Source organism: Schistocerca nitens, chromosome 1 (assembly GCF_023898315.1).
Source record: "Schistocerca nitens isolate TAMUIC-IGC-003100 chromosome 1, iqSchNite1.1, whole genome shotgun sequence".
NCBI lineage: Eukaryota > Metazoa > Arthropoda > Insecta > Orthoptera > Acrididae > Schistocerca > Schistocerca nitens.
In genome coordinates this window covers 248477160-248621338 of record NC_064614.1, presented here as the reverse complement: position 1 = coordinate 248621338, position 144179 = coordinate 248477160, and the positions used below count along the sequence as shown (strand labels likewise).

Below are 144179 nucleotides of genomic sequence, written 5' to 3'. Positions count from 1 at the left end.
AGGTACAGAGATGTATGAAGGATTCTCAAATGTAAAGACGTGTTGTATCTGATGTGTGCTGGATATATGCTTACTCGCTATGGGTAGTAATGATTTTTTATTTGCAAGATACCATACTGCAAATAATTAAGGTAAAGAAATTGCTTTGTAACCAATGCAATGCGCGTATTCATAAGTGATGATTGAGACAATGTATAGCACTCACATCCAATGATTTTGTAAAGCTAATTGTTAATGTCTAATCAGTTTGTTGTGTGTTAATTGTGAACATTATTAATTTTCAAAGAGGCAAAACACAGGTTTTAAAGTTAGTGCCACATTGTTACTTACCACAAGCGAATACCAGTTCCCAGATCCCCGGCGTATTTATTAACTATTTTGCTCAAGAACTTATTGTCTCAGTCGCATTCGGTTTAATTAAAATGTATGCTAAGCAACAGCCTTGCACAATAGCAATATGCTAACTATACAATTTAAAGTATTAACGGAGAGCCGTGTGAAGAGCGTTACCAATGCGCAGATAAAGGTAAGAACTTATATTATTTCAGGAATTTCATTAATTAAGCACAGGGGCCATTATTTTCAAATTGATCAAGTTTTGTTTTATTACCAGGGCCAATTTCAAATCAATAACGTTGCATCAGATTCAGTTTTTGTGTTGAGTAAATTCACGCAGTTTTGGTTTGGTTTAAAGTTATTTGCAGCTTACATTCTCGCATTCAGAAAAGTTCAGTACAGGGCAAAGCGCATAAGCGACGAGATAAAATACACGTTAGCACGCCATTTCCATTCTAGCAGATGTGTTGCAGGTTACTGTCAGTTACGTTATTTCAAACGCGCATGTTTCAAGGATAAAAACAGATCCGAGCCTCGTCCGTATCTATATCTGAAGCTAATCCTGAGGTGCCCATTCTGCGTTATTTCTTGCCCATATGTAACGGTATCCGGCGGAGGTTCGAGTCTTCCCTCGGGCATGGGTGTGTGTGTTTGTTCGTAGGATAATTTAAGTTAAGTAGTGTGTACGCTTAGGGACTGATGACCTTAGCAGTTAAGTCCTGTAAGATTTCACACACATTTGAACACACATTTCACACATCTGAGCATCTGTAACGGTACCAGTGGTGCTGTGATGTTCGGTGTGGTGCTCATCATGCATTCGTCTCCTAACAATTTGGTGCGATACATGACATCTTGCAGCCGCTCCGAACACCGAATTCAATTCTGGAGCACTCAGTCCACGGATCCTTTCGCTCAAAATTCGTAGATATCGATCAACCTGCGGACCTGTCTAATGTGGACGGCCTGTGCAGTGATGTCCTCAACACTACCTGTCAACTGGAACCGATTCCATGTCCGCACCACATCACTTTGACGCCCGTGCACATGTCGAGCAACTTCCCTGGATGAAAAGTCTTATGGGCGTAACCTGATGATGCGGACCGAGGTCGTTGGTCGTGATTGCCCTTCTACCATTACACAGTCATCCCTATCGCGTCACTACTGGTGCTTCACTTTCAGCTGAAATGCTGCAATCAATTCGAGAGCGGCGTTCTGCCCGTAGTTAGCGCTCGAAGTAACTATGTGTATGTTTACGAAAAACGACTGGCATGACCTCCCGATCGTTACCACACAACCAAGTTATTATTGTACTTGACATCCCGTAGTCGTCATTGCAAACACGCAATGACGGTACAGTCAACGTTTACAGCGTTGACTAAGGAAAACACATGACACTGTCAATGCTTCGGGTTAGCTGTGCATACATCACGTGGATCAGCGCGTCCGCGTGAAATATTGGCAGTAAGGCAATGCGATGTTAGCCATAATTGTGAATACGTCTGAAAACGGAAAACAGGGAAGGACGAAGATGTCACAAAATTGGACACATTTTGGTGAAAAAGAGCTTGTTTTCAAAGTTGTACAATTTTGCAGACTGAAATTTTCACTCTCTATGTAGATAATCTGTATTCTGAAGGTCTTTGTACACTTCTTACAAGTAAGACAAAGTTTTATTGTACTTCTGCTGTGTGATTTGATATTATACACAAAACTGCCGCTATTTACAAAGCATATTAGTAGAAGGTGAGGGCGCACTTTCTCGGCATAACCACACTTGGTTATGTGTGGCGGGGATACAATTTGTTCAAATGGTTCAAATCGCTCTAAGCACTATGGGACTTAACATCTGAGGTAGACTTAGAACTACTTAAACCTAACTAACCTAAGGACATCACACACATCCACGCCCGAGGCAGGAGTCGAACCTGCGACCTTAGCAGCAGCGCGGTTCCGGACTGAAGCGCCTAGAACCGCTGGACCACAGCGGACGGCGGATACAGTTTGTGTCTGTGCGTATAGTTACAGATACAAAAACAGTTAATCAGATAAAAATTGCAATAGATAATACTTCCACTGGAGTTTGGCAAAAAATACTCAACAGAAACCATATCCTATTTGCCGGGTGGTTATGAATAAGCGCTACAAACACTAAGCAAGATCACTGTTTACGCAGAAAGAGACCACGACTGACAATGATCTTTTAGGCTCCCTAATTATTTTCACTCTGCAGCGGAGTTTGCGCTGATATGAAACTTCCTGGCAGATTAAAACTGTATACCGGACCGAGAATAGAAATTGGGACCTCTGCTTTTCGCGGGCAAGAGCGCACACTCCACTGTAAAGTGAAAACTTCATTCTGAAAACATCCCCCATGCTCCATGCTGTGGCTAAGCCATGTCTCCGCAATATCCTTTGTTCCAGGAGTGTTAGTCTTGGATGTTTCGCAGGAGAGCTTCTGTGAAGTTTAGAAGGAAGGAGATGAGGTACTGGTGGAGGTAAAGATTTGGGACGGTTCATAAGTCGTGCCTGGTTATCTCAGTCGGTAGAGCACTTGCCTGCGTAAGGCAAAGGTCCCGAGTTCGAGTCTCGGTCTGCCACACAGGTCTCATTTGTCCGGAAGTTTCTTGCACAACTTTTTCAGGAAGAAGAAAAAGCAGAATGACGTAATGATACCTCTTCTTCTTGTTCTTCTTCTTGGTTGGCTCTACAGTCCTTGAAGAACTGCATCACGTGCCTCCATTCTTCTCTGTCCATCGCCTTTTTTCTCCAATTTCTTATTCCCATCGCCTTTAGATTTTCTTCCATATCGACCAGCCACCTTTTCCTGGGTCAACCTCTTCTCCTTCTCCATCAGGTTTTCCCATAAAAACTTTCTTGACACTCCGAGTTTCTGACTTTCTCTGTACATGTCCTGCTCATCTTATTCTTCCCTGTATAATTTTAACAACAATATTCATCTTTCCAAAAAGTTTTTGTAGTTCTACATTTGTTCTTATTCTCCAGCCATCTTCCTCTCTCAGTGCTCCAAAAATTATTCTCAGAATGATACCTCAACAGAAAACAATCTTGAGGTTGAAAAACGGCAGGGAAGACAGAAATCAGTAAGATACATCTTGAAAGACTTTAAGATAGTTGAAGAAACTGGGAAAAAATTTAAATCTCCTGGAAAACAAAGATGTTCTAGATAAGTAGTTTCTCTGGATAATTCCGATAAAACACTTATTCGAAGAGACACTTTGGGGCATTATGAGCAAAAGAAGGAAATTCCGACGTTGAGAAAGCTACCTATATTTTCAAAAACGAAGATAAATTTTCAGGGGGAAGGGAAACTGTTCAGAAAATTTGGGAGGAAATGGGATTTAGCTTTAAAAAATGTAAAAAATAAGAGATCCATCCTGACAGAAGGTTCCGATAGCGAAAAGGAGCCAAATAAACCAGTGGGATTCACTGAGGAACGTGAGTGCATTCGCTTTATACTATGAACAAGTGCTGGAAGTATCAAGAATTTCCAGGTAACTGAGTTGGTAGTTGATGGTTGGAGACAGAACATCGTTGTGACTGGTAGTCTGCGAAAACCAGTTCATAGATGATGGCCACTGATGGAATCGTGTATACGATTGCAGTTAACTCCCTCAGCTTCAGTTAAAACCTGAACATGGTGTCCTGAAGTACCGGAAGTGGTAGCCATACGATAAATAACATCATAAGGACAGCTATAGGTGTTCCACTTTATTACACAATAATATTGTGGTCGGCTAACACAGGAACCATCACAATAACACAACTATCCGGATGATGCAAACTTTTGTTGTTGTGCGCATTTAATCTGTTGTCGGTATGAAACATTCTCTCAGATGCGGTTATCAGAAACAAAATACAGAACACAAGAATCGACTTGCATATTATTACTGACGCAACGAGGTAATCAAGACAATGCGAATTATTAAAATTTCTTGCAAAGAACTGAACATTGCAGGATCGGCTTCTAAGCTGAAATAAAAAGAAGTCATCCTCAGAAATACTTAATGTAGTTGCCTTTCGTGTTCTAGGCCGGTTAAAATTACTGATGCAATTTTTAGTCTCTGTGGAAGCTTGTTATCACCGGATCGGAGCAACAATGTGGGAAATGAGAAAAGAAGTATCCCTTGTCTGTTAGCTGATAGCGTGACTCAAGACCGACAGCTAGCTGCACTTTCCCACGAGCTTAACAATCACCTTTAATTAAAAATCTGGGAGCTTCAAAGTGCAGCAGGATACTCCGTTTCATCAGTGGGCTGCATCATATTATTTTAGCTTTTCTAGCGTTACGGTACTGTGGCGCTGGTATTTCAGTGTGTGTTAGGACTGCTGACACTTAACTCGAAACAGACAATCAATGAATTACTTATTTCTATGACCACTCTTTGTATGCGTGTTCAACGTTCTTCGGAAATACATCACACTTACTTCGCTTGACGGAAGCAGTTTTTAGTGACTATTATGGCAATGTACAGAGATTGCACAAAAATACCGAAACGTGGCTAGAAATGCGTGCTTGATGAATGCAGTCGCTAGCCAAGCATGCAAGTTGCACTGTTTTTTGACAGGAATGGTACCTGTGCAATCTCCTCAATGCGTTGCAAGTGTCAACCTTGGACAGAACGGTGTTGAGTGCGTGATGTCGGAGTAAAGTGAAGTCGAACTTGGGAAAATTTTTGGTGGCCATATGCTTCCATAATCAAGGTAGCCGAAGTGTTTGGTGTTTCAAGAGGCACCGCCTTGAAGATTTATACCGCATACAGGGAAGGAGGAAAAACATCACCCGCGAAGGCACAACGCGGCGGACAAAGGAGAGTGTTGAGTGATCGTGCCCCAAAGAGGATTGTGACGAAAGGTAACTGGACGACTGTTGTAAAAGTCACTGTAGAATTGAATGTCGCACTTGCGAACCCTGTCAGCGCCAAAACAACACGAAGGGAGCTCCATAAGCAGCGAATTATAGGACGAGTTGTAATTCCGAAACCACTCATCAGTGATGCAATGGAGGAAAACGTGGACTATGGACGAATGTAAGGAAGTCATTTTGTCTGAGAGTCTTGTTTCACAGTGTTACCAACTTTTGGCCGACTTTACCCCCCAAGAGTTCAAATTCAAATGGCTCCAAGCACTATGGGACTTAACATCTGAGGTCATGAGTCTCCTAGACTTTGAACTACTCAAACCTAACTAACCTAAGGACATCACACACGTCCATGTCCGAGGCAGGATTCGAACCTGCGACCTTAGCAGCAGCGCGGTTCCGGACTGAAGAGCCTAGAACCGCTCGGCCACAGCGACCGGTCCCCCAAGACTGAAACATGACAGAAGTTCGGTGAATCTTCACGCAGCCGTAACGTGGTACTTCATGGGGCCCATGGCCGCTCTGCAAGACCGCATTACTGCCAAGGATCACGTGACCACTTTGGCTGATCAGTTCCATCAAGCTGTACAGCGCTTGTTCCACCATGGCGATGCTGTGTTCCAAGACAACAAGCCACCTGTTCACACAGCTGGTTTTGTGATCACAAGGATGAATTTCCTTGTCTCCGCTGGCTACCACAGCCATCAGATATTAATATCATTGAACCTTTCTGGCCTGTTTTGGAAAGAAGGGGGCAAGATTGCTGTCTTCCTCCATCATCGTTACCATACATGCCATTGTTTTGCAGGAATGATGATAAAAGATCCCTTGAAAACCTTACAGGACGTGCATTTATCCGTTTCGAGACGATTGGAAGCTGTTTTGAATGCCAACGGGTTTCCTAAACAGTATTAGGTGTGTAATGTGTTGTTTTTCGGTTTTTCAACATTTTTGTACACCAACTTTTAATGCTCGCACCGTAGTGCCACGCTGAATTCAAGGGAAGGCTATATCCTTTAAGGAACCCCCTCCCCATTGGTTGGTGGAGAGGCTTGCTTGCCTCAGCGATACAGATGGCCGTACCGTAGGTGCAACCACAACGGAGGGGTATCTGTTGAGAGGCCAGACAAACGTGTGGTTCCTGAAGAGGGGCAGCAGCCTTTTCGGTAGTTGCAGGGGCAACAGTCTGGATGATTGACTGATCTGGCCTTGTAACGCTAACCAAAACGGATTTGCTGTGCTGGTACTGCGAACGGCTTAAAGCAAGGGGAAACTACAGCCGTAATTTTTCCCGAGGGCATGCAGCTTTACTGAATGGTTAAATGATGATGGCGTCCTCTTGGGTAAAATATTCCGGAGGTAAAATAGTCTCCCATTCGGATCTCCGGGCGGGGACTACTCAAGAGGACGTCGTTATGAGGAGAAAGAAAACTGGCGTCCTACGGATCGGAGGGTGGAATGTCAGATCCCTTAATCGCGGAAGTAGGTTAGAAAATTTAAAAAGGGAAATGGTTCAAATGGTTCAAATGGCTCTGAGCACTATGGGACTCAACTGCTGTGGTTATCAGTCCCCTAGAACTTAGAACTACTTAAACCTAACTAAGCTAAGAACATCACACACACCCATGCCCGAGGCAGGATTCGAACCTGCGACCGTAGCAGCAGCGCGGCTCCGGACTGGAGCGCCTAGAACCGCACGGCCACCGCGGCCGGCCTAAAAAGGGAAATGGATAGCTTAAACTTAGATATAGTGGGAATTAGTGACGTTCGGTGGCAGGAGGAACAAGACTTTTGGTCAGCTGAATACAGGGTTATAAATACAAAATCAAATAGGCGTATGCTGGAGTAGGTTTGATAATAAATAAAAAAATAGGAGTGCGGGTAAGCTACTAGAAACAGGATAGTGAACGCATTATTGTGGCCAAGATAGACACGAAGCCCACGCCTGCTACAGTGGTACTAGTTTATATGCCAACTGGCTCTGCAGATGATGAAGAAAGCGATGAAATATATGATGAAATAAAAGAAATTATTCAGGTAGTGAAGGGAGACGAAAATTTAATAGTCATGGGTGACTGGAATTCGAGAGTAGGAAAAGGGAGAGAAGGAAACATAGTAGGTAAATATGGATTGGGGGTACGAAATGAAAGAGGAAGCCGCCTGGTAGAATTTTGCACAGAGAGTAACTTAACCATAGCTAACACTTGGTTCAAAGACCAGAAAAGAAGGTTGTATACATGGAAGAATCCTTGAGATGCTAGAAGGTATCAGATAGATTATATAATGGTAAGACAGAGATTTAGAAACCAGGTTTTAAATTGTAAGATATTTCCAGGGGCAGATGTGGACTCTGACCACAATCTACTGGTTATGAACTGTAGATTAAAACTGAAGAAACTGCAAAAAGGTGGGAATTTAAGGAGATGGGACCTGGATAAACTGACTAAAGCAGAGGTTGTACAGAGTTTCAGGGAGAGCGTAAGGGAACAAATGGCAGGAATGGGGGAAAGAAATACAGTAGAAGAAGAATGGGTAGCTTTGACGGATGAAGTAGTGAAGGCAGCAGACGATCAAGTAGGTAAAAAGACGAGGGCTAATAGAAATCCTTGGGTAACAGAAGAAATATTGAATTTAATTGATGAAAGGAGAAAATATAAAAATGCAGTAAATGAAGCAGGCAAAAAGGAACACAAATGTCTCAAAAATGAGATCGACAGGAAGAGCAAAATGGGTAAGCAGGGATGGCTAGAGGATAAATGTAAGGATGTAGAGGCTTATCTCACTAGGGGTACGATAGATACTGCCTACAGGAAAATTAAGGAGACCTATGGAGAAAAGAGAACCACTTGCATGAATATCAAGAGTTCAGATGAAAACCCAGTTCTAAGCAAAGAAGGAAAAGCAGAAAGGTAGAAGGAGTATATAGAGGGTTTATACGAGGGCGATGTACTTGAGGGCAATCTTATGGAAATGGAAGAGAATGTAGATGAAGATGAAATGGGAGATACGATACTGCGTGAAGAGTTTGACAGAGCACTGGAAGACCTGAATCGAAACAAGGCCCCGGGAGTAGACAATATCCATTAGAACTACTGATGGCCTTGGGAGAGCCAGTCCTGACAAAACTCTACCATCTGGTGAGCAAGATGTATGGGACAGGCGAAATACCCTCAGACTTTAAGAAGAATATAATAATTCCAATCCCAAAGAAAGCAGGGGTTGACAGATGTGAAAATTACCGAACTATCAGTTTAATAAGTCACGGCGGCAAAATACTAACACGAATTCTTTACAGACGAATGCAAAATCTGGTAGAGGCCGACCTCGGGGAAGAGCAGTTTGGATTCCGTAGAAATATTGGAACACGTGAGGCAATACTGACCTTACGACTTATCATTCTAGTATTTGTAGACTTAGAGAAAGCTTTTGACAATGTTGACTGGAATACTCTCTTTCAAATTCTAAAGCTGGTAGGGGTAAAATATAGGGAGCGAAAGGCTATTTACAATTTGTACAGAAACCAGATGGCAGTTATAAGAGTCGAGGGGCATGAAAGGGAAGCAGCGGTTGGGAAGGGAGTGAGACAGGGTTGTAGCCTGTCCCCGATGCTATTCAATCTGTATATTGAGCAAGCAGTACAGGAAACAAAAGAAAAATTCGGAGTAGGTATTAAAATCCATGGAGAAGAAATAAAAACTTTGAGGTTCGCCGATGACATTGTAATTCTGTCAGAGACAGCATAGGACTTGGAAGAGCAGTTGAACGGAATGGACAGTGTCTTGAAAGGAGGATATAAGATGAACATCAACAAAAGCGAAACGTGGATAACGGAGTGTAGTCGAATTAAGTCGGGCGATGCTGAGGGAATTAGATTAGGAAATGAGACACTTATAGTAGTAAAGGAGTTTTGCTATTTGGGGAGCAAAATAACTGATGATGGTCGAAGTATAGAGGATATAAAATGTAGACTGGCAATGGCAAGGAAAACGTTTTTGAAGAAGAAAAAATTTGTTGACATCGAGTATTTATTTAAATGTCAGGAAGTCGTTTCTGAAAGTATTTGTATGGTGTGTAGCCATGTATGAAAGTGAAACGTGGACGATAAATAGTTTGAGCAAGAAACGAATAGAAGCTTCCGAAATGTGGTGCTACAGAAGAATGCTGAAGGTTAGATGGGTAGATCACATAACTAATCAGGAGGTATTGAATAGAATTGGGGAGAAGAGGAATTTGTGGCGCAACGTGACAAGAAGAAGAAACCGGTTGGTAGGACATGATCTGAGGCATCAAGGGATCACAAATTTAGCATTGGAGGGCAGCGTGGAGGGTAGAAATCGTAGAGGAAGACCAAGAGATGAATACATTAAGCAGATTCAGAAGGATGTAGGTTGCAATAAGTACCGGGAGATGAAGCTTGCACAGGATAGGGTAGCATGGAGAGTTGCATCAAACCACTCTCAGGACTGAAGACCACAACAACAACAACAACAACCTAAAGGGTTGTGAGGTGGCTATAATTTCGCACCTTACAAGCAATCATCCACATACTTTGCAGTGATCTACAAATACAATTACGTACCATGTGATAGGTTGTACATCGTATTTATGAATATGTAAAAGAGCTTGACATTGTCACATACACCTTGTAAATAATTGTTAACGCTTATTGCATGATAGGTGACGGAGTTTCTTTATTATAAAAACGGCTTAATGAATGATTGCCTATACTAGTAGATTTGGAACGCCAAAGGAAATGAAATGGCTGGCGGAACTGAAGCCCTGGGTGGAAGGCCCACACAAGTGTGTTGGTCCTGCTTAAACACAGAAATAGAAAGACAGACGTCGTAGCACCTAAGCGCTGGAGCACAATAGAGTCGTGACCGGCTGGTGTTGTAGCCGAACCGGAGGGATTATACTTCGGAAACGCTGAAAATCTTGGACGCAGGTGAGAGGAACGAAGAAGCGGCACCTCAGAAACCGCGAAAGCTGGGTTATGTCCAAGCATTTTGACTAACAAGCATATCATTTTACGAGTATAGGATTTTCCTCGCAAACTTTCCGCACTGGACGACAAAAGACTAAAATATGGTTGGTCGGCGTTTGGAAGAATCTGTAGAGAGGGAGAATATTCCATGGTTTCAGGAATATGATTCGTTTTAGGAATTACGAGGGTGTGGATCCAAGCCTTGCTGGGAAGCCAGCGCTGGTGAGACGAGGTATTCCGTTTTGAGCTTCCGTGTTTGACAGTCGCTCAGTTTCAGCTTGTTGTTGGTACGGTGATATTGCTAATTGCTTTGGCTTATTAGGAGCTATAAGGCTAAACAGCTGTGATCACGTAGGATTTATTTCCACTGACGTTGCACTCCATTGTAGATCATCTTTAAAATTAGTATCTTCTTGTTTTTGGTACATAGGCGATGTCAGTCATTTTGCGTTATTTATATTAGATCGCGCACTCATAATAAAAGGGCAGAGTTGTTCAATGAATCAGTAATTTTAATTAGGAAATATAAACATTTGTAATAAAGATTGTTGTTAATATACAATACATGTATAAGCAGCAAAAAGTTTATCATTTAATATAATTATTTCGCTTAATCATTCATCTCTGTTTAGGTTGGAATTTATATGTTAAAGAGCATTAAGAGATCCTAAGATCTGCTTCAGGGGGTAGTCAGACAGGGCCAAATCTTCATTTTAGCGTTTATTATTTTCCGTTGCGCACAGTCATTTAACACCCGTTTGCAGTAGCATCTTGGAGGGTCTCAATTATTCTCTGAAAAAGAAAAAAAATTGAATTTCCATAGGAGTCACATATGTGTAATTAGGTTTATAAATCCAGATGATGAATGAACTAGAAACACATGAAAATTTGCGACAGTCTCTCTTACGCCAACGTTCCTCGAGCTTCGAGGTTGGTGATAGTCATTTCCAATAGCTGTTCTGGTACAAAAAGTTGAATTGTTGCCGAATGGTTTGCCTTAAGGGGACCTTTGAGTAAATGCACGCCGGCGTGTAATTGTAACATAAGGAAAATAACATGGAGAACATTTCGCAGTAATCGAGATGTATTACATCTCGTCTGTTTTTCTTAGCCACTCCACTCGTAATGACATTGCTGTTATCACTTTGACTTAAAAGAACTCGTAATAAACTACTTCCGCCTGCCCATATGCAAATCGTACGGCTGTGTGCCTAACCGCAGCTAGCGTATGGTAATTATATAGCGCATGATAACTAGATAAATTCTGTTGTGGAATGATACGTATCTAATTTACGCGGCTCTCGAGTTGAAATGACAAGACCAGTACGAAATGTTCGTAACATCCCTCATCTCTCAGAAACAGTTTGGCATAGCCATATTTTGCCACATGGTTAGTATGGAAACTTCCTTATCCACCGCAGTACACAAGTAACAACATACACTCCTGGAAATGGAAAAAAGAACACATTGACACCGGTGTGTCAGACCCACCATACTTGCTCCGGACACTGCGAGAGGGCTGTACAAGCAATGATCACACGCACGGCACAGCGGACACACCAGGAACTGCGGTGTTGGCCGTCGAATGGCGCTAGCTGCGCAGCATTTGTGCACCGCCGCCGTCAGTGTCAGCCAGTTTGCCGTGGCATACGGAGCTCCATCGCAGTCTTTAACATTGGTAGCATGCCGCGACAGCGTGGACGTGAACCGTATGTGCAGTTGACGGACTTTGAGCGAGGGCGTATAGTGGGCATGCGGGAGGCCGGGTGGACGTACCGCCGAATTGCTCAACACATGGGGCGTGAGGTCTCCACAGTACATCGATGTTGTCGCCAGTGGTCGGCGGAAGGTGCACGTGCCCGTCGACTTGGGACCGGACCGCAGCGATGCACGGATGCACGCCAAGACCGTAGGATCTTACGCAGTGCCGTAGGGGACCGCACCGCCACTTCCCAGCAAATTAGGGACACTGTTGCTCCTGGGGTATCGGCGAGGACCATTCGCAACCGTCTCCATGAAGCTGGGCTACGGTCCCGCACACCGTTAGGCCGTCTTCCGCTCATGCCCCAACATCGTGCAGCCCGCCTCCAGTGGTGTCGCGACAGGCGTGAATGGAGGGACGAATGGAGACGTGTCGTCTTCAGCGATGAGAGTCGCTTCTGCCTTGGTGCCAATGATGGTCGTATGCGTGTTTGGCGCCGTGCAGGTGAGCGCCACAATCAGGACTGCATACGACCGAGGCACACAGGGCCAACACCCGGCATCATGGTGTGGGGAGCGATCTCCTACACTGGCCGTACACCACTGGTGATCGTCGAGGGGACACTGAATAGTGCACGGTACATCCAAACCGTCATCGAACCCATCGTTCTACCATTCCTAGACCGGCAAGGGAACTTGCTGTTCCAACAGGACAATGCACGTCCGCATGTATCCTGTGCCACCCAACGTGCTCTAGAAGGTGTAAGTCAACTACCCTGGCCAGCAAGATCTCCGGATCTGTCCCCCATTGAGCATGTTTGGGACTGGATGAAGCGTCGTCTCACGCGGTCTGCACGTCCAGCACGAACGCTGGTCCAACTGAGGCGCCAGGTGGAAATGGCATGGCAAGCCATTCCACAGGACTACATCCAGCATCTCTACGATCGTCTCCATGGGAGAATAGCAGCCTGCATTGCTGCGAAAGGTGGATATACACTGTACTAGTGCCGACATTGTGCATGCTCTGTTGCCTGTGTCTATGTGCCTGTGGTTCTGTCAGTGTGATCATGTGATGTATCTGACCCCAGGAATGTGTCAATAAAGTTTCCCCTTCCTGGGACAATGAATTCACGGTGTTCTTATTTCAATTTCCAGGAGTGTACTTTTTTCAATTGATAAATGTAATTTTAAGTGTTGTCGGTAGGCTGGTGAAACGAGAATTGCTGTGACTTTTGCCATAACAAAAGTGAAGAAATTATGCTTTTATTTTTATACTGAGCATGGGCTTCTTCATAAACTGTTCACCTACGTTGCCCTCAACTGTAGCTTAATAATACACTGTTCAGGAATACACCACAATTTCAACTACATTAGAATATTAGTGAGATGAATCTTTGTAAACTCTGCTATGTTTTTGCGGAAGAAGCAAATTTTAAGATGGCATCAAGAGAAGTGTAGGTGTTACTCAGATCTCATCACTGATGACACATCGCTGAAGAAAAACACGAGTAAGAAGACTGGGGAAGATAAATCGCTACTTCTGTTGTAATTTCTGCGGAATCCTATTACCCAGTATATTTTTAGTAATGAATGGCTTGGACTAAAAGTCGTCAAATGACTTTATTTATATGTCTCAATATTCGAGAATATGAAAAACATTCACAGCACACAGTGTACCATCTTTTAGTTCTTATCCCTATACAGAGCGAAGGACTGTAATTTTCCATCACAAATATCTTTTCATTCGTCAGCGATACTGATTATCTGTTTTCACCTTGAAAGGTAATTGACAGAATTTTGCAAACCGTTAGCGATTACAGCCTTAAGGCTAGGAAATTGTTGTGTTATGTAAACGAGAACTAGTACTCTGGTTCCAAAAAGGAGCATAGTTCTAATGTTGAAAATACAACTGGTTAATTTCATCAGCCGCTTCCAACGGCCCGTCAAGATGAAAACATGTTATATCTTTATCATATCAAAAGAAAATTGAGATGAGATTGTTAACGAAATCACTCTGAATGATGATAGGAACTAATGGTTGGCACGCTATGCGCTTGCATTGTTTTCAACTTTCTCAGAATATTGAGGTCCATTCGTTATTAAAAATGAGCTAAGCTATAGGATTCCACCGAAATAACAGTAGAAGTGAGAATTTATTTTTCCCAGATTTCTTACTTCTTTTACTTTTCTTGAAAGAAACGTTATCAATGACGAATTTTGAAACCCCATACTTCTTTTGTTGCCATCTTAAATTTGCTTCTTTTGCCACTATACAGCAGAGTTTACAAACATTCAACTCACTGCCGATGACATTTTAATTTGCATTATTCCTTTTACAAAATATGTAGTTACGTGTACATCGCGGTAGAGAACGAAGATTCGTACGTTAACCATATGGCAAAATTCTCTCTTCTTTAAATGTTATCATTTCCCAAAATCTCCTTTCTCTCTCAAGCAGTTAATGCGAGACGAAGGATGCTCTTCAACCTGTCATGTTCGCTTTATCGTCTGGGCGCGCGATTGCAACGGAATGCGCTATGTAATGATCAGGCTTAGTATTTTTGCTGCAAATTTCAGATGAAAAAGAAAGGCAAGATGCTAAAAAGCGGGAAAAGAGGGACACAAAAGTGTTGATTTTCTCAACTAATTCAACAAATTCTCTTTCTCCTATTCTAGTTTATGGGTTTACAAGCGAGTACATCAAATCATCAGTCATGAGGAAAAGGAAAAAAGATGAAGCTATTGTCAGCAGGACGTTAAGAATCTCTACAGTTATCAAAATACGTCCGTTTCTGTTAGAAGACTGAATTCCTTTACAGACGCTAAAATTTCTTTCAACCTCCACAGGAATCAGTGGGGGAAATTTCGTATCACCCCGAATGACACTTGTACGGCTGTGCCAAAATTTCTCAATTCCGGATTCTTCTGAAGACTAGACTCAAGTTTGTCTTTGGCAAATACATCTAACTGCTCCTTAGCAAGACTTGTTTTTCTAATCATTTCACAGATGCAGTCAGATATTGTCACTAAAGACACGAAATACACTGACGGAAAAAAAACATCGCAACATCAAAAAATAATTAATGTAGAGTATTGAAATACCGGGAATGCATTTGGCTGGGTAACATACACTCCTGGAAATGGAAAAAAGAACACATTGACACCGGTGTGTCAGACCCACCATACTTGCTCCGGACACTGCGAGAGGGCTGTACAAGCAATGATCACACGCACGGCACAGCGGACACACCAGGAACCGCGGTGTTGGCCGTCGAATGGCGCTAGCTGCGCAGCATTTGTGCACCGCCGCCGTCAGTGTCAGCCAGTTTGCCGTGGCATACGGAGCTCCATCGCAGTCTTTAACACTGGTAGCATGCCGCGACAGCGTGGACGTGAACCGTATGTGCAGTTGACGGACTTTGAGCGAGGGCGTATAGTGGGCATGCGGGAGGCCGGGTGGACGTACCGCCGAATTGCTCAACACGTGGGGCGTGAGGTCTCCACAGTACATCGATGTTGTCGCCAGTGGTCGGCGGAAGGTGCACGTGCCCGTCGACCTGGGACCGGACCGCAGCGACGCACGGATGCACGCCAAGACCGTAGGATCCTACGCAGTGCCGTAGGGGACCGCACCGCCACTTCCCAGCAAATTAGAGACACTGTTGCTCCTGGGGTATCGGCGAGGACCATTCGCAACCGTCTCCATGAAGCTGGGCTACGGTCCCGCACACCGTTAGGCCGTCTTCCGCTCACGCCCCAACATCGTGCAGCCCGCCTCCAGTGGTGTCGCGACAGGCGTGAATGGAGGGACGAATGGAGACGTGTCGTCTTCAGCGATGAGAGTCGCTTCTGCCTTGGTGCCAATGATGGTCGTATGCGTGTTTGGCGCCGTGCAGGTGAGCGCCACAATCAGGACTGCATACGACCGAGGCACACAGGGCCAACACCCGGCATCATGGTGTGGGGAGCGATCTCCTACACTGGCCGTACACCACTGGTGATCGTCGAGGGGACACTGAATAGTGCACGGTACATCCAAACCGTCATCGAATCCATCGTTCTACCATTCCTAGACCGGCAAGGGAACTTGCTGTTCCAACAGGACAATGCACGTCCGCATGTATCCTGTGCCACCCAACGTGCTCTAGAAGGTGTAAGTCAACTACCCTGGCCAGCAAGATCTCCGTATCTGTCCCCCATTGAGCATGTTTGGGACTAGATGAAGCGTCGTCTCACGCGGTCTGCACGTCCAGCACGAACGCTGGTCCAACTGAGGCGCCAGGTGGAAATGGCATGGCAAGCCGTTCCACAGGACTACATCCAGCATCTCTACGATCGTCTCCATGGGAGAATAGTAGCCTGCATTGCTGCGAAAGGTGGATATACACTGTACTAGTGCCGACATTGTGCATGATCTGTTGCCTGTGTCTATGTGCCTGTGGTTCTGTCAGTGTGATCATGTGATGTATCTGACCCCAGGAATGTGTCAATAAAGTTTCCCCTTCCTGGGACAATGAATTCACGGTGTTCTTATTTCAATTTCCAGGAGTGTATCTAAATGATTGCCGCTGCAAGACGCGCGAGATAACCTTCTGCAACTGTGAAATGCTGGTACATTAATAACCGGTGTATTCACCAGAATGCTGAATGCAAGCATGCAAACGTGTAAGCATTGTGTCGTGCAGGTGCGGGGTGTCAGTTTGTGGGGTGGAGTTCCATGCCTGTTGCACTTGATTCGTCAATACAGGGACGGTTCACGCTGGTTGAGGATGACGCTGGAGTTGTCGTCCGATCACGTCTCATATGTGCTCGATTAGAGACCGATCTGTTGATCGAGCAGTCCAAGGCAACATGTCGACACACTGCAGAGAATGTTGGGCTACAATGGTAGTGTGTGGGTGAGCGTTATCCTGTAGGAAATCATCCGCTGGAATGCTCTTCATGAAAGGCAGCACAACAAGTCGAGTCGCCAGACTGACAAACAGTTTTGCAGTCAGGGTGTGTGGCATAACCAGGAGAGTGGTCCTGCTGTCATACGAAATCGCATCCCAGACCATAGCTCCAGGTGTAGGTCCAGTGTGTCTAACACGTAGACTGGTTGGTTGCAGGCCCTCAACTGGCCTCCTTCTAACAAACACACAGCCATCACTGGCACCGAGGCAGAATCAGCTTTCATCAGAAAACACAACAGACCTCCATCCTGCCTTCCAATGAGCTCTCGCTTGACGCCACTGAAGTCGCGGATGGTGGTGGTTTGGGATCAGTGAATTGCACGCTACAGGGCGTCTGACTCAGAGCTGGCCTTGAAGTAACCGATTTGTAACAGTTCGTTGCGTCACTGTGGTGCCAACTGCCGCTCAAATTGCTATTGAAGATGTGGTGTCACCGCCAGACACCACACTTGCTAGGTGGTAGCCTTTAAATCGGCCGCGGTCCGTTAGTATACGGCGGACCCGCGTGTCGCCACTGTCAGTGATAGCAGACCGAGCGCCACCACACGGCAGGTCTAGAGAGACGTCCTGGCACTCGCCCCAGTTGTACAGCCGACTTTGCTAGCGAAGCCACACTGACAAATACGCTCTCATTTGCCGAGACGATAGTTAGCATAGCCTTCAGCTAAGTCATTGGCTACGACCTAGCAAGGCGCCATTACCAGTGTATATAAAAATGGAGATTATATCTGTACAAGAGCGATGTTCTACAAATGTGGATTAAAGTTAAGTATTCCAGAAGCTACGTACTTTTCTTTATAGCATTCATTACGTATCCTGTTTCAGACCTCACGCCAGCCTGCGTGAGTTTGAGCACGTGCCTTTCGGCTTCCTCTCATTGTGTCTAGGCTGTCTTGTCTAGACACAACAGAAGATGCGGTCCCATGCGCCATAGCCATAGGCCGACTACATAGGTCCTCCCTCTCGTTAACACCACTTAGCAGTCCGGAGACCGTACTTCTTGCGGCCATACATTCTCGTGTCTACCGCTGCCATCAGTCATGTACAGTGTACTTATGCGACTGGTGGACAATGTAAACAGACTTCATACGTAGAAGCATGCCCACCGAAATTTGATTGTGTCACGCAACTCATCCTGGCCGATGCGATTGTTTTCTGTCTGTCTTCAAAGTACTGTAGCGGCACAACCGTTTAGGATAGGGAAAGTTAGTTTTGTGCGATATTCTGAGCACAAATTACAGCCAGGTGCGGGCTGTATTGCAGTGACTTACGCATACTAGCAGTTGCGAAGGCAAATAGAGGCCACAGGGGCGTAGAACTGCCAGAGAGGGCACACACAGCAATTTTCACGGCGCAAGTGACAGGCAGAATGGGGTCACTGACCAACCAATGTCTTATGCGCACGTGACGCGAAGCGGCGCATTAGCAAAACAGAAGCACACAGCCGAGTTTAAATAGGAGCCATTTTCTAACTAAATTGATTCGAGTGTGGCAGCTCTCCTATACGGTGGGGCATGTCACACAACCGGCTACACACAGCAGCATATGGGGCGCCAGCGTTCCAGTCCATGGCGGGTTGTCGGTTCGACCCCCTGAGGCCGACGCGGGATCCGTAGCCAGCCATCCAGTGGTGGGCCACTCCATGGCTTCCAACACACACCGGAGGCATCCCGAGGCTAGGGCCGCAGATTCGTACGCCGGATCATGGGCATTTGTTGTCGCCACTTCCTAAGCCACGCCGGCATGGGCACATGGTTCGGACCATCTAGCAGTTGTCAGTGGGCCGCTCGGCGGCTGTTTGGTGCGACGCGGAGGCAACGAGGAGGGGGACAGCTGAGTTGGAAGCCAGTGCAGCCTGACAGCATCGGAACTCTGCAGCTGACCAAGGTCAGCTCAACACAGCATTGCATTGCACAGGCCACTGGGGTGCTTCCTCAGCATTGCGGGGCCCTGTGGCGCAGACCAAGAGGAATGAGGGCACTGTAACTGGAAAGAATAAATCACTTGAAAAGATCGGACGAGTCTTAATACGGTGCCTTCTACCTCATTCCACTAGATTTTGCGTCTCCACCCACTACAGTACTTATTTTCTCCTGTAGCACAAATTGTTGTGCCTTGGAAATTGCACATGCCTCAGCTGGATACAAAGAAAGCACAAACTCTTTTAATCTTGTAAAAATCCTCACACAACATAATAGCATACTCAGTATTTGCGATAGATGACCAGATAATTTGGAAGGGGCAGGATAGTTATTTTCCTGAAGCCAACAACAGGAGTCACAGCTTTCTGTAGAATCTTCTTCTGGGAAAAGCTGAATTGATCTGCGATGTCGTATTCATTCCTTGTGGATTCACAAACCTTGTGGCTCGAGTATGTCCCAAGCATTGTTTCCCGAGCTTGGGAAACAATGCTTTAATTGGTTAACAAAATGGCTCTGAACACTATGGGACTTAACTTCTGACGTCATCAGTCCCCTAGAACTTAGAACTACTTAAACCTAACTAACCTAAGGACGACACACACATCCATGCCCGAGGCAGAATTCGAACCTGCGACCGTAGCGGTCGCGCGGTTCCAGACTGTAGGGCCTAGAACCACTCGGCCACCCCGGCCGGCAACTGGTTAACAGCTGAAACCATGTAAAAAACCATGTGGTCCGTAACCACTGCAAGAACTCTTGAACTCGATACCACTCGGCCACAGTTTTTCACAGGAGTGCAGGATTTATTGCACTGCTGCACTGGCATTGGCTTTCTGCAACTCAAACATTTTTAACGACATGGGCTTAACTTTCTTCTCTGCTAAGAACAAAACTAAAATGTTCAAAACATATCGTTCCATAGTCTATGGTTTCATCCAGAATGATTCCCACATCGCAGACACATTCACCTTGATTCTGCGTATGGGTTTCCTGATGAACAGACTTCGTGTGATTTTTTGAAGCACTCTCGTCGAGTATTGATATCTTTGAGTATTTTTGAAGAAAATTTTTGGGATGGAGAGTTCACGTTATTGAGGGGAAATCCTGCTTGTGTAAGAACTGCGCACAAATCAGTATTCAATTTTCCTTCAAGTATTGGCTTTTTATAGAACACCGTTCAAATGCATTTCTTAATAGATGTTTCCGTGATTTGTTTGAAGAATCTTTTTCTTTTGCTGTTTAGAGTTGGAAACATGTTGTTTGATGAGAACCCAAGAGTGTTTTTCATCTAATAAAATTCCTGAATCGCAAACAGTACATTGCATAACAGTTCCACCATTTTCTATGAAGTCTTGTTTGAACTCCTGAGTCAGAACAAAAAATCGGGCACTGGACGCCACGGGCATGATAAAAATGTAGTAATACACTCGGTTAGTAACAGACATACACTCACGAACAGCAGGCAACTCATTCTGGTGAAATTAAAAGTATAGAATAAAATACAATTGCCATTTGCATTGTTGCGGGGTATTTATAGCGGTAAGCTGAGAGAAACAGGATTCGTCATATAAACAATTTTTTTTCGTTGTTGCAGGTTTGCTTTCAGTCTCGTGTTTACTGAAGTCAGTACGCATACTATTCCTAAGCTGAGGAGAAGTAACTGAAAGTTAAATGTTTTACATTGATTTGAAATCGTGTGCAAATGGAATTAAACTCAATGTAATTCTTCTGTTATAAATAATAAAATCCTATCAGCAAGATTACTGAAAAGCTACAGTACAATTAAAATGGGAAAGAGGGCTTGTAAGTAGGCTGTTTAGGTTTTTTTATTGGTAACGCCACCTCTGTATGAAAATCACTGGCTGTGCTGTGTGCAGTCTGTGGCTGCTTTGCATTGTTGTAATACTCGCCATTCTAGTGTTAGGCAGCTGGCTGTTGAACAGCGCGTAGCGTTGCGCAGTTGGAGGTAAGCCGCCAGCAGTGGTGGATGTGGGGAGAGAGATGGCGGAGTTTTGAAATTTGTCATGAACTGCTATATTTATATATGATGATATCAAGTTAAATACATTGTTTGTTCTCTATTAATATCTTTCATTTGCTAACTATCCCTATCAGTAGTTAGTGCCTTCCATAGTTTGAATCTTTTATTTAGCTGGCAGTAGTGGCGTTCGCTGTATTGCAGTAGCTTGAGTAGCGAAGATTTTTGTGAGGTAAGTCATTTGTGAAAGGTATAGTTTAATGTTAGTCAGGGCCATTCTTTTGTAGGGATTATTGAAAGTCAGATTGCGTTGTGCTAACAAAATATTGTGTGTCAGTTTACTCACAGTCGTGTATAAATTGTTCAAAAGGGGATGTTTCATATGGCGACCCTGCCAGGATACCTCACTGGAATCTTCTGATTTTTTTTTCTTGTAGTTTGTGTAATTAGTGTAGTTTTTGTTTATTGCTAGCGCGTAATTGTAGAGAAAATCTCCTTTGTAGTTGCAGTCTTTCATTGTTGTACAGTAAAACAGTTGTGGCATGCATGTAGATTTGCACCAAGTATTTAGCAGCTGCAATTAACTAGATATTATTTTCAGTGTTATATTAATGTGTTCTCTTATTTTTGGTCTTCAAATTGTGTTTTTCTGTGTTGTCGTGTGAAATACTGTGACAATAATGGCGTGTGAAAAACGTAACACTAGGCTCCAAAGTAAACTGAGAAATAATAGTGACGACGAGCGTAGCTTGCCAGCACCACTGTGTAATGAATTAACAGACATTCAAAGTAGTAATTTGGTAACTGTGCATAGGGAAATGGAGCGGGCGTCAAACAATGGCGTGGACAGTGAAACAATTAGTGCAGAGGGAAGCATTATCGATCGATCGGTCGGCAACAGCTCGCCTCAGGAATCGGGAATGACAGGACACAATTTTGCAAATATTGTAGATTCAGGTTTTGGGTCCTCACCGTTTTCTCAAATGAGTCAAGACACATTTTCCACTTGTCAAAATGTGAATGTTGCCGGTGCAAATTCACTGCCTAAAAGTACTGAGGAACATGTTTCAGACACCAGTGCATTGTTATTACAATTAATGCAACAAATGGGACAAAGGCTACAAAAGTTAGACACAATGGAACAAAATCAGAGACAAACACAGCAAAAGCTTCAAAAGTTAGACACAATGGAACAACACCAGAGACAAACACAGCAACAGTTAGACGCAATGGAACAAAATCTTCACACCACGTTTGAACAAACACGTGAAGATTTAACTACTGAGTTACATAACATCGAATCGAAATGTCAAAAAGTCTGTAATGACGTAAAAACACAAATTTGTGAGCATTTCCAACCTATTTTTTCGCGTCATGAAAATGCATTACAGAATCACGAAGCAGCCATAAAAGAATTGAAAACTATTGTTCATGAAAATCATGAGACCTTGCAAGCTAAATTTGACTCAGTTGCATCTACCGATTCGCTTACGCAACTTGCAAAAACTCAGGAAAACTTAAAGGACACAGTAGATACTCTGAAACTTGGTTCAGAAAAACACACTGAGGAAATGTGTTCACTATCGGAGAAAGTAGCCGAACTTTCGGATCAGTGTGCATTCTTGCTCGTTTGTTGCACGATTACGTAACGACTATAAGGCTCACATACTTAGAACATTTACCAGTACTGCTAATGAGATTTTAATGCAACATTTTGGTTTATTTGAAAATACATTCTGAATTGAAAGTGCTTTCTGAGAGATACCAGATGACACAGAGGTTAGTTTATGTGACAGCTACACGATTTTTATCACGACGCTACTAATGAGTGACAATTTACAATGTTGCTTTTGCGGTGTTTGTTTTATATCTGCACAGTTTTTCTGCATTATTTTGGAAAGTAAAACATGTTTTAATAGTATCTTTTGTGGGATAGCTACAATGAGACAGCCTTTTCCGTAGCACAACAATACGTTACAGCACAGTACTTTCTTCATCACGGCAATAAGCGTAATAACTATGGTATCCATAAGCAAAGCATTTCACTTTCGTTTATGATGAGGTAAGTATATTGACTTCAGCAGAACTTTGCTTACAGAGGACGATAAATACGAGACTTCCACAGAGATTATCTTACAACATGACGCACAGTTTAGCGCTACAGTACACGTATTTGAGTGATTAATTTCGCACTTAAAACATTTTTTTTAAAGATATTTGAAGTGCAATGATACAAGGGTTTTCCGTGATACATTTCATTCCATTGCTGTAGTCTATAACACCTGAGGGTATAATTACATTAATCCTCAGGGGGTTATACGCTTACTTTGTGTACCATGTGTTTGGCAAGCACAAGAAGCCCTAGCTAATATGGTATTTGCTTATACAACTTTACACATCGGTACCATATTTCTCTAACACAGAATTACACAGCTATCTGATCATTTAACTGAGAGATATACATTTTTTTTTTACTATGTCAGTGACAGATGTTTACGCAATTACACAGTTGGATACCTTCACACTTATGAAATTGTATTTTGTTTGTAATTTTTGAACTGTTCATATTTTTTCAGAACCATTGTGATACTATGAGAGCTTTGAATGATGTATTTGGTATGAGATCATGATTTTTAAGGTACGTTTGAGGTAGATGACACTATTGAAATGAGCAGAGAATATGTTTTAGGGTTTTGAAATTATTGCAGAAAGCTACGACGTTTTTGAGATTTGACTGAGGTGTTATGATGTTATTTTTTACGACGACGATGTGTATTATGCTGTTGCGGTATGTTTATGATCAGTAAGCTGATGCTATATGAGTTATTTGATTATGCTACGTATTTATTATCAGGAAATATTGAAGAAGCGTCGACGAATTTGTATATGTGTAATAAGGTAAGGAGTAATGAATTAGGGACTCTGACTTGTAAAAAAGGATGTTGGAAACCAAGAATCGTACTTTAAGAGGTAGGAAATGTGTGTAAATGCGTGAATGTATCACAATGCCAGCGAAAATTTTTTGGACACTGTTATATTCATAAGATTTTGTTTCTACAGATTTGTAACGCAAATTCTTGACCTATGAAATTTTTATATGAGACTGTCGCTGTAGCGAAAACTGCTGTCGTAAATATTTCGTTAAGAAAGGTAAGTGACCGTGAAGTAATTCGTTGTGAGCGGCCAGGTGTGTCAGACGCCTGGAGAAAAAGCCATTATTGCGAGCCCTTTTCAGCGGCACAGGTAGAAAAAAAAGGGGAGGCCATTATCCTCGCTATTGACGTTCCTTTGTAGAGAGCATCGCAAAAACGACACGGTCGAACTTGAAAGCATATGTTGACACTGTGGATCTCTTAATTTATGATATTTACAGAAATGCCTAATGAAATGACGAGAAATATTTTTACATCTGCACACCTGATTATGACAAGCGTCTTTCTACGAGAGTTGAGAGAATGTCTACTAACTTATGAAATGTCACATGACTATTGAATGATATTTTTATGCTTTGGTTTGCGTAATTGCTTATTTCATTTGATATCTAGTTTCTAGCTGCACTGCAGCATTGGTTAAAATAAAATTTTATAGATGTACTAATATAAATATTTTCTGTCTACAGATCCAGTAAATAATAATTTTTTCAAAAAAAAATGAGGGAGCACAAAAAGACATTTACCTTCACAGGAACTGCAATCATAGTTTTATTTTCAAGTACTTGTTAATTTCTTTTGTAGAATAAATTGTGATGCATCACTCTAGTGTTAAGATGTGACATAGGTATTAGACATGGCCATTTTTAGTGTAATACTTTTTCTGCTTGTACTTTGTCATGTTTAGGTATAAGTTATGCTGTTTGCCAGGCATAGTGCTACTGAATTTTAATTTGTGTTACTCTGCTAAGCCAGATTTATTTTTCTTGTTTGCTGCACATTGCCTTATATTAGTCGTAATATTGCAATTGCTTCGCTAATTTCTAAAATGCTGCTTCCTTTGCAAATCTGCACTTTTTTGTCATTGCTGTTTGCGTTAATTGTTTTATGTGCTGCTGCATTGCCTCGTCCCTTAGTTTAATATCTGAGCTCAGTAGATTTCTGTTAGCTTAAGAGGGGGTAGACTATATAAGAACCTAACTATGGAGAATAGGGAAAGAATGCTTTGAAAGTTATCTGAAACCGATTTGGGCCTAAATGAGTATTGTACAATGAGCCATATTTATTTTGAAAGAAATATGGTTAGAATACAGAAAAGAGGTACAGATAGGACTTTTTGGGAATAATGATGAACGAAGGGAGATCTCCAAGAACAAAAAAGGTTTTGTTCGCAAAATACTGCAGTACCAAAAGTTACACTGAAAACGAACCCTGTCCTTTCCATTGTGTTCTCCCCCTATGTGTTTGTGCACCCTTGTGTATTTGTTTTCTTCCTGTCTCTGTGTACTGTTTCATAGAACCTTTTTCTCTTCTAATACTCAGCTACATGAACTATGATGAGGAATACTGTTTCCTCAAATATAATTTGCTTTAATAATATGTTATTTTCTTTGTAAAGATGTTTAGACATTATTTATTCTGTTCTGTGTTAATGCTTAGGTGTGAAGTTGATGTTTCAAAAGTTATTCTGACCTTTTATGTATGAACTTAGGTCAAAATTCCTATAACATTGATGTATATGTTTATTTCTATTCTGTTGTAAAGCCTGTACTACAAATATTATCTGTATTGTTATGTTCTTGAATGATGTGTTTTGTACCTTTGTTATTGTGTTCTTATGTTATAAAATTGTACTTGTCACCAGTTCATCATATTATTAACTTGTAAGTTACATTTCACTGCACACGTTTCTGTTGGTCATAGTATATGGACAATATGTGAGAAGTAGGGACTGTTAGTGTTTGTATGTGTGTTAATGATTCAGCAAGGGACTGGATAACAGCATTGCTGGTTCTAAGGACAATTCCAAAAACTTTGTGAGTGCACAAGTGGTGGTTATGGACTTGCTATATTATCCGCAAGACTCTTCAATGGTGATTGTGCACCTGCACAGTCACAACGGATGGCTGCTGGCCATCTCTACAAGGACTACAGTGGGTCTGCATCTTTGATGATCCATCAATACCATTATTTCTACAAGGACTGCAGTGGGTCTGCACCTCTGGTGGCCCACCAATACCGTAATCTCTACCAGGACTACAGTGGGTCTGCTCTGTGATGACCTACCCACCAATACTCTTCAAAACTTCGACTGACTCCGCTGTGGGTTTGCTCTGTTGTGGCCCATTACCTGTCAGCATGTCAAGAGTCAGCACTGTCTTTCCTTTGGAAGGACAATGCTACTTCTTGAAGACTGCATGGAAATCCACTACTTCCGTGTGCATTTTCTTTTACTGCTCAGACTTTGAGAAAAACACTGCAATATGATGAATGATCAGGACTATCTTTATGGACTGTGAGAAAATTTTAGCTTTTGACCAACATTGTATCAATAAGTGTGTGCATTTGATTTCTTTGTTATTGTAATTACGACTATGAAAAATTTTAACAAATATGTATTGCCCAGTGCCCAAAACATTTTGTAAAATTTTTTGTGGGGAGCATGGGGGCTATGTAAGTAGGCTGTTTAGGTTTTTTTATTGGTAACGCCACCTCTGTATGAAAATCACTGGCTGTGCTGTGTGCAGCCTGTGGCTGCTTTGCATTGTTGTAATACTCGCCATTGTAGTGTTAGGCAGCTGGCTGTGAACAGCGCGTAGCGTTGCGCAGTTGGAGGTAAGCCGCCAGCAGTGGTGGATGTGGGGAGAGAAATGGCGGAGTTTTGAAATTTGTCATGAACTGCTATATTTATATATGATGATATCAAGGTAAATACGTTGTTTGTTCTCTATTAATATCTTTCATTTGCTAACTATCCCTATCAGTAGTTAGTGCCTTCCATAGTTTGAATCTTTTATTTAGCTGGCAGTAGTGGCGTTCGCTGTATTGCAGTAGCTTGAGTAGCGAAGATTTTTGTGAGGTAAGTCATTTGTGAAAGGTATAGTTTAATGTTAGTCAGGGCCATTCTTTTGTAGGGATTATTGAAAGTCAGATTGCGTTGCGCTAACAAAATATTGTGTGTCAGTTTACGCACAGTCGTGTATAAATTGTTCAAAAGGGGATAGGTGATAGAGGTCCCAAACAAGGGAAAAAGGAACGAAAAAATGTGTGTTTTCGCAACTAAGGGCAATGGTAACTACACTTATGGTGAACTTAAATAGATAGGTAATTTGAAGAATACAGTTTTGCGTTTAAGTTTCAAGCTTTTGCTTTTGAAGTAGATACTGCACACCAGCACAAACTTAAGTAAATATATTTCAGAATTAAGGTACACGGGGAGAAACTTTCAGCTAACTACGCCAAGTGGTCTGGACAAAAGAATGCCAGGACATAGTATATTTTATAGCTTTCTTTCGTCGACAAACTATCTGGCTTCTAACGATACTAACTAGCACGTCGTTCTTCAGAATGGGAGCGGAACAGATTTTAATAGATTTTACAGCATTAATTAATTTATTGACTCCAACACCAATCTCTTCCCTGCAGACTGACAGTAACAGTGTAACTTGTACGGGTGAAGGATGAATTTTGAAGATGAACAACGCTGTGACAAAAATGCAGAGTGCGGCAACAATGATCCATAATAAGGCATAGAGGCTGGGTGGCGCAGACACTTTCGGCGTGGTCAAAACTGTGGTCAAACATGTGTGAATGACGAAGAACTAAATGGCAGACCATCTCCCGGTGAAGTATCGGGAATCAAATGGTTCAAATGGTTGTGAGCACTTTGGGACTTGACATCTGAGGTCATCAGTCCCCAAGAACTCAGAACTTTACCTAACTAACCTAAGGATATCACACACATCCATGCCCGAGGCAGGATTCGAACCTGCGACAGTTGCGGTCGCGCGGTTCTAGACTGAAGCGCCTAGAACCGCTCGGCCACCCCGGCCGGCTTATCGGGAATCATTCCAGCTGTCTCTGGCCAATCCATATGACTTCTTTAATCACCTGATTACCACGGAAGAGTGCTATATGCGCCGCTATAGCCCCGAGACAAGGGAGAAAAACTCGCAGTAGAAACATGTCGATTCACCATCACCGGAAAAGGTGAAGTCCAAATCGGCGTCGGACCGAGTGACACTGAGCTTTTCGGTTTAGGACTGTTATTGTGTGGTGTTAACACATTATGCTGGTCAGGAGCAAATCATCGAAAGTGCACACTACCGAAATCTCATTATGAGTATACGGGAGGCTGTGAAGTCGAAGAGTCGGGGGAAAATGCCCAAGGGAGTGTTTTTTCTCCACAACAACGCCCCATCTTTCTCCACCCAGGGCACAGTAACACATGCTGCTCCTGTGGTGTATCAATTTTGCCATACTGCATGTGGCCAGGAGAAGTCTACTAGTATCAAAAAATGGTTCAAATGGTTCTGAGCACTATGGGACTTAACATCTGTGGTCATCAGTCCCCCAAAACTTAGAACTACTTAAACCTAACTAACCTAAGGACATCACACACATCCATGCCCGAGGCAGGATTCGAACCTGCGACCGTAGCAGTCGCGCGGTTCCGGACTGCGCGCCTAGAACCGCTAGACCACCGCGGCCGGCTTACTAGTATCAACGTAGGCCATAATTTGAAGAATACATTTTTAGGTAAGTACAATTGGAGCACAAAATGGTATGGTAGTGAAATGGGGACTGTTCGAAAACCGGAAAAGAAGAGAATCGCAGCATTTGAGATGTGGTATTAACAGACGAATGCTGAAAATTAGGTAGACTCGTAAGGTAAGGAATAAGGAGGCTCTCCGCAGAATCTGAGAGGAAATGAATATAGCCGGTCGCTGTGGCCGAGCGGTTCTAGGCGCTTCAGTCCGGAGCCGCGCTGCTACTACGGTCGCAGGTTCCAATCCTGCCTCGGGCATGGATATGTGTAACGTCCTTAGGTTAGTTAGGCTTAAGTAGTTCTAAGTCTAGGGGACTGTTAAGTCCCATAGTGCTTACAGCCGTTTTTCAAATAAATATACCGGAAACAGTGAAAAAAAGGGGGGGGGGTGAGGATTTTAGGACAACTGTTAAGAAATCAGGGAATAAGTTCCACATAATTGGAGGAAGCTGTAAAGGGTAATAACGGTAGACTAAAACAGAGATTTGAATGCATCTAGCAAATAATTGAGGATGTAGGTAGCAGTTGCTACTGTGAGGTGGAAAGGTTGTCACAGGAGAGGAATTCGTGGCGATCCGCATCATATCAGTCAGGATACTAACGACTCAACAAAGACCAAAAAAATTACATGTATTCTCCTGAATTTTATTTTATGGTTCTTAGGACGTGGTCTAAGGCATATTTCCGTGTGAAATAGCAGCGCCAGTGTTATTATGAAGTACGATGCAGTGTTTCTTCAGACATGTATGCATATATGCATGAAGTTTGGGGCTGACTGCAATTCGTGCACGAATAGCCCAAGCGGTTAGGGCTTTAACTGGAAGAGCGCAGAAAGTTGAAATAAGCAGTTCACATAATATGCAAAAAACTGGTGATTTCTCAAACTGGGGAACAATCAAGAATGGGATGCCGCAAGTTTGGGTCTTGGGTCCTCTGCTGTTCTTAATGTATATTAATGACTTTCAATTCTATATACACGAAGATGCAAAACTGGTACTTTTTGCCGATGATACAAGTATAGCTATCACACCCAACAGACAAGAATTAACTGGTGAAATTGTAAAAGATGTTTTTCAGAAAATCATTAAGTGGTTCTCTGCAAATGGGCTCTCATTAAACTTTGACAAAACGCAGTATATACAGTTCCACACAGTAAATGGAATGACACCATTAATAAATATAGACTTCGATCAGAAATCGGTAACTAAGGTAGAATATTCAAAATTTCTAGATGTATGCATTGATGAGGGGTTGAACTGGAAAAAAACACACTGAGGATTTGCTGAAACGTTTGAGTTCAGCTACTTATGCTATTAGGGTCATTGCAAATTTTGGCGATATACATCTGAGTAAGTTAGCTTACCGCGCCTATTTCATTCTCTGCTTTCGTGTAGCATCATATTCTGGGGTAACTGATCATTGAGTAAAAGAATGTTCATTGCAAAAAAGCGTGTAATCAGAATAATTGCTGGAGCTCATCCAAGATCATCCTGCAGACACTTATTTAAAGAGCTAGGGATCTTCACTGCAGCCTCACAATATGAAATTTGTTATTAACAATCCAAACGAATTCAAAAGTAATAGCAGTGTACATGGCTACAACACTAAGAGAAAGGATGATCTTCACCACTCAAGGTTAACCTAAATTTGGGTTAGAAGGGGGTAAATTATGCTGCCACAAAAGTCTTTGGTCACTTACCTAATAGCATCAAAAGTCTGACAGATAGCCATATAGCATTTAAAAGAAAATTAAAAGAATTTCTTAATGTCAGCTCCTTCTACTCATTACATGAATTTTTGGATATAGTAAATCGGTAATTTCCCCAACCCCCACAAAAAAATATAAAAAAATATTGAGTGTCATGTAATATTTTGTGTAATGTAATATCTTACATAGACACCTTTTATTAACCTGACTCGTTGCACATCATTACGAAGTGTCGTATTCATGATCCATGGAACAAGTACTAATCTAATCTAATCTAATCTAAACCGTTCGCGTAATGCGGGAAGGTTCGAGTCGCCTTCTGTCAAAAATTTTCACTGTCGTCTATCTAAGAAAAAGCCAAAGGTGATCCTCATTCGCAACTGCTAATACCTTTTTTGCTTATTTCTGTTCCTGGCGTTTTATCTTCTAAGGCTGGAGACACAATCAGAAGCTATAAAGGCTCAGATAGCAGTTTAAATTTTCGTGCCACAATGCTGTAGACATCGTCACAAGCTATAAAGAATCAAAGAGTAGTTTCAAACTGGTAACTGAGTGTTTATGGTCACTTGTCTCCACCATTAGGAGACGGCATATTACGGACATAAATAACCTTTGTATCACTGCCTAAGTTCCACGAACCAAAATTCACGAAGGAAGCAAATACTAGCTTTGAAAGCCTACCAAGATCTCCGCCAAGTCATCCATCATTGAAATAAATGTGCCGCATTGAAAGCTGAGTTGATAATTGACTGTGTTTTGGTCATAGGACACTTACCATTATGATACATTGTAACACCGCCATAGCACGAATGACACCTCTTGTCCATGGAAATGGGTCGGAGTCAACACGGTATAGCGTATCCAGACTTCCTCTTTCTTAAATCACAGTGAATGAGCCTCTCGCATTTGCCAGTAAGAAGGCACACACAGTTGTCTTGATGAGAGATGCCCATTCAGAAGGTATTCCCACCGCTGCTCCAATTGCTCTGCTGTCGTATTGCCTTCCTTTATTCGTCATCGAAGTGCAAATTTGGAGTTTCATTTCAAATTTGGAAAGGAACAACTCGTGACAATGATACGGATAGTGAGATTACTGTGACTTTTGATGTTAAGAGGCCTGTTCAAAATTCACTAAAACAGTCATCGTGAGCTAAAAACACTTTATTTACAGAAAAATAGAAGATAATGGTGCTAATTATGATATTTACACACACACACACAACAGAAAATATTATCAAGGCGTAAGTCCTACATATATATACAAATAAACAATATATACAAAAGACCATGCCTATATTTAATTAAATCTACGATACAACTCTAGTCTCGCATCGTGCGGCTGCATAATCACACAGGCTGAAAGCTACAGTTACGTGAAGTAAGGCACAAAAATTAGTTATTATTGTTTGTGCTCTGTATAAATTTCCAAGTGATGCAAATCTATATCGGCGCCATTGTTATAAAGAAGCTGTAAGATTATTTTAATATCTGCAGTATAAGACATTAGTAACGGCTGCTCTCTCACAATATGAAGTATATAACTAGTTTGAGCAAATATACATACTAAAAAATACATCTCTTAAAAGTAGTTATTTATATACTCTATTATATATCTCTTCTTCTATGTACAATTCATGGACGGAATCAGATAACACAGCTTGTACAGATCACTGCACTCTGTGGGCGGAATCGTTTTGTACTATTCAGAAAAAGTGAGCAAAATAAATGGTGCTTTTCCTACATCTAAATCTACAACGTACAGCTTCCCTTTGCCTTCATTTGATGATTTATTAATTATCATTAATACATTCAGTAACTTACAGATTAGAGTCTGCAAAAATGACTCATGAGTGAAACATATGCGTAAGTAATATAGTGGTTCTTCTGATTTATGTAGCTCACATGGAACATTTGAACCTAGCTCTGATGATTTATCGCGTTCTGTCCCACCCGTGTAAAAGTACATAGGACACATGACAAAGGGAAACCGTGTTCCTAATACTAGGTAAGTGATCATAAGGCTCCAGGCTGTGCCGGACTACTTCTGTGTTGTATACATACTTCGTACTACTACATGTAACAAAAATACATTTCTCAATAGCATACTTTATTGCATTGCGCCAGTATGTATCTATATGCGCTATACTAGTTATTGCTTTCATACTGACAAATATCTACATATTTTCCTCTAAATACTGCAAGTTTATTTAACAAGACGTATATACATATATAGATATACATTTTAAGTTTGATATATCTACATAGTTAATCTGTATTCTGAAGATCATTGTACAACTCTTATAAGTAACACCAAGTTCATTGTATGTTTGCTATATGATTGGATATTAAAACAAAACAGTCGCTATTTACAAAGCATATTGCAGAAGGCCAGGGCACACTTTCTCAACATAACTACATTTGATTATATGTTGTGCGGACACCCTTTGTATCTGTGTGTATTGTTACAGATACAAAAATATTAATCACGTAACAGTTGGAATAGAAAAGAGTTCCAGTGAAGTTCGGCAAAAAGTACTCAACAGACATTATACTCTGTTTGCATCGTGGTTATGAATAACCACTACAAATATTAAACAAGATCATTGTGTATACAGAAAGAGACTATGACTGACAGTTAATGATCTTTTAGGCTATTTACCAGGCTTTGTAATTTGTCGTACGTGGACCATATAGTGTGATTCAATAAACATTGGCCATGAGTTAAAACCCTTTAGACTGAAGCGAAATCTCAAAAAATAAGATAGTATTTGCGTCTCTACGAAGCAAAGTACCATTTGTCATATATACTTTTTTCTAAGCTGTTTCATTTTCCTGCATTTTTAAATACGTGCAACACCATCCCCATATCAGCTGCTGCTGACGATGAGTATAAACACTGAGAAAGAGCGCCGGGTGAGATCATTTTAGTAGTGTGAGGAGAAGTGGCAGTCCATCTGAAATGTAGCATGCAGCATGAGCTTCATGGGTTTTGTATTTACTCCTTGAATAGCGCGATCTGTTACCAACTGACAGATAAATCTCATGCGATAATCAAGGATTATCTCATAATGGAGCTTCGATAATGTGAAATTAAAATTATTTTCCATTGTAATTAGGCAAAGTATGGGACCACAGTTTATTGAATTAGATGATATTGTTGGTGCACAGTTTATCTTAGCTTACTACTCAAGATAGAAACACATTATAAGTTGTTCTATGCTATGATGAGACGTTAGCACTTCCAATAAAAGTAATGAGTCATTTACATATTCTTCTGACTGTGCGAATAAAATTTATTTAAAGATTATTAAGGTTTTGCAAGAAACTGTACTGACTGTATGTGAGTAAGATACTCCGTCAAAAAAAAAAAAAAAAACACAGAGATGGTTCATAATTTTATAAATAAGTAAAACAGGTACGATATTTTCTCAAACGATACGCTTACTACTCAAATTGCTCTAATTCTACGTAAGACAGTAGGAATGTCGGTGAGTCTTTGCTCATCTCCAAAAGCATCCGAATAAAAGCAATCCGACAAAAAGACAAAAAGTATGTGGAATATTGACGGCTGGGGTATCTCGAATTCGTTCAGCTGCCTGCGTAGAGATAGCTCCCTTCATTCGTATCACTTGACGCCTGTCGTTGTCGAAGCGTGAGTGTTGTGTGTTACATATGAACGCTTAGTGTATGTAACTACAGTGAGCGCATGTGCCGTCTCTGTGATTTTTATGATTACACAACAGAAGGGAGAGGGTAAAACGCTACGCAAGAATGAAGCCTACTTCGCTTGAATAGCCCTAAGAGGGACACAGAGCTTAGCGTACCCACCCAGACGTCTGATTAGTCGGTGAACAATGTCACATTCCACGGGGCACTGCACACAGTTTTGGAATTTAGTACTGGGGAATGGTACAAAATCTGGTTATGAAGAACTTGGGTCAACATGTTTCTGCCCCTCCTGGCCAAAAGCAGGCTCTCCGCCACCAGGACTCGACTGTACCTCAGTCGACTGCCACCATAAAAGCTTCCGTTAGCGAGAAGTGTATAATTACACAATGCAATGAAAGCCAGTCACGTAAAGCTGAGTCCTGTGGCGAAAAGATAGAGAATTGTGTTCTGGCATAATTCGTTGCTCAGACAGGAAATAGTGACACACCTTCAGTAAGATAGAACGGTGGAAAGAAGTGAAGCATTGTTAAAAAGTGAGCTGAATTAATGTTGTAACCGGGACTGCTAAATAAAGAATGGAAATATACAGGGCAGTCAAATGAAGCTGGTTCAGGAGATGTTTAAGGTTATTACTTGCACAGCTGACAGGCATTGCCATTTTGTCACACTTAACCGTCCTCCGCTTGAAGTATATGTTATACAGATAAGTGTAACAAAATTATAATGCCGGTTATCTGTGCAAGTCATACTTACAGACTTTGTGGATCAGTTTCAGTTTGGTTACCTTGTAATAACTCTGGTAGTATCAGAAAAATTGAGTTTCACAACAGTACTTTTCTTTTAAATCTAAACTTGATACATTTGCACTAACTAGCACAGCTTCTGAATATAAAACGTTCAGTAACTATTGGAAACAATTTCTCGCTAATGTTAAATCAGCCTGAAGCGTAAGACAAATGTAACGATAATCTGAGAATGTACAGGATGTCCCAGAAATGTTACGACAAACTTCAAATGTCTCCAGAGGGTGTCTTGAGGAACAAATGGAAAATAGGAACCAATTTCCGGAAAAATGTGACTTTGTACGCTGACGGACCGTTGGCGGAACGTCTCGCAATGTTTTTTGTTATTCTGTGATAGCGACTGATTGGGGAGATGCTGCTTCTACAGGCGTTGTCTCCTTCCTATAAATGCGATGCTCTGTTGTCTTGGTTTTGGACACGAGTTTCCAGCTGCAGTTTTTTTTTCCTCTATGCCGAAAAACACTGTAGATTTTAGAGAGTACCAGGAGGAAAAAAAACTGCGGGTGGCAACCCGTGTCCGAAACCGTCATCCAACGAGGCAACAGAACGTCGCACTCATATGAGACATTGCCATTCTATGCAGCAGCTAACTCCTTTATCAATGGTGATCGTGGCAATCGGTCGTGATCACTGAATAACAAACTACATTCCAAGACGTTTCGCCTACGGTCCGTCAGTGTCCTAAGTATGCTGCCAAAGGGGTGGCCTAGTCGGCAGGCGCCGGCTCCTATAACGTCGATGCTGCGTAGCGTCGTTGGTTGACATTTCCAGACACGGGTTCCCATCTTCGATTTTTAGTCAGGGCACCCTCCACAATCCGTCGAAATCTGTCGAACATATCTAGGACACCCTGTATACTTCGTGCAATGTCCTAAAAGCAGCAGATACTAGACAACAGTCAATTAGAACATACTGCTGGAGCCCTTTTTCTGCCAGGCGTTGTAGTTCGGTAATCGACAGTGATGCCAATCCACCTAAAGGTGAGGGCACCATCATCTGACGATAACATTGTCGACTGCAGAAACAGACAGACTCAGACGTGCGGCCTTGTGACCGATAATTAATCTATCTTCATCAGTGCCAAGAGAAGCTGAAGAACGCGACATAAAATTAGTTGCAAAAGCGAGACTCGAGACTGGTAAGTGCTTTTCTTCCTCTTAACCTCCCCCGCCCCCAAAAACCCTTGTTTCTGACACTATGTAATTGAGGTCTCCACTATATAGTCTAGTACAGCGTTCCCGTTGTTTAAATATCTTCCACGTATTGTAACTTTTTGTATGTTCCCGTGTAGATTGAATGCTCTCACAGTCTCTAAATTATTCGTTTCTGAGGACCTTCAGCTGCTCATGAGGGTAATAATTACGTTCGTATTGGTAGGTAGTGACATTGTCCTTTCTAGATGCTAAGTGCGCAGACATTCGATAAGACAAAGAAAAATACATAAAAACCTGTCCAGAATTCATGCTTTCGAAAGGGATTTCAGTGATTCGAGATGAAGATAATAATCAATGAGCACACTAGTAAGAGTATGAAAACTTTACTTAAATTAATTTAGAATACGTGATAAAATATGTACATTCGCAGAATGGCAGGCTGATAGGGACCCAGTGAAGTGTGGAACTCGATGGTCTGCCACTCGGGACTGGTACTCCGAGTTAGGGCTGGGGCTCCCGTAGGGTGGCCAGGAAGGTGTGGCAGGCGCTCTCGGCTGGCAGACACTGGCCGAATGCCTCCAGCAGCAGCGGCTCCGCCTGGACCGCCTTCTGGAAGTCCTGGAAGGACACCTTCCCGTCGCGGTCCGCGTCCAGCTTGCGCAGCGCCAGCTCTACCAGGTCCTTCACACCCTCGTCCGGGTCCTCGTCGTTCGGGTGCTTCACCAGGCAGTTCCTGCGCCCACACACACATATCTAGTTCAGTGGTAGTCAACCTGGTTACTGCCGCCCAATAGTGAACGCTCCAGCTCTCATGGTCAGAGGTAGGCAGTTAGGGGTTAAAGATATTTACACTACTGGCCATTAAGAAATGCAGATGATAAACGGGTATTCATTGGACAAATATATTATACTAGAACTGACATGTGATTACATTTTCATGCAATTTGGGTGCATAGATCCTGAGAAATCAGTGCCCAGAACAACCACCTCTGGCCGTGATAACGGTCTTGATACGCCTGGGCATTGACTCAAACAGAGCTTGGATGGCGTGTACAGGTACAGCTGCCCATGCACATTCAACACGATACCACAGTTCATCCAGAGTAGTGACTGGCGAATTGTGACGAGACAGTTACTCCGCCACCATTGACCAGACGTTTTCAATTGGTGAGAGATCTGGAGAATGTGCTGGCCAGGGCAGCAGTCGAACATTTTCTGTATCCAGAAAGGCCCGTCCAGAACCTGCAACATGCGGTCGTGCATTATCCTGCTGAAATGTAGGGTTTCGCAGGGATCGAATGAGGGGTAGAGCCACGGGTCGTAACACATCTGAAATGTAACGACCACTGTTCAAAGTGCCGTCAATGCCAACAAGAGGTTACTGAGACGTGTAACCAATGGCACCCCATACCATCACGTCTAGTGATACGCCAGTATGGCGATGACGAATACACGCTTCCAATGTGCGTTCACCGCGATGTCGCCAACCACGAATGCGACCATCATTATGCCGTAAACAGAACCTGGATTTATCCGAAAAAATGACGTTTTGCCGTTCGTGCACCCAGGTTCGTCGTTGAGTACACCATCGCAGGCGCTCCTGTCTGTGATGTAGCGTCAAGGGTAACCGCAACCATGGTCTCCGAGCTGATGGTCCATGCTGCTGCAAACGTCGTCGAACTGTTCGTGCAGATGGTTGTTGTCTTGCAAACGTCCCCATCTGTTGACTCAGGGATCGAGACGTGGCTGCACGATCCGTTACAGCCATGCGGATAAGATGCTTGTCATCTCGACTGCTAGTGATAAGAGGCCGTTGGGATCCAGCACGGCGTTCCGTATTACCCTCCAGAACCCACCGATTCCATATTCTGCTAACAGTCATTGGATCTCGACCAACACGAGCAACAATGTCGCGATACGATAAACTGCAATCGCTATAGCCTACAATCCGACCTTTATCAAATTCGGAAACGTGATGGTACGCATTTATCCTCCTTACACGAGGCATCACAACAACGTTTCACGAGGTAACGCCGGTCAACTTCTCTTTGTGTATGAGAATTCGGTTGGAAACTTTCCTCATGTCAGCACGTTGTAGGTGTCGCCACCGGCGCCAACCTTGTGTGAATGCTCTGAAAAGCTAATCATTTGCATATCACAGCATCTTCTTCCTGCGTCTGTAGCACGTCATCTTCGTGGTGTAGCAATTTTAATGGTCAGTAGTGTATATTAACTTTCCATAAAATTTTGACATAAAGTATTTGGTAAGTATTTATTATTGTATGTTTTGAGGAGGGACATTCATGAAAAACACACACTATTTAATAGATGCATCATATCCACAATTCTGAATATACCCAATGAAATTCTGTACTATACTTTACATGAAATTAACACATTTACAGTTACGGTCTTTGGATTACATGTATCTAACATTTTTATTGAGTTAAAAAAATTATTTTAAAAAAAATTATAGGTATCTTTTTCTCAGAAACTATTCAAGAGAATTCTACAAAATTTTCTCTGTTTAATCTCTTTGCATATAGTAAGATTCTCTCATGAGATTTTTTAAATACATGGAATAGATGAATTTCAATAATTTTGTTAACTGTAATTCCATAAATATACAAAAAAATTCGTCCAGAATTCCAAACACTTGGCCCCTATCTCAGCTTAGACGCAGAATTTATAACATTTACTCTTGACAAAACATTTAGTGGGTTTATACATATAAGTGTACAAAATGTCATAATTTTGGCCTTCATAGATACTGAGAAAAAGGTACACAATTTTTTAAAAAATATAATTTTCAAGAAATGCAATTTAAAGTTGAACCTAATGTTTTTTCTTATGTCATCTCTTCAGAATGCCCCAAATTTGTACTCAGGGTCCTCTTTCCACACAAGGTTTCTCTTCTGGTTTCTTGTTTTCTACCTTCTTTCTTTTACCAGGTCTTCAACTGACTTTGCAGCTGCAAGATGTCTTGAGTGAAATTTTCTATCTTAGAGTCCATTGTCTCTAATACCCGTATCCCCCCTATCTTTCCATCATTAAATACAAGGACTGCACCATAAGTTGCAATTCTGATAATTGTAGCAGATGAAAATGTAGATTAGAGCATCGTTTCCATATTTGTGAATTTAGAGAATCATTTGAATTCAGGGTTTCCCCATGAACACACGTTTTCAGATGTTCAAGATCGGCTAGCAACCTATAAGTGGGCTTCACAACATCTGGGATACAATCCGGAAGCCCCTCCTGGGGATGTAGGAGTTGCTATCCATCTGAGTCCGTAGATATTGAAGTGTTGGTTCAAAAAGTGGGCGTTACAGGAAGGTCACGTCACAGATTTAATTATTTTTCAGGCACTACAGAAGCGAGTTCATTATTGAAACTTTAGGAACTTATTGTTCTCGAGTTCGACAATAAATAAAAAATAATCTGAAAATTGACATTTTCGGTCAGTTTCATGAACGTCCTCCCTTAACCTGCTGCAACTCTGTTTCTTTAATTACATAATATAAAGTTACGTCCCTATTTTATAAATCACCATTACTGTGTTACTGGCGGACGCGTGGAGAATCTTACTACTAATGGAGAAAGGAAAGTTGGTGTTAGGCAAAAAGTTCTAGCTATCCGTGGTTTAATTGTAGCGGCGCACGCCTAGAATTTTACATCACATTCGCAAGTGATGACTGTAAAACTTCATGATTTTTTTAATTTAATTCCTGATCTTGATCCTGTTGTTGTTGATGCTGTTGCTGGTTTGAGGCAGTTCTCAATGTTGCTGTATCCTGTAAAAGCTTCTTCATTGTTGGGTAAATACTTTGCCCTATATCCTTACTAATCTGCTTACTTTATTAACCTGTTGGTCTCTCTCTACGATTTTTATCCACCACACTTCCCTCCAGTACTAAATTGGTGATCCCTTAATGTCTCAGCAAGTGTCCTGTCAACCGATTCCTTCTTCTAGTCAGTTTATGCCACAAATTTCTTTTATTCCCCAGTTCTGTTCATTACTTCCTCATTAGTTATGTGATTTACCTCTCTGATCTTCAGCCTTTTTCTGTAGCACCACATTCCATAAGCTTCTATTCTCTTCTTCTCTAAGCTGTTTATCGTCCATGTTCCATTATCATACGTGGCTACACCCCATACAAAAACTTTCAGAAAAGTCTTCCTGACTCATAAATCTACACCGAAGCGCCAAAGATCAAATAGAGAGTTGTGTAAACAGGCAGAAAATGGAGCTGCGGCCAGCATCGCCTATATAAGGCAACAAGTGTCTGGCGCAGTTGTTAGATCGGTTACTGCTGCTACAATGAAAGGTTATTAAGATTTAAGAGAGTTCGAACGTGGTGTTATAGACGGCGCACGAGCGAGGGGACACAGCATCTCCGGAGTAGCGATTAAGTGGGGATTTTTCCGTATGACCATTCACGAGTGTACCGTGAATATCAGGAATCCGGTAAAACATCAAATCTCCGACATCACTGCGGATGGAAAATATTCCTGTAAGAACGCGACCAAAGACGACTAAAGAGAACCGTTCAACGTGACAGAATTGCAACCCTTACGCAGATTGCTCCAGATTTCAATGTTGGGCCATCAACAAATGTCAGCGTGCGAACCATTCAACGAAACATCATTGATATAGGCTTTCGGAGCCGAAGATACACTCATGTACTCTTGATGACTGCACGACACAAAGCTTTACGCCTCGCCTGGGTCTGTCAACAAGGACATTGAACTGTTGATGACTCGAAGCATGTTGTCTGGTTTGTCTGGTCGGACGTGTCTCATTTCAAATTGTATCGAGAAGATGAATGCGTCCGGGTTTGGAGACAACCTCACGAATTCATGGACCTGAATGTCAGCAGGGGACTAATCAAGCTAGTGGAGACTGTAATGGTGTAGAGCGTGCAACTGAAGTGACGTAGGACCCCTGACACATCTAGATACGACTCTGACAGGTGACACGTACGTAAGCATCCTGTATGATCACCTGCATCCGTTCATGTCCATTGTGCATTCCGAAGGACTTGAGCAATTCCAGCAGGACAATGCGACGCTCCACACGTCCAGAATTGCTACAGTGTCTCCAGGAACACTTTTATGAGATGAAACACTTCCGCTGGCCACACGACTCCCCAGACATGAAAATTATTGAGCATATCTGGGATGCCTTGCAACGTGCTGTTCAGAAGAGATCTCCACCCCATTGTACCCTCACGGCTTTATGGACAGCCCTGTAGGATTCACAGTGTGAATTCCCTCCAGCACTACTTTAGACATTAGTAGAGTCCTTGCCACGTTGTGTTGTGTTGCGGCACTTCTGCGTGCTCGCGGGGGCCCTACACGATAGTAGGCAGGTGTATTAGTTTCTTTGGCTCTTCAGGGTATATTCGATGTTAACAAATTTCTCTTCTTCAGAATTTTTTTTTTTTTGGCCATTGCCTGTCTACATTTTATTTCCTCTCTACTTCGGCCATCATTAGTTATTTTGCTACCCAAATAGCAAAACTCATCTACTACTTTGTGTCTTGTTTCCTAATCTAATTCCGTCAGCAACCCCCGATTTAATTCGACTACATCCGATTATCCTTGTTTTGCTTTTGTTGATGTTCATGTTATATCCTCCTTCCAATACACTGTCCATTCCGTTCAGCTTCTATTCCAAGTCCTTTGCTGCCTCTGACAAAATTACAATGTCATCTACAAAGCTCAAAGTTTTTATTTCTTCTCCTTCTCATGCCTATTCCAAATTTTTCTTTGACTGCTCAGTGTACAGATTCAATAACATCAGGAATAAACTACAACTGTGTCTCACTCCCCTCTCAACCGCTTCTTCCCTTTCATGCCTGTCGACTCTTTATGACTGTCGTCTGGTTTCTTTACGGGTTACAAATAGCCTTTCGCTCCCTGTGTTTTACCGGTGCTTGATCTTAATGACAATGAAAGAGCTAGGGGCAATGGTAATTACCCCTGAAAGTAAAGTGGAAGCTGATGGCTGAAGTCAAGATCGGAACAGGAAGCTGTGAGGCAGGTGGCCATTTTAATAAAGAAAGGCAGCAACGGGTGGAGACCTATTACAAAGTTACAATCAAACAAGCGACATGGCGATATTGCGTATCTTTAATATGGCCGTTGTGGTGCTATAAATAAAAGTACAAAAACTTACTATCAAATTTTAAGAGCATTCCGCTTAAAGGGTAGAGAAGAAAACACTCTAGAAAAAATTAGGATGAACAGGGCATGATCATTGGTTAAAAAGAAAATAAAAAAGAAAAAAATGATGCCTGCTAATGGCGTATTTACTACAAAGAGGGGACATTTGCAGGTAGGAGCGAAGATGTGGGTAGATTCTGCTGGCGTAATCGAAAGTCGGGAGTAGTTCAAAATGGTTCAAATGGCTCTGAGCACTATGGGACTCAACTTCTGAGGTCATTAGTCCCCTCGAACTTAGAACTAGTTAAACCTAACTAACCTAAGGACATCACACACATCCATGCCCGAGGCAGGATTCGAACCTGCGACCGCAGCGGTCTCGCGGTTCCAGACTGCAGCGCCTAGAACCGCACGGCCACTTGGGCCGGCTCGGGAGTAGTGCTAGTAAAAGATTAACCAGGAAGCGGGGCGTCTTCACTGTGCGACTGACCACAACAGTGCGTTGACAGAGCATCGGTCAGATCAGTAGGGGCCTCAACAGGCTCGCCAAACGGTTTTCCTCCGTTGACAGTGCTTTGTCCGGTCAAGCCGCGCTCACGTCAGGTCCTTAGTAAAGTCAAAAAACGGTTCAAATGGCTCTGAACACAATGGGATTTAACACCTTAGGTCATCAGTCCCCTAGAACTTAGAACTACTTAAACCTAACTAACCTAAGGACATCACACACATCCATGCCCGAAGCAGGATTCGAACCTGCGACCGTAGCAGTCGCGCGGTTCCGGACTGCAGCGCCTAGAACCGCACGGCCACCGCGGCCGGCCTAGTAAAGTCACTTGGCAGGTAGTCTGCAGCCGTGTATGGAATGGTCAATACGATATCCAGTAACTAGTTCGAGTAAAATTGTATTTAGCTCTGAATGCTTTCAACGTAAAGGCAGACTGAACATCAGGTCTCAATGTTATGTACGTTAAGTGTCTTAAGTGTACAGAACACAATACTGCACGTATAAAAATGCATTTACTCTATTAGAAGAATGTCTTACACAGTGCTACGGTCGCAGGTTCGAATCCTGCCTCGGGCATGGATGCGTGTGATGTCCTTAGGTTAGTTAGGTTTAATTAGTTCTAAGTTCTAGGCGACTGATGACCTCAGAAGTTAAGTCGCATAGTGTTCAGAGCCATTTGATTTTTTTCTTACACAGTAAAGGTTCAAAAGTATGCAAGCAAGAAGCCAAATAAATGTATATACAGTAAATGAATAAAGATATGCTGTCTGCAAACTCCGCTTACTCTCGATTTGATTCTGCAGCGTATCTTGCTATCTAGAGGTTTCTCGTTACGAACATCATTTTAAAAGTGATGTATGCATCGTATAACGATATGTTTACGTAATGTGTATACATAAACATACAGTTATAAATGTCCCCGTTCGTAGTCGCTAATTATAACAATATGTTTACTTTTGTGCTGTAACATATAGCTATAATCAGCGGTGGAAACATATTTGCGGACGCCGACCGTGTGCGGCTGTTTCTTGTTTGATCGTCTGATCAGTCGGAAGTTGCATTGCAGAGGAAAGTAAATGCCTATTCAAAATATAATTATTTTTGGATAGCTCAACATGAATTTCCTAAGGGACCGTAGTTTATCATGCATTTACCAGTAGAATATGTCGCGGAGAAAATATTTCGCCGCATACAACTTCCGTCCGATTTCGACGAAAGAATTCGTGACTGTGAACTCTCTATTTGGCAGAAACATAAAGAAAATTAAATAACTTCATGAAGGAGTGAGACACAGATTCCATATTAAATAAATAGTCCATACACCAGTTCCATTTAACTCTGAATTTATGGCAATTAATAGACGAACTTACACTGCAATGAAGGATTTACCATGGATGCCGTTTTGACTGGCACTTCTCGTAATGAAAACAATTCCTTTGACGTTTTCACATACACGTCGCACAATAAATCTACTGCTAGGCACTTTTAGTATTACACATTTTCTTTACACTAAAACAATATTATTTTTAACGATAATAATACGGCGGCAAGACATGCGCGTCCGACACAAGTTACAAGAGACAAGAGAAGAATGAGTAACTGTTCATCGAGAATATCTCGTACATAAAAAAAAAATGTGTAAAAGTGTTCTTCTTCTGTCCGTTTTTCGCGCCGCGGTTTTCAAAGTCAATAACTCACTGCATCTCTGACGGCGCTTCGACAATAAACAAGTTACGTAACAGGTCGTTCACCTTTTACATTCTCGCAACATTATTTGCTAACTGTAGCTGTTGCCGAGCGACTGCTCGATTAGTGAATGGTTTAAAATGATAAGGCAATCACATAATGTTACAATCGCTAGACAAGTGTTGACGCTCAATGAGATTTCTACACTCACTGTTGCATAAAAAGGATGTAACCACGTGAATTTATTGGTAGGTGCACAAACATCCTGCTTGTCCCAGCAGTACACACAACATAAGAAAAATGGTCAAATGTGTGTTAAATCCTATGGGACTTAACTGCTAAGGTTATCAGTCCCTAAGCTTACACACTACTTAACCTAAATTATCCTGAAGACAAACACACACACCCATGCCCGAGGGAGGACTCGAACCTCCACCGGGACCAGCCGCACAATCCGTGACTGCAGCGCCCCAGACCGCTCGGCTAATTCCGCGCGGCACACAACATAAGACGCAACATAAGATGGATCGTCAAAGAATATATACCTCGCTACTCCAGGAGGCTGTCGAATGCGGGAACAAGACGTTGTAGTGCGACATTTCTCTGCACACCGAAGAGTGTTGTTAAAGAATGACATTTGAGTTAGATCAGATGTGGATGGATGGATGGAGAGGGTTGTATGGGCGCACGACGGCTAGGTCTTCAGCGCCCGCTCAGTAACAGATTGAGACGGGTGTCAAGAAAATACTCAGAACAGTAAGATAAAACAGAACGTAAAACATTGGTAACAAGCTTGGAAAAATATGTGCCTACCCACACCGAAGCGTGGGACGAAGCATGCCGTCAGCAGTAAAACATGGACAACACAGGAAGAAAGTGGTAGAGGGATCTAAAACAATATAGCAGATGGAAGTGGCTGGCTGACCGCAAGGAAAAAAGGGAGGAGCCAGCCACTTTGCAATACACTAAAACCTCCAGCCTAGAAGTGTAGGCCAGAGTCCAGACACATCACAAAACTTTAACACCCTAGACACACACATCTCATCATTAGCTAAAACACAGGGCAGATCCCCATCAACTTGTTCTGCCCTTGCATCATAGATAAAACTAACGATACTATTAATATAATATTTCTTGTCACGAACTAATTAAAAGATGCCTTTATAATAAAATTTTTGAAATTGTTTTATAGTCAGGTGAATTTTCATTGTAGAATTTTAAATTACACGCTGATGAGAATTCCGAACGAGATAATTATCTTGCTCATGCATATACGATATTTCTACATTATTACTGCGGTCACCGGAAAAAATTTCCACCTGTTTTTTCGGCTGTAATCTTGCCGCCTGTAGTTGGCACACTGCCAGTAGCCGTATCTCCATTCCATAGGAAACCTGCAGTGGGACCTGATTTGCATTTCAAGTGAAAGTCCAATTGCCCTTGAAAATTACGCGTTCCACGCTTGGTACAGGAAAAACGCAAACAGAAAAGCCAGCTGTGTACACAAGGAACATTTTAAAGTTGTCTGTTAAGTCCATAAAAATTGTTTCCAATCTGTCAGGCTGCTACAAAAAAAAAATCGTATGTACTAAATGAGAAGTAGTAGTCATCAAAAACCTACAGGATATATGGCTTGCCCTGCGCGGCATTCAGGCGTAAGATTACATAATCTGTGAATTATGTATTTCAGGTAGAGTTACTTCGATACCAGTGAGACTACATTCTGAAAAATACAAGCAGCCTGCCGAATGAAAAACGCCAAATTCGACCACAGACAGTATCATGGGACAGCGTTATTTGTTGTAATCAATATTTCGGGAGGCCCAAATAGATTTCCAACTACAAAGTAGTGACATCCGTGAGAGTGTACTATTCCTGAATTGATGACTTAACCGATTCTATGTCATGATTCTTAATCGTTCATTAGAATAATACACAGTCCAGTCACATTAATGTGAACATTCCTATGACCGACGTCAACGTGCAAAAACCACCCACAGGTGACAGTGGCAGCACTGGCGGTAGAGGGTATACAGAAAGCGTGTTCGGGCGAAGCGGAAAACAGTGCAGACGTTGTCGTAATGCGGATACTGGGCGACGTATCTGATGTCCAAAAGGGTATCATCATTGGCTTTCGGGCCTAGGTTGAAAGCATTTCCGAAATGGGTAAGGTTGTAACTGTTGGCGTGCCGCCCGGTTAGCGTATATCTTGCATGGCGAAATGGCGCTATTCAAAACGGCACCGAGGTAACTGTGGTGCATCACGGGCCATAAATTACAGAGGTGAACGGCGGCTAATAGATGTGCAGCTGTTGAGCAACTTACTGCCCAGATGAACCAACGAGCTGCTAACGACCGTTCAGCGAACGTCGCTACGTATGGACCACCCCAGTATGCACTTGGTTCGTGCACCCATGCTGGCTGCTGTTCATCAGCTACTAAAACTGGAATTTGCACGCTAATACCGCAACTGGGACGCCCACTGAGGTGGCCTTTTACGATGAATCACGTTTCATTCTCCACGGACAGATGGCCGTTGGTGTACACGGCCTAAAAGTTTGAAAGCAAACACTGTGCAACAATCTTCAGAAGGATCCAGGTCGGTGGGCATTCCCAGGGTGATCTCCTCGTTCTGGACGGCACAATGGATCAACACAAGTATGCGTCTATCCTTGGGTATCATGCCTACCGCTAAGCGTAGTCTCCCCCCCCCCCCCCACCCCTCCCTCCCGTACACGATGGCATCTGCCAGCAGGACAGTGCAACATGTCACGCAGCTCGCAGTGTACGCTCATGGTTGGAGGAGTACGAGGATGAGTTTACAGTACTCTCCTGAACTCCCAGTCTATACACCCAATCGAGAATCTGTGGGGCCGCCTCGATCGGGGTATTCGCGTCGCTGATCCTCAACGAAGAAACCTTGCGCGGCTGGTCTCGGCACTGGAGTTTTCATGGCTCCATACCCGTATTAATGCCTTCCAGAACCTCACTGACTCTTATCCTGCGCGTCTTGTAGCGATCCGCATTGCAAAAGATGATTAGTCAGGCTTTTGACAGGCGGCGACGTTAATAGACTGGGGAGTGTGTATAAGAATACTGAATGAAAAAGTAAAGTAAGTTTCGATATGTGAAATGAGAAAACACTCACAACCAATTCTCAACTTAAGTTTCGTGACGAATCGGACCATAGGAGAAAACAAGAATGATTTTACCGGCTCTCTGGATGTGGCTGAAGCACTGGACTCGTATCCAGCAGAAAGAAAGCTCATTTCTCTGCCTGACTATACTGATTCAGGATTTCAGGTGACTTCCATAAATTTGAAATAGGCCCGTCGCTCTCTGTGTAAGGTGGCTATAATTTCACACCTTACAAGAACTCATCCACATACTTTGCCGTGATCTACAAACACAATTAGGTAGCATGTGATAGGTTGTACATCGTATATATGAATATTCAAAGGAGACTGACATTGTCACGTACGCCTTGCAAATAATTGCTAACGCTTATTGCCTGAAAGGTGACGGAGTGTCTTTATTAACAGAACGGCGTAATGAATGATCCCTATACTAGTAGAGGTTGGGACGCCAGTGGGGATGAAACGGCAGGCAGAACTCAAGCTCTGGGTGGAAGGCCCGCACAGGTGTTGGTCCTGCTTAAACACAGGAAATAACTTGACGGACGTCGTGGCACCCGAGCACTGGTGCACAATAGGGTGACAGCTGGCCGTTATTGTAGTAACGGCCGGAAGGATAACCGGTTAATAATTCCGGACGCTGAAAATCTTTGACGCAGGTGAGAGGAATGAAGAAGCGGCACCTCGGAAACCAAGCACACTGGGTTATTTCCAAGGTTATTTACACAGAAGCGTACCATTGTACGAGTATAGGTTTTTCCTCGCAATCTTTCCGCGCTGTAGTGGTCTCGCGGTTCTAGGGGCGCAGTCCGGAACCGTGCGACTGCTACGGTCGCAGGTTCGAATCCTGCCTCGGGCATGGATGTGTGTGATGTCCTTAGGTTAGTTAGGTTTAAGTAGTTCTAAGTTCTAGGGGACTGATAACCACAGCAGTTGAGTCCCATAGTGCTCAGAGCCATTTGAACCATTTTTTCCGCGCTGGACGACAAAACACTAAAATATGGTTGGTCGGCGTTTGGAAGAATCTGTAGAGAGGGAGAATATTCCCTGTTTTCGGGAATATGATTCGTTTTCGGAATTACGATGGTGGGGAGCCGAGCCTTGCTGGGAAGCCAGCACTGGAGTGACGTGGCCTCCCTTGTGAGCGCCTGTGTGTGACGGTCGCTCGATGTCAGCTTTGTTGATACACACGGATTTGCTGTCTTTGCTCTCAGGAGAGTTTATAGTTAGAAAAGTTAGGCACTGTACTGTTGCGAACCTATACGATTCTGGACTTACCTCCGGGTTGAAAGTCGTCGTTGAGTACGCAGCGTTCAGTAATTGAGAGCACTTCCTCTGCCTATATTTCCGTTGAGACGTAATCTGAACTCCGTCCTTGTTGCCGTGAGTTCGCGTTTCCCGTCTGTAGAACACAGAGAGTAGAAGACAGCATTAGAGTATATTAGTCAGAGGACCGCCTTCTGCCGTCCTAATGTTTGAAAGAGTTTATTTGTGGCTGGAGTTCCTCCATCGTCGTATCTGTTTCCTCGACCTTGTCCAACTGAGTTAGTGCTGCGTCTGCAGTGACCCAGGCCCGTTTCACGATGACATATGCAATCTGGCAGCATTTACTCTCTTCGGAGATTCTGTATATGGATACATCAATCGCAGTGCTGTACACATAACCGGGACGACGTGATGCAACTCCTGTCTCCAGTGCTGGTGATGAGCGCACTCTCTCGACGCACGTCTCTCTCTGCTGCAGTATCAAGGGAAGCTGCTACAACTGTCGCCATGCTGACAGTCCGTGGTTCTCCAGACATCGGCGCAATGTCCTTGTGGATACCGATCTTCCTTCAAACAAGCCCTTTACCCGACTCAATGTACGTGATGAGGCTGTACAAACCTGCACGATCGAGCAAACAATGTGTCTCCTTTCACGCGCTAGTCGCGTGACTCTGTTCAGATACTAAACGGCGATCCTCCTGAACCCTTCGATTCCATACTCCCACGGCAGCCGTGGTAAATCTACCAATGTGAGCAGCAATATCACAGAATGATATACCGCAGTTGCGACGGACCACTATGCTGCCACTGTTGAATTCCGACACGTACTAGTAAACATTCATCTATCTTATACGAAACATAACACGATCTTATTGCAAACAAACAACATTCAAATGCGATTTATGAATGAAAAACACACTGCGGAATCTTTTCTTTTATACCGATTGTAAGAGGCGCAACTGCTAACTACTTTGTGTGGTTCCATTTTCATGCTAATCATTTTCATATCCAATCATGCACACCGCTTTACAAACAAAGTGAAACACTCAGGAGAGGAAAGGCAAGGAAATGAAACGTTATGTGTTGAGAAGATGTGTGATGTTATATGAGTGATTACAAAATCGAGTAAAATTACAAAGAAGTTGACATTAACCCAGTTATCAGTATACCGTTGCACACCCTCTGGTCTGCGGGCATGCGCTGATTCAGTTGAGAAGGAGGATGTCATGAAGTCGTTGTATCGTCGCCTGGGGCCAACTGGCTTACAACTGTTGTAGCCGGTTATTGATATCTTGGGTATTGGCACTGGGAGGGAGCTGACGTTCGAGCTCAAAAATGGTTCAAATGGCTCTGATCACTATGGGACTTAACATCTGAGGTCATCAGTCCCCTAGAACTTAGAACTACTTAAACATAACTAACCTAAGGACATCAGACACATCCATGCCCGAGGCAGGATTCGAACCTGCGACCGTAGCGGTCACGCGGTTCCAGACTGAAGTGCCTAGAACCGCACGGCCACACCGGTCGGCTGACGTTCGAGCTCGTCCCACACAATTTCTCTTGCGAACATATCTAGGGATCTTACTGGTCACGCAGACACTTCACAGAGAAATATGCCCTAGGTGGACGAGCATTATCCTATTGAAAATATGAACCATAATACTGTCGCTTGATAAATAACACCATAGGACTCAGGATGTCCTTGACATACTGCTTCGCCATCAGAGTTCCCTCAGTCACTACCAGCCGTGGCCTGAAATCATACCCGATGGCTCCCTACACCATGACATCAAGTATGCTCTGCAGAAACGATTAGCATTTCAGTCACCTCGGTTCAGCATGTGTGCTGTTGCCTAGTAGACACAAGGTCCGCCGTAGGCCCTGATAACTTTCCATGTGTGATGGCATCGACGCGTATAAGGCACGAATGGCGTCCTTCGACACAGTCATCCAAAGTCATCCAAAGTTCATCTGTGGTTGTTGGCACTGGATCACAGCATTGCACCCGTCATATCACCATATCACACACATTTCGATTGACGACAAGTAGGGTTCAGGGCAAAAGGCTGACATCCAGTGAACCGTGATGGCACGAGTATCCACGTAGATGTTCCTCCAGCAAATGTGGTCGTCCATTGTCTTGATGGAAAATGGCGTCTGGGGTGTTATGCAGAAGGAGTATGGCTACGACCCGCACGATGTCATTCATATGAGTCACACTGGTGACAGTGCCCTGGAAACTCACCAACTGTGATTTGTGGATGTGCCCAATAGCAGACCACGATTAAGGCATTGTGTTGGCACTGTATGTCTTGCACAATTACAATCACTGCGATGCCACTCCCCGTGTCTGTGGCGAACCAAAATGTGGCCGTCATTTTCAAACAAATGGAATTTGGATTCGTCCGAAAACTCTATCTGCTGCCATTCCTGTCCGCAGTGACTTTGTTCCGTACACCATTGCCGTCCTGCAAGTTTCTACACATTCGTCACAGGCAGGCGGAGAAGTGGACGACATGCACGTAACCCAAGCCGTAAAAATGGCGACAGATAGTGTACAATGTATTACACTTTTCAACTGCTGCGTCATATTCAAGGAGGACGAAGATCTGCCCTGCAGTACCATTCCGATGAGGTGTCGATCTTCTCAGAGGGTGGTCTGTATCATTGCCACAGATACTACTACAACGCCGCGCCAATACAAGGTTGGCAGCCCGTCGTCTGCCGAGCACAGCGCACTCTAGCGGGCTGTGCACCTCGACTGGAGTGTGCCTCGTTCACCTCTTAGCTAGAGTTCAACCTAGGCAGACGCACTTTTATAATCGGCCCTCAGCCAGTGCTTTAATGTTTGCATTGATTCGCTGAGGAGGGCCTATCAGGCTTAGTCCCTGAGAATATGTTGTATTAGTTCATGGTATTCTATGTTACGAGATTGTCAGTTCATAGCACCGCAGCTGCAGTCCTACAAACTACTGAAGATAAGTAATTTCATTGTACTATGTGTTTTCTTGAATAATAATCCTTCTCTCTACCAGTGTGCCGTACCGCATATTATTGCAACCTGGACGCCTTCAGCTCCTATCAACTCGGTCTCTTACTTATTTGCATTTAGTAACGAGCTGAAAACACCCACGCTTTTTGTGCTTCTAAACAGTGAGACACAATAATTTACCTTAGGTTAGAGAGACAACGAGAGCCGTAGGCACATTTTACCGGCAGTGGGTGTTGCGCCGCGATATCAGTGTTGACCTTGAATCCATTGGCCGACAGGGTTCAAATGCTAATCATTTCTGCAGAACATCTCCTGTGAATATGAAAGGTCTATCTTTAGTAATTCGAGGCGTTCTGTTTCTCTGAACATGAGTGTACTACAGTGATATTCCTCTGTAACAGAAATATATTTGCAAATCTTATTCCAGTGCTAAATATTAAAGAAGGAAACAATTCCCAACTTAAAAGATTTTAGTATTGTCCTACGTTTAATAAAAATGTTCTACCCGTTAAAGTGAGTGGACAGAATGGAAATACAATATTTCTGTTATTTTGAAAATGGAAATGTCGGGTGACTAGGGCCTTCCGTAGGGTAGACCGTTCACCGGGTGCAAGTCTTCCGATTTGACGCCACTTCGGCGACTTGCGCGTCGATGGGGATGAAATGATGATGATTTAGGACGACACAACACCCAGTCCCTGAGCAGAGACAATCTCCGACCCAGCCGGGAATCGAACCCTGGCACTTAGGACTGACATTCTATCGCTCTGACCATTCAGCTACCGGGGGCGAACACTGTTATTTTGTACTTTAATAATGGAATTTTCTAATTCAAAAATTTACAAATTATTTCACTTTCCATCGGAGAAGTGGGACAGAAATACAAAAAAATCATGCTGACAGTCACATCATCGTTCTGGAGAACGTGTGTCGCTTTTTTATGAACTTGAGCTTTGAAAATCTCCTTCCACCACCAGCTGCAGATATGGATAAAGACAGGAGGATTCACAAGCTTACCAAACTATTTTGAAAAATGATACTAGAATTTCTTTTTGTAATATAACAAGCTTTGTGGGGAACTTCCATCAGAACGAATGTGTGCTAAAACGAAAACTACTTCTTCTGGTGAAAGACAAGCCCATTATATGGATATTTAATCTAGTAGTTTGTTTCAAATATATTTATATTAACTAGCACAATTCTTCATATTGAAGTCAGTGGTGCGACTTGACCACACATTTGCGTTTAACTCACAAACGGCTCATTTGCGGACCAATGTACCGTGGACCGTTTTCGCTTCTGTTGTCGTCTACTTTCATCTGTATCTCTTTTCACTACTAATTTTCATACACCCTATATTCTATACAAAATTTACACACGAACTGCCTTTAATACCCTTCTCAGCTTGGCGCCCCAAGCGGTTACTTGTTTTGCTTGGGCCCTTTACCAGCATGAGCACACATGATCCCAGTTTACCATATGCTGCATGCTGCCTTCATGGTTTTGCAATTTAACAGCCAGCTCGTAATGGGCCCCGGACTTGGCGCTCTGCTATATATGTGCCCTTAGCGCTAGGATTTCACCCGGTACAAGTCCCGCCCATTCACCCCCCTCCACGCCTATCAATAGTGTAAGGCCCTCCCCTAAACAGCCGCCAGTTCCGCAAACTGGAAGCTACATCAAAATTGTTATCGTCACAGTCCAACACATGTTATACTGTGATGAAATTCAGTAATGATAAGAAATTTAAGTATTTCTGGATAGTAATATAATATGAATCTGCATTATTAAAGAAATAAAAATATGTATAGAGAATTGAAAGCATCGCCAGCAATAGAAAACAAAAAATAACGTGATGTTATTTAAGGGCAATAAGGACAAATTTTCATTAACTAATTCACTTATTATAATACGTTTATTTGAGGGAAACAGCAGAGCAAACATACAATGCGAAAACAATGGTCTTGAATCTGTCATGTCGGTAGTAAAGCTACGGATGCAGTCGAATAACTCTGTCTAAAATCAACGTTATATAGAAATAAGTCAAAGTCGTTTTGTTTATGTAGGCCCTCATAGTAGCTCAAGAAAATTAAAGAATATAAGAATGCCATGAAGTAGAAATGCCTAATGAAAGCAGTAAGATATTTACTTACGTGGCATATTTCGTTAGTATTTGCATGGCTAATGGCTGAATTTTAACTTGCAAATTCTTCCAATGCCATACCTGGTTATAAGAAATTGTGGCTGTTTCTGTGTGATTAGTGTCCTACATGCTGCTGCAAACATCTCAGGAAAATAATCTGTCGTTATTCTTTGTCCTGTCTGTTTTTAACCAAAAGATTGATTAATTTCGTAAATGTCATTCAAACCATTTTTTTAAATAATAATTATGATATGTGTGTTTGCCACAGAGACGTTATGGAGGAAATAAATTCTGCAGTGTTTCACGGCTGTAAAACGTCCTTAATACTGTGCTAGTTCTTCTTCCACCCCTAAAACGTTTCAGCAAAACTATTCAGTGAATAACATGCAAAAACAGCTTGGATCGATCTAGCAAGAACAAAGTAATTTTGATGCCCTTTGGAAGTATCGTGAACATTGGCGATTGTTTCACATATACTGTCTGAGTTCTGAAACTTAAGTGACAAGTATACTGTGGTTCCTCTTTCTCCAAGCAAATTACTCTTTGAGGGTAGGTTTTTTCTGTTTTAGCTTTGGGTGCTTTTTGTCACATAGAAGTATGTTTCTTCATAGGCTATTCATCTGAATACTGAGTTCTCGTATTTAAATAATTCAGTGCTAAATTGTTTCCTCTTGTGTTTGCTGTGGAAGTACCTGGCACAGCTGAGGCCAATTGTGCACGTTTTTTGTAACGTGTCTTTTAACTATCTGGCAAAATTTAAGACATAGCAAGATATTAATTTAACATTCACTCTAACAAGGGGAAGGCCTCAGACACTGCCAACCGATTCGGCTCAAATTTGGCAGATCGCTTGTGTACAACCTAAAACGAAGGAATGTAAGATATTTTGGGTCAAAACCCCCGCGTTTTTGAGAAAATCGCCATTAGAGGTTATGACGAGCAATCGACTCAAAATTGGCGGGATCGATAGATAATTGTAAATAGAGCATTTTCATCATCAGGTATGGGGTCCGCAAATGCAAACTTTTCCAGAAAGACAGCAGCGATAGTCGCCGGCACGGTAGTTCGGCGTGTTCGGTCAGAGGCTTAGCTGCCCTCTCTAATACATAAACTGAGTTAACGGCTGAACACTGAACTTGAAGGGGTGTCATGGGACATCCGCACAGAACAAGTGAATCGAACAAAACAAGAACAATAAAAAAAAAAAATAGCACAACGGCCAAGGTAACTGTCTGGGATTCGGAGAACCCGGGTTTGAATATCGAAGAAACCTAGCGGATGTTCTTCTTTTCGTTTGTATTTTTCCATATCTCAATTGATAGGGATATAAGGGTTAATAAGATAAGTAAATCAATAAGGAATGATAATATTAAGGTAGGCAAATAAATTTCTCAAACGCCGAGAAAGAGAACTGCCTGCTTCCGGTAGTGCGTTGATAATGCATCTGTCTTGCAACACTTTTACAAACCAAAACACAGCGTCGGTAACTTCCCGCTTGCCATCGTCTGTGACAGGCTCCCAACTATATATTACAGCACTAGTCGAATGGTGTACATCCTCCATTATTCAGATTATGCACCTGAAAGATATAACACAACAAACAATAACTAGTTACTACGGCATAAACAGACGAGCTAATTACTACAAACTACATACAATATTCGTCATATGTTACTTACGGAAGAACACTGTATTCACTCACAAAACGTATTTCATTCGGCGTATTAACGATGGAAAAATCACTACATGTATCCGCGAGGTTCGCGGCAGCCTAATGACGGAAAACAATTCTTTCCGATTGACCTCTATTAGGCTCGTGTTGGACACCTTCACTCTTCCAGGTTGACAACTATGATATGACGAAGGGGCAACCGGGACAACGTAACTCTCCCCGCGTGCATTCTGTCCCGTGCCTCGCTGTAAACAAGCGTCGCGCGGTTGGCTATCTGTGATCCCTCGTGAGGAATTCGCAGCACTCTTACTCGGAGTTGTTTTCATGTGACAAGGCTTAAAACTTTAATACTTTACTAACTCGCGGCGTTTGGTAAATTAATCTGTCTACCTTATTATTATCATTCCTTATTGATTTACCTACCTTATTAAGCCTCCTATCCCTATCAACTGAGATATGGAAAAATACAAACGAATAGAATAACCTCCGCTAGGTTTCTTCGAGATTCCAATCCGGGTTTTCCGATTCCCAGCCAGTTACCTTGGCCGCTGCGCTATCGGCACTGTCGGCGAAAAATGTTTACCATGTGGATACAGAAGCGGCAGTTGTAAACGTTTCTTTCCTCGATTCCTGGAAAAGTTTGCGTTTGCGGGCTCCATACCTGATGATGAAAAATGCTCTATTTACAATTATCTATCGATCCCTTCAATTTTGAGTCGACTGCTCGTCATAACTTTTAGGGGCGATTTTCTCAAAATTGCGGGGGTGTTGACCCAAAATATCTTAAGAGTCCTTCGTTTTAGGCTGTACACAAGCGACCTGCCAAATATGAGCAGAATCGGTTGGCCGTGTCTGAGGCCTTCCCCTTCTAAGTGCAGCCGAACGCGGTAAACCACATGGGTCAACTGAAACGATGCCCAGGCGCCGAACAAAGGCCGGGAAAACCAGGGGTGAGTGGGCGGGACTTGTTAGGGGTGAAATGCTAGCGCTAATGATTCCTCTGCTATATGGAGGGAGCAGCCGCCAGCAGGTTGCAGGCGCCCTCCTGCCGCGCTGTGGCGTGTCGCGAGGAGTGGCCGCTCCCACATAAATACCTGTCCAGGGGTCGCGCGGCTATCGACTGCGGCATCGACAAACTGACGCCGTCGAGTGGCCCTCGGCTGCCTGCCTGCCTCCGCCGCTCCCAGCCACAACGCGACGAAAGCGAACTCGCACTGATCGCCCGACACTCTCATAAAGCTGACACAAGGGGAGGGAGCGCAGTGGACTCATGTATGAAAGGAGCGGGCGTTCATAACCTCAACCGGCTGTACAGCTTTAAGTCCCAAACCACCTGAGGCAAGTGCCTCTGAAAAGAACATGGCCGATTTCCTTCCGCATCTTTTTTCTCACACAGAACCCGCCTCCGCGGACGATGTTTTCCACGATGGCGCTGAGAGAACAGTACAAGAGCTTTGGACAAGATTCAGACGGTCCAATTTGTTAAACTTAACGCGTTGTCTAAACTGCAACGTATAGATGCCATTAATTCTCCACTAAAAACTGTACTTAAAGCTATTGTAACGACGGTGACGTGGCAAATATGTAAAGGGAATATATTCAAGATGTCCTCCGAAAATAATGCGGCACTTGATTTATTCATTTTATTGGTTGTTGACCTCCGTGGACACGGTTTATACTATTTTAAGAAATACAGCAACTGGCCACTTTTCATGTATGTTTATTTATGCGCCCCGGGCTTTCACCTATTTGTATTGGCGTAATACATACTCAGTCTAGACTTACGCATCGTTAAACCATCGACAGCAATTTGGATGCTGCAGCTGGCCTCTGCAAATTAACAATTTTTCTTTACCGACTATACTTCGCGAGCTGTATATTTGCTTTATATTAGTGGTTAGACGTATTTACTTTCTACTCTGCTTTTGTTGTTCCGATTTTCACCCTTATACACGGGCCTTTTGTGTTTTGCACAAAAAACAGCGAGGTGTAAGCCATGTTTCCGACTGACATAATTGTTTGTGTCAGAATACTATAACTATGGTCAAACTTGTATTTTGCATACAGGTTCAGAAAGTACTACTTACAGTTTAACTTACTGTACGGTTAAAAACTAAAATTGCTTAGCATGTTAATTCTTTTATATAAAATGTACTATATTATTTTATAATAATCAACATAGTTTAATTTACAAGCGACTATCGCACTTATTAAGTAGCCGAACCAGCACTCAGGACATTCATGCTAACCAGTTTGCGGTTTTTAGTCATAGAGAAGCTTATAGCACAGTCTGACATATATAATCACCACACTCACTGCTGTGAAAATTGTTGCCGTCTGACGTCTGGAACGACATTAGCGCCCCTAGCGGCGAGAAAGCCATCCTTAAGGTTAATGTTTGTTTTTCATTATTTTTCTAAGTAATTAATGAAATAGTTATCATATCTTTGCGTCTATCAAGAGACGTGTATGATCGTAAAATAAATATAAAAAAAGCCGAATCTCACTGATTCAGTGACGTAAGCTACATCTTATTCATGAAGAAATACTTTCGAATACCGATGTAGTTGCACCTTACTCCGTTGAGATCATGAATATAGTCACAGGTTTCATGCATGAGAAGCTTATAATTCTGGTGTTGTCTGTTCTTATTATGGTTGGCACATTCCTTGCAACGTAATAATTTTATCTTCAGTCTAATGATTCGAACATTCCTACACTTCAGTCGACTTCCTAATACACGAATATTTTTATAAATGTAATTACTTTTACTTCAAAAGCGAATGTGTTGTAGATTGTTGCCGTTTGTGGCTCAGATGCAGCAACAGATTTGGAATTGGTTTCTTCTGTGTTGTGAAACAGTTTTATTGCTTTTGTCGATTTATTATCATGCCTGTGTGACTTGTCCTCAGTACAGTTGTGGTGGATTATTTGGTTCCTTAACTAAAGAAGTTACTGCATTCCATACAAGTTTCTTACGTTGCACATTCACTTGTTTGACTGGAAATGTAATGACAAAAACTTCACCTTGTTGAGAAAACAAACGACGTCTTTCTGCGAAAGGTCAGGTCCTCTACTCTTACTAGTCTTTTTTTTTTTTTACCTTAAAAGAAAACAAGAATCTTCCTTAAATATCTGTAGGTTACAATAAAATCGTAAACAACTGTCCTGTGATGTGCCGTTTTCTACCTCCCGTGGTCAATAGGAAACTAAAGACAGACAAATATGGTGTAATTTTTTTACTTACTGCCGATTTTTGTTTAAATGGCTCTGAACACTATGGGACTTAACATCTCAGGTCATCCGTCCCCTAGAACTTAGAACTACTTGAACCTAACTAACCTAAAGACATCACACACATCCATGCCCGAGGCAGGAGTCGAACCTGCGACCGTAGCGGTCGCGCGGTTCCAGACTGAAGCGCCTAAAACCGCTCGGCCACCAGTGGCCGGCCCGATTTTTGTATCACTACATACGCTCCCTATTGTAAAAACTTTGTTACTAATCAATATACACGATGCTGTTCGCACTCATCCGATACCGTATGCAGAAATGTCGCCTTCTGTCGCTTGGAAGGCTGCCATCACAGTGAATAACAAAAATGAGCAACGGTGTCATGACTTGACGAGTTAGACTGTGCTTATACTAGAAACAGTACTTTCAGATTTTGTAAACAAAATATAACTTTGACCATAGAAATAATACTTCGATGTAAACAAAGATTTCAGTCGGCAATATGACTGTTTTTGTGTAAAACACGATCTGAAAAGTGTTTGTGCCACGACTATAAAGGTGAAAATCGGAACAACAACAAGCAGAGCAGAAAGTAAGTACATTCAACCAGGAATATACCTTAAACATAAAACTCACAAAGTGTAGTAGCTAAACAAAACTGATTATTTTCGCAGGCCAGCTGTAGCATCCAAAGTGCTGTCGATGTTTTAACGATGTACTACTGAAGACTGAGTATGCATTATGTGAAGATGGGTGAAAGCCCGAAACGCATATTGACATCAATAAAAATACATAAAAAAGTGGCTGGTTGCTGTATTTCTCAAAATAATAGCGCGATCCTGTTTATAGACGGCGTCCAGGGCTGCGTAATGTGGCTGCACATTCTAAAGCAATCTTGGGACGTAGCACTTACAAGACGTTATCAAGCAAGGAGAAGAACATTACAAAATTACTATGCACAGCCCTGCAGCCACTACGTGCTGTGAATTGTTTTAGTATTTCTCAGAACATTGAGATATAGAAACAAAATCGTTTGACAACTTTTAGTCCAAGCCATTCATTATTAAAGCTAATGGTGTTACCGCAGTGGTAAGATGGGTTCCCCTGAGATCACCTAAGTTAAGCGCTGTCGGCCTTGGCTAGAACTTGGATGGGTGGCCGTCCGGTCTGCCGAGCGCTGTTGGCAAGCGGGTTGCACTCAACCCTTGTGAGGCAGATTGAGGAGCTATCTGACTGACAAGGGGAGGCCACGACATTTGGTCTGCGGATTTACTATAAACTTCGTACACTCGCAGTAGTACTCCATGAGGACAACAAAACATGTAAGCAGCAGCGCGTACTTCTCAAGCGTTATTAAGAAAATCGCAAGATAATTTCGGTCGTCAAATATATATGACTGTGCGTGGCCATTTTTACCATGGAGCGGCGGCAGCCGAGTGGTTAGCGTTCAAGCCGCTGGATCGAGTCCCGTTCGTCAGTTTTTTTTTATTTCTAACACAGTCATTTTCTTTACTATTTATAGTACAACTGATATAATGGGAAAAATACGTGTAACCGGATGAACTTTTATTAAATTTGCAATGTTATTTGGCAGTCTACAAATTTTTACTATCACAAATGGTATAATATTCTTAACTATCGACCAGTAAACGACTAAACGCATAAAGTGATACTAAAAATGTATGCTTGTTCGTTATTTGAGAAATCCCTTATACCTGCAGGGAGCCCGAAACTAGTTGTTACCTGCAAGTTTTGACCGGCACAGACGGCTTTCGAAAGATGTACAATTAATCGTCGCTTTCGACATTACGAGTATAGGTTGCACGATGGTATTTTTCGTAAAAACATGGAAAACATAAAGTTAAACGGCACCAGCTGCATTGATTAAATGTCATGTTTCCGCATACGCAAGGTCTTTTGATGTTTTCCGTGGATAAAAAAAAAACGAGGTTTACATTTTCAAAAACCTCTCTTTCAGCCGATAATTTGGAATCAAACCATGCAGAACGCAGCATTTCCTTAAGTATCGGCGCTGATAATTGGTCATGCAGTATCTAGTGCATTTTAATAGCGTCTTCAGCAGAAGCAATTTCTCGTCATCTTTCGATTAAATACGAACAATTTTGAAGAAACGGACAAGCATACGTTTTCAGTATCACTTTATGCGTTTGGTCGTGTATTTGTCGATAGTTATGAATATTATATTATTTGTGATAGTAAAAATTTGTAGATTGCGAAATAACATTGTAAATTTAATAAAAGTTCGTCCGGTTACACGTAGTATTCCCATTATATCGATTGTAATATAAACTGTAAAGAAAATGACTGTGTTAGAAGTAAATAAAAAAAAAACAGATGAACGGGACTCGATCCAGCGATCCAGCTGCTACAGGGCTTCGACGCTAACCACTCGATCCAGATATTGCGGGGCTTCAACGCTAACCACTTTTTTAAAAATTTCATTTTGTTCGCTTTTGTTCGTTGTATCTGTTCGGGGCGGACGTCGTACGACATCCGTTTAAGTTCGTTGTTGATCGATTAACTCAGTTTTTTTTTCTTTTTTTATTATTACAGAGGGCAGCTAATCCTCTGACCGAACGCGCTGAGCTACCGTGCCGGCATTACCACTCTGCTGCTGCCGCTTCGTGGTACAAATGGCCACGCACAGCCATATATATTTAACGACCGAAATTATCTTGCGATTTTCTCAATAACGCTTGAGAAGTACGCGCTACTGCTCATACATTTTGTTGTCCTCATGGAGTACTACGAGTGTACGAAGTTTACAGTAAATCCGCGTTCCAAACGTCGTGGCCTCCCCTTGTGAGAAGTAGCGACTGCGGTCACGCAAACTGACATACGGCCGGGAGTGCGGTGTGCTGAGTACATGCCCCTCCATATTCGCATCTAGTGACGCCTGAAGGCTGAGTATGACACGGCGGTCGGTCAGTACCGTTACGATCTTCCGAGACCTGTTCGAACCGAGTTTAGTTTAGCTTAGTATTTTATTCTCTATTTTGGATTATAGGGACCATGCAGCGAACAACGGCTATAAAGTACCAAAGAAACAAAACTGCAAATAAAGCAGAACAACAAAATTATGAAGTTGGTATAGAAATGACTCTTAAAGTAAAATAAAGGCACAACTAGAGAAACACTAGACAACCGGCGTCAGTGATAACAATGACACTCGAGCAGAGCTACAAACAGCATTGTACAACATTGTTGTCACAGACGTGCATGTGCTCTTAACGTAAAACACAAGACATAAAAGAGCAAAAAAAAAAAAAAAAAAAAAAAGGTCCAAATGGCTCTGAGCACTATGGGACTTAACTTCTGAGGTCATCAGTCCCCTAGAACTTAGAACTACTTAAATCTAACTAACCTAAGGACGTCACACACATCCATGCCCGAGGCAGGATTCGAACCTGCGGCCGTAGCGGTCGCGCGGTTCCAGACTGTACCGCCTAGAACCGCTAGGCCACACCAGCCTACAAAACGGCAAATCCTATACATTGTACGATAAGAACAACAATAGCTAAAGAACGAAGTTGCAAACAGCATTATAAACAATTTGGGAAATGGAGTACACAGACAGACGTACTTGAAGTAAAAGAAAAACCCAAGATTACAGCCACAATACAACCAACTTCCAGTAGAACAGTGACATAAAAAGCACAACAGAGCAAGAATGACAATTTAATGTACAATTAGAGATCTGTAACCAAGTTAAAACACAAAATTACGCATCCTATTACGAATCGGGAGCCGGCCACAGTGGTCGAGCGGTTCTAGGCGCTTCAGTCTGGAACCGCGATGCTGCTACGGTTACAGGATCGAATCCTACCTCGGTTATGGATGCGTATGATGTCCTCAGGTTAGTTAGGTTTAAGTAATTCTAAGTCTAGGGGACTGATGACCTCAGATGTTAAGTCCCATAGTGCTTAGAGCCATTTTAACCAGTTGAACGAACCGGGCAGATGCCATGTGAAAACGAAGACCTCTGGCCCCCTAGTAGACATAATGGATATCATTGTGGGTTTCGGTTACTCACGCGTGTATTACGTAGAGACAAATTACTCGGGTGGCTCTTAAAGCGACCTACTGCGCTTATCTACACAGAAGCCAAAATAGCACCTCGGTACATACTCGGAATATGAAATATCCGAATAAAAATTGAGAGCAAGCTTGCGGGAACTCTCAAAATCAACTGCTCGCCACGTTTGTTCGAATCAAATTGTATAAACTGGTCACAGACACAACCAGCATCAAAGAAAAAAATGTTTTAAAATAAAGCGCTGACACTCCGATGTTTGAACAATTGGGTGCAATGCATCCAGGCACATTTATTCGTTTGTGGTGGAAATGGATGAAAAATAAAATAACTGGCACTTATAACGCGGCCCGCATTGGGTGTACTACACTCGAAACACTTCTTTTTGTTCCAAGGACTAATTTGATTTTTACGATATTGTAGTGCCTGTGTTATAGCGAATTACGATGCAATGTTCCTTCGGCACTGGCATCGTAAATCTGAATAACACAGGCACTGCAATATTTTATTTATCTGCCGACACCAGTCACTCGACTTCCAAGTAACATGTCGCACCTGCACACGAAGGATGTACGAGTACAGCTTGTAAACACGTGGTTGTCGACGTATGCAAGTCTGGGTCTGGCAATGAGTCATGCTCGAGTAGCCAAATGGTACGGCGACAGCTCGTGATTAATGTGAAATCCAGATTAGAGTTCTTGCCGGCAAAAACTTTCATTGTCATCATTTCATTATACAGCTGCTGGTTGTCCATATTCGCTACTACGATTACATTTCATGTAGTTTGATTGTCTCCGACAAAGACATAAGTTTCTTCGACAATAAAGACATAGAGATTAGTTTTTTATCTAAAGGAGGTTATATTTGTGAAGGATAGTTCCAAATTTTACAACGAAGAAGATTCTTAATTTAACGAGGGAGAACTTTGTTTTTTCTGCTAGAAGAGCTTAGTTTCTTTGAAAACATATTTTAATTTTTTCTCTGGAGAGTTTTATTTTTTGGAAGCAGAGGTCTAGGAACAATATAATGTAACGATAAAGCACAGTCTCGATAAGCCACGATACTGCCGGTGTCGAATTCTGAAATATGCCGGTAGCCGTTTCCCCTTTTTACATGGGGCACAGCACAATCACCGCATGAAGAAATAACATTCAAATGCGATTTCTCAGTGAGAAACGGGTAGCGCAGTCTGGCCTTGCATGCAAAACTTAGCTGTCATTATTTATACCTACCTTGTGCTGTTGCGTTGAGACGCAAAAATTTGCATACCGAAGCATGTAGTACACGTCACGCCAGTCTGACGTTTATGGCACGCCGCCTTCACGGTTTTGCAATTTTAGTGCTCAATGAGATATATCTGTTACCTTTATCAAGACGTAGCACTACCAAATGGCATAAGATTTGGAATTTAGGACCTCCTGAACTGTGAGACCTGATAATTAATTTGTAGAGAGGCCGTTCAGTTGTACTAAAATTTATTTAAACAACGACAGGTTTCGAGATTTTAAAATCCCATCTTCAGGTGCATGAAATTCTATTATTTGGTCATACATAACACGCTGGCAAAACATAACACGTTTGTTATGTTTTACCAAATACTATAATTTCATACACCTGAAGATAGGATTTTAAAATCACGAAATTGGTCGCTGTGTAAATGAATGTCAGTTCAACTGAAGCGGATCTCTCTAAGTTAATTAGCACTACCGAACGGAGAGAGCCATCTGGCGCTATAAAATTATTCACAGTCCTCTACCCTGCACTCCAGAAATCCCTCCAATCATTGTTCCTCCTGGAGCAACCAGCGGCTCCTCAAAATCAACACTAGCAAATACCAAGAAACAATTATACGACGTACCACCCGAGACTTCCGTCCCTACAGCTTTTACCCTACCATCTACGACCATCCTATCCAATTAACTAACACACTAAAATACCTCGGACAACTGCACACCTACAAATCCCTTACACAACCCATGTTCTGCTATGTCAATGTCGCATGGATTTCCGCTCCTCCCTCTTTCTACAGATCTTAGAGCGCCACGCATTCCGCGCCGCTTTTCGGATCCGCTTACCCTTCCCCTCCCGCAGCTTCTACCAACTTACAAAATTATCCACCCTACACTTTCACCTTGAACACCTCTGAATATCATTCGTTACCCCACAAACACGGCGCTAGCCACCCTTCTCCTCTCTTATCCTGGTACTCTGCCGCACCTATACCACGATATTCCCCCAACCCTACATCTCTCTCTACACCCTCCCCCAAAGAAACTTTAATCGCTTCCTCTTACCCGACCGTGAAATTCGCCCTAAAACATACCCGTCTTACTAGATCTATAACAATCCATCACTTCTCTCCTTGCCAGGGCTCCCTTCATCGCCCTCCCCTCCACACACGTCATGACGCTTGTTTCGGCACTGCATCACTCTTCACCCTCCCAAATCCCTCCATCAAACATCTACACACAAAAACCTATTCCTATGCACAACGCAAAACGCTACAAATTCCTCGATACCTCTACCCTTGGCATTCTACATAAACTCATCATTTCATTCATCTGTGTATATATCTTAATCAGACAACAGATCATCTTTGCACAGCTGGCCACCTGTATTTTATCTACATCTACATGTACATCCATACTCCGCAAGCCACCTGACGGTGTGTGGCGGAGGGTACCTTGAGTACCTCTATCGGTTCTCCCTTCTATTCCAGTCCCGTATTGTTCGTGGAAAGAAGGATTGTCGGTATGCCTCTGTGTGGACTCTAATCTCTCTGATTTTATCCTCATGGTCTCTTCGCGAGATACACGTAGGAGGGAGCAATATACTGCTTGACTCCTCGGTGAAGGTATGTTCTCGAAACTTCAACAAAAGCCCGTACCGAGCTACTGAGCGTCTCTCCTTCAGAGTCTTCCACTAGAGTTTATCTACCATCTCCATAACACTTTAGCGATTACTAAATGATCCTGTAACGAAACGCGCTTCTGTCCGTTGGATCTTCTCTATCTCTTCTATCAACCCTATCTGGTACGGATCCCACACTGGTGAGCAGTATTCAAGCAGTGGGTGAACAAGTGTACTGTAACCTACTTCCTTTGTTTTCGGATTGCATTTCCTTAGGATCCTTCCAATGAATCTCAGTCTCGCATCTGCTTTACCGACGATCAACTTTATATGATCATTCCATTTTAAATCACTCCTAATGCGTACTCCCAGATAATTTATGGAATTAACTGCTTCCAGTTGCTGACCTGCTATATTGTAGCTAAATGATAAGGGATCTTTCTTTCTATGTATTCGCAGCACATTACACTAGTCTACATTGAAATTCAACTGCCATTCCTTGCACCATGCGTCAATTCGCTGCAGATCCTCCTGCATTTCAGTACAATTTTCCATTGTTACAACCTCTCGATATACCACAGCATCATCCGCAAAAAGCCTCAGTCAACTTCCGATGTTATCCACAAGGTCATTTATGTATATTGTGAATAGCAACGGTCCTATGACACTCCCATGCGGCCACCTGAAATCACTCTTACTTCGGAAGACTTCTCTCCATTGAGAATGACATGCTGCGTTCTGTTATCTAGGAACTCTTTAATCCAACCTCACAATTGGTCTGATAGTCCATATGATCTTACTTTGTTCATTAAACGACTGTGGGGAGCCGGCCGGTGTGGCCGTGTGGTTCTAGGCACTTCAGTCTAGAACCGCGTGTCCGCTACGGTCGCAGGTTCGAATCCTGCCTCGGGCATGGATGTGTGTGATGTCCATAGGTTAGTTAGGTTTAAGTAGTTCTAAGTTCTAGGGACTGATGACCACAGGTGTTAAGTCCCATAGTGCTCAGAGCCATTTGAACCATTTTTGACTGGGGAACTGTATCGAACGCCTTGCGGAAGGCAAGAAACACGGCATCTACCTGGGATCTCGTGTCTATGGCCCTTTGACTCTCGTGGACGAATAGCGCGAGCTGGGTTTCACACGATCGTCTTTTTCGAAACCCATAATGATTCCTGCAGAGTAGATTTCTAGTCTCCAGAAAAGTAATTATACTCGAACATACTTATTTTGTAGAAACATTCATTTTTGTAACGCCATGACAAATTTTTTACTATGTTTTAAATTTTTGGCTGAAGAGCGGTGAATTGTAGCCGTTGACAGACCACTGCCCGCCCATGTGAGGTGAGGGGGATGAAATAACAAGAAAGAAAAAAAACACAGCCATCTTAACCCCGCAATGGCGAGTGTCGCGAATGCGCGTCATACCAATGTTGTGCTCATAACTGGTAAGTAAAGTGCTTTGAATGCCAGTGCCGGTAGATGCTGATTCTTCACGAAGCTACCAACTTTTCTGACAAGTGCTGCATTCTGCTGAGTGTTTCGGGTACCTCTAAAGCGCCACGATTTTTTATTTTTATCTCTCATCTAGAAATTTATTCCAGCCTCTCCTCTATGGATTGGAGAACCATGGAAATCTGAATATGTTGCAAAGACAACAATGGATAAATGACGAAGCTCTCCGAGTCATATGATACATGCCCCGCAGATTCCCTACACTGACGACAGAAATGACTGTCTGGCTTTTGTGCAAACATGCTAAATAATGAAAATCTCACATAAAATCCTGTACATGAAATGTTAAAATGGAGGTTTAAAATTATTGATTATAGGGGTAGAATCCATTGATGTTCTCATGATAATTGTGTTGAATTTTCGGAGCCACACAACAGAAAGCTTTACGATTGAAGGAACAGCGTAGCAGAACACCAACCGACGTACTGACTGTCGAACGTTCTTACGAAACCGACTTTTTTTTATAGAAAGAAAAATTCTAAGAGAAATTCAACCACTTAACACGTAGGAGACCTGATCAAATACTATCAAGCAGCGCGGGATTCGATCTAAGGCGCTGCAGTCATGGACTGTGCGGCTGGTCCCGGCGGAGGTTCGAGTCCTCCCTCGGGCATGGGTGTGTGTGTTTGTCCTTAGGATAATTTAGGTTAAGTAGTGTGTAAGCTTAGGGACTGATGACCTTAGCAGTTATGTCCCATAAGATTTCACACACATTTGAACATTTTTTGAAATAGTATCAAGATAGTAGCGCGCAAACCACTGTGCCGCCGTCAGGAGACGAAAAAAAAATTTTTTTACTTACTGCCGATTTTTGTTCAAATGGCTCTGAACACTATGGGACTTAACATCTCAGGTCATCAGTCCCCTAGAACTTAGAACTACTTAAACCTAACTAACCTAAGGACATCACACACATCCATGCCCGGGGCAAGATTCGAACCTGCGACCATAGCGGTCGCGCGGTTCAAGACTGAAGCGCCTAGAACCGCTCGGCCTCAGGAGAAGAGGTTCCACAAACATCTGCCCTTTTATACCAAACGTAAGTAAACATGTAAGTCATGTACGATTCGTGTGCTTATTATCATGGCTGTCATATCAAGTGAGACTGAGCATTACTACACGCTGTAAAGTGAATCTGGAGAAACAATAATGGCAGCACATGCCCGCGTTACATGGTATTTCAAGACTTTGGCCGTTTTCGGCGTATCCTAATAGACTGGTTTAAATTTTTGCCATATATATAAGTATAGAAGTGTTAAGTTTGGTGAATGTTTTTGTGGGCAGCACAATTTTAAGATGTAATTCATCAAGACGTTGAAAGTTTTTGACAAATTAAGAAGTCTGAGAATAAGTTGAAAATACCAATAATTCATAAAACGTACAGTCTTACTGGAAACTGTCTACCGCATTGTGAAACAGATGCCAAACAAAGCGCTGGAATTCGTCACCTGACTTCAGTCTTTCAGAATAACAAAGATCGGCACTGGCAGTGTTGCCAACTCAATTTGTACCCTGTGCCTACACAACACTTGAAATGTACGTACGTCAGCTAGAAAGCTCCTACAGAAACGGAAAACTTTATAATAGAGAAATAAAGATAAATATCAGTACATGATGGCCTAACAGTTCTTTAAATGTCTATAGCAGTATCATTGAGAAGCGCACTTCATAATCAATAAATAAAGAATGAGTAAAATGTGCTTTGCCTTCAGATGACATAGTCTATTGAATCCAGACGTTGTGATGTATAGCTTCCTTCCCTCACTACTCCCTCTCCTTTGGATCTGCCGTTAATACCATTTGTATTGCTCATCTTCTAGTCAAGCTTCTCTAAATTAATTTTTTCTGATTTGTCTCTAACTTCTTTTACGTTTTTCCTCACGCCCCTTTCTTTCTCAGTGTTGACCTCACAGTGGATATTAAGAAAATACGGAAAACACCATCAAACCTTATTTTGGAGCTGAAGCAACTAAACTGCATTTCAATGGAGAACTGTTTATGCAGTTCCGTTGTATTTCACACTATTTGCCTTCGAACAACATTATTTAGGGAATAAAGGTTACTTTTCGTTACAGTAAATGAAAGTGCTTTCAAAACAACTTGTTTTGAGCCACAAAAAACGATCGTGGAATGTCAGAAAGCACGTCTTCTCGATATTCGAGCGTAGCCTTTTTTTTGTGTGATAGAGACACACTAAATAGGCACTGGTATTTATATACTTTTTTCAACAAATAAAGCATTTACATGTAAGAGGCTCGCTGGTCTATGACCTTCCACTTTCTACAGCAAAAGCGACGATGTACCGCCAAAAATGCAATACTCAGCTGTGCTGGTTGTTACAGGTCTTCTACATCTACATCTACATCTACATGGATACTCTGCAAGCCACATTTAAGTGCCTTGCAGAGGATTCATCGAACCACCTTCACAATTCTCTATTATTCCAATCTCGTACGAGCTCTGATTTCCCTTATTTTATCAAGGTGATCGTTTCTCGCTATGTAGGTCGATGAAAACAAAATATTTTCGCATTCGGAGGAGAAAGTTTCGTGAGAAGATTCCGTCGCAACGAAAAATGCCTTTCTTTTAATGACGTCCAGCCCAAATCCTGTATCATTTCTGTGACACTTCCTCCCATATTTCGCGATAATACAAAATGTGCTGCCCTTCTTTAAACTTTTCAGATGAACTCCGTCAGTCCTATCTGGTAAGGATCCCAAACCGTGCAGCAATATTCTAAAAGAGGACGGACAACCGTAGTGTAGGCAGTCTCCTTAGTAGGTCTGTTACATTTTCTGAGTGTCCTGCCAATAAAACACAGTCTTTGGTTAGCCTTCCACACGACTTTTCTGTGTGTTCTTTCCAATTTAAGTTGTTCGTAATTGTAATACCTAGGTATTTAGTTGAATTTACGGTTTTTAGATTAGACTGAATTATCGTGTAACAGAAGTTTAACGAATTCCTTTTAGCACTCATGTGGATGATTTCACACTTTTCGTTATTTAGGGTCAACTGCCAATTTTCGCACCATTCAGATATCTTTTATAAATCGTTTTCCAGTTTGTTTTGACCTTCTGTTGACTTTATTAATCGATAAACGACAGCGTGATCTGCAAACAATCTAAGACGTCTGCTCAGATAGTTTGCCAAATCCTTTATATAGTTAAGGAACAGCAAAGGTCCTATAACACTACCTTGCGGAACGCCAGAAAACACTTCTGTTTTACTCGATGACTTTCCGTCAGTTACTACGAACTGTGACCTCTCTGACAGGAAATCACAAATCCAGTCACAATTCCATAAGCACGCAATTTCACTACGAGCCATTTGTGTGGTACAGTGTCAAAAGCCTTCCGGAAATCCAGAAATACGGAAACGATCTGAAATCCCTTATCAATAGCACTCAACACTTCAAGTGAATAAAGAGCTAGTTGTGTTTCACAGGAACGATGTTTTCTAAACCCATGTCGACTTGAGAGGTGGCATGAGCCCCCTCTCATATTTCTATCTTACGATTCTCCTCTCTAGTTGCATGCGGTGGAGGTTCCGTTGTTCCTTCACACGCGGACTTCCCATGTAGCGTCTCTCGCCACCCGGGTGGTCCAGTGACAGGCGGGCTCTTCTCACTATGAAAGGGTAGGCTGACAGGTGTGGGGGCCGAGTGAATACTCTCCGGACGCCGACATTGTCAGGAGACGCGGCCGCGAAAGCCGGAAGTGGCGGCTGGGCTGGTGGTTCCGTTGCTTCGCAGAAGCTTAGCGAAAACACTTTCTGGCGGGCTACCAGCGACGCGTGGGAATGACTTATGTACCCAGGCAGCTGGGGCGGGAAAATTACCGCGCTTTCTGCAAAATAGGAACTGTGATTGGCTTGCTAAGGGCATAGCTCCGTGACGGGGCAAAATCAGCACAGAAATTGGCGCCAAGAATCTCCATTGGTGGAATGGTAGTGCTCCGGCAATGGAGTGGAATTTCCGCCGGTTTTGGTGTTGCTGATTGGAACGTAACCACGACCACTGTCGTGGGGGCGGGAAGGTTGTGTGTTCGGCCTGTACGGGTGCTCTGGGGAGTCAGCAGTCGCCTTTCGGTCGAGGACGTTGAAGCAGCCAGCCCTCGCCTGCGGTACGCCAGATCGTGTTCTGGGAGATAAGAAGACTGTTGGTAATGTACATCCGCAGCACCGGCAGATAGGGATTTTCCTAGGTGATAATCAGAGCTCAGCAGAGCGCGCCTGTTCATCCTTTTCTAACTTTGTTCAGTTTCGAGTAACAGCAATTACCATTGGGTTAGCTGTGTGTCTCTCTTGAGATTTGAGTGGAAAGGAATTGGCTCCACATACCACTTCGTCTTAAACCTCACGATCTAAGTTAGGGACAACTTCACCTTTATAGTGTTTGTATGAATCTCCAATTTTAGCCAATTTGATGTTTTATAAATTTGCTGTGTTTCTTTTACTATTCTGTGTTTAATCTTAATAAATCATATTGTTAGTTTGAACAGAACTTTCATTCTGTTAATCAATAGAGCAACCCTATCATTCCTCACTATGCTAATGAAACCTTTGTTTATTTAACTTATGTATCAAATTAAATTACTGCAGGTGCCAAACTCTCTTCTACTCCACTAGCAGGGTTGATTAGAGTCAGTTCGCGTATTTTTTTTATCCTTGTGCAACAGCAAAAGTCGGAGTTAGAATAGGGGGGGCTTAGAGCATGATTTACACATGTGGATTCTAGTAGAATTTAGTGATAAATACACTACTAGCCCCGGCACCTCGCATAATATGGCGACCCTTGGCCTCGGATCTTTCCTGTGAATCTCTGATAAACAAACAGGATTCTTAGTAGGAACATTCAATTTTTTTTCTCTCTATTTTTTAATGATTAATACCCAAGTTTTTTTTGGTAGTTCCGCGTTTAGTTTTAAGTAGCGGCGCATGACTACAGTTTTTGTTTTCAGTGTATATATTTTTTGTTCATTGTTTTTTTTGTGTTTCGCTGATGTGGTGTCTGTACCGCATCGCACTTTGTCGGATTTGTGTGCGGTTTCTGTACCACATCAAATTGTGTTTGTGATTACAGCGTTGGAACGGCGTTGTTGAAATTTTATGTCTATGTGAAAAAATATTGGGAGTAGATGATTTTACTGTGAATTTTAGATAAATTTTGTTTCTCATGAATGATCACGAGAAGTAAGGCACGACTATTATCGATCGAAGCTAAAACAAAAGAGGATAGAATAATGGATAAGGGGCAGTTTACTGACGAGGATAGGTTCAGAGATGAGATGGGCACATTTTTAGCAGGACAGGACGGCAGGTTCATTGATGAGGAAGGTGATTTGGACGCGATCTTAGAGCAACGTCGCCGCCGTGATTATGAGAGTGAGGTAGAGGATGAAACAGAGACAGGCACACAGGTCGAGACGGTAGTAGAGGTTTATAATCAAACGAACGAGAGCAGACAGGGGCCAGCTCGGCCACGTCAGAGCACTAGCGCCCAGGTGTCCAGAGTTACATCACCCATGTGTGACGAGGATCAAAATGATGACATTAACCCAATACTGAGCTTCCTACGATCAATGAAAGAAGAAGCTGAAGAACAGCGTAAGAAGGAGAAAGAAGAAGCTGACGAACAGCGTAAGAAGGAGAAAGAAGAAGCTGAAGAACAGCGTAAGAAGGAGAAAGAAGAAGCTGACGAACAGCGTAAGAAGGAGAAAGAAGAAGCTGACGAACAGCGTAAGAAGGACACGGAGGCAATAATTTCGCATATAGGGGAAATTCGTGGGGAATTATTAACAATAAAGAAAGAATGTGGAGAAGCAAAACAAATGTCAATGGTAGCACAAAAAGTAGCAGGCCTAGCCAAAACGGCAGCAATAGGGGCAATGAAAGTCGCGGAATCAACTTCTAAACTCGCAGGGCGCTTGCGACGTACAACACAATCCCACTCAAAATCCCTAGCATTCTTAAAAACTCAAGGTAATATCGCGGTTGCGAACACCACGAAACGAATGGAAGAAGTAGAGAGTCGGATAGCAAAACTAGAGCAAAACGGGCACACGAGCACTGCGCGTTCGGGTACCAATGATGGAGTACAAAGAATTGTGTCTCCGAGGAAAAGCCCGCCGTGCTCTAGCCCATTGACCGAGTGCGGAACTAACACTGCACACGCAGAAACAGCGAGTAATAGCTCCAATAATTATAGCCCACTTAGGAGAGTGAATTCTGAGTGCCACTTCCACTGTGATACAGAGGTAGCACATCACACTTATCAGCAAGATAGAGCAGGACACTCAGCAGACGTGCAAGTATCGGAAACGAGTGACAACACCAGTGCGAGGATCAGAACGGATTTTGATCACAACCACTTCCTGTCGATACTAAAATTCCAGAAGTTCAGAGATAATGGAGGGTCGATGCATCCGAAGAGCTGGGTGACGCAGTTCACTAATTCATTACCGTCAGCATGGCCAACCCACGCAAAATTAGAATTCATGTGTGGACACATCGAAGGCCAAGCCGCGGAAAAGATGCGGGGTGTGGCAGCGACGTGTCGGACCTATCAGGAATTTGTTGGTGCATTCCTGCGTACCTACTGGTCAAAGGAAACGCAAGACAGGATTAAAGAGGAAATAATATTTTGTCCTGAACTGGAAGTGTCCGGGCATAGGAACGCAACCAAATTTTTTGATGATTTACTCAAGAAGAATCAGTTTTTAGATAGTCCATATAGCAACGGAGAAATCATTAAATTTTGCTTTTCCAAATTGCCTATTAGGTATCAACAGACACTTGTCGGGAAGTGTGGATCTGACATAGAAGCATTCAAGAGTCTATTGCGCGAACTCGAAGTAGTCTTCGATAAACAAGACGCAAAGGACAGGAAGAAGGCGCAAAATAACAAATACCACGGGCCAGCAAGGGCAGACGACAACAGATCGCATAATCGCGCTCGTCGGTTAGGAAACCGGGGTTACGGAAATCAAGGTTACGCAAGTCAAGGTTATGGAAACCAGAGACACGGAAACGAGAACGTTAGGGAACAAGGTCAATCTAGACAAGGAATCTGGGACAGGAGGAATGACGAACGGCAAAGCGACCGTAATTGGAGAGAGCGAAATCAAGGACAACAGGAGAACCGGGAGATAGAAATTAGACCTCCAAATCCTAATACACGTCAGAGGAGGGGGAGTCTAAGAAGGGATTGACGCTAGTCCATAGGACTCCACCACTTCTCTCACACAAAGAAGTTCGTGGAATAGTAGTAGTGTAAGAAATGTACATAGTAGAATAGGCAAAGATATGAACCTTTTTTCGGGGAACAATAACCGTTGCATTAATAGATTAAGATTGCTAAAGTGTTAACACGCTGCGTTGTCTTGCATAAGAATTTACTGCTGCTATCCTCTTTTTGTTTATGTTTGCGATCTCCAATGTCGATGGAGTAGGAGACACTACCTTTCCATGAGCAATGTTTTAGTCCTTTCCTATCTGGTGTCCATGTTAAGGGATAAGGATGAGTGACGAGACGTCGCACAAACGGGCGCATACAAGAACGTGCTCTTAGAAGCGTTCTGAGAGGTCGTGATACGCTCCATAGCGGCCACAACCAGTTCGTGAGACGTTCATACCAATGCTTGCAGGCACGCGTCAGTGCACTGCACGATTGTGGTATATTGCGCGATTTCGAGGGTGAATATGGGCAGTATAGTTTTTGCAGAGCTGCGCCGGTATCGTTGTCTTGCAAGTCGGGGTGAACCTGTGAGCATTTGACTCTAATGGTGCCCTAGACGAGAGAAATGAGGGCATAAAAGCCTACCATGCTAATGTGCTGGTTGGGGATTTAGCGTGCTGCTCGTTTTTGTCACAGATGAATCACCAAGGAATTGTACTTGGATATTCGTGACATACTGTGTAGCTGGCGTGTGTTGGGTGTCTGAATCCTCAACAGGAACCAGTCCTGGCTTGGTCATATTACATTGCTTCTGGAAAGGTGTACTTTGATCACGAAAACCGCTTCACATAGAGAAGGAAGTTGCAACTATAAATTTATTGTCGTGTATAGCCATGGCTAACCCAGTCTCTGGAGTTTCAGTGAGGCGTAATGAAAACTCGGAGGTCATGTCGTACGGCGCGCACATCACTGTCGTCAATAGCGGCGAGCAGCAAGACATCTCAGCGTAACAGGAACTATGTAAGGGTATTGTATAAGGTAAAAAAAAAAAAATAAATAAATAAATAAATAAATAAATAAATAAAATAAATAAATAAATAAATAAAAGGGAAAGTACGATACTAGGATAAGTTAACTGTAGGATTTAGCAATAACTAGATTAATATTGTGGGGGTTTTCTACCACAAGTGTGGCGCGCGCCTGTTGAGTTGCTATTTTTCAGGTCACCAAACCACAGACCCGAGATGGAGGGACGACGGGCGAGCGAAAGTAGCGTAGTTGCATGTTCTTTATAGCACAGTAAAACTTAGACCTGCATAACAACATAATTTAATTAAAAGACGTAGAATGTAGATCGTTGGGATATGGTAGTTAATTCTTGAAGCATGTCTACTGTCGATCTATATAATTAATAGTAATATTAGTGCGGGCCCGCACATTTAGTTGTTCATCCATTATAAAGCATCAGTTATCACACACCATGTACATACTGAGATCAGTCTCTACACATATATCAAAATAAATTATTTCCATGTCTAGATTAGATGTTATAATGATTGCCATAGATTAATAACTATAAAAGTGAAATAAGAGTGTCTGAAATGACAGACCATCAATGTATCACTATGTAAATTTATTATAACATAGAAGGTCATGGGAAAAAGTTAGGCTTAAGATTTTTGTCAGAACTGTGCAGATGACGGGTATCGTGGCAATGCAGAGGCCAGCCAGCGCAAAAACAAGAGGTCTTGGGCTACCTGCTAGAGGGCGAGCGTCCCGTCCTACACGCTGACAGTCACCCGGCTGCCTACCTGAGGGATTACACGCAACCCTCGCCCCGCCACAAGCGAAAGTGGGGCTGGCCGTTGACCCTGACACGCGACAGCCTGCTAGCTCTCCGGACGCGGCAGCCGCTTGGAGGGATTCCCTGCGGCAGACCACGTTGTCGTGAGTACACGAAGAAGATCACATATCGTGTCAGAACCTGCGCCTCATGTGCCTCAGGACAGAAAGGGACGCTCTATACTCACCTGTTTGGGTTTTTACAACTCACTAGCATTGGCCGATCTGCATACACAAAGCAGCATCGTGCCACACTAACAAATGTATGGTCTCATGTCTTACTTCTCCTCTCTATTAGAGAGCAGTTTTTAACAATAGTCGCTCCTAGTTCGATCCTGTATGGATGACCTCACACACTTGTGGAGTCACTCCACGTGCCATCATCCCTCGTCGAACTGCAATATTGGGAAACGTAAAGTTCTGTCCAGCGAGAGAAGAGACCTAGACTAGTGATGTATCCCAACAAGGAGATCTCAGAGACAATTAATCGACGTGAGGAGAACCTATCACTGTGTCTTCCTACCGTACTGCCGTGATCATATGCGTGGGTATGACTACAATCTCAACAGCGTACTGCAGACACTCCAGAACTCCCTATTGCTGTTGCCACAACGTAGCAACTACACCCGACGTTTAGCCTTATGTGATGTCAGTACGGTGGAATTTGTGAAGTGCCACGGATATTTCTAACAATGTGATTTAGTGCCTCATTCTCAGCACAGTCGTGAACTTTGTGCAATGTGCACGCACAATCTGATGCCCCATGAACCTTGTTTTTTTTGTTTTTCTTAAATTTCTTTCTCTTATGTTGTTTCTGTAATGTATGTTATACCTTGTATGCGTTTGTGTTTTACACTGTAATTCTTATTACAGATTACTGTATTGTTCTCCACATCATGTTTTTTTTGTATTTTGTGTTTATTGTTGTGTGTATGCTAACAGTGTGCCTGAAGTCCCCATAAACTGAAGCAGATACCACCACTGTCATTGTGAATGGACCATCAGTTCAGGGAACATTTTGTAAAGGTTATTCTTGCTGCAGGGAGACAGAATGAATCGGAGGTTGTAACTAGATTCGGAAAACTCACAAAGAGATTGTTAACTTAAATATTACCATGTGTGAGTGAGGTCAGGTTAGTTTAATGATTAAAATTGTTGTAACATCTTGGGCATTTAATTGCGGAGCACTCCAACTCTGATTGTAAAGAATAAACTGCTCCATATTTGGCTCAGATGCCCGGGCCATGTTTAGAGCGTGAATGTCTGCGTGAATCGGTGTTTGGAAGGGGCTCCCTGGGTATGGATGTGTGATGTGAGTGTTAGTGTTCCATATTAAGAAGGTGAAGTTGGCTACATCATAAATAATCCTCCCTCTATGAGCTGCATTTTTCAGTTGCAGTGATTTTCTTTATAGAGTGCGGCATGTGGAGTCACTTTGTAAGATTGTTCTTGGGCGATTGACTCACTACCTTGCTCCTAAGTGAGCCAACCGCTCACCAATTACAATCTAAAATGGCGTAGGGGCAATGAGAGGTGGCATGAGCCCCCTCTCATATTTCTATCTTACGATTCTCCTCTCTAGTTGCATGCGGTGGAGGTTCCGTTGTTCCTTCACACGCGGACTTCCCATGTAGCGTCTCTCGCCACCCGGGTGGTCCAGTGACAGGCGGGCTCTTCTCACTATGAAAGGGTAGGCTGACAGGTGTGGGGGCCGAGTGAATACTCTCCGGACGCCGACATTGTCAGGAGACGCGGCCGCGAAAGCCGGAAGTGGCGGCTGGGCTGGTGGTTCCGTTGCTTCGCAGAAGCTTAGCGAAAACACTTTCTGGCGGGCTACCAGCGACGCGTGGGAATGACTTATGTACCCAGGCAGCTGGGGCGGGAAAATTACCGCGCTTTCTGCAAAATAGGAACTGTGATTGGCTTGCTAAGGGCATAGCTCCGTGACGGGGCAAAATCAGCACAGAAATTGGCGCCAAGAATCTCCATTGGTGGAATGGTAGTGCTCCGGCAATGGAGTGGAATTTCCGCCGGTTTTGGTGTTGCTGATTGGAACGTAACCACGACCACTGTCGTGGGGGCGGGAAGGTTGTGTGTTCGGCCTGTACGGGTGCTCTGGGGAGTCAGCAGTCGCCTTTCGGTCGAGGACGTTGAAGCAGCCAGCCCTCGCCTGCGGTACGCCAGATCGTGTTCTGGGAGATAAGAAGACTGTTGGTAATGTACATCCGCAGCACCGGCAGATAGGGATTTTCCTAGGTGATAATCAGAGCTCAGCAGAGCGCGCCTGTTCATCCTTTTCTAACTTTGTTCAGTTTCGAGTAACAGCAATTACCATTGGGTTAGCTGTGTGTCTCTCTTGAGATTTGAGTGGAAAGGAATTGGCTCCACATACCACTTCGTCTTAAACCTCACGATCTAAGTTAGGGACAACTTCACCTTTATAGTGTTTGTATGAATCTCCAATTTTAGCCAATTTGATGTTTTATAAATTTGCTGTGTTTCTTTTACTATTCTGTGTTTAATCTTAATAAATCATATTGTTAGTTTGAACAGAACTTTCATTCTGTTAATCAATAGAGCAACCCTATCATTCCTCACTATGCTAATGAAACCTTTGTTTATTTAACTTATGTATCAAATTAAATTACTGCAGGTGCCAAACTCTCTTCTACTCCACTAGCAGGGTTGATTAGAGTCAGTTCGCGTATTTTTTTTATCCTTGTGCAACAGCAAAAGTCGGAGTTAGAATAGGGGGGGCTTAGAGCATGATTTACACATGTGGATTCTAGTAGAATTTAGTGATAAATACACTACTAGCCCCGGCACCTCGCAGACTGTGTGTCAGTAGATAGTTTTCTTCGTGGTAATTCATAATGTTTGAACACAATATACGTTCCAAAATCCTGCTGCATATCGACGTTAACGATATGGGCCTGTAATTTAGTGGACTACTCCTACTACATTTCTTGAATATTGGTGTGACCTGTGCAACTTTCCAGTCTTTGGGTACGAATCTTTCGTCGAGCGAGCGGTTGTATATGATTGTTCAGTATGGAGCTAATGCATCAGCATACTGCGAAAGGAACCTAACTGGTATACAGTCTGGACCAGAAGACTTGCCTTTATTAAGTGATTTAAGTTGCTTTACTACTCCGAAGATATTTACTTCTACGTTACTCATGTTGGCAGCTGTTCTCGATTCGATTTCTGGAATATTTACTTCGTCTTCTTTTGTGAAGGCATTTCGGAAAGCTGTATTTAGTAACTCTGCTTTGGCTGCACTGTCTTCGATAGGTTCTCCATTGCTATCGCGCAGAGAAGGCATTGGTTGTTTCTTGCCGCTAACATACTTCACATACGACCAGAATATCTTTGGATTTTCCGCCAAGTTTCGAGACAAAGTTTCGTCGTGGGAACTGTTATAAGCATCTCGCATTGAAATCCACGTTAAATTTCGAGCTTCTGTAAAAGATCGCCGATCTTGAGGATTTTGCGCCTGTTTAAATTTGGCATATTTGTTTTGCACCGCATGCTTTCCTCTGCTCACAGAACGAGAAATAAGTGAACATATTTTAGTTATATAGTGTGTGAGTAACATAACGTACTTTTCGTTGCATAATTAATTTTGAAGTGATAACGCAAAATGTATTACACTGAAAATGATTCAGTTGTGTTTCACTGACAGTTGTCCCATACCTGATGCTGGTCTTCAAGACGTATTCACGACGAAAACTGTTGCGGTGGAGTATATAAGGCCACGCTTGTTACCTTGTCGTCAGCCTTGCGACTCTGAAGATGACCGGACGACACGAGGCCGAAATATCAGTTGAAGAAGCTGTATTTGCGCGGCTGCACGCCCAAAATATAAAGCAATGGGATACAATGGTCGAGCAGTTCCTCTGGAGGCACTCGTTCCTGTAGTCAGTGGTAAGTGACGTTTTGGGGTTGTGTAAAGAGCGACTACACTCCACAGTGAATGACTGTAAACGAGTTATTTGGCAATCCGATGAAAGGGTTTGAATTTGGCGAATGTGTGAAGACCGTTACCTTTCATCATTAAAGTACGGAGGAGATGCTGTTACGGTATGGGAGTGTTTTCCTTGTTCAGGGTGTGGTCCTCTAATGTTTTTAAGAAAATACTAAATTCAGAAGGGTATGAACACATTTTATAGCATTGAGTTCTGCATAGAATACAGAAACAGTTCTAAGAAGATGACTGTATCAGCATGAAGATGTACCCTATCACAAAGCAGCATCTGTAAGGTAAGAATTTGTGGACAATAACATTTCTAAGTGGACTGGTCTTCCCAGGGAAGTGGAACACTTTTGAGACGCGTTACAGTGTCAACGGCTCTCCAGACCTCAGCATTCAACATCATTACATTCTCCGGTTTTGCTGTTGAAGAAGAATGGATTGCCATTACTCCACAAAGATTCAGGCACCTGAAAGTGCCACTAGCATAGTTGAAACATTCATAAAGACGAAGGATGGATACATCCTATATAAATATCTACTAGTAGGTGTCCGGATCCTTCTGGTCAGATAGAGTATCCCACAAGCGTAGAAATAATGGACTATCAGTTGGACAGCTTGAGAGAGGATGAGTCACTGTCTCACTGTTTTTCATATTCAAGGCTACTCTTTAATACTGTTTTTACACCCAAAACATTATTTTTGTGAGATGGAAGTGCCGTGTGACTAGGGCCTCCAGTCGGGTAGACCGTTCGCCCGGTGCAAGTCTTTCGAGTTCACGCCACTTCGGTGACTCAGCTACCAGGAGCGGACATTTTTGTGAGATGACAGGATGTTATCAACATGAACATGTACATTGTTAATGCATGTGGGATCTTTATGGTGGCTCTCCTTTGAAAAGTATTTTTTTGGAATTGAGAACAAGCAGGCAATTTGGTCAATTAACAGTAAATCTTGCAGTGGATATTTGGGTCTTGGAAGCCATGTGAAGCTATTAGGGAAAGGAACATCTCGAAGCACTTACTGGGGACAGAACGCTGGCCCCAAGAATTCCTCGCACTGATGTGCAGTGAATACTTTCGCCCAAAGAGACGAAAAAACTGTCTAACGTGATCTACCTCTTAGGCGCCTCTAGCTACGGCAGGGGCGGGGACACAAGAGAAATTTAGGTTACTTGGCCAAGGCGTTTTAACAGTATGGTAAATGCCCTTTGTGAAAAGGGATGGCGGCCACAAAAATTCGTGAGTTGCCATATTCACCACGGACCGGGCGCTATCGATCGAGCCGTCAGGTGTTGTCCCTCTGCCTGCCGAGATTTCTGGAAAGACTCAGGCACTCAGGCCTCTGAAACAGTTTTAGAATGGAATGTACCATTTACAGCGGCTCTGAAATGGTGTTGGGACACACAAGCACTTCTCTCAGTTTCACTGAGGCTCCTGGTTGGACGTACTGTAATGTTCGGTCCATTCAGATCATGAATGACCTCTGAGACAAATGTGGTGTTCACATTAGGCCTAAATGGAAACGCGAAACACACTGCCTAAAGTGGCTGTTTGAAAAAACAAGTGCCGGCCGCTGTGACCGAGTGGTTGTAGGTGGTTCAGTCCGAAACCGCGCTGCTGTTACGGTCGCAGTTTCGAATCCTGCCTCGGGCATGGATGTGTGTGCTGTCATTAGGTTAGTTAGGTTTAAGTAGTTCTAAGTTCTAGGGGACTGATGACCTCGTTAGTTAGGTTAAAGTAGTTCTAAGTTCTAGGGGACTGATGATCTCAGATGTTAAGTCCCATAGTGCTCAGAGCCATTTGAACCATTTTTGAAAAACAAGTCAGGAGCACAATGTCTTCTCCTCTCTGCGTGGGAATTTATGAGTCAGGAATTGGCTGATTAACTTTGACAAGGATTGGCCGATGGGTAAAGCAGATGACTTAGAGATGAGAACGGGGCTCGTGGAATCACGTGATTCACGCGAAACCCTTGTGGGGGCGGCTGCGTGAGTACTTTTGTGGAGTTTACCGAGGTTTGATGGAAAGTAAGGCGCGGAGAAAATGGGTCTCCTGATTCAGACTCCGATCTGGAGAGAATTCTAGTCTCCACTCTAGTTATGAGTGGGCTGCACTTGGGACACTCGTCATCAATGTGACTTCACACTGGTTGTCTTTACTGGGGAGCCTGTGATAAGGACTTAGCTGTATCCACAGGTTAGACCTCAGTCATCTCGGACAACTCGCAGGGCCGAGGGAAATCTTATTTATGTCAAGTCTGCCGCCTTGACGTTTGATGTCCTGCGCATTTCCGTATAAGAGAGTCAAATTTGTCCATGGTATGACTGGCAAACGGGAGTGTCACACGCTGCAATCTGCCGAGATTTCAGGGCTCCATTACAGAGTAACTGCGTTCCGTCTAAGAGACAGTCAGCCGCGACTCTGCGTATTTAGTGCCCGCAATAACGAATTACAGGCGCCGCTCAGCGCAACTCTGCAGACGCTTCCACCACGACCGCCACCTGCGTCGGCGCTACACATCGAGAAAGGGCTGTAGTATCGCTGCTCCGGCTTGTTAAGGCAAACAGAATCACAGTCCACCGCTTGTTCTCATTTTTTCGGATGAGTCCAGGTTCTGTTTACAGCATCATGATGGTCGCATCCGTGTTTGGCGACATCGCGGTGAACGCACATTGGAAGCGTGTATTCGTCATCGCCATACTGGCGTATCACCCGGCGTGATGGTGTGGGGTGTCATTGGTTACACGTGTCGGTCACCTCTTGTTCGCATTGACGGCACTTTGAACAGTGGACGTTACATTTCAGATGTGTTACGACCCGTGGCTCTACCCTTCATTCGATCCCTGCGAAACCCTACGTTTCAGCAGGATAATGCACGACTGCATGTTGCAGGTCCTGTACGAGCCTTTCTGGATACAGAAAATCTTCGACTGCTGCCCTGGCCAGCACATTCTCCAGATCTCTCACCAATTGAAAACGTCTGGTGAATGGTGGCCGAGCAACTGGCTGGTCACAATACGCCAGTCACTACTCTTGAGGAATTGTGGTAAAGTGTTGAAGTTGCAAGTGGAGCTGTACCTATACACGCCATCCAAAATCTTTTTGACTCAATGCCCAGGCGTATGAAGGCCGTTATTACGGCCAGAGGTGGTTTTTCTGGGTACTGATTTCTCAGGACCTATGCACCCAAATTGCGTGAAAATGTAATCACATGTCAGTTCTAATATAATATATTTGTCCAATGAATACCCGTTTATCATCTGCATTTCTTCTTGGTGTAGCAATTTTAATGGCCAGTGGTGTAGTATAACTTCTGTGTAGAACAAATCCATCAAAGTCTATTCAGCGTTAGATAATTTCAGAGTGTGTTATCAACGTTTTAACTCAGAATAAAGAGTTAAATCAAACAAACCTTAGTATTTACAAACCAGTGGAGTGTTAACTATTTGTTGCGTCTCTTTGTGTCACCAACAGTTCACGATTTATTGGCGGCGAAAACTCTGCCCATGTTTGAAAATTCGTAGAAAGTGCGTTGTCAAACGACCATAAGTCACAGAAATCAGCGTATTCATCTCTCCAAAACATATGAGAAAACACAACAACGTCAAAGCCATAACAAGTTGTACAATGTGTAGCAGACTAACTACCAACATAAATACCCAATAGCTTCATGTAAGTTGTTGTTGTTGTTGTGGTCGTCAGTCCTGAGACTGGTTTGATGTAGCTCTCCATGCTACTCTATCCTGTGCAAGCTTCTTCATCTCCCAGTACCTACTGCAACCTACACCCTTCTGAATCTGCTTAGTGTAGTCATCTCTTGGTCTCCCTCTATGATTTTTACCTTCCACGTTGCCCTCCAGTACTAAATTGGTGATCCCTTGATGCCTCAGAACATGTCCTACGAACCGATCCCTTCTTCTAGTCAAGTTGTGCCACAAACTCCTCTTCTCCCCAATTCTATTCAATACCTCCTCATTAGTTATGTGATATACCCATCTAATATTCAGCACTCTTCTGTAGCACCCCATTTCGAAAGCTCTATTCTCTTCTCGTCCAAACTATTTATCGTCCATGTTTCACTTGCATACATGGCTACACTCCATACAAATACTTTCAGAAACGACTTCCTTGCACTTAAATCTATACTCGATGTCAACAAATTTCTCTTCTTCAGAAACGATTTCCTTGCCATTGCCAGTCTGCATTTTATATCCTCTCTACTTCGACTATCATCAGTTATTTTGCTCCCCAAATAGCAAAACTCCTTTACTACTTTATGTTTCTCATTTCCTAATCTAATTCCCTCAGCACCACCCAACTTAATTCGACTACATTCCATTATCTTCGTTTTGCTTTTGTTGATGTTCACCTTATATCCTCCTTTCAAGGCACTGTCCATTCCGTTCAACTGCTCTTCTAAGTCCTTTGCTGTCTCTGACAGAATTACAATGTCATCGGCGAACCTCAAAGTTTTTATTTCTTCTCCATAGATTTTAATACCTACTCCGAATTTTTCTTTTGTTTCCTTTACTGCTTGCTCCATATACAGATTGAATAACATCGGGGAGAGGCTACAATCCTGTCTCACTCCCATCCCAACCACTGCTTCCCTTTCATGTCCCTTGACTCTTATAACTGCCATCTGGTTTCTGTACAATCACTAAATCTTTGTCTTAACTTTTTATAAAAGATCAGTGTTGTGTTGACACATTAATCACCAGTCAATAATTGACTACAATAATGAAAGGGCCGCTATTTCATTAAATTATTTCAGCAGTCAAATTCCTTTAGACTCTGATAAAAGTGATAATCTCTGATGCGGGCTAACAACAACAACCACCACTGTCAAAGGGCAAAATCACATTAGTAGATGCATGGGCCACGTAGCAAATAGAAGGCTGACTAGTGAAGGTGATTGCTGTTAGGGCGTAAACTCATAATCATCTGTAGACTTTCAGATCATACCACAAGACCAGTGTAGCCTTGCAAGCTTCCAGTCAAGTTTTTCATGCAGTAACACTTTTCATTTGCACCAGAGTATATAGAATTTTGGATGGTCTTCACTACCTTGCTCACGTTCTGTGTTATCATCTCTGGCAAGTAGTTTTTTTGTGTTTACGTTACGAACTGTACTAACGGGACATGAGCAAACTTCTGTAATCGGCATACAGTGGTGTATCTTTAGCGGGCAGACGATACGTTGACACGCGACGCGTTCTGCGCGACGCGGCGGCGGCACGCAGCAAAGCCGTGCAGCGATGGCGCCTGGAGATAGGGCAGCGACGGCGACGGCCTGGCAGAGCAGAGCCCTCTATCTCCGCAAAGTAGTGGGCGGGCCCGCGGATGCGACTCGGGCGGGTCGACGCTCCGCTCCTCCGTGCGCCCAATTGCTTCCCGGCGTCGGAATTTATGGACGGCAGTAACGCCGAATGAACTCTCCACGCGGAACCTCAGCGGAATGGGCTTCTCAAAAGCGAACTTCCTACAGCCCTGCCCTACCAATGCTTACGTACACGTGCAGAACGTTGTCGGCAAGAGCAGCTAGTTCTCATATACGATCGTAGCTCTGGCATCTAAGGAAGAGAAGGGATGTTAAAGCAGGCAGCGTTAACATGAGGAAGAGGAAATTTCTCAGCCTGTCACGAAGACAACGCCGATATCAATGAAACTATAATTCTTTATGTTGATAGGTGTAGCGCAGTTTCATAAGGCAAGCGTCAGCTTGTGTGCTGGGAAACTTAAAGCGAAGGTATAGAATATGTGAAAAAGAGAGCAGAAAGAAACTAGGCCGGTCGGAAATTACCAATACGGTGGGTAGAGGGTAGGAGGCGATTGTAGCAGGATAGTCTTCTGCGAGATGTTGCTGCGCGTCTCAAATTAATTCGCACGCAGCAAGAAAGATTGTCCAGATTACTTGTTTTAACTTGAGACAACTAAATATCTCGAAAACGACGCATCGTACGAAAAAAAGTTCTTGGTGAAAAGTTTATATTAGCAAAGGTAATATTTCTCTGTACTACAACTGGCCACCTGCTAATCACCCCTCCTGCGTAAGTGGGGTAAATTCTGTGGTTTCGAATCAAATCCCCCATTTTTATTGCATACAAGCTGACAAATCCGGCACTGCCCGTGTATTCATTTTGCCAATAGTCTACTAGAAACGAAAAAGATGAACTGTGTTTGTAGTGTAGTATAAAAAAAATTCATTTTCATGTATTCGTGAAAACACGTTTGAAATTATGAAACAATCGTTCAAAGAAATATGCATAATGTACAGATCTATATGTACGGTATCCCAGACATAGTCCGTATGCTTGTAAGCTGCTGCGCGTATCTGCAACGTGATTTAAGATTTTGTAAGCGTCTCTACGGCAACGCCTCTTCATAGCTTTATGGAAATGGAAATTCCGGGTGGCTCGGGCCTCCCGTCGGGTAGACCGTTCGCTTGGTGCAACTCTTTCGAGTTGACGCCACTTTGGCGTCTTGCGTGTCGATGGGGATGAAATTATGATGATAAGTACAAGACAACACCCAGTCCCTGAGCGGAGAAAATCTCCGACCCAGCCAGGAATCGAAACCGGGCCGTTAGGTATGACATTCCGTCGCACTGACCACGCAGCTTCCAGGGGCGGACATAGCTCTATGAACGACTCTTTTTTTCGTCCACAGCAGTTTGCACTTCGCAGTTAACTATCAAAAGCGCTGCCAGGGATTTACTTAAGTTGACTCGACCGTAGGAGTGTCTTTGTGTCTTTGTAGTAAAGAGAAAATACAGAGGGGTCAAAAAAATGTATCCACTGTTTAAAAGTCCGTAACTCGCAAACTAATTGACGCAGTTGTCTCATCTTTAGTAGTGAAATAGTTTGTAGTTCCGGCAATCGCCACACTAGCGTTTGTATTGCGTAGTTTTGTTTTGTCAGATGACAGTCGCCAGATAGTCAGTGTTTTGTTCTTAGTTGCACCTAGTTATTCGAGTAAATATGGCTGGTGCAAGGCTTACATTCGATGAAAGGAAGTCAGTTTTTAAGTGGTATTGCTACACCCCACGATTGCTACACGCAATGAACGAGGACGACCCAGATCGTAGAACGGAGTTTGCAGAGATGATTGTGTGGCCTGATGAGGCACAGTTCAAACTCAATGGTACAGTAAATCGCCACAATTGCATCTACCGCTCCGCCGAAAACAAACTTCCATGTAGACAAAGCTGTGAATTTGCCAGGAGTAAGTGTGTTCAATTTGGTTCATATGGCTCTGAGCACTATGGGACTTAACATTTCTCAGGTCATCAGTCCCATAGAACTTAGAACTCCTTAAACCTAACTAACCTAAGGACATCACACACATCCATGCCCGAGGCAGGATTCGAACCTGCGACCGTAGCGGTCACGCGGTTCCAGACTGAAGCGTCTAGAACCGCTCGGCCACCTGCGGCAGGCAGTAAATGTCTGGTTTGTGTTGTCTTACCGGGGCTTGATTGGGTCATTCTTCTTTGACGGCACAGTTACCTGTGAGGTGTACCTTCAGAAGCTTCAGACATCCATTTTACCTGCCATTCGAGACTTGTATGGAGACGGAAGAGTTTACTTTAAACGAGATGGTGCCCCAGCCCACTACCAAAATCGTGATAGGGCGTATCTCGACGAAAATCTACCAGGAAGATGGATAGGCCGTAGAGGTGCTATGGAGTATCCACCACGTTCCCCAGACCTAACTCCTCTGGAATTTTACCTGGGGGGAACACTAAAGGACGTCGTTTATCGACAAAAGCCACGCACATTGGATGAACTTCGAGAATCCATCGTACATTCATGTGCAAATATCCAACTGAACATGTTGCAGTCAGTAGTTCGTGCTGCAGTTCGGCGGCATCGTTTGTGTGTGGATGTTAATGGTGACCATTTCGAAGACCTACAGTGATATCTGTAAGTTGGACTTTGAGCTACACTTTCACCAAAGATGAGACAACTCTGTCAATTAGTTTGCAAGTAATGGACTTTTAAACAGTGGATACATTTTTTGGACCCCTCTGTATATTAAAACTTCATACACGGAGCGGCAATTTTTCATGCATATCGGTGTTTATGACGTCATATCTCGAACTATGTGCCGTACAATGATACATTTGTGTCGGACATGTCAGAAAGAACAGACACCACGCGTTCATATAATTGATTCGCCTCGATGGGCAATGAATCTACCACCTGCAGTGCGAATGCGCCAATTACGTTCGACCTCTTGGAATCTCAGAGCAGCGCGCATGGCCGACATGGATGGAGACTGCTGATAGGTGACGCTAGGTGGGAGAGTGGGTCTGCCAGGAGACATGCAGAGATAGCCCGAGCAGTTGTGAAAACACTGTGGCCGGGTGGCGCAGCGATTAACACATCTGTCTCGTAAGCAGGAGATCTCGGGTTCGAATGTCGGTCCCGCACATGTTTTCACTCGTCGCCGCTCATGCCGCATAAAGCCTCCATGCAGCTGAAATCAGTAGTTCTTTCCCTTTCGTTTCCTTTCTCCCTCTCCCCTTCAATTTACATACGAGTTACTAAAACAGAAGCGATGCATTTAAACGTCATGCCTGATTCGGCACTTTCCACTCATCTCATTGTTTGACATCTTGTCTCCTGAACTATGGTAGATAGACGGTTCTTATCTCCACAGCGATTTTACATCTACATCTACATCTACATTTATACTCCGCAAGCCACCCAACGGTGTGTGGCGGAGGGCACTTTACGTGCCACTGTCATTACCTCCCTTTCCTGTTCCAGTCGCGTATGGTTCGCGGGAAGAACGACTGTCTGAAAGCCTCCGTGCGCGCTCTAATCTCTCTAATTTTACATTCGTGATCTCCTCGGGAGGTATAAGTAGGGGGAAGCAATATATTCGATACCTCATCCAGAAACGCACCCTCTCGAAACCTGGCGAGCAAGCTACACCGCGATGCAGAGCGCCTCTCTTGCAGAGTCTGCCACTTGAGTTTATTAAACATCTCCGTAACGCTATCACGGTTACCAAATAACCCTGTGATGAAACGCGCCGCTCTTCTTTGGATCTTCTCTATCTCCTCCGTCAACCCGATCTGGTACGGATCCCACACTGATGAGCAATACTCAAGTATAGGTCGAACGAGTGTTTTGTAAGCCACCTCCTTTGTTGATGGACTACATTTTCTAAGCACTCTCCCAATGAATCTCAACCTGGTACCCGCCTTACCAACAATTAATTTTATATGATCATTCCACTTCAAATCGTTCCGCACGCATACTCCCAGATATTTTACAGAAGTAACTGCTACCAGTGTTTGTTCCGCTATCATATAATCATACAATAAAGGATCCTTCTTTCTATGTATTCGCAATACATTACATTTGTCTATGTTAAGGGACAGTTGCCACTCCCTGCACCAAGTGCCTATCCGCGGCAGATCTTCCTGCATTTCGCTACAATTTTCTAATGCTGCAACTTCTCTGTATACTACAGCATCATCCGCGAAAAGCCGCATGGAACTTCCGACACTATCTACTAGGTCATTTATATATATTGTGAAAAGCAATGGTCCCATAACACTCCCCTGTGGCACGCCAGAGGTTACTTTAACGTCTGTAGACGTCTCTCCATTGATAACAACATGCTGTGTTCTGTTTGCTAAAAACTCTTCAATCCAGCCACACAGCTGGTCTGATATTCCGTAGGCTCTTACTTTGTTTATCAGGCGACAGTGCGGAACTGTATCGAACGCCTTCCGGAAGTCAAGAAAAATAGCATCTACCTGGGAGCCTGTATCTAATATTTTCTGGGTCTCATGAACAAATAACGCGAGTTGGGTCTCACACGATCGCTGTTTCCGGAATCCATGTTGATTCCTACATAGCAGATTCTGGGTTTCCAAAAACGACATGATACTCGAGCAAAAAAGATGTTCTAAAATTCTACAACAGATCGACGTCAGAGACATAGGTCTATAGTTTTGCGCATCTGCTCGACGACCCTTCTTGAAGACTGGGACTACCTGTGCTCTTTTCCAATCATTTGGAACCCTCCGTTCCTCTAGAGACTTGCGGTACACGGCTGTTAGAAGGGGGGCAAGTTATTTCGCGTACTCTGTGTAGAATCGAATTGGTATCCCGTCAGGTCCAGTGGACTTTCCTCTGTTGAGTGATTCCAGCTGCTTTTCTATTCCTTGGACACTTATTTCGATGTCAGCCATTTTTCATCTGACAGTAAGGAATATATGAATATGTTTGGTTGAAATCGGTCCAGTGGTTTAGGAGACGATGTAGAACATGCAAACATACATACAGACATACATGATCCTGTCATTTACCGTCTTGTAATGTCATCAGATGACCAAAACGAATTGAAAAATTATTTAGACAAGATATCTGTGGTGTGCAAAAATTGGCAATTGACCCTGAAAAAAGAAAAGTGTGATGTTATTCACATCAGTACTAAAAGAAATCCGCTAAATTTCGATTACGCGATAATTCACGCAAATATGAAGGCTGTAAATTCAATACTTTGATATTACAATTACAAATACCCTAAATTGGAACGATCACATAGATAATGTTGTGGGTAGAGCCAACCAAGGACTGAGATTCATTGGCAGAACACTTAGAAGGTGCAACAGGTCTACTAAAGAGGCTGCTTACCCCACGGTCGTCCGCTCTATTCTGGAGTATTACTGTGCAGTGTGGGATCCATGTCAGATGGGACTGACGTATGACACTGAAAAATCACAAGGAAGGACAGCTTGCATTGTATTATCGCTAGTGCCATAGACAAGATACATGAATTGGAGTGGCGATCATTAAAACATCATGAAATTTCAATCACCCGTTTGCTCCTCCGATTGCGAAAACATTCTGTTGGCACCCATCTGCATAGGGAGAAATGATCATCACGATAAAACAAGAAAAATCAGGGCTCGCACAGAAAAATATAAGTGCTCTTTTTCCCGCGCACCTTTCGAGAGTGGAGCGGTAGAGAGATAGGTTGACAGTGGTTCATTGAACCCTCTGCCGGCACTTTGTTGTGAATAACATAGTAATCACGAAGATGCAGATGTAATACATCCATTTCTGTAATCTGTATGGATTCGGATTCTGCACCGAAAATTACGTACGGTTTCCTCAAACCATTGTTTCTCATTCATGGCAGATGGCGCCGTAGTCGACAAATATCAGCTGTTACTGTTTTTGCAGTCAAGGTACAAATGGCTCTGAGCACTATAGGACTTAACACCTGAGGTCATCAGTCCCCTACAACTTAGAACTACGTAAGCCTCACTAATCTAAGGACATCACACACATCCATGCCCGAGGCAGGATTCGAACCTGCGACCGTAGCGGTCGCTTGCAATTAAGAACCGACTCATTCTACATTTCATTTACGATGTGTTCTAAAGGTTGATATTTAAGTTCGAAATTTACTTTAGTGTTGCGAATTTGACTGTACATTACAATAACATTAGTCGTTTCAGTGTCTTGTTAGAAACCACGTTTAGCGTGATCCAGGAACAACGACATGGAGGTAATAGTTTTCTGATTCCATCGGGAGTTTCGATGGTTATATGGAAACAAACACCGATATCAGCCACCCTGATGGCGGAGTTCGAGAGCGGTCACCGAAATTAAGCATCCCGACGGTTTGGTGACGCATCACAGTCAAACCCTTAGGGAGCACAAAACTACGTTACCGTATTTGCCAGAATCAGAGTAGGAACTCGGTGTTCTTTGCCTACTTGCCTTTTTGACCGGTAACTTTGATAGCAGGGGCTTTCCTTTCTCCTTCCTGCCACCGTTACTTAGCATAACAAGAAAAAGTATTTACGAGAGAGAAACGAATAATACGTATTTACTGGTATCTTTACCAGTGAGAATATAGTTGTAATAGGCCTACCAGAACCGTGATTGAAGTCAGCGCCTAGCTGTGATCAAAGGATACCTTGTAATTCAATGGAACTATACATTCGAGAACACACACATATATACAGAAAACCTAGAAAGACACATTGGTCTTCTACTGCGAGCCACTCCAAAAAGTAATGAAACAAGAGTTTAACCAGAATTGAGAGGCAATATTATTTTCCAAGGAAAGCAATGACGAGAATCACCCATCTTATGGAAAATGTGCTGATAGATTATCTGATCAACAGTATCAGGACACTTACTAGAAAATATTTGTGGTGTCACCGCCAGACACCACACTTGCTAGGTGGTAGCTTAAATCGGCCGCGGTCCATTAGTACATGTCGGACCCGCGTGTCGCCACTGTGTGATCGTAGACCGAGCGCCACCACACGGCAGGTCTCGAGAGACTGACTAGCACTCGCCCCAGTTGTACGGACGACATTGCTAGCGACTACACACTTAACGCAAGACGGCTTGAGTTGACGCGTGCCCTTTCGGCTACCTCCCTTGTGTCTAGACTGTCTTGTCTAGACACAGCAATATTAATATGAGGTGTGTGTCCACTCTTCGTCTTTATGACGGCTTCATCTCTGCTGAGGACACTTTCAATGAGTCTGAAAGTTTGTGGAGGAATGGCAGCCCGTTCTTCCTCATCAGCCGAAACCAGATAAGTAAGTAATATTGGAAACATGGGCCTGGAGGGAAATCGACGTTCTGACACGTCCCAAAGATGTTCCATTGCTTTCACGCTGCGACACTGAGCACGCAAGTGCATTTCGGGAAGGTTTTGTACATATACCATTGCCTCGCGGATGCTACTTTATGACGGCCGTTACTGTCACGTTAACAGAGTCATCGTCTCCGAACTTTTCCTCTTCTGTATGCAGCAAAGAATGCTGTGAAATGCATTCATGCGCTTCCACAATAAGCGCTTTCTTAAGTGCAATAAGGAGACCACATCCTCACCATGAGAAACACTCCCGTACCGTAACAAACCCTCCTCCAAACTTCACAGTTGGCAGGTAAAAATTGCGTGGAATTCTCCAAACTCAAACCCTTTCATCGGTATGCAACACGGTATAGTGCGATTCATCTCTCCAGATAACTCGTTCAGCCGCATACTGTTCTGTAGTGGCTCAATACACCACTCATGCGTCGGTCCAGAGAAATGTGTGGCTTATGAGAAGCTGCCTGATCGTTGCAACGATCGCCGGTCCCTATCCATCGGTACATAAGGGCTGCCTGTTCTTGGTTCAGCTTTGGCTGTTCTTTGGTTTCTCGACTCCACAATAACATCACTAGCAATCGAGCTGGGCAGATTGAGAATAGTTGAAACGTCCCTGCTGGATTTGTTACTCAGATGACATCCGAAGACTACTCCACATCCGAGATCGATGAGCTCTCCTGACAGACCCATTATTGTTTCTCTAATGACAACACTGTACTTCGCGCCTCCTTGTACAGTGACAGTACTACTTCTCGTGACACATAGTGGTAAATACCGCGTTATGTAGGAGTATCCGGATATTTGTGATCAGATGGTGTATGTTGCCATGGCGACGTCGATCGAGAAGGACTGAGAGCAACTGCCTAGCACTTTTTATAACACTAAGATGGCGGTTTTATAACTACACTACTGGCCATTAAAATTACTACACCACGAAGATGACGTGCTACAGAGACGAAACTTAACCGACAGGTAGAAGATGCTGTGATATGCAAATGATTAGCTTTTCAGAGCATTCACACAAGGTTGGCACCGGTGGCGACACCTACAACGTGCTGACATGAGGAAAGTTTCCAATCGATTTCTCATACACAAACAGCAGCTGACCGGCGTTGCCTGGTGAAACGTTGTTGTGGTGCATCGTGTAAGGAGGACAAATGCGTACCATCACGTTTCCGACTTTTATAAAGGTCGGATTGTAGCCTATCGCGATTGCGGTTTATCGTATGGCGACGTTGCTGCTCGCGTTGGTCGAGGTCCAATGACTGTTAGCAGAATATGGAATCGGTGGCTTCAGGAGAGTAATACGGAACGCCGTGCTGGATCCCAACGGCCTCGTATCACTAGCAGTCGAGATGACAGGCATCTTATCCACATGGCTGTAACGGATCGTGCAGCCACGTCTCGATCCCAGAGTCAACAGATTGGGACGTCCATAAGACAACAACCATCTGCGCGAACAGTTCGACGACGTTTGCAGCAGCATGGACCATTAGCTCGGAGACCATGGTTGCGGTTACGCTTGTCGCTGCATCACAGACAGGAGCGCCTGCGATGATGTACTCAACGACGAACCTGGGTGCACGAATGGCAAAACGTTATTTTTTCGGATGAATCCAGGTTCTGTTTGCAGCATCATGATGGTCGCATCCGTGTTTGGCGACATCGCGTTGAACGCACATTGGAAGCGTGTATTCGTCATCGCCATACTGGCGTATCACTCGGCGTGATGGTATGGGGTGCCATTGGTTACACGTCTCGGTCACCTCTTGTTCGCACTGACGGCACTTTGAACAGTGGACGTTACATTTCAGATGTATTACGACCCGTAGCTCTACCCTTCATTCGATCCCTGCGAAACCCTACATTTCAGCAGGATAATGCACGACCGCATGTTGCAGGTCGTGTACGGGCCTTTCTGGATACAGAAAATGTTCGACTGCTGCCCTGGCCAGCACATTCTCCAGATCTCTCACCAATTGAAAACGTCTGGTCAATGGTGGCCGAGCAACTGGCTCGTCACAATACGCCAGTCACTACTCTTGATGAACTGTGGTCTCGTGTTGAAGCTGCATGGGCAGCTGTACCTGTACACGCCATCCAAGCTCTGTTTGACTCAATGCCTAGGCGTATCAAGGCCGTTATTACGGCCAGAGGTGGTTGTTCTGGGTACTGATTTCTCAGGATCTATGCACCCGAATTGCGTGAAAATGTAACCACATGTCAGGTCTAGTATAATATATTTGTCCAATGTATACCCTTTTATCATCTGCATTTCTTCTTGGTGAAGCAATTTTAATGGCCAGTAGTGTATGTCGTTGAAATTCTTATCTCGAGCTGGTCTACTCACATGATTCTGAGGGTGACATGAAAGGACCACCTTCGACTGTTACTTTGCATAAGTCAGTGGTAAGCATATCCCATTCGGCTGCCTCGCCTGCAGTGTTAGGGACTGACCTGAGCAGGTGGAACATCTCGTCGCGGGTGATGTAGCCGTCGCTGTTGAGGTCGTAGACGAGGAAGCAGAAGGCGGTCCGCTGCTCGCGCGTGCCCCGCAGGAAGACGGACAGCCCCTGCACCCACTCCTCGAGCCGCACCACGCCGTCGTTGCAGCGGTCGAAGGCGCAGAAGACGCGGTCCATCAGCACCTCCTCCGTCACCAGGTCGAACGTGTTGTGCAGCAGCTCGCGGAACACCACGCGGTCCAGTCCCTGCAACGGGGCGTCCGTCTCTATATCGCTTTCTCTTGCACTACATAGCAGACAACTACTCGTAGCCAAAAAACGTACCACGATAGTGAAGAAACACACCCTCCGGTCACTCGCTATGTTTTTTTTTTTTTTCAAGATGATCAAATTCTCTGCGTCCTCGCCCTAATGACAAGCTGCACTTATCAGTACAGATATGTGTGTCTGAAGATGACCTACGTTACGCGTCGAAATCAGTTATCCGAACAAGGACGTATCAAGTAACCCAGACGGCGTCTTTCTTCATTATACCGGGTGATCAAAAAGTCAGTATAAATTTGAAAACTGAATAAATCACGGAATAATGTAGATAGAGAGGTACAAATTGACACACATGCTTGGATTGTCATGGGGTTTTATTAGAACCAAAAAAAAAAAAATACAAAAGTTCAAAAAATGTCCAACAGATGGAGCTTCATCTGATCAGAATAGCAATAATTAACATAACAAAGTAAGACAAAGCAAAGATGATGTTGTTTACAGGAAATGCTCAATATGTCCACCATCATTCCTCAACAGTAGCTGTAGTCGAGGAATAATGTTGTGAACAGCACTGTAAAGCATGTCCGGAGTTACGGTGAGGCATTGGCGTCGGATGTTGTCCCTCAGCATCCCTAGAGATGTCGATCGATCACGATACACTTGCGACTTCAGATAACCCCAAAGCCAATAATCGCACGGACTGAGGTCTGGGGACCTGGGAGGCCAAGCATGACGAAAGTGGCGGCTGAGCACACGATCATCACCAAACGACGCGCGCAAGAGATCTTTCACGCGTCTAGTAATACTTTTTTTTTTTTTTTTTTTTCCTAATATAAGCCCATGTCATTCCAAGCACGAGATCTTCAACTGTGAAACGCATCATGAGAGTCAGTCTCTCTGCGCTACGTGATCATTATAAATGTTTGACATTAGTTCATTTGTGGCAAGGGAAGATAAGGCATCCGGCAGCCGTTTAATGGAAGAAATCAGCTCAGTCGTTCAGTCGTACTCTTGAGTGATTTTAGAAAGGCAAAAAAGGACTTTCAGAACTGTCAGTAAGTATCTCAGGTATCTTCAGCATGCTGATAACTTCCCATCTGTGACAAAAGAGTCTTTAAGACACGCATCTACAAGTTAGAAATGACGCATCACCTTACCAAAGATGTTTATAACAGACGACGAGTGTCCGCCAGTGCCATACTGAAATACTACTGTATAGCCATTCGAACAGAATTTTTGTGTGCAGTAGAAAGCTTCAAAGTAAACAATAAAATACTGTCAGATCAACTATAAGCGAAAGAAGGTAGATTTTGAGGTATTTATAGGCTCAGTCAAAGGACATAGACTATATGTGAAGACACAACCACGCGCTAAATTCGAGTTAACAAATGTTTCTCAGAAACGGGGCAAACTAATGTTCCGCATGAAAAAAAAGAGAATGAAAAATTATGAACAGAACGCCACGATACTCTTTCAAAAGCTATAGATTTCTTGAACTGTGTTAGCAGGTCTAGTACGCGAAACATTATCTGTTGTGCTCACAACACATTCTGAATACTTGTAATGCTCAGTCGGTATCAGAGGTAGTTCTCTTTCCGTTAAATTATTAATGCATAATTTAACAGTTAAATTTGAACCATGCACAAATTTCAACAAAACAAGTACGGAATTGTTGTAGAGTTAAGGATGAGAACTGAAATGAAAGATGTAGTAGTAGTAGTAACAGTATTTTAATCCTTCTCAATATAATCACATACAGGTGATTATGTAGGAATTTATGAAAAAAGGTCAGTTACCCGATGAGTAGCATCTTTTATTTGCTAACAACTTAAGAAGATGATGACCCTTGTAGAAAAACGAGTTCTCCTAGGTAAGTTTCAAATCGTCAGTAGTTTCTTGGCAACCACTGAGTGCCGCTCTCAAATCTCCTTACCTTTAGGTATAAGACACAAGATGTAAAAATAGTACAATTACGGTGTTTCAGTATTAATCGAAGAAGTAAAAAGACCTACCTTCTAATGTAATCTGTCGCATTCACAATTTTTCCCAGAAGGAATCCCAAAAACATAGAGCAATTTATCTCGTATTATTGCATTAAATAATCTCAAAAGTGTTGAGTTTCTTATCGATAGTCATAGAACGTTGTAAACTAAGTTTATTATCACCACATGTTTACAGCTTTCGATCTGGATATGTTCAAATGGCTCTGAACACTATGATGACCTGAGGTCATCGGTCCCCTAGAACTTAGAACTACTTAAACCTAACTAACCTAAGGACATCACACACATCCATGCCCGAGGCAGGGTTCGAACCTGCGACCGTTGCGGTCACGCGGTTCTAGACTGTAGCGCCTAGAACCGCTCGGCCATCCCAGCCGGCACCTGGATATGTCATCAACTTTACAGACATCACCAAACACTGACACAGCAGCGAGACTTGTTAGTTATACAGTCAGCCAGCATCACTGTAAGAATACCACACAGTGTCATGTGCAAGAAGAACTAACAGACTATAATACTTCCCACAAAAACAGCAGGAGGTGAATGTCAGATTTTTTAATTACAGTCTCCTTCCCTTAAAGATAACTGTTAACTACTACTTTAGCAAGAGTAAAAACGTTTCATATCTTTCCTTTGTCTCACGGTTGCAGTTGCTCAGTTGTTTCGGTGATGACTAGTTTGGACCAATATGTGATCATTTTAGGATCTATCTAATGCGAATATTGTATTCTGCTGCGTATTTCCGTACAGACAAGACGCGTAGCTTACGTAGCTACATAGATCCGGAAGAGATCAAATATACTATTGGTGATCAAAATAGATGCGCAACTGTGACGATGAAATAAAGTATAAATTCTAAATCTCAAAAAAGCTGCGCAGTCTCTCGTGACGAATATGTCAGCAATAGTGAAAAATATTTAATCTTCCTCGTTTTATTATTTTGCTATAAATGCTGCGAACGTTAGGGATAACGGAGCTTCAAATAAACATATGGATGTGCTAAGGAAGCGAAATACATTTATGAAACGAAAAACTAACACGTCTATTGAAAAGACGCAGAAGGTAACATTTGCTTGGGACTTCAGTAGTGGGCGGTACTGAGCTGGAACAATGTAGTGTAAACGAAACGATGGCTCCACCACAAACGAAAATGATACGTTGAAAGACTAGTGTGTTGTTTCGAGACTCGAACTGCGACACTTAACACTGTAGACATGCCAGGGCGACGACAACGTGTATTTTTCGCAAAACTGTCTAAATTCCAACAATGTCACATTTCGCACCTGCACAAGCCTTAGTTATCGTCTCGAAGAAAAAGACGATTAGGTTAAACGTCCACACTGATGTTATTAGAGGCTGAAAAGTAGTTCGGATTGGACAGGTAGGGAAATCGATCTTTTTCTTTCGAAAGGAAAAACCCCGATATTTACATTTAGGCGTTAAGGGATATTAGGAAAAAATAAATCTATATGGCCGTAAGGGGTTTGAACCCGATCTCTCCCCAACAGGAGTCCAATGCATAACCAATGCTTAAACTCGCCTGGCCTTCCGCATCAGACAAGCACCAATCGCAGCAGAAAATCAGGACAAATTTTGCATGGAGCTGAGCGATGTCGCTCCCCAGGCATGCTCTCATTCGTTACCGAGCAGTACGACAACAATGGTATGGCGAAAAAAGCAACTAGGAAGATAAACGGCGCAAAGCTATGCTTACTGATGAGAGAAGGTTTCGTGACGGCACTAGCGAATTAGGTAATAAAATTATGTGCTCACTGAGAAGTCATAGTGTTGGGAGCCATAGCCTAAAGTGTCCGCACACGTCTGCTGCTGGCTGAACGAATACTAAATATTGTTTGACGCACACAGGAAATTATTCTCCCTTTTTCTGTTGCCACCCCTGCAACGTAAGGGACTTTCCATAAAACAGTACCCTTACAGACATTTCTCGCATTATCTACCTGCCCCCTCTACAATGTTTATCAGCTAGCTTGACCAGCAAGATCACTAGGCCTGCTTATAGTGCCTGCCACGTGCTCCATACCTCATTTCCAGCAACATTTCTTGACGCTTTGCGGCAGCACTTCAGTAATCGTCTTTATACTCCGTCACAGGTCCACACTGTAGTTAGAAGAGGCTACACAAGATACAAAAATTATTGTCCTAGTCAGTGCGTCCGTACTTACATCCCGCTGTAATTGTCATAATATACAGCGTTTAATAAGTGAAACATCTGAATAAAATTTGTTTTATATGGGAATATAGTTCCACTGCCTTCATATTTCATTTGTCATTAACATACATAAATAAAATGTTCAGTAGACACTGTTGAACACAACCTCCAAAGCGAACTTAGAGGAGATACAGTCGGACAGCTTTGACATTAGGATATGGGTGAGACAGGGAGAAGTAATCTCACTTCTGCTCCTCATTTGCGTTCCAGAGAAAGTTATTCACAAGTGGAACAAGCAACTGAGCAGAAAATTTGTTGATAATAAAGCCACATTAGGCTGTAAGAACAAGTATTTCAGAGTTGTCTGTGTCGCTTTTACCAATGATCTTGCTTTTTTTCGAATTCTCTTGACAGCTGCTAAACAGATCAGTCAAGGTTACATGGAAGTGATCGGCGAATTATGCTGAATCAGGGTAGAGTAAAGCAGACAAAAGTTTGAATACGTAGGGGAGTGGATAGAGTCCAACAGCTGTGCCAAAGGAGTCTGTAAGTCACGGATCTACAAATTAGAAATGGCACATCACCTAACCACAGATGTTTATAACAAACTATAAGTGTTCACCAATGCCTTACTGTATAGTCATTCGATCAGAATCTCTGTGTGCAGCAGATTGCTTCAAAATAAACAACAAAGGACTGGCAGGTCAACTATAAGCCAAAGAAAGGCAGATTTTGAGGTATATGTAGGTCCAGTCAAGAACATGAAGAGTATACGTGATGGCACAACAAAGCGCTATGTTCACATGTGGGGAAAACTGCAGATGCCGTTAGAAAAGGGGGAATTTTATCCCGTGGTCACCTGATAGGTCTTAGTCTACCATCTGACTAAAAAAATTAACTAAGTCTACTTCACAGAAGTCGAAAAAGACTAGCAAGAGCTATGGATCTCAACAAATGACACCATAAACTACTAAAGAAGAAAATCGGTAGACAACAGAGTTTTCAGTCAGAACCTGAGAAGAAGACAAGCAAGACGAGCAAGATGTGAACCAAAGAAAGGATCAAAGAATGTGGCATTTTCCACTTTTGCATTTATAATTTTATCGGTTCACAAGTAATTCCAGCCTTCTGGCCCATTCTCATATGATTTTGTGCTTTCTAGAAAAGAGAATATATCATATTACCTCCAATAACAGAAATGTAATGTGAATGTAAAATGTTTTGAAATACGTTTCCTGCAATAGAAAACTATACCTTAAATACTTCAGTTTTGCGTTTTCTATTCGTTCTGGTTCACAAATGCTGCCTTGTTGGTTTACTAGCTTGACATTACAAGGGTATTATATTGATTAAAGAGTAAAGCTAAGCATGGAATAGATGGAACAGTGATTCTGTGTCTCTATATTTATGTGTGTGTTTGAGGAAAGTTGAAAAACAGTAAGAAAGAAAATAATATGGAAAAAAAATAAAAGATAAGCTAAAAATAAATATTAAAATGTATAGTGAGTAAGACTAATTGTAACTTTCATTTTATTGTGTAGATAATCTTTGTTTTGTTGCCAGCAGGAAGTTCACTCAGCTGTTACAATTCGCTCTTTCATATAACTATTTTTGCTTTCAAGAAGAGGGGTTAGTCATGGGTAATGGTAGGCAAGAACCTTGTCCAACTATTTATTAATCATATCAAAGTAACATTTTTTAATAATTTTAAATAGAGAACAGACAAAGATGTTTATTACAAAAATTACTTTGATAACACTCTAACTCTCTTAAATGGTTCAGAAGAAGTCATAACCAACTTAATAATATGTAGGATTAAATCAAATGCATCTGTGAAACTGAAATAAATAAGTGCATTAACTTCTTAGATACCACAATAAAGAAAGAGAATTCAGTGTACCAACCACTACAGACACAATAATCAATAAAGAATCATGTCATCCAGGAACCGAAACGAGGCATCTTTTCACTCATTGCTATGGAGATTAATAAATGTTCACTTTGCTGCAGATTAAATGAACAAAGAGTTAGAAATACTACAAAAGAAGCTAAAACAAGTAGTTTTAAACTACATGTCATTAAAGAAATCTATAGAAAAAAACTGGAAGTCAGGAAAAAATCAGACACAAACAAAATTAATCATGAAAGAGAGGAAGGAAACAGGAAACTAAATTCGTAGTTCTGCCTTATTTCGGAAACATTTCTAAAAAAGCCAAAACTTTTAAAATATAAATATCAGAACTTGGTTATGTACTGAAAATAATATTAGTAATATTGTAATATACACCACCAATGCAACAGACCCATTTAATACATCAAGGGTATACAAAATTGGATGTGACAATTGTGGCGAAGTATGCACCGGGAAAACTGCTAGAAACTTTCAGATATTTTTTAATGCGCACAAGAAGACCTAGCGATAACAAAACAAGCGCCTTGGCGCTGCATCTCCTATCCAACACGCATCCAAAACGCATTTGGAATTATGCCAGGAAAGCGACACAAATTAATATCTTTGAAGAAACCGAAAATTTCAGTCATTTAAAAAGTCAACCAGATACAATTCTTAATGAGCAAATAAGCCTTCAGAACAATAAATTTTTGGATAATTTCAGTCACGTTCTCCTAACGACCAATCAGACATCATCTATATGATAAAATTTAATAGTTATTTATTTAATAGTTATTTTTATCTTATCTATTATTTTATTTTCCATACTATTTTGTTCCTTACTATTTTTTAGCTTTCTTCAGATATACTAGTAAATATACAGTCAAATATTTGAAATTATTATTCCATCTATCCATGCTTAGTTTTACTCTTTGATCAATATATAATATCTTTGATGTCACACCGTCAAGCTGTTAACCAAGACGGCATTTGTGAACCAACACGAATACATAACAGAAATTTGTAGACGCTGTCACTTTGATACCAAAGGCATAGGTCTCTATTGCGCGTGAACGTATTTAAAATCATTGCATTTCTATTTGTGGAGGTAATGTGATATATTCTGCTTTGTACAGAACCACAAAATCATTGGAAAATAGCTTAGAAGGCCGGAACTACCTGTGAACTAATAAAACTACTACAGAAAAAGTGGAAAACGCCGCCTTCCTTCAATAAATTCATTGCTTTGGTATTCGCTATGAAGAAAAAAAAAGGATGGAAGCTCACCGAATGCTGGGTTAATGCTAACCCTCAGTGGAAAAAAAACCATTGAAATAATGTAGTCCACAGCTGACTGAAATAACAGAGGGTAGACCGAATTCGGACCCCAGAGCGTGATTCTTCACACACAAAAAGTACAACAACATCTGTAACAAAATTTCGAGCCGTGCATATTTCAGGTAGACGATGTAAGTCACAGAAAGGCAATTTGGCAGCACTGTGATCACGTGTAAGACATATATCTTGTATCAATACTGTATAGCTGTGTTGCCTAACTGCAGTGGCTGAAATTATGTATTAGAAATACTTTAGTTAGACAGTTCGATAGTAGGTCAGGTTATGACTTGTTAAATTTTCTAATTTTGATCTCCCAGTAATGGTGTAGCGTTCACTGTTTCCTAACGATTTACATCCTACAATTACAGTTTTATAACGTTGACCACAACAGTTATTGGTCAGAGACGACAAAAATTCCGAAGAGTACTACTCGCTTAAAAATAAATTAACTGTCATAGAACATAAATAACTACAGAACTTATCAACGAAAAGATGTTAAAATATTTTGAATACACTGTCAGTGACAGTATGTCTGTCATGAAAAATATACAGTTCTCAGAGCAGACGCTCAATGTGATCTCACTGGATATCTATACATATAGCGACTCACTGCATCACGCTTCTCTGAAACCTCCGCAGCAGTTTCATTCGCGGTCACAAAAGCTATCGGTTCATCCACATTCATCAGCGGAGTACCATAACGCAACACAGTTTGGTATTTACCTTTGAAGCGGGTTGATGTACCTACCGGTGACGTATTGTAACAGAAGATTATGAAGGACATGTAAGTGGTAAGCGTAGTAATTGGTACAAGTTGATTGCAGCAACGGCAAGGGGTATACCGGAAACTGGATTCGAATGTAGTTGACGAAGTAGTGTAAAGCTCTAAAGTTAGATGATGTGGCAACGTGATTTGCTTGGTAGCAGGGGAACTACCTAGGGTAAAAGAAGCAGGGATAGACCAAGAAGCAGAGGGATGAAGTTGCCTTTTTCTTCTTTCTTTCTTTGAGGGAAGCTGAGGAAAATACTGTTTATTGACTGGAAGGCATGGAGGGATGAACAACGTAAACCCTTAAAAGTAAAATATGCCTTTAAAAGTTGACTAATAAAAACGATTGTACGCTCATTTCTGTCAATATAAAATAATTGCGCGTGGTTCCTACAAGACCCGCTGTAATTGCTGTATACTTATTAAGAAGCGTGATACTATACCATGCAGCCACAAGCTATAAGATAAAACAGTATACTTAGACCGGAATCGAACTCTCTAACTAGAGTATTCTAATGCGAAACTCTACCCACTGTAGTAACTGCGCAGCAAATCCACGAAAGTGTTTCAAGACAACTGTCGTAAATGATGTGCGGTGGCGCAGTGGTTAGCACGCTGGACTCGCATTCGGGAGGACGACGGTTCAAACCCGCGTCCGGCCATCCTGATGTAGGTTTTCCGTGATTTCCCTAAATCGTTTTAGGCAAATGCGGGTGGTTCCTTTGAAACGGCACCGCTGACTTCCTTCCTTAATCCGATGGGACCGATGACCTCGCTGTTTGATCCCCTCCCCCAAAATCAACCAATCAACCACTGTTGCCAAATTTCCGTTCTTTGTCGCCTCTTTTTTACTGAAAATGTGCATGGGACAAAAGTTTATTAAAGATATTTTATACTTTTCATATCCGAGAAATCGCAATGAAGCATTAAAGTGTGCGAATTTTTATTCACAGTATATAATTCATAGCTGAGGGGAAGCTAAGTGCTTATTATGTTTATTTATTAATTTTGTAATAATAAAAAAGTTTATTTCACCAATTACTACTGCACTTATTACATAACGGTATAGTACTGAGCTACTTCACGCTAAGTAATTTCAGTATTTTAGTCATACAGAACCTTAAACTAGAAACACTACTTTCAGAAGCTGTAAATAAAATTTAACTTTGACCGTAGATATAATTTTCCGAAGTAAACAAAAATGTCGGGAAAATGACGGATACTCGCTGTTTTTGCGCAAAATACAAGTTAAAAAGTTTTTAAATGATTTTGTGACGCCTTCATCTGATATTTTGTTTATTTGACGTACGATTGTACAACTTCGACCTAACGCCATTTTCAAGTGTCTAAAACGGTAGTATCATATATTGGATGCATTAGTATTACTTATGAATTTAATGTAAGAACAAGTCATATCCAAAGATGTACTATGAGGATCATAATTTACTTTATAGAAGATTCGTTAATGATATATTACGCCACGTACGTCATTGCTCCGATGACTGCTTATATACGTAACTGCCATAAACCAAATTAGAAATAGTTTTTCGTTATTTTAGGAATACTTTACTTCTGAGCTGTTGTTGCAAAGCTCTTATATATTAGGTCGATGTTTGTGACGTTCGTACCCGAGGAACCTTATAATTATTTTACAGATTTCGTTGATTAAGTTACACATATCTCCATCGTTAAGTATATTTGATTAACTTTCACAATTGGTGTAAATAGGACTGTATATATTTTCCATCAAATAAGTTGGAAGTATTTGTTCCGTTATTGTGGGAGTACATTATTTTTGAATAGTTGCTACAAGGATCTTTCATATAAAGTCGATCGCAGTAGTCTAATAGAACAATAATTAACAACATGAAAATCGAATAAAGCCTTTCATAGCCTGCTTTGTGACTGCGCGGCGTTTCACATTACCGTCATATTTATTAATAAGTATAATGATGAGTCTTATGGTCCTATAATGCTTCGTCGTACAACTGATAAAAAGCTGTCTACGAATTTCGGCTTTTCAGGTGTCCTTGCTCGTTTAAAATTCTGTCAGATCGGTCTTTTAGATGGATGTAAATTCCCATATCGTCCAACACATATACGACTTAATTTTTCTGTAACATTAATAAATCATTTCAAGTGTTATGTAAGATACCGACAACTTTTTACCACATTTACGACAAAGCATTATAGAACCATAGAACGCATCGTTATCGCTATACTTGTCAATAAATATGATGACAGTGTGAAACATCACACAACAATGAAGTAGGTGATGAAAGGTTTTATTCAATTTTCATGTTGTTAATTATTGTTTCATTAGACTACTGTCATCGACTTTATATATGAGATCCTTGTAACAACTGTTCAAAATTAACGTGCTCCCGCAGTAGTGGAACAAATATTTCAAACATATTTTATTGGATATGTATGCAGTCATATTTACACCAATGATGAACGATAATTAATTCAGAACAAACCCCAAACCCTGTATAGCTTAATTAACGAATTCTTGTAAAATAATTATAATCTTTCTAGTGTACATACGTTATAAACATCGAACTTATATAAAAGAGCTTTGCAACTACAGCTCAAAAGCAACGTATTCCTAAAACAACGTAAAACTACTTTTAATTTATTTTATGAAGATTACAAATATATGCAGTCATAGTAGCAAAGACGTGCATGTTATAACATACCATTAACGAATATTCCATAAAGTAAGTTATAATCCTCCTAGCATACCTTGGGGTATGATTTGTTTTTACGTTCAGTTCATAAGTAACACGAATGCATCCAATTTTTAATGCTACCTGCCTCCGTGGCCGAGGCCACGGGAGGACGACGCTTCAATCCCGCTTCTGGCCATCCTGATTTAGGTTTTCCGTGATTTCTCTAAATCGCTCCAGGAAAATGCCAGGATGGTTCCTTTGAAAGGGCACGGCCGACTTCCTTCCCCGTTCTTCCCTAATCCGACCTCGCAGTTTGGTCTCTTCCCCCAGAACAACCCAACCGAACGCAACCGAGGTCACGGTAGCTCAGTGTGTTCGGTTAGAGGGTTAGCGGCCATCTGTAATAGAAAAAAACTGAGTGAATGGATCAACGATGATCTGAACGAGTATCATGAGACGTAACTCCGAACAAATACAACTAACAAAATCAAATTAAAAAAAAAAGGTCTCTACGCAAGCTAGTGCCGCTTCGAATGCTGCCGTTTTAGATATCTGAATATTGCCTAAGGCCGAAATTGTACAATCGTACATCAAATAAAGAAAATGTCAGCTGAAGACATCACAAAACCATTTAAAATATTTATAACAGCTGCAGACTCTGTCCAAATATGTTAAAAGGTGTTTGTGCTACGAGTATAAAAACGAAAATTGGAACAGCGACAAGCAGAGTAGAAAATAAGTACACGTAAGCAGTAATATACCGTAAATATACAACTCGCGAGGTACAGTACCCAAAAAACATTGAAAATTTACACAGGCTAGCTGCAGCATCCAAATTGCTGTCGATGTTTTAACTATGTACAACTGAAGACTGAATATGTATTAAATGATAATTAACTCAAGACCCTAAGCTGTCGACAGGCATTGATATACATCAACAGGGACAGCTGAAAATGTGTGCCCCGAGCGGGACTCGAAACCGGGATCGCTTGCTTACATGGCAAACGCTCTATCCATCTGAGCCACCGAGGGCACAGAGGGCAGTCCGACTACAGGGATTTATCTCTGGCACGCTCCCCGCGAGACCCACATTCCCAACTTAATGTCCACGCACTACATTCGTAGTGCCGCTGCCCATTACACTCTTTACTCGCGGCAGACAAACTTACCGAGTCCCGTAAGAGTTCGGGTAATGGCTGTGCATCCAGCACAGAAGAAGGTCAATGGCTGGTTAGCCGGACACATGTCCGAAAGAACAGATACCATCTTCATATAGTTAAGGCTAACCGGCCATTGACCCTCTTCTTCTGTGCTGGATGAACATGCATTTTCCAAACTCTTACGGGACTCGGTAAGTTTGTCTGCCGCGAGTAATGAGTGTAATGGCCAGGGGCACTACGAATGTAGTGGGTGGACATTAAGTTGGGAATAAGGGTCTCACGGGGAGCGTGCAAGGGTTAAATCGCTGCAGTCGCATTATCCTCTGTGCCGCCGGTGGCACAGATGGATAGAGCCTCTACAATGTAAGCAGGAGATCCCGGCTGTGAGTCCCGGTCGGGGCACAAATTATCAACTGTTCCCGTCGAAGTATATCAACGCCAGTCGACAACTTAGGGTCTTGACTAAATTACCATTTCACTCTAAGAAAGCTGCATGTTCACCGATGGTATGTGTTCTTTCGGACAGTCCGAAAGAAGATACCACCTTCATATACACTCCTGGCCATTAAAAATGCTACACCACGAAGATGACGTGCTACAGACACGAAATGTATCCGACAGGAAGAAGATGCTGTGATAAGCAAATCATTAGCTTTTCAGAGCATTCACAAAAGATTGGCGCCGGTGGCGACACCTACAACGTGCTGACATGAGGAAAGTTTCCAACCGATTTCTCACACACAAACAGCAGTTGACCGGCGTTGCCTGGTGAAACGTTGTTGTGATGCCCCGTGTAAGGAGGATAAATGCGTACCATCACGTTTCCGACTTTGATAAAGGTCGGATAGTAACCTATCGCGATTGCGGTTTATCGTATCGCGACATTACTGCTCGCGTTGGTCGAGATACAATGACTGTTAGCAGAATATGGAATCGCTTGGTTCAGGAGGGTAATACGGAACGCCCAGCTGGATCCCAAGTGCCTCGTATCACTAGCAGTCGAGATGACAGGCATCTTATCCACATGGCTGTAACGGATCGTGCAGCCACGTCTCGATCCCTGAGTCAATAGATGGGGACGTTTGCAAGACAACAACCATCTGCACGAAGAGTTCGACGACGTTTGCAGTAGCATGGACTATCAGCTCGGAGACCATGGCTGCGGTTACCCTTGACGCTGCATCACACACAGGAGCGCCTGCGATAGTGTACTCAACGACGAACCTGGGTGCACGAATGGCAAAACGTCATTTTTTCGGATGAATCCAGGTTCTGTATACAGCATCATGATGGTCGCATCCGTGTTTGGCGACATCATGGTGAACGCACATTGGAAGCGTGTATTCGTCATCGTCATACTGGCGTATCACCCGGCGTGATGGTATGGGGTGCCATTGGTTACACGTCTCGGTCACCTCTTGTTCGCAGTGACGGCACTTTGAGCCGGCCGAAGTGGCCGTGCGGTTAAAGGCGCTGCAGTCTGGAACCGCAAGACCGCTACGGTCGCAGGTTCGAATCCTGCCTCGGGCATGGATGTTTGTGATGTCCTTAGGTTAGTTAGGTTTAACTAGTTCTAAGTTCTAGGGGACTAATGACCTCAGTAGTTGAGTCCCGTAGTGCTCAGAGCCATTTGAACCATTTGACGGCACTTTGAACAGTGGACGTTACATTTCAGATGTGTTACGACCCGTGGCTCTACCCTTCATTCGATCCCTGCGAAACCCTACATTTCAGCAGGATAATGCACGACCGCATGTTGCAGGTAATGTACGGGCCTTTCTGGATACAGAAAATGTTCGACTACTGCCCTGGCCAGCACATTCTCCAGATCTCTCAACAATTGAAAACGTCAGGTCAGAGGTGGTTGTTCTGGGTACTGATTTCTCAGGATGTATGCACCCACATTGCGTGAAAATGTAATCACATGTCAGTTCTAGTATAATATATTTGTCCAATGAATACCCGTTTATCATCTGTATTTCTTCGAGGTGTAGCAATTTTAATGGGCAGTTGTGTAGAATATGTATTACGTGAACTGAAGTTGGGTGCAAGATCGAAACGCGAATTGGCGCAAATGAGATTATATCAAAATGGCTGGTTATATTTCGCCAAACAATTGAGAAAGTTTGTGGAATAGTAAATCCTACAGAATGAGACAGGTAGGTTCGAGTCCCGTGCTACTCTGATACTGTAGCGCGGAGAGCGGGCGTGTCGGCAGAGAGCGGCAGCGGGACGCACCTCGACCGCGGCGACGGACGGCGCTGCGACCGCGACGGCCGACACCTGCGCGGCGGCGGGGGAGCCACCCGCAGCACTCGTGCTGGCCACCAGGCTGCGGTACACCCGGCACAGCGCCTCGATCTCCTGCCTGCCGCACACACACAGCACCCGTCTGCGGGCTTCTCACTTAACACACACCAACCAGTTTGTCACTGTCATGGAAGCTGAAACTAGGCCTGGAAATGAATTACAGCACATCTTACAGAAAATAATACGAATTTACAAAAGGAAAGACGTTTGTGCGACCTCTTCTTCTTGAAGTCCGCCCCGATAGCGCGGCGGATTGCTGTCCTAAGGGGCCCGGGTTTGATTCCCGCATGGGTCGGGGATTTTCTCCGTTCAGGGACTGGGTGTTGTGTTGTCTTCATCATCGTTTCATCCTCATCCGGCGCGCAGGTCGTCCAATATGGCGTCGAATGTAATAAGACCTGCACCAAGGCGGCCGGACCTGCCCCGTAAGGGGACTCCCGGCCAATTACGCCAAACGCTCATTGGTTTTTTCTTCTTAAAAGGGGCAATAGTTTCCGGCGCTGTTATCTTGTTACCGGTTGATCTAGTTTCACGCACGTCAGGTCGCTGGAGTTCTCTTGGAAGGCTCATTCCATTGTTAAAGAAAAATGTATACACAGTAGTCCCACTGAAATAAAGCTGGTTTCATAAATCAACAGCTACAACCGTTATAATATATCTACATGCACAAGAAAGGATCAGATCCTGAAGGCGGCAGCGTTATTACACGGAGCTAGAGTTTGTACAGGCTGCCCAGGAGGAACGGTCAATATTATAGAATATGACAGAAAGGCACGTTGTTGCTTTAAATAGAGATGGGGCCCGCACCCACGTGGTGACCAGACCAAAAGTTCTACTGTCACCTCCGTCAACATGTTAGTTATCTAATAAGTGGATCACAGGATGCTGGGCTGTGATGTTATCCGTGCGTCTGAGTAAGACTACGCATTAACACGGTCCATCAGGTGATAGACAGTGGACGAAACGCGAATGAGGGTAGAAATTTGAAGAGCAGAGGGAAATAAGTGTCAAGGCTCGTGCCGTGGGAAAAGAACCTCTGTGACACTGGGATGGGTAGTAAGAACAGTAGTGGCTTACTAGCTGCGATAGTTCATGCAAGGTTGGTTCCCAGTACCTACTGCAACCTACATCCTTCTGAATCTGCTTAGTGTATTCATCTCTTGGTCTGCCTCTACGATTTTTACCATCCACGCTGCCCTCCAATACTAAATTGGTGATCCCTTGTTGCCTCAGAACATGTCCTACCAACCGATCCCTTCTTCTAGTCAAGTTGTGCCACAAACTTCTCTTCTCCCCAATTCTATTCAATACCTCCTCATTAGTTATGTGGTCTACCCATCTAATCTTCAGCATTCTTCTGTACCACCACATTCCGAAAGCTTCTATTCTCTTCTTGTCTAAAATATGTATCTTCCATGTTTCGCTTCCATACATGTCTCCACTCCAGACAAATACTTTCAGAAACGACTTCCTGACATTTAAATCTATACTCCATGTTAACAAATTTCTCTTCTTCAGAAATGCTTTCCTTGCTATCGCCAGTCTGCATTTTATATCCTCTCTACTTCGACCATCATCAGCTATTTTGCACACCAAATATCAAAATTCATCTACTACTTTAAGTGTCTCATTTCCTAATCTAATTCCCTCAGCATCACCCGACTTAATTCGACTACATTCCATTATCCTCGTTTTGCTCTTGTTGATGTTCATCTTATGTCCTCCTTTCAAGACTCTGTCCATTCCGTTCAGCTGCTCTTTCAGGTCCTTTGCTGTCTCTGACAGAATTACAACGTCAACGGCGAACCTCAAAGTTTTTATTTCTTTTCCATGGATTTTAATTCCTACTCCGAATTTTACTTTTGTTTCCTTTACTGCTTGCTCAATATACAGATTGAATAACATTGGGGATAGGCTACAACCCTGTCTCACTGCCTTCCCGACCACTGCTTCCCTTTCATGTCCCTCAACTCTTATAACTGCCATCTGGTTTCTGTACAAATCGTAAATAGCCTTTCGCTCCCAGTATTTGACCGCTGCCACCTTCAGAATTTGAAAGAGAGTATTCCAGTCAACTTTTTAAAAATCTGTCTCTAAGTCTACAAATGCTAGAAACATAGGTTTGCCTTTCCTTAATCTATCTTCTAAGATAAGTCGTAGGGTCAGTATTGCCTCACGTGTTCCAACATTTCTACGGAATCCAAACTGATCTTCCCCGAGGTCGGCTTCTACCAGTTTTAGCATTCGTCTGTAAATAATTTGTGTTAGTATTTTGCAGCTGTGACTTATTAAACTGATAGTTCGGTAATTTTTCACATCTGTCAACACCTGCTTTCTTTGGGATTGGAATTACTGTATTCTTCTTGAAGTCTGGGGGTATTTCGCCTGTCTTATATATCTGCTCACCAGATGGTAGAAAAGCTCATTTGAAGCAAAAAACTTATATGGACACATGCCCCATTACGAATGGTTTCCGAGATACAACACATTTAAGGTAAATTTGCATGTTGACAATTTCAGTCATTTTAGAAGAGCAAGTGACGGGACAGATTTACTTGCGGTTCTTTTTATTTTTAATTCGTTTGTTGGACACCCTGATGACGTTTTTTTTCCACGCAGACTGCGATGTGTTTCCAGCATGATGGAGCCTCTCCACAGGTTAGCAGACATGTGAGGGAATGTCTCAAGTGCACTTGACCTAATCACCGCATTGGTAATGGCAGTACAATTAACTGGTCGTCAAGATCGCCAGACCTTACGCATCAGATTTTTGTTTGTGGAGTTGGAGAAGTATGAAGTGTACAAACGAAATGTGAATATGCGAGATGAACTGCTTGGTCGCATCATGGACGCTGCTGCCCTCCATTTTGGAACGTGCAGAGGCGTTCAGACAAGCAACACAACATGTTCTCCAAAGAGAGCACAAATGCATTAAAGTTGACGATGGGATACTCAGTCATTTATTGTAAACTGTACAACAGTTTAAATATGACGTGCACTATAATGCTTACAGGCAAATGTATTAAAATGGGTTCTTTTTAATTGATACTTTGTAAAACGCATGTCATAATGTTTACTAAATGTTGTACATGTGCAAATGTGTACATCTGACAATGTACTGAACAACACAGAAAATAAATAACAATTTACGTCAAACGTGTTATGTCTCGGAAACCATTCGGAATAGGGCACATATTCATATGAAGATTGTTCCTGCCCTATTCCTAAGGTTGACCGTTCCTCCTGGGACACCCTGTATTTAGAAACTATACTGCAGATATGAATCACGGGACTTGAAAGGGAGACAGTAGTTCTCAAGGCAGTGAGAGAGGATTAAAGCATATCCACAATGTTGTTGAAACTGTACTGTCTTTGACACAAAACCTATCACAAATACCTAAGCCGCCAATAAAACTGGCCGCCCCTCAGAGCTTTAAGTCTCACTGTCTGAACGATCTGGCAGCATTGAAGCGTGCGAAATCTTGTTTTCCATTGGAGCCGCTGTAAAGTTGTATCTGCATTTCGTTTGTTTGCTAAAACTACACTGAAGAACCAAAGAAACTGATACACCTGCCTAATATCGTGTAGGGCCCCTGCCAGCACACAGAAGTACCGGAACACGACGTGGGGTGGATTCAACTAACGTCTGAAGTAGTGCTGGAGGGAACTGACACCATGTATCCTGCAAGGCCGGCAATAAATCGGTAGGAGTACGAGCAGGTGACGATCTCTTCTGAACAGCACGTTGCAAAGCATCCCTGATATTCTCAATAACGTTTAAATCTGGGGAGTTTGGTGGCCAGCGGAAGTGTTTAAACTCAGAACAGTGTTTCTGGAGCCAATCTGTGGCAATTCTGGGGGTGTGGGGTGTCGCATTGTCCTGCTGGAATTCCCCAAGTCCGTTTGAATGCACAATGGACATGAATGGATGCATATGATCAGACAAGATGCTTACGTAGGCGTCACCTGTCAGGGTCGTATACAGACGTACTAGGAGCCCCATACCACTCTAACTGGACACACCCCACACCATTAAAGAACCTCCACCAGCTTGAATGGTCCCCTGTTGACATGCAGGGTCCATGGATTCATGAGGTGGTCTCCATATCCGTACACGTCCATCCGATAGATACAATCTGAAACGAGACTCGTCCGACCGGGCAACAGGTTCCCATTCACTAACAGTCCAATGTCTGTGTTGACAGGCCCAGACGAGGCGTAAAGTTTTGTGTCGTGCAGTCATCAAGGGTACACGAGTGGGCCTGCGGTTCCGAAAGCTCCTATCGATGATGTTTCGTTGAATCGTTCGCACGCTGACACTTGTTGATGGCCCAGCATTAAAATCCGTAGCAATTTGCGGAAGGGTTGCACTTTGTTGCGTTGAACAATTCTCCTCAGTCGTCGTTGGTCCGTTCATGCAGTATCTTTCTCCTGCCGCAGCGATATTGCAGACTGATGTTTTGCTGGAATCCTGATATTCACGGTACACACGCGAAATGGTCGTACGGGAAAATCTCCACTTCATCGCTACCTCAGAGATGCTGTGTCTCTGCCGGCCGCTGTGGCCGAGCGGTTCTTGGCACTTCAGTCCGGAACGGCGCTGCTGCTACGGTCGCAGGTTCGAATCCTGCCTCGGGTATGGATGTGTGTGATGTCCTTAGGTTAGTTAGTTTTAAGTAGTTCTAAGTCTAGGGGACTGATGACCTCAGTTGTTAAGTCCCATAGTGCTCAGAGCCATTTGATTTCCTGTGCCCCATCACTCGTGCGCCGATTATAACACCATGTTCAAACTCAATTAAATCTTGATAACCTGCCATTGTAGCAGCAGTATCCGATCAATAACTGTGCCGGCCAATTGTTGTCGTATATAGGCGTTGCCGAATTCAGCCCCATGTTCTGTCTGTTTACATATCTCCGTATTTGAATACGTATGCCTGTATGTTTCTTTGGCGCTTCAGTGTAACTTTGATAGAATCTCAAAGATTTTTTCTTTCAATTTGTAACCCAGCAGTAGCAGTGATACCTTTCGAAAACACTCCTTCGAAAGAGTTAGCAACTGCATCAAGATCAAAACAGTTTATGCTCGAAAGTTTCCTCGCCAAGCAGCGGCTACTGGCCACCGGCCAGCGGCCTTAAGCACGTTTCTGTTCTCGCATTGGCAAGCATAAAATCGTTTATTATCGTAGTTTAATTTTCCACATGGAATAATTTCGATAAATCGAGTGAACAACGTGCAGTAACAGCGGTGCAGTCTTTGCTCGTGCAGCATACGGCATGAAGAATACTGACGTGTATGAACTACCTTCACCGCTACAATGTACCTAAAACAAAATTTGGTTGGTATGTAAGTTGAAACATTGGTGTTTAGTGTGTTACTACGAGTGTATTTATCGAATGTCATTTTTTACTGGAAGTTCTAGCACTTGCCTTGCAGTTACATATTGAATTTTGCATACTTGACCTTACAAACGTTGTTTCAGCTTTACAAAATAGAGTCTGAAGTGAAGGAAGATCTGTAGCTTGCGACAAATTGTTCGCTTTGGGTTTAATACGGGTGAAGACAACGGAGACCGCTCGAAATATTTGTGCCGTGTGTGGTGCGAGCTGTCGAAGAAATCACGTTAGAAAATGTTTTTCTCGACTCAAGAAGCATCTTTCTGATATGAATGATTTTCCACATTCAGAAAGTCCCATCAGTTGACAAATGATATGAATTGCTACCATTTAACCTACGTTCGACATTATCATTTTAATGGGAAAGATTCCTAAGTCGGATGCAGAATTAGTGCTTGCTCCAATTGGAAGCATCAAAATTCCAAGAGTTTATTTGTGCTTGAATGGCCTCTGAGCTCTAATCGATGATCATATGTAATGTTGTTACTGTTGACAGATTATAATGCCTTCATTCTAACTTCATAACAGCATTAAGTAGCACGGGTATACTACGAACTGCTACCCAGGGGCATGTCCATCGCAGTTGCCAATAACTGAGATGTCTTCAGGTCACAGTGTAAGGAAAATGGGCGACAATCTTATTCAAAATGTGACAGAACATATTTTTTATTATTAATTTTTATCATACGTTTACTTTTGTGCTCAATAACCTAATGGAAAAACGGTATGAAAACATGCTCTGCTCTAACACAAATGAATGACAACTTAGCGTGATCACCTTAAACAAAAGTCTGTTTTAATAAACGATAACGCATCTGCAACACATGCCTGCATAAATCGTCACAAATTAGTAAGATTTTTTGGAAGTTTGAAATGGTCTGTGTCTACGTCCCGTCCTGTGACGTACACAACTAGCATGGAAAAGTGGCTGTTGGAGTAGCGTAAAGAATTCCAATTAACAAATTATTATGCCACACTTTTGTATTCTCAAAAAACTAAAATTTATTCCAGTAGAAGCACAAGAAACAGGTATTATCATGTGTGCCCTACGTAAGTTTTTCAACCTTATGTTAAGAGATACTGAAAATAGCAAGAGGATTTATGATGGAGAAGATTTCTTAAGTTTTTCTTTACTGTTTTGTGATCTGGCTACATGCAGTTCTGTCACAGAATAGGTAAAATGCTCGTTTTCAGTGAGACTGGAATCAAGAGCTAACGCAGCTTTCACTTTTCAGTGCGAACACGTTACCTCATAACTATCGTAGCACTTGTTTCTCCCTCATTGCGCCATTGGTGCCTAAGACAGTACAGATGGACTCATGACCTCCATTGCCATTTTCAGAATCGAAACGGCCCTAACAGACGAAGGAGAACAGACAACTCGATTTTACCTCTTAAGGACTTTGTCTCTCTCAAAAAGAAAAGTCCCACCCGTATCAACGCAACACAGGCCCGACTATTTAAAAGCATTTGGTGTCTTGAAATGTATTTTTATTTTTCCCACAAACAGAGCATTATGTCGCATTTTTGTTATATTTTCCGCAGAATCTTCCGAAAGTTACATATTTACTGTTTTGTTCTACTAAATATGTCACCCTACAGTTTCCACAAAAATCGCCATCAAAATCGGTATGAACAGTTTACTCATGCGAAATAAGTTGCCCATGCCTCAATGTGACCTCAGTTTCAGACTTTGATGTGGTGCGGTGAAGTCTACGGATGAACACTGCTGCGACACTGTAAAACCTTTCAACCTTGTTCCATTCTACGGAAGCAGAAATAGCTTCCTCGAAATGAAAACGTTGTAGATGTGACATCTCAGTTTTCCGAACCACATAGGCCCAAATTTAAAGATTTGTCTGTGGAAACAAGGTGAGGACGTTAAGGTCATTTGGAGTGGTCTGTCACACTTATAGCATGTGGAAAGGTCCGTCCGTTCGATATCGGCCAGCTACGGCGTCACTCGGCGCTCGGCTAGCAGCTAATCGAAAGGCGCGCTGAGTTGTGCTTCGCGTTGCCAGGCAACCGACCGGCCAATGACGCGCTAGCGGTCGCCTCGTGGCTGTCGCCCCGGCTAAGCGCTCACCACGTGACACCGACTTTATGAGGTGCAACGACGCCGAGAAAGCTAATAAAACAAGCCTTGATTACACAAAACATCAAGTGTACGCGTGTTTAAACGCTGCGTATGGAAAATTGCCGGTGGATGAGGGCTGACGCTTCATACAACCCGCTGAGGTTTTCGAGGTTTTAGCAGTGTGCTGAGGCTTATCTTGAGAATCAGAATGAGATTTGAGGTGTCCATAGCCCTCTGCCAGAAATGTCGCAATGTTATTAGTTGATAAAATATTAGACTACGAGTTGGAAGTATCAAGTTTACGAGCCGGCCGGTGTGGCCGTGCGATTCTAGGCTCTTCAGTCTGGAACCGCGTGACCGCTACGGTCGCAGGTTCGAATCCTGCCTCGGGCATGGATGTGTGTGATGTCCTTAGGTTAGTTAGGTTTAATTAGTTCTAAGTTCTAGGCGACTGATGACCTCAGAAGTTAAGTCGCATAGTGCTCAGAGCCATCAAGTTTACGAAACTTTGCTAATGAAGGCATCAGAGACCAAATCAGTATTACCATCTCGAAAACACACTTCACAGACGTGTGCGATACTTCAACATGGAGTTGTATGGAAGGCGTAGTGAGCAGTATGCATTTTTTGTGGGCAACGTGGCCGTTTAGCTGTAAACAGGTGTACATGCAAGCTCCTCAGTTGAAGAAGGAAGTTGAACAGAAAACATAAACATAAATCGAAAAGGCAATGCTTCAAGAGGCCATGTCAGAGCACTAATGAGAATGAAGTCTATCGCAGGGTGACATTTTCATACTCTGGTTTTATTTGAGATGCACCTGACGATTACAACGTAATGAAGCAACATAGTTTATTAAGCATCTGCAGGATGTGGATCCCCACAAATACAAAATTTTAATAGTTGAAAAACGTTGTAGCTTGAGTGGTGCGCAGCTTTGATGTATGTGATGGCCATTTTTGATTCGTATGTGTTTACAAAAAGCTGGTTATATTGATTTTCTTTTGTTTAATTTACTTCTCGTTATATTTTAAGATGTTAGATTCTTCACTGATTTCATCTGTTTTTACCGTGGAATAAGAGATTACATGAGTGATGCATTTTAATTACCACGTTGTAATTATGTTTTGGGAATTGACAAAGTTTGTACTGCTGTAATATATTATTAACACTGTGAGATGTTACGTTACAAAATTGCTCTGTGTTCCATCAGCTAGCCGCACATGATGGGCGGTGTTGAATGAGACTGCTCCGGCAAAAAAGCTTGAACAAAAATGAAGAAAAGTAATACAAGACTCTTTTATCGACTTTTGTATTAAAAACGACTTCCATCGAAGCAATAGAGCTTGAGAATACAATAGAGTGTGAACCCACTTGTGGCAGCTTACCCCCAATCCCAGAAACTAAGCCATTCCTGTGATTAGGGTTAGCAGTTATCTTTTTGACAAAATGTGGCCCTGATATCACTGTAATGGTGCTAGAAAATCGTAGATCTATACCCAGAACCAGATTTTACCTGTCTCATATAAATAATGATCACAAAATGGATTAGCCTCATGAATTTCTACCACCGTAACCGATTTCAACAAAATTTAGGCTTACGGAATACTTCTATTGTATGAATAATCACCTGACGAGTTCTTTAATAGATTATTTCCGACAGCTTTGAATTTCACTTTGACCTCACAAATCTACCCCAACCTCAGCTCCAACTGCAAAAAAAGTTACTGATTTCATCCCTCTGAATTCATCCTAAGTAATTTCCTTGAAGTTTAAACAACTTTAAACTTTAACAATGCTTCATAATGCCTTTCTTCATCCATAAGAAGATACTGTGAAACTTTTTTGTCACCACCGATTTAAACACGTCTCTCTACGTACTCTTTTGACCCTATCTCTCACCAACTTTTGACAAAGTGAACACAGATAGCAGAAACATATGAGCTCTGCAACTCATAGCCTAATGATTGCAAAAATTTCCATTAGAAAGATTTTCTCGATCCAGGTTTCTTTGATTATTCCACCAGAATCGTCTTTCCAAACCATTCTTTTGCTAGCCTCTCTTTCCAGCCCCCAACATAAAAAGTCTTTCGGCAGTGAAACCAGACATCTCGCCGAGAATATCTTGTTTTCAGAAGTGGTTTGCAGGTGCAATTTATCTTGCAACAAAATATTTTAGACGATCGCAATCGTATTTCTTCACTCCACTTGAGCCAGTGAATTTCTATGTAAAATGCTGTCACCGGCGGCCTGCCATTCAAAACTATAGAGATGGGTTTGAAATATTAAAAATTCCCGTTTAAATCATAGAACATCATTATTAAGCCGTACGTCTGTACTTAAGAACAAACAAGAACTGCCTTTTGTAAAATATTTTCACATGTTATATCCATCACTCAGTGGTCGATAATTCAATTTTCTGCTTTCTTTAGCTGGCTGACAAGTTCATTTTGTTAAAAAGGAAATCAACTGTTTTCAATAATACTAGACGATTCGCTGGTATAGTTTAGCGAGGAGTGTGATGGATTTTGAGACACGGAGATGAACAGAACCAGCGCCGAAAAAGCGCGACGGATTAACGACCGTTGATCTAGTACACCGGCCAGCCTCCATGAGGTTTTTAGGTGGTTTTACACACTCCTCTGAGTAAATGTTGGGCTGGTCTCCTATCTCCGCCTCAGGATAATACGATGCACAAGTACCTCAAATACCACAACCAACAGAAAAAAGTTTGCATAATTTTCAGAGAAGTGGTGCACACGACTTTTCCGCCTTAGGTAACTGTTGACTATAGGGACTAGAAGGTCATCCGGCCACAAAGTTTAAAAAATGCCAAAATCCAGAAAACAGAGGATTCCTTACGACGAGATAAACTCGAGGAAAGAGTGTGAATGTATAGAGCGCTACCACTACACTTCGGCAGACGGTTTATTGCGACTAATGAACTGTAAACATTCGCTTTGTAGTTTTTAGTGATGGTAGTAGCTGAAACACGTCCCGAAATCAACACATATTAAAAACTGTGTGTATGTATGTATGCATGCGTGTGTGTGTGTGTGTGTGTGTGTGTGTGTGTGTGTGTGTGTTCCACATCTCCGGCTAAACCACCAGACCGATATCAACCAAACTTGGTACACCTACTCTTGCTGTCAGGCAGCAATCGCTGTTGGGGTAAGAACGATCTACCTATCACAGTTTAAGAGATATTACGTCATAACCTATGAGCTGCTTGAAAACCTTCTGCATCATGCATGACGAAACTCTATTCGCAATCAATTTCGCGGACAGTATCCACATATGCATCTAAATCCGCCTACAAAATTACATTATGGTACGACACAACATACTTCAGGAGATATGACGTCATAAACATTGAGACAGAAAAGCTGCCGCATCATGGATGACGTTTAAATTAACTGCTTCTTTGCTACTAACTCTGATCGCAACATATTTCGCAGACAGTGCCCACATATGCAGCTCAATGTATCTATACAAATATATCGTTGTACGACACATAGTTCAAGAGATATGACGCCACAAACACTGAGATGCGCGAAAAAATGCCGCATCATGCATGAGGTTTTAATACGTTTATATAAATGCGCTGTGTCTGTTCTTTTGAACATGCCCGTAAAAAACAGACACGAAGCAATCATACATTGAAGAGCCAAAGAAACTGGTACACCTGCCTAATATCGTGTAGGGCCCCCGCGAGCATACAGAAGTGCCGCAACACGACGTGGCATGGTCTCGACTGCCACTGTAGCAGCAGTAACCGATCTGACAACTGCGCCATTTTTTTCCCTTTGTTGTGATTTCGACACCTTTACAATAAAGGTAGGCCGGCAGCAGCCTATCTACGCCGCTCTTCAGCCACAGATAACACAGACTGTGTAAAGAGAGACAGAAAACAAAACAAACATGGTGGATAAAAACGGTAGACAGAAATATTAAAATACATGAAGCCGTTCACAGGCGCACTGTCAGAATAAAAACGTTCAGCACTGTATACAAACGGAGGAGACAGAAAGCACACACGTGAACGAAGGAGCACAAACAGAGACATACACAAGCACTGAAGACGATCTCCGGCGCACAAAGATTCACTGTTCACACACAAAGCCAGGGACCTGCCAAAGGGAAGAGGTGCAGGTAGGAAGGAGAGGAGGAAGGTGTTGATGCCAGTGGCAGAGGAGAAGGGAGGGGATAAGGGAGGGGGGTTAGCGGAAGCCCAGTGGGAGTGAAGGGAGGGAGGAAGAGAGGAGGGAGAGAGGGGAGAGAGGGGGCCCTGGGGGAAAAACACAGGGGGAGGAAGGGGAGGATCAAAGTTGGTAGGAGGGGTAGATGGAGGGGATGAGGGCATCATCAGGGAGAGGGAGTTGATGGAAGCCACCTTGGGCAAGGGTATGGAGTGTGGAGAGATGGAGAGTGGGTGGTATGTGGGCGTACAGTCGCGGCAGTGGGCGGAGGTGGGAAAGGATGGGAGAGACAAGCGGATGAGGGGGATCAAGTTTGTGGGAGGTGTAAAGGATCCGTAACCGTTCGAGGAAAAGGAGGAGGTGTGAGAACGGAATTAAGTCATACAGGATTTGCGTGAGGGAGGGGAGACGGATGTGATAGGCAAGGCGGAGCACATGGCGTTACATGATTTGAAGGGATTTGTAGAAGGTACGAGGGGTTTGGATATCCAGGCAGGATGGGCATAGCAGAGGATATGGTGGATGAGGGATTTATAGGTGTGGATGATGGTCGAGAGATACAGACCCCATGTGCCAGGAAGGAGCTTGAGGAGGTGGAGTCTGGAGCGTGCCTGGGCTTGGATCGTCGGGGGATGGGGGGTCCAGGAGAGGCGACGGTCGAGGGTGACGCCAAAGTACTTGAGGGTTGGGGTGAGGTTGATAGAACGGCCGTAGATGGTGAGATAGAAATCGAGGAGATGGAAGGAAATGGTGTTTTTGCCTACAGTGATCGCCTGGGTCTTGGAAGGATTGACCTTGAGCAGCCACTGGTTACACCAAGTGGTGAACTGGTCAAGATGGGATTGGAGAAAGTGCTGGGAGCGTTGCAGGGTGGGGGCGAGGGCAAGGAAGGCGGTGTCATCAGCGTATTGGAGAAGGTAAAACTGCACCAGACATTTGCCGTCTTATTTAGGCAATGCTGACTGCAGCGCCATATTCTGCCTGTTTACATATCTCTGTATTTGAAGACTCATGCCTATACCAGTTTCTTTGGTGCTTCAGTGTGTTATTGTTTCACCTCAATGGGCAATGAATGCCCAACCTTCAGTGTGGATGCACATTTACATTCGACCTCCAGCAGGAATCTAAAATTAGCGAGCATGGAGAACAAAGAGGGGGTCTGTGGGTAGGTGGGGCTAAGTGAGAATATACATCAGCCGGGGAGCATGCTGAGATATTCCGTGCATTTGAGATAAATACTGTGCTGGGTGGCGAACTGGTTGAACTGGTTTTCTAAGCCATCCCGCCTGGATCGCCGCCCCTCCCACCTTCTACAAATCCCTTAAAATCCTGGAATGCCATGTGCTCTGCCTCGCCTATCGCATCCACCTCCCGTCTCCCACGTGGATCCTCTACGACTTAATTCCATTCCCACACCTCCTCCTTTTCCTCCAACGGATACGGACCTTTACATCTCCCGCAAACCTGATCCCCCTCACCCGTTTGTCTCTCCCATCCTTCCCCACCCCCATCTGCTGCCACACCTGTACTCCCACATCCCACCTGCTCTCCATCTTTCCACACTCCATACCCTTGCCCAAGGTGGTTTCCATCAACTCCTCTCCCTGATGATGCCCTCATCCCCTCCATCTACCCCTCCTACAAACTTTGATCCTCCCCTTCCTCCCCCTGTGTTTTTCCTACAGGGCACCCTCTTACACTTCTCTCCCTCCTCTCTTCCTCCCTCCCTCCCCTCCCCTCATGGGCTTCCACAACCCCCCCTACCCTCTCCCCTCCCTCTCCCCCTCACTTCTCCTCTCCCACTGGCATCAACATCCTCCCCCTATCCCTCCTACCCATACCTCTTCCCTTTCGCAGGTCCCCGGCTTTGTGCGTGAACAGTCCAGCTTCGTGCACCGGAGGTCGTCGACAGTGCTCGTGTGTGTTTTCGCGTCAGTGCTTCAGTGTCTCTCCGTTTGTGCTCCTCCGTCAAGTGTGCCGGCCTGAGTGGCCGTGCGGTTCTAGGCGCTACAGTCTGGAACCGAGCGACTGCTACAGTCGCAGGTTCGAATCCTGCCTCGGGCATCGATGTGTGTGATGTCCTTAGGTTAGTTAGATTTAATTAGTTCTAAGTTCTAGGCGACTGACGGCCTCAGAAGCTAAGTCGCAATGTGCTCAGAGCCATTTGAACCCATTTTTTCAAGTGTGTAAACTCGTTCTTCCCCGTTGTGTACAGTGATGAACGTTTTTTATCCAATCAGTGCGCACGTGAACGGTTTTATTTATTTTTTACTTTATCTGTTTCCCGTTTTTGTCCACCATATTTGTTTGTTTTTCTGTCTTTTTGTTTTCCTGTATGTATTCACTGTGGCCGAAGAACGGCGTAGATAGGCCGCTGCCGGCCTACCTTTATTGTAAAAGTATTAAAATAACAATAAAGAAAGCCGGCCGCTGGTGGCCGAGCGGTTCTGGCGCTACAGTCTGGAACCGCGCGACCGCTACGGTCGCAGGTTCGAATCCTGCCTCGGGCATGGATGTGTGTGTTGTCCTTAGGTTAGTTAGGTTTAAGTAGTTCTAAGTTCTAGGGGACTTATGACCTCAGCAGTTGAGTCCCATAGTGCTCAGAGCCATTTGAACCAATAAAGAAAAAGAGCGAAGTGTTTACGTAACTGCCTACTAAGCAGGAGATCCTGGGTCCGAGTTCCAGTCATGCACACTTTTCACTCATCGCCACAGATTCCGTAGAAAGTTCCGATGCAGCTGATCATTAGTTCCTATCCTTTCCTGTCTCCCCCCCCCTCCTCCTTCAATTTAAATAATATTTAATACATTTATTGTTTATTATTGAGACACTCCTACAGTCGAGTTAGCTTGATCGCCCTTTTGACAATTTTCAACTGCGAAGCGCAGACAGCTGTAAGCTAAAACAATATCCGTCTGTAGAGAAATGAAGAGGCGTTGTCTTAGATACATGTACAAAATCGCGTTGTAGACAAGTGAACCAGATGTACTTATTCATTTGTACGTTATCCATATTTCTTTGCACGATTTTTTCATAATTTCAAAGGTGTTTTCACAAGTACATGGAAATGAATTTTTTGGTACTACACTACAAAAACAGTCCAACAGTCCATTTTTTTGTTTTCGTTTCCAAAAGAAAACTGAAATATTGAATACAAGGGCAATGCGAGGATTTTCAGCCAATAATGTAATAAATAACTACTAAGCCATCTGGACAGCACGATTCACAGAAGCAACGAAAGTTCACTAACTTCAACATGGCTCAAATGGCTCTGAGCACTATGGGACTTAACTTCTGAGATCATCAGTCCCCTAGAACTTAGAACTACTTAAACCTAACTAACCTAAGGACATCACACACATCCACGCCCGAGGCAGGATTCGAACCCATGACCGTAGCGGTGGCGCGTTTCCAGACTGAAGCGCCTAGAACCGCTCGGCCACTCCAGCCGGCTCACTAACTTCAGTTACACCTTTAATTAGAGTACGCAGATTACTGACTTTGAATGTTCGATGCGTATCAGAAATTGTCTTTCACTTTGACAGCAAAGAAGTAAGGCTTTTTACTGGTGGAAAATGCGTGTATCCCCAAGGAAGTTCAAACAATTTTCCCATTAGTCAATATAATTTTCGGTTACTAATGAATTAAATGATTCACGATCGAACAGTCCATGTTGTACCACCGGTTGACAGTGTCTAAAGGATCCGTTGGACATACCAACCGCCAGCACACCCGTGGTCTTTTCGATCAACAAATACGCTGGGAGAAACCGAAGAATCACATTACATGTTTCACGCTTAACAAGATATATTTTAAGAAAAGTTAGTCTCATCATATTACTTGTTTGTGGAGTTCTGACGGTTAGTTATTTTGGTTTCCCAAAGTTATTACAGTTAGATCCCGTAGATTTGTAATTGAACCTTAAAATAGCCCAGTTAGTATTCAACAAGACGTCCGAAACTATTGATATTCACCTGTAATTCCCGAAGTACAAACTCTATGGGAATAGCAGAATGTATTTCGGGTAGGATTTTCCTCCTAATAAGTTAAATTATGGGCAGAAATGAAAAGTTACGTACTTTCAGAGACTCCGAAAGCATACTTGTCTTCTTTGTCGCTGAATGCGGCAATGCGGAATCTATTCGTGTTCCTGGCGCAGTCAGCGAGCATTCACTACTAAAACCAGAAAATTACCACTCATTTCATGCTATATAAACACGCTTGAAGCGACCAGAATTTATTCATAATGCAGTCCAAACGCGGCTGGTAATGCCGTAGCGTGAGAGCAGTTGCTGCAGAACCTGCCGTCTGAACAGAACTGTCTCATTTAAATATGAATTACCCAAAAATTGCTTGAATGACGTGCATCACGAAAATCGCAAACCCATCTGGTAAGTAACTAGTTGGGTAACATTGCACACTGCTTGAAAGATGATCGTTGAATTGTGTCTTATTCTGGGTAAACGCGGAAACTGTGGCGAAACCTTGCTCTATTCCTTGTACGTCTACATCTACATCTACATCTACATCTACGTGATTACTCTGCTATTCACAATAAATTGCCTGGCAGAGGGTTCAATGAACCACCTTCAAGCTGTCTCTCTACTGTTCCACTCTCGAACGGCACGCGGGAAAAACGAGCACTTAAATCTTTCCGTGCGAGCCCTGATTTCTCTTATTTTATTATGATGATCATTTCTCCCTATGTACGCGGGTGCCAACAGAATGTTTTCGCAATCGGAGGAGAAAACTGGTGATTGATATTTCATGAGAAGATCTCGTCGCAACGAAAAACGCTTTCGTTTTAATGATTGCCACTCCAATTCACGTATCATGTCTGTGACACTATCTCCCCTATTTCGCGATAATACAAAACGACCTGCCCATCTTTGCACTTTTTCGATGTCATCCGTCAGTCCCACCTGATGTGGATCCCACACCGCACAGCAATACTCCAAAATATGGCGGACAAGCGTGGTGTAAGCAGTCTCTTTAGTAGACCTTTTGCACCTTCTAAGTGTTCTGCCAATGAATCGCAGTCTTTGGTTTGCTCTACCCATAATATTATCTATGTGATCGTTCCAGTTTAGGTTATTTGTAGTTGTAATCCCTAAGTATTTAGTTGAATTTACAGCCTTCAGAATTGTGTCACTTATCGCGTAATCGAAATTTAGCTGATTTCTTTTAGTACTCATGTGGATAACTTCACACTTTTCCCTATTCAGGGTCAATTGCCACTTTTCGCACCGTACAGATATCTTATCTAAATCATTTTGCAAGTCGTTTTGATCATCTGATGACTTTACAAGACGGTAAATGACAACCTCATCTGCAAACAATCTAAGACGGCTACTCTGATTGTCTCCTATGTTGTTAATACAGATCAGGAACAATAGAGGGACTATAACACATCCTTGGGGAAAGCCGGATATTACTTCTGTTTTACTCGATTACTTTCCGTCTATTACTACGAACTGTGACCTATCTGACAGGAAATCACGAATCCAGTCCCACAACTGAGGCGATACTCCGTAGGGACGCAGTTTGGTTAGAAGATACTTGTGAGGAACGGTGTCGAAAGCCTTCTGGAAATCTAACTATATGGAATCAATTTGACATCCCCTATCGGTAGCACTTATTACTTCATGAGTATAAAGAGCTAGTTGTGTTTCACAAGAACGACATTTTCTGAAACCGTGCTGACTATGTGTCAATAAATCGTTTTCTTCGAGTTACTTCATAATGTTCGAATACAGTATATGTTCCAAAACCCTACTGCAAATCGACGTTAGTGATACAGGGCTGTAATTCAGCGGATTACTCCTACTTCCCTTTTTGTGTATTGGTGTGACTTGAACAATTTTGCAGTCTTTAGGTACGGATCTTTCTGTGAGCTAGTGGTTGTATATAATTGCTAAATATCGAGCTATTTTATCAGCATATTCTGAAAGGAACCTGACTGGTATAAAATCTGGACTGGAGGCCTTGCCTTTATTAAATGATTTAAGCTGCTTCTTTACACCGAGGATATCTTCTTCTATGTTTCTCATCTTGGCAATTGTTCTTGATTGGAATTCAGGAATATTTACTTCGTCTTCTTTGGTGAAGGAGTTGCGGAAAACCGTGTTTAATAACTCTGCTTTAATGGCACTGTCATCAGTGACTTCACCGTTCTTATCGCGCAGTGAAGGTATTGATTGCGTCTTGCCACTGGTGTGCTTTATGTATGGCCAGAATCTGTTTGGGTTTTCTGCCAGATTTCGAGACAGAATTTCGTTGTGGAAATTATTAAAAGCATCTCGCATTGAAGTACGCGCTATATTTCGAACTTCCGTAAAACTTTGCCACTCTTGGGGATTTTGCGTTCTTTTAAATTTGGCATGGTTTTTAGTTGCTTCTGCAACAACGATCTGACCCGCTTTGTGTCCATGGTGGATCAGTACCATCACTTATTAATTTTTGTGGTGTATGTCTCTCAACTGCTGTCGATACTATCTCTTTGACGTCTTTGACGTCGGACACGTTATTGTGCTTGTTTGTGGTTCTTCGTGGGAGAGGATACTCCTACCCGCTAGCTGTGTACTGCTTTCACTAAGGTTACCGAGGAGACAAACTAAGGTAACGAGGAGACAAACAAGTTGAACGTACTACTAGTAAGATCACGAGAACTAATTCTCCGTGGCTATTTGTTACTGGCCTACCACGTAATTTATTAAGCTGCTACACCGTCTGCAATTTACTGTTCGTTCACAAAGTGGTTATCTTGCTTGAGTAGTTCTCTTGATATAACGCTATTTTTGGGGTTCCGTGATTCTGGTGTGTCATTTGCGGCGTACTCGCCCGCTTGCGACTTCCAGGACGTGTTGGATACCTGTAAGACTGGTGTTGCAGCAGTCAGTCTACATCTACATCTACATCTACATTTATACTCCGCAAGCGACCAAACGGTGTGTGGCGGAGGGCACTTTACGTGCCACTGTCATTACCTCCCTTTCCTGTTCCAGTCGAGTATGGTTCGCGGGAAGAACGACTGTCTGAAAGCCTCCGTGCGCGCTCTAATCTCTCTAATTTTACATTCGTGATCTCCTCGGGAGGTATAAGTAGGTGGAAGCAATATATTCGATACCTCATCCAGAAACGCACCCTCTCGAAACCTGGCGAGCAAGCTACACCGCGATGCAGAGCGCCTCTCTTGCAGAGTCTGCCACTTGAGTTTATTAAACATCTCCGTAACGCTATCACGGTTCTTTGGATCTTCTCTATCTCCTCCGTCAACCCGATCTGGTACGGATCCCACACTGATGAGCAATACTCAAGTATAGGTCGAACGAGTGTTTTGTAAGCCACCTCCTTTGTTGATGGACTACATTTTCTAAGCACTCTCCCAATGAATCTCAACCTGGTACCCCCCTTACCAACAATTAATTTTATATGATCATTCCACTTCAAATCGTTCCGCACGCATACTCCCAGATATTTTACAGAAGTAACTGCTACCAGTGTTTGTTCCGCTATCATATAACCATACAATAAAGGATCCTTCTTTCTATGTATTCGCAATACATTACATTTGTCTATGTTAAGGGACAGTTGCCACTCCCTGCACCAAGTGCCTATCCGCTGCAGATCTTCCTGCATTTCGCTACAATTTTCTAATGCTGCAACTTCTCTGTATACTACAGCATCATCCGCGAAAAGCCGCATGGAACTTCCGACACTATTTACTAGGTCATTTATATATATTGTGAAAAGCAATGGTCCCATAACACTCCCCTGTGGCACGCCAGAGGTTACTTTAACGTCTGTAGACGTCTCTCCATTGATAACAACATGCTGTGTTCTGTTTGCTAAAAACTCTTCAATCCAGCCACACAGCCGGTCTGATATTCCGTAGGCTCTTACTCTGTTTATCAGGCGACAGTGTAGAACTGTATCGAACGCCTTCCGGAAGTCAAGAAAAATAGCATCTACCTGGGAGCCTGTATCTAATATTTTCTGGGTCTCATGAACAAATAAAGCGAGTTGGGTCCCACACGATCGCTGTTTCCGGAATCCATGTTGATTCCTACATAGTAGATTCTGGGTTTCCAAAAACGACATGATACTCGAGCAAAAAACATTTCTAAAATTCTACAACAGATCGACGTAAGAGATATAGGTCTATAGTTTAGCGCATCTGCTCGACGACCCTTCTTGAAGACTGGGACTACCTGTGCTCTTTTCCAATCATTTGGAACCCTCCGTTCCTCTAGAGACTTGCGGTACACGGCTGTTAGAAGGGGGGCAAGTACTTTCGCGTAGTCTGTGTAGAATCGAATTGGTATCCCGTCAGGTCCAGTGGACTTTCCTCTGTTGAGTGATTCCAGTTGCTTAGAAAAATATCGTATTTACTGTACTGTGTGTTGACTCTGCTCTCAGTTTATTCATCTGGAATTGTCAGTCACCGACGGAAAGTCTTTCCAGCCGATGACCGTAATGTTTCATTATTCGCGCAATGTGACCACAATTGGTAAATGTTCCACAAAATTTTTAATACACTTTTGAGGCCAATTTTACAGTTTTTAAAACATTTTAGATGATATTTTCTTCCAGTTAAAATATAATTACTGGTGATAGTCATAATAATGCTAAGGTATAATGATGACGCTGGTAGTGCATAGGAATAGGCACGTTGTGATGCGGGTGGAATGATGAGCATGACTGTGGGGCCTTGCGGAACCCCAGGTGGCGACTAAAATTCATCGAAGGGGAGGAAGGAAAGTGGAAGGACGGTGTGAGGTAGAGCGTTGTAACTTCGGCTGGAAGGAAGGATATACGGTATCTCGGGACAGATTTCTTCGCTGGGTAGACAGATAGATAGATATTCAGCAATCACAGGCCCTGCAGACCACGCGCTCCTTCCACAAACTGCCTCCATTCCTTCTTGTTTTAGGCCCGGTTCCTCCAGGTGTCTTCAGTTCCCAGGGCTGCTAGGTCCTTCGCCAGGTCGTCCATCCAGCGCTGCCTTGGTCGTCCAATGGGGCGGTTGGTGTTTGATTTCCCCGCAAGTGCCATCTTCGCCTGTCTTCGCTGGGTAGTGGGAGTTACTTGAACTTCTGGAGGGAAAGGATGGATAAGACATGAAGGTGCATGCAGGGTGATATGTGGAAGGGCACAGGAGGGTACATGAATTGGTGATTAGTGATTAGGATATTGCGTGCCGGGACTGGGTATTTTAGTTAATGTATTGGCTTTGAAGGTGCTCCAAGAAGAGACGTTGGTGCCGGAAGTTGATGAATTGTTGTACAATACGAGTTGGAAAAGATAGGCGGATGCAGAAGGCGAGAAGGTGTGCATGTCTTTACAGGATTTTAAGCGGTCTGTAAAATTTAGATGAGGCAGTGATTCAGGCAGTACTGACATATGTTAGGATGGGGTGAAACAGGCATTTACAGGTGAGGGTAATGGTAGAAGGATATAGACCCCAGCTGCTCCCTGTTAGTAGTTTTAGCCAGTTTTGAGCTTGTGTTTGGTAGTAAGAGTTGATGTTAGTTTTCTGTCGAGGGTTTGTCCAAAAAACTGTATTGTGCTATTCAAAAGAATCGATTGGTTGTCGATGGATCGATGGAAATCTGGATGACAAAATGCCGAGTGATATGGAAAAAAATGGTCGCTTGGGCTTACTTTGGATTTACTTGAAATTTCTGTGTATTATAAGACTCTACAAGGAGATTCAAGTAGCATTGTAGGGAGGCATGGGAGATTGGGAGGGTGTGGTGAGTAGTTGGGTAAGCGGTGCCATCAGCATGTTGAGGACGAAGATGGAAGGTGGTGATATGCATGTGTCAGCGGTGCACGGTGCACAAAGGAAGGGCGACAGGACAGAGCCTTGTGGCACATCTGCAGTACGGTGAAACGTGTAGGGACAGGCGTCGTTATTTGTAACGTGTGTAAAACAGTGGCGAAGACAGGATATTACACTCATGCTCATAAATTAAGGATAATTGCAGAATGTGGTGCCACACAATGTGGCACTACACAAAACTAGCGCTAATAGCATAGGCATATAGGGAACACACTCGACACAGATCTGTAAGTCCACGGAGTTGAGAAAACCGTCCCGAAACACATGTGCTACAAAACGCCACTGTTTCCTGCGCATGTAACCCGACATCAATATGGGATATGATCACCACGCACACGTACACACATCGCACAACGGATTGGCATACTCTGGAACAGGTGGTCGAGCAGCTGCTGGGGTATAGCCTCCCATTCTTGCACCAGTGCCTATCGGAGCTCCTGAAGCGTCGTAGGGGTTTGAAGATGTGCCGCGATACGTCGACCGAGAGCATCCCAGATGTGCTCGATGGGGTTTTGGTCTGGAGAATAGGCAGGCCACTGCATTCGCCGGATATCTTCTGTTTCAAGGTACTCCTTCACGATGGCAGCTCGGTGTGGCCGTGCGTTATCATCCATCAAATGGCTCTGAGCTCTATGGGACTTAACTTCTTAGATCACCAGTCCCTAGAACTTAGAACTACTTAAACCTAACTAACCTAAGCACATCACACACATCCATGCCCGAGGCAGGATTCGAACCTGCGACCGTAGCAGTTATTATTCATCAGGAGGAAGGTGGGACCCACTGCACCCCTGAAAATGTGGACATACTGGTGCAAAATGACGTCCCAATACACCTGACCTGTTACAGTTCCTCTGTCAAAGACATACAGGGATGTACGTGCACCATTCATAATCCCACCCCACACCATCAAACCACGACCTCCATACAGGTTCCTTTCAAGGATATTAAGGGGTTGGTATCTGGTTCCTGGTTCACGCCAGATGAAAACCCGACGAGAATCACTGTTCAGACTATACCTGGACTCGTCCGTGAACATAACCTGGGACCACTGTTCCAGTGACCAGTACTGTGTTCTTGACATCAGGCTTTACGGGATCTCCTGAGACCAGGGGTCAGTGGAATGCACCTTGCAGGTCTCCGGGCGAATAAACCATGTCTGTTCAGTCGTCTGTAAACTGTGTGTCTGGAGACAGCTGTTTCAGTGGTTGCAGTAAGGTCCCGAGCAAGGCTACCTGAAGTACTCCGTGGCCGTCTGCGGGCACTGATGGTGAGATACCGGTCTTCTTGTGGTGTTGTACACTGTGGACGTCCCGTACTGTAGCGCCTGGACACGTTTCCTGTCTGCTTCACTGCTGTGGGTAATGACCTATTCAGAGGGTTCTGTGTTCGTGTATGGATCTATTTGTGCAAAATGTCCCACCTAGGCAGAGTAACTTTTTCGCAGGCGTAACTTAATTGGGAAAAAGTAGCCACATCATTAGCTAAGATGTCACGGGTCTTCAGAAGAAAAAACTAGCAATATTTAATCGGGTGACAGTTCTACTCTCAATAAACGCGTCACCCGCATGCTCTTTCCGGCGTTTGCTTCTTGTCTGGAACAGGGGGCGCTTACCGCTGTCGGCGACAAGTGGTATTAGACGGGGCTGAATCAGAGGCGCGGCACGGCGCCGCATGACACGTTTGGTATTTACGGTTGCCGCCGCCGCCGCCGCCGCCGCCTCCACAATCGATCTCTCTGTTGATTTATTCGCCCAGGACCACGAGGGGTGAGGAGCACCTGTCCCTCGCAAGCAACGAATGCGGAACGGCAAATCAGCCTCGGGGGAACGGATCCCAGCCTTGACCCGCACTAGTTACAGCGTACAAAGCTGCCGCCTGCGAGTCACAATGAAATGTGTGCCACGAGGGGTACTTCTGTTCGACCATCCACAGAAGGGTTTTCTAAGCGTTCCCTTTGTCGGTTTAGGCGAATGCCTTATAAAAAGGACACAGTCTACTATTATCTCCAGGAAGCAAGGTTAGGATTTAAGACTCAACGTTAGGATTAAGACTCGTAGAGGACAAGGTGAAGAGAATTGAACACGAGCTCGGAAAGTAATCTGTTGTGGCTTTCAGGGGAACATTCACCTTAAGCGATTTAGGAAAATGACAAGAAAATTAAATCTCGCTGGCCTGTTGGGAATTTGAACCGCAGTGCAGTGTCTTCATCTACATCTACATCGATACTCTGCAAGCCACATTTAAGTGCCTCGCAGAGTGTTCATCGAACCACCTCCACAATTCTCTATTATTCCAATCTCGTATAGCGGGCGGAAAGAATGAATACCTATATCCTTCCGTACTAGCTCTGATTTCCCTTATTTTATCGTGGTGATCGTTCCGCCCTATATAGGTCGGTGTCAACAAAATATTTTCGCATTCGGAGGAGTAAGTTGGTGATTGGAATTTCTTGAGAAGATTCCGTCGCAACGAAAAACGCATTTCCTTTAATGATTTCCAGCCTAAACCCTGTATCATTTCTGTGACATTCTCTCCCATATTTCGCGATAATACAAAACGTGCTGCCTTTCTTTGAACTTTTTCGATGTACTCCGTCAGTCCTATCTGGCAAGGATCCCTCACAGCGCAGCAGTATTCTAAAAGAGGAGGACCACCGTAGTGTAGGCAGTCTCCTTACTAGGTCTGTTACATTTTGTAAGTGTCCTGCCAATAAAACGCAGTCTTTGGTTAGCCTTCCCCACAACATTTTCTATGTGTTATTTCCAATTTAAGTTGTTCGTGATTGTAATACCTAGGTATTTAGTTGAATTTACGGCTTTTAGATTAGACTGATTTATCGTGTAACCGATGTTTAACGAATTCCTTTGAGCACTAATGTGGCTGACCTCACACTTTTCGTTATTTAAGGTCAACTGCCAATTTTCGCACCATTCAGATATCTTTTATAAACCGTATTGCAATTTGTTTTGATCTTCTGATGACTGTATTAGTCGATTAACGACAGCGTCGTCTGCAAACAACCGAAGACGGCTACTCTGATTGTCCCCCAAATCGTTTATGTAGATAAGGAACAGCAAAGGGCCTACCTTGGCGAACGCCTGAAATCACTTCTGTTTAACTCGATGACTTTCCGTCAATTACTACGAACTGTGATCTCTCTGACAGGAAATCACAAATCCAGTCACATAACTGAGACGGTATTCCATAAGCACGCAATTTTTCTAAGAGCCGCTTGTGTGGTACGGTGTCAAAAGCCTTCCGGAAATCCAGGAATACGGAATCGATCTGAAACCCCTTGTCAATAGCACTCAGCACTTCATGTGAATAAAGAGCTAGTTGTGTTTCACAGGAACGATGTTTTCTAAACCCATGTTGACTGTGTGTCAATAGACCGTTTTCTTCGAGGTAATTCATAATGTTCGAACACAATCCTGCTACATATCGACGTTAACGATATGGGCCTGTAATTTAGTGGATTACTCCTACTACCTTTCTTGAATATTGGTGTGACCTGTGCAACTTTCCAGTCTTTGGGTACGTACCTTTCGTCGAGCGAACGGTTGTATATGATTGTTAAGTATGGAGCTAATGCATCTGCATACTCCGAAAGGAACCTAATTGGTATACAGTCGGGACCAGAAGACTTGCCTTTATTAAGTGATTTGAGTTGCTTCACTACTCCGAGGATATTTACTTCTACGTTACTCATGTTTGCTGCTGTTCTCGATTCGAATTCTGGAATATTTACTTCGTCTTCCTTTGTGAAGGCATTTCAGAAGACTGTGTTTAGTAAATCTGCTTTGGCAGCACTGTCTTCAAAATGTCTCTGAGCACTATAGGACTTAACATCTGAGGTCATCAGTCCCCTAGAACTTAGAACTACTTAAACCTAACTAACCTAAGGACATCACTCACATCCATGCCCGTAGCGGTCGCGCGGTTCCAGACCGAACACTGTCTTCGATAGTATCTCCATTGTTATCGCGCAGAGAATACATTTGATTGTTTCTTGCCGCTAACATACTTCACATACGACCAGAATCTCTTTGGATTTTCTGCCAGGTTTCGAGACAAAGTTTCGTTGAGGAAACTGTTATAGGCGTCTCGCATTGAACTCCACGCTTACCCCTAGACCTCCTCGCTTGGTCCCTCCTGATAATATGTGCCCTTGTGCCCAGCCTGTAATCACCTCGATATCGATGCGACGTTAAATCCTTGTCTTCCTTCTTCCGTTTCCTTCTTTGGTAGTTTCATCAGCATCTTTCCTTACGCTCAAGATCCGAGTGAGAGAATACCTAGTAAACAAACGACTCCACAGAACAGAGGAGTTATCAAAAACATTAGTTATATCTATTTGTTACAAGAGTACAGTGCTGCACCAGTTCATGGTTTACCTACTACTCTAGCTGCGGATACTGGATAGTGTCCAACACCATTACTGAATTTGTGTCCCGCATTAACGACATCGGCCGTCGTGAGGGAGATGTTATAAGCTCGACTAGAAAGTGGTGGTGTCGTCTTGTCGCAACGTTTCAATGAGTTTCGTACACACCATCTTCTGGCGAATATGATGGGTACGAAACTTCGCCAGAATATGCTGGGTACGAAACTCATGGAAACGTTGCGACAAGACGACGCCACCACTCGGCTGATAACCCGAGAAGAATTCATCAGTGTAATACGCCGAAGAAAATGTGTGTGAAGTCTTATGGGACTTAACTTCTAAGGTCATCAGTCCCTAAGCTTACACACTACTTAACCTAAATTATCCTAAGGACAAACACACACACCCATGCCCGAGGGAGGACTCGAACCTTCGCGGGACCAGCCGCACAGTCCATGACTGCAGCGCCTGAGACCGCTCGGCTAATACGCCGTAATACGCCGAGAAAGACAGAAATCGCATATATCGAACCTAGATTCTTGCCTTTCGTAGACAATAATCTTACTGACTGGGCCACGTTCTGGACTAGTGCTGCTGGAAGAATGGATACTGCAGAAAAATAGCTTAGCCCCTGCTTAAGGGATTCTTTCCAGAGTGAATCTAAAAGGTAGAGCAGAGGCACTGGCATAAATAATGTTTTGAAGGAAGTTTGTGAGTCGCAATTAGGTTGCCCAGTTCGTAAGAACACTCGCCGTAGAGACAAGGCCATGCATTCGAGTCCCGGTCTGCTATAAAGTTTCAAAAGAGAGATAACTCAACTGCAGAGTAAAGGAATCATTCTGGAAACAGTCCCTTAGTGTGTGAGTAGGCCAGTTCCCCACAATATCTGGTCTTCTAGCAGTGCTGATCCGCACAGGTATGCAATCGATAATACAAGATTTCGTCCTGGATGTGCGGGTTCGGCTTGCTTTTTCGATATGCCAAGAAATTCAGAATTCACATAGCTGTTTGAAAATCGCACAGGCTCTGTGCGTCATTGGAAATTCATTCGCTCGCAACTTATGAGCTTTGCTTTTAAATAATAAGTTTTTATTTCCTACCTACGAGGGTTGGAAATCTAATAGTGACAACTATTTATTTAAATTTTATACTAAATAGACAAATGTTTATGTTGCGCCCTGGGTACAAACTACCAAATGGAAAGTCGGAATTAATTACAACTTAGAAGATTTATTCTGAAAACAAGATGAAACATAACTTAGCGTAGAGAGGACCCACTCCGTCCTCCAATAGGCCCGCCAGACCACTCCCCTTTCGGGCCGCGACGACGCCACTTCATCACGTGGGGCTGCTCCGTCGACTCCAGCTATATGCCTGCTTCATTTCTTGTGGCGCCCCCCCTGTGAGCAGTTGTAAGTACGCAGCGCTGCTGTCACAGGAGTGTTGGCACACGGTGCTCGAGAAGATGGTGACCGCGTCTTACGTACGGCGACCGCGCTGTATAAACGCACGGCAAAACAGTTTAAAGGTTTTATTGTCCTTAAGATTAGTCACCTGCATTGTGTATAGCCCGCTACCAGCCATTGGGAAGTCGTAGAATACCCTTAGCTGCGCCGGTTGTGTTGATAGATCGAGTGCACCCGTCTGTTGTCAGAAGAATCCCTGTAGCAATTCTGAAGCGAATGCCATCAAGTACTTGCTTCAGTTTAGGAATTAAACTGAATTCACAAGGGCTTAAGTCCAGGGAGTATGGTGGGTGGTACAGCACTGCCCAGTCCCATCAATCGACCAAACATGAATCACAACTTGCGCCATAGGCACACCCGAGCATTGTCCTTGAAAATGATGGGTGGATCCTGCAGAAAGTGTCGCCGCTTCTTTCTCTAAGCTGGTCGCAGGCTGTGTTCAAAAAATTAACAGCTTAGAGAAAGAAGCGGCGACACTTTCTTCAAGACCTGTCCATCATTTTGCAGGACAATGCTCGGGCGTATATGGTGCATGTTGGGACTTTTTTGTTCGATCTTTGGGGCTGGGAAGTGCTGCACCACCCATCATACTCCCCGGACGTAAGCCCTTGTAACTTCAACTTGATCCCTAAATAGAAGGAAGCACTTCATGGCATTCACTTCAGAACTGTTGCAGAGATTCATCCGGCAACAGCATGGTCCACTCGAACGATCAACACAACTGGCGCTGCTAAGGGTATCCTGCTATTTCCACATTGCTGGCAACAGATTATACACAATAGTGGTGACTACTATGAAGGACAGAAAAACTTTGAAACATGTATCTATTTTGTGAAATTTGGAACTAAATAGTTGCCACTATTAAAGTCCGACCCTCGCAATGAGAATTGTCTTTGCGAATAAGTACGAGGAGAGAGAATCTCAAATGGAACGAGACAACTATTACAGAGAAGGTGACTTCAAGCTAGCGATAACAGGAATATTATAGAATATGCTGAGTTAAACAATCGGACATATATTGGAGAGACTGTGAGAACATCTAATAAAATATAGTACAAGAAACAAATGTAAACAACAGGTGTGTGAAGAAAACAACAGAAAAATATATGGTGAGTACACTTTTCACAAGCTCAACGGCCGGCGGTACAATAATATTGAAGGAAAAATTGTCCAAGCGTTCCAAGACTTCATTAAACGCTGGTATGGTTCGTTAGATATAAGACAAACATAGTTGCTTGATAATGAAAATTATGACATTTTGGAAGAAATGCCAAACGACGCGCGTAAATCCACTCAAAATATAAAAAATGGATGAGTCTCTGGGCATGACTGTGTTTCATTGAAAAAATAGTTAATACTACAGACAACCTAATGTTATAGAAACAGAACGACTGTGAAAGAAGACAATTCCCTGAAACAGGACGAAGCTGCAATTATTATTCTTCAGAAGAAGGAAGAAAAACAACATACAGTTGCTGATAGGCCTGTTACACCCCTCACAGTAATGTACATGATATTCACTAATATTATCATCCTCCCCAAAGAAAAAATATCCGATTTTAATCCAACAAAGAAACAAGCTGGCCTCAGAAGTGGACACAGCGCAACGCACCTTTAGCAAATCGTTAATGAAATTATGTAACGAATGAATGGCTTTGTATTAGCACTTTGTCTGTGAGAAATAGATGCTGACGGTTCTTATAGATGTAAGCCCTCTGCAGCGTTAGTCAATGACGTTAAAAGTTCTTGGACGTCTCGTCGAATCTTCTCCAACGACGTTTCGGCATTCTTAAGGGGGCCTTAGTCCAGAAGCTGTCTCCAAACATGGGATAAGATGATTACATATTTTGATAAAGATTTTGCCTCGGTTTCCATAATAGCTCTTGAGATTTTGAGAAAGAAGACAATGATGTTAGTGTGTTAAACTCCAATATGTATATGAATGCTGTAGCTTCTACGAGGCTTCAGAATTGAAGGAGATCAATAAAGGCAATTTCAGCAGTCCTAGAGAAAGTTTGCATGTCCGAAACTGAGAAACAAAGGAATAAGGATTGATGGAACAGTTGTGAATCACCGTCGCTTGGTTTCTTGCCTCTAGTGCAGATAAACTTCAACTACTAATAAACGAACTTAATTAAGTTTGTCAGTAGGTCTAAAAGATGTCAATAGGTCTAAAACGATGTGTAACTCGGAAAGAGTGCCAACGGCCTTGCCCCTTTGAACCCACTGGTTCTCGTCATATCAACAAAGTTAAGCACCGTCGGACGTGGCCAGTACTTGGTTGGGAAACTGCCTGAGTACCCAATGTGTTGTTGACGGGTGGTGACGTAAAGTCCGTATTCATCATACTTCACTGAAATGTCTTGAATTAAATTATTACGCTATCCCCAGTGTCTCACGAAGTGAGGGTAGGTGACAGTACTGACAGAGATCCGTTCGTCGGATAGGGATGTTAAGTTCAGCGGCCTCCTTGTTGCTTTTCGAGAAAAGTAGTCTCTGTGCTTGCACCGGGTTTCACTCCTTCCTCTCATTATCATCCAACATAAACATGCCTCCACGCTACACAAGACCATCACAGACTAAACTTATCGAATACACTTAAAAGACACAGATCTCACACTTCGCCAAGAAAAGGTGCCACCGTGCGCGAAGGGCAGATAAACGTTTCCAATTAGGCAACTGAACCTGACCTTCGGGGCCTCTCAGTCTACAACGTCATAGAACTTTACATTTATTTTTACTGCATAGTGAAACAGCACATATCAACGAGGAAGTCGTACAATTTGTTGAGTCACACTGTCAACATGGGTTTAGAAAACATGGTTCTTGTGAAACACAACTAGCTCTTTATTCACATGAAGTGCTGAGTGCTATTGACAAGGGATTTCAGATCGATTCCGTATTTCTGGATTTCCGGAAGGCTTTTGACACTTTACCACACAAGCGGCTCGCAGTGAAATGGAAGTGATTTCTGGCGTTCACCAAGGTAGTGTTATAGGCCCTTTGCTGATCCTTATCTATATAAACGATTTGGGAGACTATCTGAGCAGCCGTCTTCGGTTGCTTGCAGATGACGCTGTCGTTTATCGACTAATAAAGTCATCAGAAGATCAAAACAAATTGCAAAACGATTTAGAAGAAATATCTGAATGGTGCGAAAATTGGCAGTTGACCCTAAATAACGAAAAGTGTGAAGTCATCCACATGAGTGCTCAAAGGAATTCATTACACTTCGGTTACACGATAATTCAGTCTAATCTAAAAGCCGTAATTTCAACTAAATACCTAGGTATTACAATCACGAACAACTTAAATTGGAAGGAACACATAGAAAATGTTGTGGGGAAGGCTAACCAATGACTGCGTTTTATTGGCAGGACACTTATAAAATGTAACAGATCTACTAAGGAGAGTGCCTACTCTACGCTTGTCCGTCGTCTTTTAGAATGCTGCTGCGCGGTGTGGGATCCTTACCAGATAGGACTGACGGAGTACATCGAAAAAGTTCAAAGAAAGGCAGCACGTTTTGTATTATTGCGAAATATGGGAGACAGTGTCACAGAAATGATACAGGATTTGGACTGGAAATCATTAAAAGAAAGGCGTTTTTCGTTGTGACGGAATCTTCTCACGAAATTCCAATTACCAACTTTCTCCTCCGAATGCGAAAATATTTTGTTGACAACGACTTACATAGAGAGGAACGATCACCAAGATAAAATAAGGGAAATCAGAGCTCTTACGGTAAAATACAGGTGTTCGTTCTTTCCGCGCGCTATACGAGATTGGAATAATAGAGAATTGTGAAGGTGGTTCTATGAACCCTCTGCCAGGCACTTAAATGTGATTTGCAGAGTATCCATGTAGATGTAGATGTAAAGTTTTTGCGTTTACGGCAACTGAAGACAACAACTCGATAGAATGGAACAGAAATAGAAAATAAAAACGGTGCTGTGTACTTTTGGTAAACTGAATGGTATTCCAAAATCGGAGCTTCCGATGTAGCTAAAGAGGGAAAGTTTTGACTTAGCGCAGCGAGACAAGCACTTGCATTGGAAAGCGAGCAGTGGGGATGAGCATTTTGGGAATGACTAGGACAGACAGCAAAATAAGAAAATAAGTTGAGTAGCACGCTCCAGTGAAAGACGAAAAATTAATTACTGTAATGAGAATTAAAGGAAAGCAGTTGGTATAAATTAACAGTCAAATGGCTGGTAGATGGACGAAGGAAGTTTTTTGAAGGTTCCAAAGACGTAAAAGCCAGAAACAACGAGAGATTAGAACACATGACCGTTTTGCAAATACCTTACACAAGTCTAAAAGTAATCCGAATATGAAATCAAAACGAAACGAAATGGCGTAATGCCCTCGCATGTCACAAGGCTTTCCACAAGAAGCGATGTGATAGATTGCCAGGACAGTAATCCTAGCTACATTCAGCGTATGATTTTAAAACTGGTATGCCCCTTGTATATGTTCCTACATTTCACTGCTATCAAACGGGATGTTCCGCAGCAGTCGCTCTCTGCTACGTTTGGAGACGATGTCTCATAACTCGCCAGAACATATTGCTTATCTTAGTTCATACGACATTCACTCAAGATCGATGGAGGCAACACACCTGACTTTCTTACAAGATTACTAGCATGACAAATAATGCTTCTGATATCTGAAGGTACGCTTCATAGGACTGGTGAACTATGAAACGAGTCAAAGCATTCGTAATTTCCTGAAAACTACGTCCTTCCGAAAAGCTTTTTTTTATTAGCAAACCAAAAATATTACAAATATTACGATGAGAGAAATGTGAGGCCCGAGTTCAGTCTAATTCTTTTTGGGAAAATGACGAGATAAATTGTCATCTGATGCATAACGATTTTCTGTCTGAACGGCTTACACAGTGTAAACGACTTTCTTTTTACATCTGAAAGAATAACAACAGAATTATTTTGAATCCTATTTCCAAAATGACGAAGAGCATTTCTTGCTCTGCCTTTACTTATTCTTTCTTGCTAAAGGACAGTGCTTGATAAAAATGTCATTCGTGCATTCATAAATGATGAGCTCCGACATCAGCCACCAGTCATTGTACAACTCAAATGAGCTGCTGGAATTCATCAGTGTTTTTCCGCGAAACAGACGTTGTTTGTAGGATGTCGCCATCCATATAGGACCCGTGACACTGACGTACCGTTTGTTTAACGCACTACAGAACACAGGACATTCAGCTGTACTAGTGCGACATTGTAATTTCGGCGCGACTTGGGTCCTCATTCAGGCGATCCTATATTAATGATTCACGCCATTGATACACGACATGATAATATATTTTAACGTGTACACTGTTCTATAAACACCTTCTCTTTTATGCTTTCCTTTCTCTTTCCATTTTAAAACGAATATAAACAATGGGTAACATTTATTATCAGTCAGGAATTGAATTAAATGCACTGAAATGATATGGATCCATTCTGATGAAATCAATGAAGGTGCTGTGTAATTAAAGACTGAAAATTTATGCCAGACTGGGACTCGAAATCAGGTTTCCATTCATTTAAGTGAAATGTAATTCAAGTCATACACGTCCCATGTGGCACGGTAAACCACAGTCCTTAATCAAATACGTCCCCCCAGTTGCAATATTCTCACGTACGCCGTGTGGGAACCTCTGGCTGCCGGCCTGTGTGGCCGTGCGGTTAAAGGCGCTTCAGTCTGGAACCGCGTGACCGCTACGGTCGCAGGTTCGAATCCTGCCTCGGGCATGGATGTGTGTGATGTCCTTAGGTTAGTTAGGTTTAATTAGTTCTGAGTTCTAGGCGAATGATGACCTCAGCAGTTAAGTCGCATAGTGCTCAGAGCCATTTGAACCATTTGAACCTCTGGCTGTTCGGAAATCGTAAATAGAAACATAGATGACGATGAAAGCTAAAATTAGGGCTGGAGACGTGCTAACGCAGCCTGATGGTTGAGGCGGCTGCTCACTAAAAGCAAAAAAACCAGCTTCGAGTTCCGGCCGCGCAAAAACTGTCAATTTTCACGACGTATTCATTAATAATTACATTCCTAAATTCTTTTCGTACAGTTGTTCTGTATATGGTACCCCATCTTCACTTTGTCTATCTTTTTTCCTTTTTTTTTATTGTTGTTTCATACCCCTCACCCCACATGGGCGGGGGTAGGCTGTCAGTGGTACAATCAACGTGATCTTCAGTTTATGCATACACAAAAACAATATATTTAAAAGGTGAAAATTTTTACAGATGGTTTCAAAATTTGTCAAGCACGAATTTGAATAAGTTTTATATATAAAAGAACTTTACCCTCGATTTTTGGAATGTATACAAGGGAAAAGTAATATAAATCAGTAAGAATATATTAAAAACACGTGAAAATCGTGGTCTTAAACAAGAAGCGCTGTGCTTCTACTAACAGTTGAAAGACCTGCACTGGGAAAAATGTCTATTTTTGGAGGGGGAAAAGGTTTTTTATTAGGGTGGAAGGTGTGGGTATAAGTATAGAGGTTAGGTGGGTAGTTTAGATCGAGAAGGAGCTGATATTGGGAAGACATGGAGGTAGGTGTAGTTTTGGGTGTGGATAGGGCTATAGTATGAAAATAAATAGGACCGTGAGAGAAGATGAGAGAGGATGAGAGAAGGAGAAAAGGAGTATGGAAATACGGGCACGGAAGGGGAAAACTGGGAGCCCTTATAAGATAGAGTAGGTGTTGTGGATTATAGTTGGTAGGATTCGTAAATATCGGGTCTAATTTCGTTGTCTAGCAGAGGGAGAAGGTTGAAATGCCGAGCGATGTGGCGCAGTGGTTAGCACACTGGACTCGCATTCGGGAGTGCGACGGTTCAAACCCGCGTCCGACCATTCTGATTTAGGTTTTGCGTGATTTCCCTAAATCACTTCAGGCAAATGCCGGGATGGTTCCTTTGAAAGGGCACGGCCGACTTCATTTCCTATGCTTCCCTAACACAATGGGAGCGACGGCCTCGCTGTTTCATCCCCTCTCCCAAATCAACCAACAAAGGTTAAAATTTTGTTGGGATTCACCTTCTCCTTCTGTGCAGCTTTCAGTTTTTTTTATTCTGTATAGAAAATATGAGTACATAGTACACAGTAC

At 43.0% G+C, this 144179-nt stretch overlaps 1 protein-coding gene across 2 annotated transcripts; it reads right to left on the bottom strand.

Annotated features, from left to right (window-relative positions):
* Positions 1 to 32977: 32977 nt before the first annotated feature.
* On the bottom strand, positions 32978 to 120946 carry LOC126247056 (calaxin). 2 transcript variants are annotated; one of them, XR_007545387.1, is made up of 5 exons: positions 120839 to 120946; positions 109613 to 109738; positions 95100 to 95353; positions 36210 to 36520; positions 32992 to 33115 (listed from the first exon to the last, which is right to left on the bottom strand). XR_007545387.1 is itself a non-coding variant. In XM_049948445.1 (4 exons), exons 1-4 carry the CDS (start codon positions 120869 to 120871, stop codon positions 36289 to 36291), a joined length of 645 nt encoding a protein of 214 aa, XP_049804402.1. In that variant the 5' UTR covers positions 120872 to 120946; the 3' UTR covers positions 32978 to 36288. The 2 variants fall into 2 exon arrangements, 1 of the variants encoding a protein (XP_049804402.1); XM_049948445.1 differs by having other exon boundaries at positions 32978 to 36520.
* Positions 120947 to 144179: the final 23233 nt, after the last annotated feature.

Excerpts from the sequence above, each read along its gene's own strand:
- LOC126247056 (XM_049948445.1), bottom strand. The coding sequence starts at position 120,871 with ATGCTCGCGGGGGCCCTACACGATATTAGGCAG. Across the intron at positions 109,739-120,838 it reads CCCTACACGATATTAGGCAG|GAGATCGAGGCGCTGTGCCG; the intron begins GTGTACCAGTTT and ends TGCGGCAGGCAG. Across the intron at positions 36,521-95,099 it reads GAGATGTTCCACCTGCTCAG|GAACTGCCTGGTGAAGCACC; the intron begins GTCAGTCCCTAA and ends GTGTGGGCGCAG.